This window comes from Struthio camelus, chromosome 3 (genome assembly GCF_040807025.1).
Source record: "Struthio camelus isolate bStrCam1 chromosome 3, bStrCam1.hap1, whole genome shotgun sequence".
NCBI classification, from domain to species: domain Eukaryota; kingdom Metazoa; phylum Chordata; class Aves; order Struthioniformes; family Struthionidae; genus Struthio; species Struthio camelus.
The window spans coordinates 136140012-136268357 of NC_090944.1; positions in this window are offsets into that span (position 1 = coordinate 136140012).

The window sequence follows — 128346 nt, forward strand, 5'->3', positions numbered from 1 at the left end:
GGGCCTCCGAGTGGCTTTCGGGGAGGGCGAGGGGCCTCCGAGTGGCTTTCGGGGAGGGCGAGGGGCCTCGGAGTGGCTTTTGGGGAGGGCCAGGGGCCTCCGAGTGGCTTTCGGGGAGGGCGAGGGGCCTCCGAGTGTCTTTCGGGGTGGGCGAGGGGCCTCCGAGTGGCTTTCGGGGAGGGCGAGGGGCCTCCGAGTGGCTTTCGGGGTGTGCGAGGGGCCTCCGAGTGGCTTTCGGGGTGGGCGAGGGGCCTCCGAGTGTGTTTCGGGGAGGGCCAGGGGCCTCGGAGTGTCTTTTGTGGAGGGCGAGGGGCCTCCGAGTGTCTTTCGGTGTGGGCGAGGGGCCTCCGAGTGTCTTTCGGGCAGGGCGAGGGGCCTCCCAGTGGCTTTTGGGGAGGGCGATGGGCCTCCGAGTGTCTTTCGGGGAGGGCGATGGGCCTCCGAGTGGCTTTCAGGGAGGGCGAGGGGCCTCCGAGTGGCTTTTGTGGAGGGCGAGGGGCCTCGGAGTGGCTTTCAGGGAGGGCGAGGGGCCTCCGAGTGTCTTTTGTGGAGGGCGAGGGGCCTCCGAGTGGCTTTCGGGGAGGGCGAGGGGCCTCCGAGTGTCTTTCGGGGAGGGCGAGGGGCCTCCGAGTGGCTTTTGTGGAGGGCGAGGGGCCTCGGAGTGGCTTTCGGGGAGGGCGAGGGGCCTCCGAGTGTCTTTCGGGGAGGGCGAGGCGCCTCCAAGTGGCTTTCGGGCAGGGCGAGGTGCCTCCGAGTGTCTTTCGGGGAGGGCCAGGGGCCTCCGTGTGGCTTTCGGGGAGGGCGAGGGGCCTCCGAGTGGCTTTTGGTGAGGGCGAGGGGCCTCCGAGTGTCTTTCGGGGAGGGCGAGGGGCCTCCAAGTGGCTTTCGGGGTGGGCGAGGGGCCTCCGAGTGGCTTTTGTGGAGAGCGAGGGGCTTCCGAGTGGCTTTCGGGGTGGGCGAGGGGCCTCCAAGTGGCTTTTGAGGATGGCGAGGGGCCTCCGAGTGGCTTTCGGGGTGGGCGAGGGGCCTCCGAGTGGCTTTCGGTGTGGGCGAGGGGCCTCCGAGTGGCTTTCGGGGTGGGCGAGGGGCCTCCGAGTGGCATTCGGGGTGGGCGAGGGGCCTCCGAGTGGCTTTTGGGGAGGGCGAGGGGCCTCCGAGTGGCTTTCGGGGTGGGCGAGGGGCCTCCGAGTGTCTTTCGGGGTGGGCGAGGGGCCTCCGAGTGTCTTTCGGGGAGGGCGAGGGGCCTCGGAGTGTCTTTCGGGGAGGGCGAGGGGCCTCCGAGTGTCTTTCGGGAAGGGCGAGGGGCCTCCGAGTGTCTTTTGGGGAGGGCGAGGGGCCTCCGAGTGTCTTTCGGGGTGGGCGAGGGGCCTCTGAGTGGCTTTCGGGGTGGGCGAGGGGCCTCCGAGTGGCTTTCGGGGAGGGCGAGGGGCCTCCGAGTGGCTTTCGGGGAGGGCGAGGGGCCTCCGAGTGTCTTTCGGGGAGGGCGAGGGGCCTCCGAGTGGCTTTCGGGGAGGGCGAGGGGCCTCCGAGTGTCTTTTGTGGAGGGCGAGGGGCCTCCGAGTGGCTTTCGGGGTGGGCGAGGGGCCTCCGAGTGTCTTTCGGGGAGGGCGAGGGGCCTCCGAGTGTCTTTCGGGGAGGGCGAGGGGCCTCCGAGTGGCTTTCGGGGAGGGCGAGGGGCCTCCGAGTGTCTTTCGGGGTGGGCGAGGGGCCTCCGAGTGGCTTTCGGGGAGGGCGAGGGGCCTCCGAGTGTCTTTCGGGCAGGGCGAGGGGCCTCCGAGTGTGTTTCGGGGAGGGCGAGGGGCCTCCGAGTGTCTTTCGGGGTGGGCGAGGGGCCTCCGAGTGGCTTTCGGTGTGGGCGAGGTGCCTGCGAGTGTCTTTCGGGGAGGGCGAGGGGCCTCCCAGTGGCTTTTGGGGAGGGCGAGGGGCCTCCGAGTGTCTTTCGGGGAGGGCGATGGGCCTCCGAGTGGCTTTTGTGGAGGGCGAGGTGCCTCGGAGTGGCTTTCAGGGAGGGCGAGGGGCCTCCGAGTGGCTTTTGGGGAGGGCGAGGGGCCTCCGAGTGTCTTTCGGTGAGGGCGAGGGGCCTCCGAGTGTCTTTCGGGGTGGGCGAGGGGCCTCCGAGTGGCTTTCGGGGAGGTCGAGGGGCCTCCGTGTGGCTTTCGGGGTGGACGACGGGCCTCCGTTTGGCTTTCGGGGAGGGCGAGGGGCCTCCGAGTGGCTTTTGGGGAGGGCGAGGGGCCTCCGAGTGGCTTTTGGGGAGGGCGAGGGGCCTCTGAGTGGCTTTCGGGGTGGACGACGGGCCTCCGAGTGTGTTTCGGGGTGGGCGAGGGGCCTCGGAGTGTCTTTCGGGGAGGGCGAGGGGCCTCCGAGTGGCTTTCGGGGAGGGCGAGGGGCCTCCGAGTGTCTTTCGGGGAGGGCGAGGGGCCTCCGAGTGGCTTTCGGGGAGGGCGAGGGGCCTCCGAGTGGCTTCTGGGGTGGGCGAGGGGCCTCCGAGTGTCTTTCGGGGTGGGCCAGGGGCCTCCGAGTGTCTTTCGGGGAGGGCGAGGGGCCTCCGAGTGTCTTTCGTGGTGTGCGAGGGGCCTCCGAGTGTCTTTCAGTGAGGGCGATGGGCCTCCGAGTGGCTTTTGTGGAGAGCGAGGGGCCTCCGAGTGTCTTTCGGGGAGGGCGAGGGGCCTCCGAGTGTCTTTCGGGGAGGGCGACAGGCCTCCGAGTGTCTTTCGGGGAGGGCGAGGGGCCTCCGAGTGGCTTTCGGGCAGAGCCAGGGGCCTCCGAGTGTCTTTCAGTCAAGGCGTGGGGCCTCCGAGTGGCTTTCGGGCAGGGCGAGGGGCCTCCGAGTGTGTTTCGGGGAGGGCGAGGGGCCTCCGAGTGGCATTCGGGGTGGGCGAGGGGCCTCCGAGTGGCTTTTGGGGAGGGCGAGGGGCCTCCGAGTGGCTTTCGGGGTGGGCGAGGGGCCTCCGAGTGTCTTTCGGGGTGGGCGAGGGGCCTCCGAGTGTCTTTCGGGGAGGGCGAGGGGCCTCCGAGTGTCTTTCGGGGAGGGCGAGGGGCCTCCGAGTGGCTTTCGGGAAGGGCGAGGGGCCTCCGAGTGTCTTTTGGGGAGGGCGAGGGGCCTCCCAGTGTCTTTCGGGGTGGGCGAGGGGCCTCCGAGTGGCTTTCGGGGAGGGCGAGGGGCCTCCGAGTGTCTTTCTGGGAGGGCGAGGGGCCTCCGAGTGGCTTTCGGGGTGGGCGAGGGGCCTCCGAGTGTCTTTCGGGGAGGGCGAGGGGCCTCCGAGTGTCTTTCGGGGTGGGCAAGGGGCCTCCGAGTGGCTTTCGGGGTGGGCGAGGGGCCTCCGAGTGTCTTTCGGGGAGGGCGAGGGGCCTCCGAGTGTCTTTCGGGGAGGGCGAGGGGCCTCGGAGTGTCTTTCGGGGAGGGCGAGGGGCCTCCGAGTGTCTTTCGGGGTGGGCGAGGGGCCTCCGAGTGGCTTTCGGGGAGGGCGAGGGGCCTCCGAGTGGCTTTCGGGGTGGGCGAGGGGCCTCCGAGTGTGTTTCGGGGAGGGCGAGGGGCCTCCGAGTGTCTTTTGTGGAGGGCGAGGGGCCTCCGAGTGGCTTTCGGGCAGAGCGAGGGGCCTCCGAGTGTCTTTCAGTCAAGGCGTGGGGCCTCCGAGTGTCTTTTGTGGAGGGCGAGGGGCCTCCGAGTGGCTTTCGGGGAGGGCGAGGGGCCTCCGAGTGTCTTTCGGGGAGGGCGAGGGGCCTCGGAGTGGCTTTTGGGGAGGGCGAGGGGCCTCCGAGTGTCTTTCGGGGAGGGCGAGGGGCCTCCGAGTGACTTTAGGGGAAGGCGAGGGGCCTCGGAGTGTCTTTCGGGGAGGGCGAGGGGCCTCCGAGTGTCTTTCGGGGAGGGCGAGGGGCCTCGGAGTGTCTTTCGGGGAGGGCGAGGGGCCTCCGAGTGTCTTTCGGGGAGGGCGAGGGGCCTCCGAGTGGCTTTCGGGGTGGGCGAGGGGCCTCCGAGTGGCTTTCAGGGAGGGCGAGGGGCCTCCGAGTGTCTTTCTGGGAGGGCGAGGGGCCTCGGAGTGTCTTTCGGGGAGGGCGAGGGGCCTCCGAGTGGCTTTTGTGGAGGGCGAGGGGCCTCGGAGTGGCTTTCGGGGAGGGCGAGGGGCCTCCGAGTGTCTTTTGTGGAGGGCGAGGGGCCTCCGAGTGGCTTTCGGGGAGGGCGAGGGGCCTCCGAGTGGCTTTCGGGGAGGGCGAGGGGCCTCGGAGTGGCTTTCGGGGAGGGTGAGGGGCCTCCGAGTGTCTTTCGGGGAGGGCGAGGGGCCTCCGAGTGGCTTTCGGGGAGGGCGAGGGGCCTCCGAGTGGCTTTCGGGGTGTGCGAGGGGCCTCCGAGTGGCTTTCGGGGTGGGCGAGGGGCCTCCGAGTGTGTTTCGGGGAGGGCCAGGGGCCTCGGAGTGTCTTTTGTGAAGGGCGAGGGGCCTCCGAGTGTCTTTCGGTGTGGGCGAGGGGCCTCCGAGTGTCTTTCGGGCAGGGCGAGGGGCCTCCCAGTGGCTTTTGTGGAGGGCGAGGGGCCTCCGAGTGTCTTTCGGGGAGGGCGATGGGCCTCCGAGTGGCTTTCAGGGAGGGCGAGGGGCCTCCGAGTGGCTTTTGTGGAGGGCGAGGGGCCTCGGAGTGGCTTTCAGGGAGGGCGAGGGGCCTCCGAGTGTCTTTTGTGGAGGGCGAGGGGCCTCCGAGTGGCTTTCGGGGAGGGCGAGGGGCCTCCGAGTGTCTTTCGGGGAGGGCGAGGGGCCTCCGAGTGGCTTTTGTGGAGGGCGAGGGGCCTCGGAGTGGCTTTCGGGGAGGGCGAGGGGCCTCCGAGTGTCTTTCGGGGAGGGCGAGGCGCCTCCAAGTGGCTTTCGGGCAGGGCGAGGTGCCTCCGAGTGTCTTTCAGGGAGGGCCAGGGGCCTCCGTGTGGCTTTCGGGGAGGGCGAGGGGCCTCCGAGTGGCTTTTGGTGAGGGCGAGGGGCCTCCGAGTGTCTTTCGGGGAGGGCGAGGGGCCTCCAAGTGGCTTTCGGGGTGGGCGAGGGGCCTCCGAGTGGCTTTTGTGGAGAGCGAGGGGCTTCCGAGTGGCTTTCGGGGTGGGCGAGGGGCCTCCAAGTGGCTTTTGAGGATGGCGAGGGGCCTCCGAGTGGCGCTCCGGGTGGGCGAGGGGCCTCCGCGTGTCTTTTGGGGATGGCGAGGGGCCTCCGAGTGGCTTTCGGGGTGGGCGAGGGGCCTCGGAGTGGCTTTTGGGGAGGGCGAGGGGCCTCCGAGTGGCTTTCGGGGTGGGCGAGGGGCCTCCGAGTGGCATTCGGGGTGGGCGAGGGGCCTCCGAGTGGCTTTCGGGGAGGGCGAGGGGCCTCCGAGTGGCTTTCGGGGTGGGCGAGGGGCCTCCGAGTGTCTTTCGGGGTGGGCGAGGGGCCTCCGAGTGTCTTTCGGGGAGGGCGAGGGGCCTCGGAGTGTCTTTCGGGGAGGGCGAGGGGCCTCCGAGTGTCTTTCGGGAAGGGCGAGGGGCCTCCGAGTGTCTTTTGGGGAGGGCGAGGGGCCTCCGAGTGTCTTTCGGGGTGGGCGAGGGGCCTCTGAGTGGCTTTCGGGGTGGGCGAGGGGCCTCCAAGTGGCTTTCGGGGAGGGCGAGGGGCCTCCGAGTGTCTTTCGGGGAGGGCGAGGGGCCTCCGAGTGTCTTTCGGGGTGGGCGAGGGGCCTCCGAGTGGCTTTCGGGGAGGGCGAGGGGCCTCCGAGTGTCTTTCGGGATGGGCAAGGGGCCTCCGAGTGGCTTTCGGGGTGGGCGAGGGGCCTCCGAGTGTCTTTCGGGGAGGGCGAGGGGCCTCGGAGTGTCTTTCGGGGAGGGCGAGGGGCCTCGGAGTGTCTTTCGGGGAGGGCGAGGGGCCTCCGAGTGTCTTTCGGGGTGGGCGAGGGGCCTCCGAGTGGCTTTCGGGGAGGGCGAGGGGCCTCCGAGTGTCTTTCGGGCAGGGCGAGGGGCCTCCGAGTGTGTTTCGGGGAGGGCGAGGGGCCTCCGAGTGTCTTTCGGGGTGGGCGAGGGGCCTCCGAGTGGCTTTCGGTGTGGGCGAGGGGCCTGCGAGTGTCTTTCGGGGAGGGCGAGGGGCCTCCCAGTGGCTTTTGGGGAGGGCGAGGGGCCTCCGAGTGTCTTTCGGGGAGGGCGATGGGCCTCCGAGTGGCTTTTGTGGAGGGCGAGGTGCCTCGGAGTGGCTTTTGGGGAGGGCGAGGGGCCTCCGAGTGGCTTTTGGGGAGGGCGAGGGGCCTCCGAGTGTCTTTCGGTGAGGGCGAGGGGCCTCCGAGTGTCTTTCGGGGTGGGCGAGGGGCCTCCGAGTGGCTTTCGGGGTGGGCGAGGGGCCTCCGTGTGGCTTTCGGGGTGGACGACGGGCCTCCGTTTGGCTTTCGGGGAGGGCGAGGGGCCTCCAAGTGGCTTTCGGGGAGGGCGAGGGGCCTCCGAGTGGCTTTTGGGGAGGGCGAGGGGCCTCTGAGTGGCTTTCGGGGTGGACGACGGGCCTCCGAGTGGCTTTCGGGGAGGGCGAGGGGCCTCCGAGTGTCTTTCGGGGAGGGCGAGGGGCCTCGGAGTGTCTTTCGGGGAGGGCGAGGGGCCTCCGAGTGTCTTTCGGGGAGGGCGAGGGGCCTCCGAGTGGCTTTCGGGGAGGGCGAGGGGCCTCCGAGTGGCTTCTGGGGTGGGCGAGGGGCCTCCGAGTGTCTTTCGGGGAGGGCGAGGGGCCTCGGAGTGTCTTTCGGGGAGGGCGAGGGGCCTCCGAGTGTCTTTCGTGGTGTGCGAGGGGCCTCCGAGTGTCTTTCAGTGAGGGTGATGGGCCTCCGAGTGGCTTTTGTGGAGAGCGAGGGGCCTCCGAGTGTCTTTCGGGGAGGGCGAGGGGCCTCCGAGTGTCTTTCGGGGAGGGCGACAGGCCTCCGAGTGTCTTTCGGGGAGGGCGAGGGGCCTCCGAGTGGCTTTCGGGCAGAGCCAGGGGCCTCCGAGTGTCTTTCAGTCAAGGCGTGGGGCCTCCGAGTGGCTTTCGGGGTGGGCGAGGGGCCTCCGAGTGGCTTTCGGGGAGGGCGAGGGGCCTCCGAGTGGCATTCGGGGTGGGCGAGGGGCCTCCGAGTGGCTTTTGGGGAGGGCGAGGGGCCTCCGAGTGGCTTTCGGGGAGGGCGAGGGGCCTCCGAGTGTCTTTCGGGGTGGGCGAGGGGCCTCCGAGTGTCTTTCGGGGAGGGCGAGGGGCCTCCGAGTGTCTTTCGGGGAGGGCGAGGGGCCTCCGAGTGTCTTTCGGGGTGGGCGAGGGGCCTCCGAGTGGCTTTCGGGGAGGGCGAGGGGCCTCCGAGTGTCTTTCGGGGTGGGCGAGGGGCCTCCGAGTGGCTTTCGGGGAGGGCGAGGGGCCTCCGAGTGGCTTTCGGGGAGGGCGAGGGGCCTCCGAGTGGCTTTCGGGGTGGGCGAGGGGCCTCCGAGTGGCTTTCGGGGAGGGCGAGGGGCCTCCGAGTGTCTTTCGGGGTGGGCGAGGGGCCTCCGTGTGGCTTTCGGGGTGGACGACGGGCCTCCGTTTGGCTTTCGGGGAGGGCGAGGGGCCTCCGAGTGGCTTTCGGGGAGGGCGAGGGGCCTCCGAGTGGCTTTTGGGGAGGGCGAGGGGCCTCTGAGTGGCTTTCGGGGTGGACGACGGGCCTCCGAGTGGCTTTCGGGGAGGGCGAGGGGCCTCCGAGTGTCTTTCGGGGAGGGCGAGGGGCCTCGGAGTGTCTTTCGGGGAGGGCGAGGGGCCTCCGAGTGTCTTTCGGGGAGGGCGAGGGGCCTCCGAGTGGCTTTCGGGGAGGGCGAGGGGCCTCCGAGTGGCTTCTGGGGTGGGCGAGGGGCCTCCGAGTGTCTTTCGGGGAGGGCCAGGGGCCTCCGAGTGTCTTTCGGGGAGGGCGAGGGGCCTCCGAGTGTCTTTCGTGGTGTGCGAGGGGCCTCCGAGTGTCTTTCAGTGAGGGCGATGGGCCTCCGAGTGGCTTTTGTGGAGAGCGAGGGGCCTCCGAGTGTCTTTCGGGGAGGGCGAGGGGCCTCCGAGTGTCTTTCGGGGAGGGCGACAGGCCTCCGAGTGTCTTTCGGGGAGGGCGAGGGGCCTCCGAGTGGCTTTCGGGCAGAGCCAGGGGCCTCCGAGTGTCTTTCAGTCAAGGCGTGGGGCCTCCGAGTGTCTTTCGGGGTGGGCGAGGGGCCTCCGAGTGGCTTTCGGGGAGGGCGAGGGGCCTCCGAGTGGCATTCGGGGTGGGCGAGGGGCCTCCGAGTGGCTTTTGGGGAGGGCGAGGGGCCTCCGAGTGGCTTTCGGGGAGGGCGAGGGGCCTCCGAGTGGCTTCCGGGGTGGGCGAGGGGCCTCCGAGTGTCTTTCGGGGAGGGCGAGGGGCCTCCGAGTGTCTTTCGGGGAGGGCGAGGGGCCTCCGAGTGTCTTTCGGGGTGGGCGAGGGGCCTCCGAGTGGCTTTCGGGGAGGGCGAGGGGCCTCCGAGTGTCTTTCGGGGTGGGCGAGGGGCCTCCGAGTGGCTTTCGGGGAGGGCGAGGGGCCTCCGAGTGGCTTTCGGGGAGGGCGAGGGGCCTCCGAGTGGCTTTCGGGGTGGGCGAGGGGCCTCCGAGTGGCTTTCGGGGAGGGCGAGGGGCCTCCGAGTGTCTTTCGGGGTGGGCAAGGGGCCTCCGAGTGGCTTTCGGGGTGGGCGAGGGGCCTCCGAGTGTCTTTCGGGGTGGGCGAGGGGCCTCCGAGTGTCTTTCGGGGAGGGCGAGGGGCCTCGGAGTGTCTTTCGGGGAGGGCGAGGGGCCTCCGAGTGTCTTTCGGGGTGGGCGAGGGGCCTCCGAGTGGCTTTCGGGGAGGGCGAGGGGCCTCCGAGTGGCTTTCGGGGTGGGCGAGGGGCCTCCGAGTGTGTTTCGGGGAGGGCGAGGGGCCTCCGAGTGTCTTTCGGGGTGGGCGAGGGGCCTCCGAGTGGCTTTCGGTGTGGGCGAGGGGCCTGCGAGTGTCTTTCGGGGAGGGCGAGGGGCCTCCCAGTGGCTTTTGGGGAGGGCGAGGGGCCTCCGAGTGTCTTTCAGGGAGGGCGATGGGCCTCCGAGTGGCTTTTGTGGAGGGCGAGGTGCCTCGGAGTGGCTTTTGTGGAGGGCGAGGGGCCTCCGAGTGGCTTTTGTGGAGGGCGAGGGGCCTCCAAGTGTCTTTCGGTGAGGGCGAGGGGCCTCCGAGTGTCTTTCGGGGTGGGCGAGGGGCCTCCGAGTGTCTTTCGGGGAGGGCGAGGGGCCTCCGAGTGGCTTTCGGGGAGGGCGAGGGGCCTCCATGTGTCTTTCGGGGAGGGCGAGGGGCCTCCGAGTGTCTTTCGGGGAGGGCGAGGGGCCTCCGAGTGGCTTTCGGGGTGGGCGAGGCGCCTCCGAGTGGCTTTCGGGGAGGGCGAGGGGTCTCCGAGTGTGTTTCGGGGAGGGCGAGGGCCCTCCGAGTGTCTTTCGGGGTGGGCGAGGGGCCTCTGAGTGGCTTTCGGGGTGGGCGAGGGGCCTCCGAGTGTCTTTCGGGGTGGGCGAGGGGCCTCCGAGTGTCTTTTGGGGAGGGCGAGGGGCCTCCGAGTGTCTTTCGGGGAGGGCGAGGGGCCTCCGAGTGTCTTTCTGGGTGGGCGAGGGGCCTCCGAGTGGCTTTTGGGGAGGGCGAGGGGCCTCGGAGTGGCTTTCGGGGAGGGCGAGGGGCCTCCAAGTGTCTTTCGGGGAGGGCGAGGGGCCTCCGAGTGTCTTTCGGGGAGGGCGAGGCGCCTCCAAGTGGCTTTCGGGGAGGGCGAGGGGCCTCCGAGTGGCTTTTGTGGAGAGCGAGGGGCCTCCGAGTGGCTTTCGGGGTGGGCGAGGGGCCTCCGAGTGTCTTTCGGGCAGAGCGAGGGGCCTCCGAGTGTCTTTCAGTCAAGGCGTGGGGCCTCCGAGTGGCTTTCGGGGAGGGCGAGGGGCCTCCGAGTGTGTTTCGGGGAGGGCGAGGGGCCTCCGAGTGTCTTTCGGGGAGGGCGAGGGGCCTCCGAGTGTCTTTCGGGGTGGGCGAGGGGCCTCCGAGTGACTTTAGGGGAAGGCGAGGGGCCTCCGAGTGGCTTTCGGGGTGGGCGAGGGGCCTCCGAGTGTCTTTCGGGGAGGGCGAGGGGCCTCGGAGTGTCTTTCGGGGAGGGCGAGGGGCCTCCGAGTGTCTTTCGGGGAGGGCGAGTTGCCTCCGAGTGGCTTTCGGGGTGGGCGAGGGGCCTCTGAGTGGCTTTCAGGGAGGGCGAGGGGCCTCCGAGTGTCTTTCTGGGAGGGCGAGGGGCCTCGGAGTGTCTTTCGGGGAGGGCGAGGGGCCTCCGAGTGGCTTTCGGGGAGGGCGAGGGGCCTCCGAGTGTCTTTCGGGGAGGGCGAGGGGCCTCCGAGTGGCTTTCGGGGAGGGCGAGGGGCCTCCGAGTGGCTTTCGGGTGTGGGCGAGGGGCCTCCGAGTGGCTTTCGGGGAGGGCGAGGGGCCTCCGAGTGTTTTTTGGGGAGGGCGAGGGGCCTCGGAGTGTCTTTCGGGGAGGGCGAGGGGCCTCCGAGTGGCTTTTGTGGAGGGTGAGGCGCCTCGGAGTGGCTTTCAGGGAGGCCGAGGGGCGTCCGCGTGTCTTTCGGGGAGGCCGAGGGGCGTCCGCGTGTCTTTCGGGGAGGGCGATGGGCCTCCGAGTGGCTTTCGGGGAGGGCTCGGGGCCTCCGAGTGTCTTTCGGGGAGGGCGAGGGGCCTCCGAGTGTCTTTCGGGGAGGGCGAGGGGCCTCCGAGTGTCTTTCGGGGAGGGCGAGGGGCCTCCGAGTGGCTTTCGGGGTGGGCCCGGGGCCTCCGAGTGTCTTTCGGGGAGGGCGAGGGGCCTCCGAGTGGCTTTTCGAGGAGGGCGAGTGGCCTCCGAGTGGCTTTTGGGGTGGGCGAGGGGCCTCGGAGTGTCTTTCGGGGAGGGCGAGGGGCCTCCGAGTGGCTTTCGGGGAGGGCGAGGGGCCTCCGAGTGGCTTTTGGGGTTGGGGAGGGGCCTCTGAGTGTCTTTTGGGGAGGGCGAGGGGCCTCCGAGTGGCTTTCGGGGAGGGCGAGGGGCCTCCGAGTGGCTTTCGGGGAGGGCGAGGGGCCTCGGAGTGGCTTTCGGGGTGGGCGAGGGGCCTCCGAGTGTCTTTCGGGGAGGGCGAGGGGCCTCGGAGTGTCTTTCGGGGAGGGCGAGGGGCCTCCGAGTGTCTTTCGGGGTGGGCGAGGGGCCTCGGAGTGTCTTTCGGGGAGGGCGAGGGGCCTCCGAGTGGCTTTCGGGGTGGGCGAGGGGCCTCCGAGTGTGTTTCGGGGAGGGCGAGGGGCCTCCGAGTGTCTTTCGGGGTGGGCGAGGGGCCTCCGAGTGTCTTTCGGTGTGGGCGAGGGGCCTGCGAGTGTCTTTCGGGGAGGGCGAGTGGCCTCCCAGTGGCTTTTGGGGAGGGCGAGGGGCCTCCGAGTGTCTTTCGGGGAGGGCGATCGGCCTCCGAGTGGCTTTTGTGGAGGGCGAGGTGCCTCGGAGTGGCTTTCAGGGAGGGCGAGGGGCCTCCGAGTGGCTTTTGGGGAGGGCGAGGGGCCTCCGAGTGTCTTTCGGTGAGGGCGAGGGGCCTCCGAGTGTCTTTCTGGGTGGGCGAGGGGCCTCCGAGTATCTTTCAGGGAGGGCGAGGGGCCTCCGAGTGGCTTTCGGTTTGGGCGAGGGGCCTCCGTGTGGCTTTCGGGGTGGACGACGGGCCTCCGAGTGTCTTTCTGGGTGGGCGAGGGGCCTCCGAGTGGCTTTCGGGCAGGGCGAAAGGCCTCCGTGTGGCTTTCGGGGAGGGCGAGGGGCCTCCGTGTGGCTTTCGGGGAGGGCGAGGGGCCTCCGAGTGGCTTTTGTGGAGGGCGAAGCTCCTCGGAGTGGCTTTTGGGGAGGGCGAGGGGCCTCTGAGTGGCTTTCGGGGTGGACGACGGGCCTCCGAGTGGCTTTCGGGGAGGGCGAGGGGCCTCCGAGTGTCTTTCGGGGAGGGCGAGGGGCCTCCGAGTGGCTTTCGGGGAGGGCGAGGGGCCTCCGAGTGGCTTCTGGGGTGGGCGAGGGGCCTCCGAGTGTCTTTCGGGGAGGGCCAGGGGCCTCCGAGTGTCTTTCGGGGAGGGCGAGGGGCCTCCGAGTGTCTTTCGTGGTGTGTGAGGGGCCTCCGAGTGTCTTTCGGTGAGGGCGATGGGCGTCCGAGTGGCTTTTGTGGAGAGCGAGGGGCCTCCGAGTGTCTTTCGGGGTGGGCGAGGGGCCTCCGAGTGGCTTTCGGGGAGGGCGAGGGGCCTCCGAGTGTCTTTCAGTCAAGGCGTGGGGCCTCCGAGTGGCTTTTGGGGTGGGCGAGGGGCCTCCGAGTGTCTTTCGGGGAGGGCGAGGGGCCTCCGAGTGTCTTCCGGGGAGGGCGAGGGACCTCCGAGTGGCTTTTGGGGAGGGCGAGGGGCCTCCGAGTGTCTTTCGGGGAGGGCGAGGGGCCTCCGAGTGACTTTAGGGGAAGGCGAGGGGCCTCCGAGTGGCTTTCGGGGAGGGCGAGGGGCCTCCGAGTGTCTTTCGGGGAGGGCGAGGGGCCTCCGAGTGTCTTTTGGGGTGGGCGAGGGGCCTCCGAGTGTCTTTCGGGGAGGGCGAGGGGCCTCCGAGTGGCTTTCGGGGTGGGCGAGGGGCCTCCGAGTGGCTTTCGGGGTGGGCGAGGGGCCTCTGAGTGGCTTTCAGGGAGGGCGAGGGGCCTCCGAGTGTCTTTCTGGGAGGGCGAGGGGCCTCCGAGTGGCTTTCGGGGAGGGCGAGGGGCCTCCGAGTGGCTTTTGTGGAGGGCGAGGGGCCTCGGAGTGGCTTTCGGGGAGGGCGAGGGTCCTCCGAGTGTCTTTTGTGGAGGGCGAGGGGCCTCCGAGTGGCTTTTGGGGAGGGCGAGGGGCCTCGGAGTGGCTTTCGGGGAGGGCGAGGGGCCTCGGAGTGGCTTTCGGGGAGGGCGAGGGGCCTCCGAGTGTCTTTCGGGGAGGGCGAGGGGCCTCCGAGTGTCTTTCGGGGAGGGCGAGGGGCCTCCGAGTGGCTTTCGGGGAGGGCGAGGGGCCTCCGAGTGGCTTTCGGGGTGGACGACGGGCCTCCGAGTGTCTTTCGGGGAGGGCGAGGGGCCTCCGAGTGTGTTTCGGGGAGGGCCAGGGGCCTCCGAGTGTCTTTTGGGGAGGGCGAGGGGCCTCCGAGTGTCTTTCGGTGTGGGCGAGGGGCCTCCGAGTGTCTTTCGGGGAGGGCGAGGGGCCTCCCAGTGGCTTTCGGGGAGGGCGAGGGGCCTCCGAGTGTCTTTCGGGGAGGGCGAGGGGCCTCCGAGTGTCTTTCGGGGAGGGCGAGGGGCCTCCGAGTGGCTTTTGTGGAGGGCGAGGGGCCTCGGAGTGGCTTTCAGGGAGGGCGAGGGGCCTCCGAGTGTCTTTTGTGGAGGGCGAGGGGCCTCCGAGTGTCTTTCGGGGAGGGCGAGTGGCCTCCGAGTGTCTTTCGGGGTGGGCGAGGGGCCCCCGTATGGCTTTCGGGGTGGACGACGGGCCTCCGAGTGGCTTTTGTGGAGGGCGAGGGGCCTCCGAGTGGCTTTCGGGCAGGGCGAAAGGCCTCCGTGTGGCTTTCGGGGAGGGCGAGGGGCCTCGGAGTGGCTTTCGGGGTGGGCGAGGGGCCTCCGAGTGGCTTTTGTGGAGGGCGAGGGGCCTCCGAGTGGCTTTTGGGGAGGGCGAGGGGCCTCTGAGTGGCTTTCGGGGTGGACGACGGGCCTCCGAGTGGCTTTCGGGGAGGGCGAGGGGCCTCTGAGTGTCTTTCGGGGAGGGCGAGGGGCCTCGGAGTGTCTTTCGGGGAGGGCGAGGGGCCTCCGAGTGTCTTTCGGGGAGGGCGAGGGGCCTCCGAGTGTCTTTCGGGGTGGGCGAGGGGCCTCCGAGTGTCTTTCGGGGTGGGCGAGGGGCCTCCGAGTGTCTTTCGGGGAGGGCGAGGGGCCTCGGAGTGTCTTTCGTGGTGTGCGAGGGGCCTCCGAGTGTCTTTCGGTGAGGGCGATGGGCCTCCGAGTGGCTTTTGTGGAGAGCGAGGGGCCTCCGAGTGTCTTTCGGGGTGGGCGAGGGGCCTCCGAGTGTCTTTCGGGGAGGGCGACAGGCCTCCGAGTGTCTTTCGGGGAGGGCGAGGGGCCTCCGAGTGTCTTTCGGGCAGAGCGAGGGGCCTCCGAGTGTCTTTCAGTCAAGGCGTGGGGCCTCCGAGTGGCTTTCGGGGTGGGCGAGGGGCCTCCGAGTGTCTTTCGGGGAGGGCGAGGGGCCTCCGAGTGTCTTTCGGGGAGGGCGAGGGGCCTCGGAGTGGCTTTTGGGGAGGGCGAGGGGCCTCCGAGTGGCTTTCGGGGTGGGCGAGGGGCCTCCGAGTGACTTTAGGGGAAGGCGAGGGGCCTCCGAGTGGCTTTCGGGGTGGGCGAGGGGCCTCCGAGTGTCTTTCGGGGAGGGCGAGGGGCCTCGGAGTGTCTTTCGGGGAGGGCGAGGGGCCTCCGAGTGTCTTTCGGGGAGGGCGAGTGGCCTCCGAGTGGCTTTCGGGGTGGGCGAGGGGCCTCTGAGTGGCTTTCAGGGAGGGCGAGGGGCCTCCGAGTGTCTTTCTGGGAGGGCGAGGGGCCTCGGAGTGTCTTTCGGGGAGGGCGAGGGGCCTCCGAGTGGCTTTTGTGGAGGGCGAGGGGCCTCCGAGTGTCTTTCGGGGAGGGTGAGGGGCCTCCGAGTGGCTTTCGGGGAGGGCGAGGGGCCTCCGAGTGGCTTTCGGGGTGGACGACGGGCCTCCGAGTGTCTTTCGGGGAGGGCGAGGGGCCTCCGAGTGTGTTTCGGGGAGGGCCAGGGGCCTCCGAGTGTCTTTCGGGCAGGGCGAGGGGCCTCCGAGTGTCTTTCGGTGTGGGCGAGGGGCCTCCGAGTGGCTTTCGGGGAGGGCGAGGGGCCTCCCAGTGGCTTTCGGGGAGGGCGAGGGGCCTCCGAGTGTCTTTCGGGGAGGGCGAGGGGCCTCCGAGTGTCTTTCGGGGAGGGCGAGGGGCCTCCGAGTGGCTTTTGTGGAGGGCGAGGGGCCTCGGAGTGGCTTTCAGGGAGGGCGAGGGGCCTCCGAGTGTCTTTTGTGGAGGGCGAGGGGCCTCCGAGTGTCTTTCGGGGAGGGCGAGTGGCCTCCGAGTGTCTTTCGGGGTGGGCGAGGGGCCCCCGTATGGCTTTCGGGGTGGACGACGGGCCTCCGAGTGGCTTTTGTGGAGGGCGAGGGGCCTCCGAGTGGCTTTCGGGCAGGGCGAAAGGCCTCCGTGTGGCTTTCGGGGAGGGCGAGGGGCCTCGGAGTGGCTTTCGGGGAGGGCGAGGGGCCTCCGAGTGTCTTTTGTGGAGGGCGAGGGGCCTCCGAGTGGCTTTTGGGGAGGGCGAGGGGCCTCTGAGTGGCTTTCGGGGTGGACGACGGGCCTCCGAGTGGCTTTCGGGGAGGGCGAGGGGCCTCCGAGTGTCTTTCGGGGAGGGCGAGGGGCCTCGGAGTGTCTTTCGGGGAGGGCGAGGGGCCTCCGAGTGTCTTTCGGGGAGGGCGAGGGGCCTCCGAGTGGCTTCTGGGGTGGGCGAGGGGCCTCCGAGTGTCTTTCGGGGTGGGCGAGGGGCCTCCGAGTGTCTTTCGGGGAGGGCGAGGGGCCTCCGAGTGTCTTTCGTGGTGTGCGAGGGGCCTCCGAGTGTCTTTCGGGGAGGGCGAGGGGCCTCCGAGTGGCTTTCGGGGAGGGCGAGGGGCCTCCGAGTGTCTTTCGGGGAGGGCGAGGGGCCTCCGAGTGTCTTTCGGGGAGGGCGACAGGCCTCCGAGTGTCTTTCGGGGAGGGCGAGGGGCCTCCGAGTGTCTTTCGGGCAGAGCGAGGGGCCTCCGAGTGTCTTTCAGTCAAGGCGTGGGGCCTCCGAGTGGCTTTCGGGGTGGGCGAGGGGCCTCCGAGTGTCTTTCGGGGAGGGCGAGGGGCCTCCGAGTGTCTTTCGGGGAGGGCGAGGGGCCTCCGAGTGGCTTTCAGGGAGGGCGAGGGGCCTCCGAGTGTCTTTCTGGGAGGGCGAGGGGCCTCGGAGTGGCTTTCAGGGAGGGCGAGGGGCCTCCGAGTGTCTTTTGGGGAGGGCGAGGGGCCTCCGAGTGGCTTTCGGGGTGGGCGAGGGGCCTCCGAGTGTCTTTCGGGGAGGGCGAGGGGCCTCGGAGTGTCTTTCGGGGAGGGCGAGGGGCCTCCGAGTGTCTTTCGGGGAGGGCGAGTGGCCTCCGAGTGGCTTTCGGGGTGGGCGAGGGGCCTCTGAGTGGCTTTCAGGGAGGGCGAGGGGCCTCCGAGTGTCTTTCTGGGAGGGCGAGGGGCCTCCGAGTGTCTTTCGGGGTGGGCGAGGGGCCTCCGAAAGGCTTTTGTGGAGGGCGAGGGGCCTCGGAGTGGCTTTCGGGGAGGGCGAGGGGCCTCCGAGTGTCTTTTGTGGAGGGCGAGGGGCCTCCGAGTGGCTTTCGGGGAGGGCGAGGGGCCTCGGAGTGGCTTTCGGGGAGGGCGAGGGGCCTCCGAGTGTCTTTCGGGGAGGGCGAGGGGCCTCCGAGTGGCTTTCGGGGAGGGCGAGGGGCCTCCGAGTGGCTTTCGGGGTGTGCGAGGGGCCTCCGAGTGGCTTTCGGGGTGGGCGAGGGGCCTCCGAGTGTGTTTCGGGGAGGGCCAGGGGCCTCCGAGTGTCTTTCGGGCAGAGCGAGGGGCCTCCGAGTGGCTTTCGTGGAGGGCGAGGGGCCTCCGAGTGTCTTTCGGGGTGGGCGAGGGGCCTCCGAGTGGCTTTCGGTGAGGGCGAGGGGCCTCCGAGTGTCTTTCGGGGAGGGCGATGGGCCTCCGAGTGTCTTTCGGGGAGGGCGAGGGACCTCCGAGTGGCTTTTGTGGAGGGCGAGGGGCCTCCGAGTGGCTTTCAGGGAGGGCGAGGGGCCTCCGAGTGTCTTTCGGGGAGGGCGAGGGGCCTCCGAGTGGCTTTCGGGGAGGGCGAGGGGCCTCCGAGTGTCTTTCGGGGAGGGCGAGGGGCCTCCGTGTGGCTTTCGGGGAGGGCGAGGGGCCTCCGAGTGGCTTTCGGGGAGGGCGAGGGGCCTCCAAGTGGCTTTCGGGCAGGGCGAGGTGCCTCCGAGTGTCTTTCGGGGAGGGCGAGGGGCCTCCGAGTGTCTTTTGGGGAGGGCGAGGGGCCTCCGAGTGGCTTTTGGGGTGGGCGAGGGGCCTCCGAGTGGCTTTCGGGGTGTGCGAGGGGCCTCCGAGTGGCTTTCGGGGTGGGCGAGGGGCCTCCGAGTGTGTTTCGGGGAGGGCCAGGGGCCTCCGAGTGTCTTTCGGGCAGAGCGAGGGGCCTCCGAGTGGCTTTCGGGGAGGGCGAGGGGCCTCCGAGTGTCTTTCGGGGTGGGCGAGGGGCCTCCAAGTGGCTTTCGGTGAGGGCGAGGGGCCTCCGAGTGTCTTTCGGGGAGGGCGATGGGCCTCCGAGTGTCTTTCGGGGAGGGCGAGGGGCCTCCGAGTGGCTTTTGTGGAGGGCGAGGGGCCTCCGAGTGGCTTTCAGGGAGGGCGAGGGGCCTCCGAGTGTCTTTCGGGGAGGGCGAGGGGCCTCCGAGTGGCTTTCGGGGAGGGCGAGGGGCCTCCGAGTGTCTTTCGGGGAGGGCGAGGGGCCTCCGTGTGGCTTTCGGGGAGGGCGAGGGGCCTCGGAGTGTCTTTCGGGGAGGGCGAGGCGCCTCCAAGTGGCTTTCGGGCAGGGCGAGGTGCCTCCGAGTGTCTTTCGGGGAGGGCGAGGGGCCTCCGAGTGTCTTTTGGGGAGGGCGAGGGGCCTCCGAGTGGCTTTTGGGGTGGGCGAGGGGCCTCCGAGTGTCTTTCGGTGAGGGCGAGGGGCCTCCGAGTGTCTTTCGGGGTGGGCGAGGGGCCTCGGAGTGGCTTTCGGGGTGGGCGAGGGGCCTCCGAGTGGCTTTTGGGGAGGGCGAGGGGCCTCCGAGTGGCTTTCGGGGTGGGCGAGGGGCCTCCGAGTGTCTTTTGGGGAGGGTGAGGGGCCTCCGAGTGGCTTTCGGGGAGGGCGAGGGGCCTCCGAGTGTCTTTCGGGGAGGGCGAGGGGCCTCCGAGTGTCTTTCGGGGAGGGCGAGGGGCCTCCGAGTGTCTTTCGGGCAGGGCGAGGGGCCTCCGAGTGGCTTTCGGGGTGGGCGAGGGGCCTCGGAATGTCTTTCGGGGAGGGCGAGGGGCCTCCGAGTGGCTTTCGGGGAGGGCGAGGGGCCTCCGAGTGTCTTTCTGGGTGGGCGAGGGGCCTCCGAGTGGCTTTCGGGGAGGGCGAGGGGCCTCCGTGTGTCTTTCGGGGAGGGCGAGGGGCCTCCGAGTGTCTTTCGGGGAGGGCGAGGGGCCTCCGAGTGTCTTTCGGGGAGGGCGAGGGGCCTCCGAGTGGCTTTTTTGGAGAGCGAGGGGCCTCCAAGTGGCTTTTGTGGAGAGCGAGGGGCCTCCAAGTGGCTTTCGGGGTGGGCGAGGGGCCTCCGAGTGGCTTTCGGGGAGGGCGAGGGGCCTCCGAGTGGCTTTCGGGGTGGGCGAGGGGCCTCCGAGTGGCTTTCGGGCAGGGCGAGGGGCCTCCAAGTGTCTTTCGGGGAGTGTGAGGGGCCTCCGAGTGTCTTTTGGGCAGGGCGAGGGGCCTCCGAGTGTCTTTCGGGGAGGGCGAGGGGCCTCCGAGTGGCTTTTGGGGAGGGCGAGGGGCCTCCGAGTGTCTTTCGGGGAGGGCGAGGGGCCTCCGAGTGGCTTTCGGGGTGGGCGAGGGGCCTCCGAGTGGCATTCGTGGTGGGCGAGGGGCCTCGGAGTGGCTTTTGTGGAGGGCGAGGGGCCTCCGAGTGACTTTCGGGGAGGGCGAGGGGCCTCCGAGTGTCTTTCGGGGAGGGCGAGGGGCCTCCGAGTGGCTTTCGGGGAGGGCGAGGGGCCTCCGAGTGGCTTTCGGTGTGGGCGAGGGGCCTGCGAGTGGCTTTTGTGGAGGGCGAGGGGCCTCCGAGTGTTTTTTGGGGAGGGCGAGGGGCCTCGGAGTGTCTTTCGGGGAGGGCGAGGGGCCTCCGAGTGGCTTTTGTGGAGGGCGAGGGGCCTCCGAGTGGCTTTCAGGGAGGCCGAGGGGCCTCCGAGTGTCTTTCGGGGAGGGCGAGGGGCCTCCGAGTGGCTTTTGGGGAGGGCGAGGGGCCTCCGAGTGTCTTTCGGGGAGGGCGAGGGGCCTCGGAGTGGCTTTCGGGGAGGGCGAGGGGCCTCCGAGTGTCTTTCGGGGAGGGCGAGGGGCCTCCGTGTGGCTTTCGGGGAGGGCGAGGGGCCTCCGAGTGGCTTTCGGGGAGGGCGAGGGGCCTCCGAGTGGCTTTCGGGGTGTGCGAGGGGCCTCCGAGTGTCTTTCGGGGTGGGCGAGGGGCCTCCGAGTGTGTTTCGGGGAGGGCCAGGGGCCTCCGAGTGGCTTTCGGGGTGTGCGAGGGGCCTCCGAGTGTCTTTCGGTGTGGGCGAGGGGCCTCCGAGTGTCTTTCGGGGTGGGCGAGGGGCCTCCGAGTGGCTTTCGGGGAGGGCGAGGGGCCTCCGAGTGGCTTTTGGGGAGGGCGAGGGGCCTCCGAGTGTCTTTCGGGGAGGGCGAGGGGCCTCCGAGTGTCTTTCGGGAAGGGCGAGGGGCCTCGGAGTGGCTTTCAGGGAGGGCGAGGGGCCTCCGAGTGGCTTTTGGGGAGGGCGAGGGGCCTCCGAGTGTCTTTCGGGGAGGGCCAGGAGCCTCCGTGTGGCTTTCGGGGAGGGCGAGGGGCCTCCGAGTGTCTTTCGGGGAGGGCGAGGGGCCTCCGAGTGTCTTTCGGGCAGGGCGAGGGGCCTCCGAGTGTGTTTCGGGGAGGGCGAGGGGCCTCCGAGTGTCTTTCGGGGTGGGCGAGGGGCCTCCGAGTGGCTTTCGGTGTGGGCGAGGGGCCTGCGAGTGTCTTTCGGGGAGGGCGATGGGCCTCCGAGTGGCTTTTGTGGAGGGCGAGGGGCCTCGGAGTGGCTTTCGGGGTGGGCGAGGGGCCTCCGAGTGGCTTTCGGGGAGGGCGAGGGGCCTCCGAGTGTCTTTCGGGGTGGGCAAGGGGCCTCCGAGTGGCTTTCGGGGTGGGCGAGGGGCCTCCGAGTGGCTTTTGGGGAGGGCGAGGGGCCTCCGAGTGTCTTTCGGGGAGGGCGAGGGGCCTCCGAGTGGCTTTCGGGCAGAGCGAGGGGCCTCCGAGTGTCTTTCAGTCAAGGCGTGGGGCCTCCGAGTGTCTTTCGGGGAGGGCGAGGGGCCTCCGAGTGGCTTTCAGGGAGGGCGAGGGGCCTCCGAGTGTCTTTCTGGGAGGGCGAGGGGCCTCGGAGTGTCTTTCGGGGAGGGCGAGGGGCCTCCGAGTGGCTTTTGTGGAGGGCGAGGGGCCTCGGAGTGGCTTTCGGGGAGGGCGAGGGGCCTCCGAGTGTCTTTTGTGGAGGGCGAGGGGCCTCCGAGTGGCTTTCGGGGAGGGCGAGGGGCCTCCGAGTGGCTTTCGGGGAGGGCGAGGGGCCTCGGAGTGGCTTTCGGGGAGGGCGAGGGGCCTCCGAGTGTCTTTCGGGGAGGGCGAGGGGCCTCCGAGTGGCTTTCGGGGAGGGCGAGGGGCCTCCGAGTGGCTTTCGGGGTGTGCGAGGGGCCTCCGAGTGGCTTTCGGGGTGGGCGAGGGGCCTCCGAGTGTGTTTCGGGGAGGGCCAGGGGCCTCCGAGTGTCTTTTGTGGAGGGCGAGGGGCCTCCGAGTGTCTTTCGGTGTGGGCGAGGGGCCTCCGAGTGTCTTTCGGGCAGGGCGAGGGGCCTCCCAGTGGCTTTTGTGGAGGGCGAGGGGCCTCCGAGTGTCTTTCGGGGAGGGCGATGGGCCTCCGAGTGGCTTTCAGGGAGGGCGAGGGGCCTCCGAGTGGCTTTTGTGGAGGGCGAGGGGCCTCGGAGTGGCTTTCAGGGAGGGCCAGGGGCCTCCGAGTGTCTTTTGTGGAGGGCGAGGGGCCTCCGAGTGGCTTTCGGGGAGGGCGAGGGGCCTCCGAGTGTCTTTCGGGGAGGGCGAGGGGCCTCCGAGTGGCTTTTGTGGAGGGCGAGGGGCCTCGGAGTGGCTTTCGGGGAGGGCGAGGGGCCTCCGAGTGTCTTTCGGGGAGGGCGAGGCGCCTCCAAGTGGCTTTCGGGCAGGGCGAGGTGCCTCCGAGTGTCTTTCGGGGAGGGCCAGGGGCCTCCGTGTGGCTTTCGGGGAGGGCGAGGGGCCTCCGAGTGGCTTTTGGTGAGGGCGAGGGGCCTCCGAGTGTCTTTCGGGGAGGGCGAGGGGCCTCCAAGTGGCTTTCGGGGTGGGCGAGGGGCCTCCGAGTGGCTTTTGTGGAGAGCGAGGGGCTTCCGAGTGGCTTTCGGGGTGGGCGAGGGGCCTCCAAGTGGCTTTTGAGGATGGCGAGTGGCCTCCGAGTGGCTTTCGGGGTGGACGAGGGGCCTCCGAGTGTCTTTCGGGGAGGGCGAGGGGCCTCCGAGTGGCATTCGGGGTGGGCGAGGGGCCTCCGAGTGGCTTTTGGGGAGGGCGAGGGGCCTCCGAGTGGCTTTCGGGGTGGGCGAGGGGCCTCCGAGTGTCTTTCGGGGTGGGCGAGGGGCCTCCGAGTGTGTTTCGGGGAGGGCGAGGGGCCTCGGAGTGTCTTTCGGGGAGGGCGAGGGGCCTCCGAGTGTCTTTCGGGAAGGGCGAGGGGCCTCCGAGTGTCTTTTGGGGAGGGCGAGGGGCCTCCGAGTGTCTTTCGGGGTGGGCGAGGGGCCTCTGAGTGGCTTTCGGGGTGGGCGAGGGGCCTCCGAGTGTCTTTCGGGGAGGGCGAGGGGCCTCCGAGTGTCTTTCGGGGTGGGCGAGGGGCCTCCGAGTGGCTTTCGGGGAGGGCGAGGGGCCTCCGAGTGGCTTTCGGGGTGGGCAAGGGGCCTCCGAGTGGCTTTCGGGGTGGGCGAGGGGCCTCCGAGTGTCTTTCGGGGAGGGCGAGGGGCCTCCGAGTGTCTTTCGGGGAGGGCGAGGGGCCTCGGAGTGTCTTTCGGGGAGGGCGAGGGGCCTCCGAGTGTCTTTCTGGGTGGGCGAGGGGCCTCCGAGTATCTTTCGGGGAGGGCGAGGGGCCTCCGAGTGTCTTTCGGGCAGGGCGAGGGGCCTCCGAGTGTGTTTCGGGGAGGGCGAGGGGCCTCCGAGTGTCTTTCGGGGTGGGCGAGGGGCCTCCGAGTGGCTTTCGGTGTGGGCGAGGGGCCTGCGAGTGTCTTTCGGGGAGGGCGAGGGGCCTCCCAGTGGCTTTTGGGGAGGGCGAGGGGCCTCCGAGTGTCTTTCGGGGAGGGCGATGGGCCTCCGAGTGGCTTTTGTGGAGGGCGAGGTGCCTCGGAGTGGCTTTCAGGGAGGGCGAGGGGCCTCCGAGTGGCTTTTGGGGAGGGCGAGGGGCCTCCGAGTGTCTTTCGGTGAGGGCGAGGGGCCTCCGAGTGTCTTTCGGGGTGGGCGAGGGGCCTCCGAGTGGCTTTCGGGGTGGGCGAGGGGCCTCCGTGTGGCTTTCGGGGTGGACGACGGGCCTCCGTTTGGCTTTCGGGGAGGGCGAGGGGCCTCCGAGTGGCTTTTGTGGAGGGCGAGGGGCCTCCGAGTGGCTTTTGGGGAGGGCGAGGGGCCTCTGAGTGGCTTTCGGGGTGGACGACGGGCCTCCGAGTGTGTTTCGGGGAGGGCGAGGGGCCTCCGAGTGTCTTTCGGGGAGGGCGAGGGGCCTCGGAGTGTCTTTCGGGGAGGGCGAGGGGCCTCCGAGTGTCTTTCGGGGAGGGCGAGGGGCCTCCGAGTGGCTTTCGGGGAGGGCGAGGGGCCTCCGAGTGGCTTCTGGGGTGGGCGAGGGGCCTCGGAGTGGCTTTCAGGGAGGGCCAGGGGCCTCCGAGTGTCTTTCGGGGAGGGCGAGGGGCCTCCGAGTGTCTTTCGTGGTGTGCGAGGGGCCTCCGAGTGTCTTTCGGGGAGGGCGAGGGGCCTCCGAGTGGCTTTCGGGGAGGGCGAGGGGCCTCCGAGTGGCTTCTGGGGTGGGCGAGGGGCCTCGGAGTGGCTTTCAGGGAGGGCCAGGGGCCTCCGAGTGTCTTTCGGGGAGGGCGAGGGGCCTCCGAGTGTCTTTCGTGGTGTGCGAGGGGCCTCCGAGTGTCTTTCAGTGAGGGCGATGGGCCTCCGAGTGGCTTTTGTGGAGAGCGAGGGGCCTCCGAGTGTCTTTCGGGGAGGGCGAGGGGCCTCCGAGTGTCTTTCGGGGAGGGCGACAGGCCTCCGAGTGTCTTTCGGGGAGGGCGAGGGGCCTCCGAGTGGCTTTCGGGCAGAGCCAGGGGCCTCCGAGTGTCTTTCAGTCAAGGCGTGGGGCCTCCGAGTGGCTTTCGGGGTGGGCGAGGGGCCTCCGAGTGTCTTTCGGGGAGGGCGAGGGGCCTCCGAGTGGCATTCGGGGTGGGCGAGGGGCCTCCGAGTGGCTTTTGGGGAGGGCGAGGGGCCTCCGAGTGGCTTTCGGGGTGGGCGAGGGGCCTCCGAGTGTCTTTCGGGGTGGGCGAGGGGCCTCCGAGTGTGTTTCGGGGAGGGCGAGGGGCCTCCGAGTGTCTTTCGGGGTGGGCGAGGGGCCTCCGAGTGGCTTTCGATGTGGGCGAGGGGCCTGCGAGTGTCTTTCGGGGAGGGCGAGGGGCCTCCCAGTGGCTTTTGGGGAGGGCGAGGGGCCTCCGAGTGTCTTTCAGGGAGGGCGATGGGCCTCCGAGTGGCTTTTGTGGAGGGCGAGGTGCCTCGGAGTGGCTTTCAGTGAGGGCGAGGGGCCTCCGAGTGGCTTTTGTGGAGGGCGAGGGGCCTCCAAGTGTCTTTCGGTGAGGGCGAGGGGCCTCCGAGTGTCTTTCGGGGAGGGCGAGGGGCCTCCGAGTGGCTTTCGGGGAGGGCGAGGGGCCTCCGAGTGGCTTTCGGGGAGGGCGAGGGGCCTCCATGTGTCTTTCGGGGAGGGCGAGGGGCCTCCGAGTGGCTTTCGGGGTGGGCGAGGGGCCTCCGAGTGTCTTTCGGGGTGGGCGAGGGGCCTCCGAGTGGCTTTCGGGGAGGGCGAGGGGTCTCCGAGTGTGTTTCGGGGAGGGCGAGGGCCCTCCGAGTGTCTTTCGGGGTGGGCGAGGGGCCTCTGAGTGGCTTTCGGGGTGGGCGAGGGGCCTCCGAGTGTGTTTCGGGGAGGGCGAGGGGCCTCCGAGTGGCTTTTGGGGAGGGCGAGGGGCCTCCGAGTGTCTTTCGGGGAGGGCGAGGGGCCTCCGAGTGTCTTTCGGGGTGGGCGAGGGGCCTCCGAGTGGCTTTTGGGGAGGGCGAGGGGCCTCGGAGTGGCTTTCGGGGAGGGCGAGGGGCCTCCAAGTGTCTTTCGGGGAGGGCGAGGGGCCTCCGAGTGTCTTTCGGGGAGGGCGAGGCGCCTCCAAGTGGCTTTCGGGGAGGGCGAGGGGCCTCCGAGTGGCTTTTGTGGAGAGCGAGGGGCCTCCGAGTGGCTTTCGGGGTGGGCGAGGGGCCTCCGAGTGGCTTTCGGGCAGGGCGAAAGGCCTCCGAGTGTCTTTCGGGGTGGGCGAGGGGCCTCCGAGTGGCTTTCGGGGAGGGCGAGGGGCCTCCAAGTGTCTTTCGGGGAGTGTGAGGGGCCTCCAAGTGTCTTTTGGGCAGGGCGAGGGGCCTCCGAGTGGCTTTCGGGGAGGGCGAGTGGCCTCCGAGTGTCTTTCGGGGTGGGCGAGGGGCCTCCGAGTGGCTTTCGGGGAGGGCGAGGGGCCTCCGAGTGTCTTTCGGGGTGGGCGAGGGGCCTCCGAGTGTCTTTCGGGGAGGGCGAGGGGCCTCCGAGTGGCTTTTGGGGAGGGCGAGGGGCCTCGGAGTGTCTTTCGGGGAGGGCGAGGGGCCTCCGAGTGTCTTTCGGGGTGGGCAAGGGGCCTTCGAGTGGCTTTCGGGGAGGGCCAGGGGCCTCGGAGTGTCTTTCGGGGAGGGCGAGGGGCCTCCGAGTGGCTTTCGGGGAGGGCGAGGGGCCTCCGAGTGTCTTTCGGGGAGGGCGAGGGGCCTCCGAGTGGCTTTCGGGCAGGGCGAGGGGCCTCCGAGTGGCTTTCGGGTGTGGGCGAGGGGCCTCCGAGTGGCTTTCGGGGAGGGCGAGGGGCCTCCGAGTGTTTTTTGGGGAGGGCGAGGGGCCTCGGAGTGTCTTTCGGGGAGGGCGAGGGGCCTCCGAGTGGCTTTTGTGGAGGGCGAGGCGCCTCGGAGTGGCTTTCAGGGAGGCCGAGGGGCGTCCGCGTGTCTTTTGTGGAGGGCGAGGGGCCTCCGAGTGGCTTTCGGGGAGGGCTCGGGGCCTCCGAGTGTCTTTCGGGGAGGGCGAGGGGCCTCCGAGTGTCTTTCGGGGAGGGCGAGGGGCCTGCGAGTGTCTTTCGGGGAGGGCGAGGGGCCTCCGAGTGTTTTTTGGGGAGGGCGAGGGGCCTCGGAGTGTCTTTCGGGGAGGGCGAGGGGCCTCCGAGTGGCTTTCGGGGTGGGCCCGGGGCCTCCGAGTGTCTTTCGGGGAGGGCGAGGGGCCTCCGAGTGGCTTTTCGAGGAGGGCGAGTGGCCTCCGAGTGGCTTTTGGGGTGGGCGAGGGGCCTCGGAGTGTCTTTCGGGGAGGGCGAGGGGCCTCCGAGTGGCTTTCGGGGAGGGCGAGGGGCCTCCGAGTGGCTTTTGGGGTTGGGGAGGGGCCTCTGAGTGTCTTTTGGGGAGGGCGAGGGGCCTCCGAGTGGCTTTCGGGGAGGGCGAGGGGCCTCCGAGTGGCTTTCGGGGAGGGCGAGGGGCCTCGGAGTGGCTTTCGGGGTGGGCGAGGGGCCTCCGAGTGTCTTTCGGGGAGGGCGAGGGGCCTCGGAGTGTCTTTCGGGGAGGGCGAGGGGCCTCCGAGTGTCTTTCGGGGTGGGCGAGGGGCCTCGGAGTGTCTTTCGGGGAGGGCGAGGGGCCTCCGAGTGGCTTTCGGGGTGGGCGAGGGGCCTCCGAGTGGCTTTCGGGGAGGGCGAGGGGCCTCCGAGTGTCTTTCGGGGTGGGCGAGGGGCCTCCGAGTGTCTTTCGGTGTGGGCGAGGGGCCTGCGAGTGTCTTTCGGGGAGGGCGAGTGGCCTCCCAGTGGCTTTTGGGGAGGGCGAGGGGCCTCCGAGTGTCTTTCGGGGAGGGCGATCGGCCTCCGAGTGGCTTTTGTGGAGGGCGAGGTGCCTCGGAGTGGCTTTCAGGGAGGGCGAGGGGCCTCCGAGTGTCTTTCGGGGAGGGCGAGGGGCCTCCGTGTGGCTTTCGGGGAGGGCGAGGGGCCTCCGAGTGTCTTTCTGGGTGGGCGAGGGGCCTCCGAGTATCTTTCAGGGAGGGCGAGGGGCCTCCGAGTGGCTTTCGGTTTGGGCGAGGGGCCTCCGTGTGGCTTTCGGGGTGGACGACGGGCCTCCGAGTGTCTTTCTGGGTGGGCGAGGGGCCTCCGAGTGGCTTTCGGGCAGGGCGAAAGGCCTCCGTGTGGCTTTCGGGGAGGGCGAGGGGCCTCCGTGTGGCTTTCGGGGAGGGCGAGGGGCCTCCGAGTGGCTTTTGTGGAGGGCGAGGGGCCTCCGAGTGGCTTTTGGGGAGGGCGAGGGGCCTCTGAGTGGCTTTCGGGGTGGACGACGGGCCTCCGAGTGGCTTTCGGGGAGGGCGAGGGGCCTCCGAGTGTCTTTCGGGGAGGGCGAGGGGCCTCCGAGTGGCTTTCGGGGAGGGCGAGGGGCCTCCGAGTGGCTTCTGGGGTGGGCGAGGGGCCTCCGAGTGTCTTTCGGGGTGGGCGAGGGGCCTCCGAGTGGCTTTCGATGTGGGCGAGGGGCCTGCGAGTGTCTTTCGGGGAGGGCGAGGGGCCTCCCAGTGGCTTTTGGGGAGGGCGAGGGGCCTCCGAGTGTCTTTCAGGGAGGGCGATGGGCCTCCGAGTGGCTTTCGGGGAGGGCGAGGTGCCTCGGAGTGGCTTTCAGTGAGGGCGAGGGGCCTCCGAGTGGCTTTTGTGGAGGGCGAGGGGCCTCCAAGTGTCTTTCGGTGAGGGCGAGGGGCCTCCGAGTGTCTTTCGGGGTGGGCGAGGGGCCTCCGAGTGTCTTTCGGGGAGGGCGAGGGGCCTCCGAGTGGCTTTCGGGGAGGGCGAGGGGCCTCCATGTGTCTTTCGGGGAGGGCGAGGGGCCTCCGAGTGGCTTTCGGGGTGGGCGAGGGGCCTCCGAGTGTCTTTCGGGGAGGGCGAGGGGTCTCCGAGTGTGTTTCGGGGAGGGCGAGGGCCCTCCGAGTGTCTTTCGGGGTGGGCGAGGGGCCTCTGAGTGGCTTTCGGGGTGGGCGAGGGGCCTCCGAGTGTGTTTCGGGGAGGGCGAGGGGCCTCCGAGTGGCTTTTGGGGAGGGCGAGGGGCCTCCGAGTGTCTTTCGGGGAGGGCGAGGGGCCTCCGAGTGTCTTTCGGGGTGGGCGAGGGGCCTCCGAGTGGCTTTTGGGGAGGGCGAGGGGCCTCGGAGTGGCTTTCGGGGAGGGCGAGGGGCCTCCAAGTGTCTTTCGGGGAGGGCGAGGGGCCTCCGAGTGTCTTTCGGGGAGGGCGAGGCGCCTCCAAGTGGCTTTCGGGGAGGGCGAGGGGCCTCCGAGTGGCTTTTGTGGAGAGCGAGGGGCCTCCGAGTGGCTTTCGGGGTGGGCGAGGGGCCTCCGAGTGGCTTTCGGGCAGGGCGAAAGGCCTCCGAGTGTCTTTCGGGGTGGGCGAGGGGCCTCCGAGTGGCTTTCGGGGAGGGCGAGGGGCCTCCAAGTGTCTTTCGGGGAGTGTGAGGGGCCTCCAAGTGTCTTTTGGGCAGGGCGAGGGGCCTCCGAGTGGCTTTCGGGGAGGGCGAGTGGCCTCCGAGTGTCTTTCGGGGTGGGCGAGGGGCCTCCGAGTGGCTTTCGGGGAGGGCGAGGGGCCTCCGAGTGTCTTTCGGGGTGGGCGAGGGGCCTCCGAGTGTCTTTCGGGGAGGGCGAGGGGCCTCCGAGTGGCTTTTGGGGAGGGCGAGGGGCCTCGGAGTGTCTTTCGGGGAGGGCGAGGGGCCTCCGAGTGTCTTTCGGGGTGGGCAAGGGGCCTTCGAGTGGCTTTCGGGGAGGGCCAGGGGCCTCGGAGTGTCTTTCGGGGAGGGCGAGGGGCCTCCGAGTGGCTTTCGGGGAGGGCGAGGGGCCTCCGAGTGTCTTTCGGGGAGGGCGAGGGGCCTCCGAGTGGCTTTCGGGCAGGGCGAGGGGCCTCCGAGTGGCTTTCGGGTGTGGGCGAGGGGCCTCCGAGTGGCTTTCGGGGAGGGCGAGGGGCCTCCGAGTGTTTTTTGGGGAGGGCGAGGGGCCTCGGAGTGTCTTTCGGGGAGGGCGAGGGGCCTCCGAGTGGCTTTTGTGGAGGGCGAGGCGCCTCGGAGTGGCTTTCAGGGAGGCCGAGGGGCGTCCGCGTGTCTTTTGTGGAGGGCGAGGGGCCTCCGAGTGGCTTTCGGGGAGGGCTCGGGGCCTCCGAGTGTCTTTCGGGGAGGGCGAGGGGCCTCCGAGTGGCTTTCGGGGAGGGCGAGGGGCCTGCGAGTGTCTTTCGGGGAGGGCGAGGGGCCTCCGAGTGTTTTTTGGGGAGGGCGAGGGGCCTCGGAGTGTCTTTCGGGGAGGGCGAGGGGCCTCCGAGTGGCTTTCGGGGTGGGCCCGGGGCCTCCGAGTGTCTTTCGGGGAGGGCGAGGGGCCTCCGAGTGGCTTTTCGAGGAGGGCGAGTGGCCTCCGAGTGGCTTTTGGGGTGGGCGAGGGGCCTCGGAGTGTCTTTCGGGGAGGGCGAGGGGCCTCCGAGTGGCTTTCGGGGAGGGCGAGGGGCCTCCGAGTGGCTTTTGGGGTTGGGGAGGGGCCTCTGAGTGTCTTTTGGGGAGGGCGAGGGGCCTCCGAGTGGCTTTCGGGGAGGGCGAGGGGCCTCCGAGTGGCTTTCGGGGAGGGCGAGGGGCCTCGGAGTGGCTTTCGGGGTGGGCGAGGGGCCTCCGAGTGTCTTTCGGGGAGGGCGAGGGGCCTCGGAGTGTCTTTCGGGGAGGGCGAGGGGCCTCCGAGTGTCTTTCGGGGTGGGCGAGGGGCCTCGGAGTGTCTTTCGGGGAGGGCGAGGGGCCTCCGAGTGGCTTTCGGGGTGGGCGAGGGGCCTCCGAGTGTGTTTCGGGGAGGGCGAGGGGCCTCCGAGTGTCTTTCGGGGTGGGCGAGGGGCCTCCGAGTGTCTTTCGGTGTGGGCGAGGGGCCTGCGAGTGTCTTTCGGGGAGGGCGAGTGGCCTCCCAGTGGCTTTTGGGGAGGGCGAGGGGCCTCCGAGTGTCTTTCGGGGAGGGCGATCGGCCTCCGAGTGGCTTTTGTGGAGGGCGAGGTGCCTCGGAGTGGCTTTCAGGGAGGGCGAGGGGCCTCCGAGTGTCTTTCGGGGAGGGCGAGGGGCCTCCGTGTGGCTTTCGGGGAGGGCGAGGGGCCTCCGAGTGTCTTTCTGGGTGGGCGAGGGGCCTCCGAGTATCTTTCAGGGAGGGCGAGGGGCCTCCGAGTGGCTTTCGGTTTGGGCGAGGGGCCTCCGTGTGGCTTTCGGGGAGGGCGAGGGGCCTCCGAGTGTCTTTCTGGGTGGGCGAGGGGCCTCCGAGTGGCTTTCGGGCAGGGCGAAAGGCCTCCGTGTGGCTTTCGGGGAGGGCGAGGGGCCTCCGTGTGGCTTTCGGGGAGGGCGAGGGGCCTCCGAGTGGCTTTTGTGGAGGGCGAGGGGCCTCCGAGTGGCTTTTGGGGAGGGCGAGGGGCCTCTGAGTGGCTTTCGGGGTGGACGACGGGCCTCCGAGTGGCTTTCGGGGAGGGCGAGGGGCCTCCGAGTGTCTTTCGGGGAGGGCGAGGGGCCTCCGAGTGGCTTTCGGGGAGGGCGAGGGGCCTCCGAGTGGCTTCTGGGGTGGGCGAGGGGCCTCCGAGTGTCTTTCGGGGTGGGCGAGGGGCCTCCGAGTGGCTTTCGATGTGGGCGAGGGGCCTGCGAGTGTCTTTCGGGGAGGGCGAGGGGCCTCCCAGTGGCTTTTGGGGAGGGCGAGGGGCCTCCGAGTGTCTTTCAGGGAGGGCGATGGGCCTCCGAGTGGCTTTCGGGGAGGGCGAGGTGCCTCGGAGTGGCTTTCAGTGAGGGCGAGGGGCCTCCGAGTGGCTTTTGTGGAGGGCGAGGGGCCTCCAAGTGTCTTTCGGTGAGGGCGAGGGGCCTCCGAGTGTCTTTCGGGGTGGGCGAGGGGCCTCCGAGTGTCTTTCGGGGAGGGCGAGGGGCCTCCGAGTGGCTTTCGGGGAGGGCGAGGGGCCTCCATGTGTCTTTCGGGGAGGGCGAGGGGCCTCCGAGTGGCTTTCGGGGTGGGCGAGGGGCCTCCGAGTGTCTTTCGGGGTGGGCGAGGGGCCTCCGAGTGGCTTTCGGGGAGGGCGAGGGGTCTCCGAGTGTGTTTCGGGGAGGGCGAGGGCCCTCCGAGTGTCTTTCGGGGTGGGCGAGGGGCCTCTGAGTGGCTTTCGGGGTGGGCGAGGGGCCTCCGAGTGTGTTTCGGGGAGGGCGAGGGGCCTCCGAGTGGCTTTTGGGGAGGGCGAGGGGCCTCCGAGTGTCTTTCGGGGAGGGCGAGGGGCCTCCGAGTGTCTTTCTGGGTGGGCGAGGGGCCTCCGAGTGGCTTTTGGGGAGGGCGAGGGGCCTCGGAGTGGCTTTCGGGGAGGGCGAGGGGCCTCCAAGTGTCTTTCGGGGAGGGCGAGGGGCCTCCGAGTGTCTTTCGGGGAGGGCGAGGCGCCTCCAAGTGGCTTTCGGGGAGGGCGAGGGGCCTCCGAGTGGCTTTTGTGGAGAGCGAGGGGCCTCCGAGTGGCTTTCGGGGTGGGCGAGGGGCCTCCGAGTGGCTTTCGGGCAGGGCGAAAGGCCTCCGAGTGTCTTTCGGGGTGGGCGAGGGGCCTCCGAGTGGCTTTCGGGGAGGGCGAGGGGCCTCCAAGTGTCTTTCGGGGAGTGTGAGGGGCCTCCAAGTGTCTTTTGGGCAGGGCGAGGGGCCTCCGAGTGGCTTTCGGGGAGGGCGAGTGGCCTCCGAGTGTCTTTCGGGGTGGGCGAGGGGCCTCCGAGTGGCTTTCGGGGAGGGCGAGGGGCCTCCGAGTGTCTTTCGGGGTGGGCGAGGGGCCTCCGAGTGTCTTTCGGGGAGGGCGAGGGGCCTCCGAGTGGCTTTTGGGGAGGGCGAGGGGCCTCGGAGTGTCTTTCGGGGAGGGCGAGGGGCCTCCGAGTGTCTTTCGGGGTGGGCAAGGGGCCTTCGAGTGGCTTTCGGGGAGGGCCAGGGGCCTCGGAGTGTCTTTCGGGGAGGGCGAGGGGCCTCCGAGTGGCTTTCGGGGAGGGCGAGGGGCCTCCGAGTGTCTTTCGGGGAGGGCGAGGGGCCTCCGAGTGGCTTTCGGGCAGGGCGAGGGGCCTCCGAGTGGCTTTCGGGTGTGGGCGAGGGGCCTCCGAGTGGCTTTCGGGGAGGGCGAGGGGCCTCCGAGTGTTTTTTGGGGAGGGCGAGGGGCCTCGGAGTGTCTTTCGGGGAGGGCGAGGGGCCTCCGAGTGGCTTTTGTGGAGGGCGAGGCGCCTCGGAGTGGCTTTCAGGGAGGCCGAGGGGCGTCCGCGTGTCTTTTGTGGAGGGCGAGGGGCCTCCGAGTGGCTTTCGGGGAGGGCTCGGGGCCTCCGAGTGTCTTTCGGGGAGGGCGAGGGGCCTCCGAGTGGCTTTCGGGGAGGGCGAGGGGCCTGCGAGTGTCTTTCGGGGAGGGCGAGGGGCCTCCGAGTGTTTTTTGGGGAGGGCGAGGGGCCTCGGAGTGTCTTTCGGGGAGGGCGAGGGGCCTCCGAGTGGCTTTCGGGGTGGGCCCGGGGCCTCCGAGTGTCTTTCGGGGAGGGCGAGGGGCCTCCGAGTGGCTTTTCGAGGAGGGCGAGTGGCCTCCGAGTGGCTTTTGGGGTGGGCGAGGGGCCTCGGAGTGTCTTTCGGGGAGGGCGAGGGGCCTCCGAGTGGCTTTCGGGGAGGGCGAGGGGCCTCCGAGTGGCTTTTGGGGTTGGGGAGGGGCCTCTGAGTGTCTTTTGGGGAGGGCGAGGGGCCTCCGAGTGGCTTTCGGGGAGGGCGAGGGGCCTCCGAGTGGCTTTCGGGGAGGGCGAGGGGCCTCGGAGTGGCTTTCGGGGTGGGCGAGGGGCCTCCGAGTGTCTTTCGGGGAGGGCGAGGGGCCTCGGAGTGTCTTTCGGGGAGGGCGAGGGGCCTCCGAGTGTCTTTCGGGGTGGGCGAGGGGCCTCGGAGTGTCTTTCGGGGAGGGCGAGGGGCCTCCGAGTGGCTTTCGGGGTGGGCGAGGGGCCTCCGAGTGTGTTTCGGGGAGGGCGAGGGGCCTCCGAGTGTCTTTCGGGGAGGGCGAGGGGCCTCCGAGTGTCTTTCGGTGTGGGCGAGGGGCCTGCGAGTGTCTTTCGGGGAGGGCGAGTGGCCTCCCAGTGGCTTTTGGGGAGGGCGAGGGGCCTCCGAGTGTCTTTCGGGGAGGGCGATCGGCCTCCGAGTGGCTTTTGTGGAGGGCGAGGTGCCTCGGAGTGGCTTTCAGGGAGGGCGAGGGGCCTCCGAGTGTCTTTCGGGGAGGGCGAGGGGCCTCCGTGTGGCTTTCGGGGAGGGCGAGGGGCCTCCGAGTGTCTTTCTGGGTGGGCGAGGGGCCTCCGAGTATCTTTCAGGGAGGGCGAGGGGCCTCCGAGTGGCTTTCGGTTTGGGCGAGGGGCCTCCGTGTGGCTTTCGGGGTGGACGACGGGCCTCCGAGTGTCTTTCTGGGTGGGCGAGGGGCCTCCGAGTGGCTTTCGGGGAGGGCGAAAGGCCTCCGTGTGGCTTTCGGGGAGGGCGAGGGGCCTCCGTGTGGCTTTCGGGGAGGGCGAGGGGCCTCCGAGTGGCTTTTGTGGAGGGCGAGGGGCCTCCGAGTGGCTTTTGGGGAGGGCGAGGGGCCTCTGAGTGGCTTTCGGGGTGGACGACGGGCCTCCGAGTGGCTTTCGGGGAGGGCGAGGGGCCTCCGAGTGTCTTTCGGGGAGGGCGAGGGGCCTCCGAGTGGCTTTCGGGGAGGGCGAGGGGCCTCCGAGTGGCTTCTGGGGTGGGCGAGGGGCCTCCGAGTGTCTTTCGGGGAGGGCCAGGGGCCTCCGAGTGTCTTTCGGGGAGGGCGAGGGGCCTCCGAGTGTCTTTCGTGGTGTGCGAGGGGCCTCCGAGTGTCTTTCGGTGAGGGCGATGGGCCTCCGAGTGGCTTTTGTGGAGAGCGAGGGGCCTCCGAGTGTCTTTCGGGGAGGGCGAGGGGCCTCCGAGTGTCTTTCGGGGAGGGCGACAGGCCTCCGAGTGTCTTTCGGGGAGGGCGAGGGGCCTCCGAGTGGCTTTCGGGCAGAGCGAGGGGCCTCCCAGTGTCTTTCAGTCAAGGCGTGGGGCCTCCGAGTGGCTTTTGGGGTGGGCGAGGGGCCTCCGAGTGTCTTTCGGGGAGGGCGAGGGGCCTCCGAGTGTCTTCCGGGGAGGGCGAGGGACCTCCGAGTGGCTTTTGGGGAGGGCGAGGGGCCTCCGAGTGTCTTTCGGGGAGGGCGAGGGGCCTCCGAGTGACTTTAGGGGAAGGCGAGGGGCCTCCGAGTGGCTTTCGGGGAGGGCGAGGGGCCTCCGAGTGTCTTTCGGGGAGGGCGAGGGGCCTCCGAGTGTCTTTTGGGGTGGGCGAGGGGCCTCCGAGTGTCTTTCGGGGAGGGCGAGGGGCCTCCGAGTGGCTTTCGGGGTGGGCGAGGGGCCTCCCAGTGGCTTTCGGGGTGGGCGAGGGGCCTCTGAGTGGCTTTTGTGGAGACCGAGGGGCCTCCGAGTGTCTTTCTGGGAGGGCGAGGGGCCTCCGAGTGTCTTTCGGGGAGGGCGAGTGGCCTCCGAGTGTCTTTCGGGGTGGGCGAGGGGCCCCCGTATGGCTTTCGGGGTGGACGACGGGCCTCCGAGTGGCTTTTGTGGAGGGCGAGGGGCCTCCGAGTGGCTTTCGGGCAGGGCGAAAGGCCTCCGTGTGGCTTTCGGGGAGGGCGAGGGGCCTCGGAGTGGCTTTCGGGGAGGGCGAGGGGCCTCCGAGTGGCTTTCGGGGAGGGCGAGGGGCCTCCGAGTGGCTTTCGGGGAGGGCGAGGGGCCTCCGAGTGGCTTTCGGGGTGGACGACGGGCCTCCGAGTGGCTTTCGGGGAGGGCGAGGGGCCTCCGAGTGTCTTTCGGGGAGGGCGAGGGGCCTCCGAGTGTCTTTCGGGGAGGGCGACAGGCCTCCGAGTGTCTTTCGGGGAGGGCGAGGGGCCTCCGAGTGTCTTTCGGGCAGAGCGAGGGGCCTCCGAGTGTCTTTCAGTCAAGGCGTGGGGCCTCCGAGTGTCTTTCGGGGTGGGCGAGGGGCCTCCGAGTGTCTTTCGGGGAGGGCGAGGGGCCTCCGAGTGTCTTTCGGGGAGGGCGAGGGGCCTCCGAGTGGCTTTCAGGGAGGGCGAGGGGCCTCCGAGTGTCTTTCTGGGAGGGCGAGGGGCCTCGGAGTGTCTTTCGGGGAGGGCGAGGGGCCTCCGAGTGTCTTTTGGGGAGGGCGAGGGGCCTCCGAGTGGCTTTCGGGGTGGGCGAGGGGCCTCCGAGTGTCTTTCGGGGAGGGCGAGGGGCCTCGGAGTGTCTTTCGGGGAGGGCGAGGGGCCTCGGAGTGTCTTTCGGGGAGGGCGAGTGGCCTCCGAGTGGCTTTCGGGGTGGGCGAGGGGCCTCTGAGTGGCTTTCAGGGAGGGCGAGGGGCCTCCGAGTGTCTTTCGGGGAGGGCGAGGGGCCTCGGAGTGTCTTTCGGGGAGGGCGAGGGGCCTCCGAGTGTCTTTTGTGGAGGGCGAGGGGCCTCGGAGTGGCTTTCGGGGAGGGCGAGGGGCCTCCGAGTGTCTTTTGTGGAGGGCGAGGGGCCTCCGAGTGGCTTTCGGGGAGGGCGAGGGGCCTCGGAGTGGCTTTCGGGGAGGGCGAGGGGCCTCCGAGTGTCTTTCGGGGAGGGCGAGGGGCCTCCGAGTGGCTTTCGGGGAGGGCGAGGGGCCTCCGAGTGGCTTTCGGGGTGTGCGAGGGGCCTCCGAGTGGCTTTCGGGGTGGGCGAGGGGCCTCCGAGTGTGTTTCGGGGAGGGCCAGGGGCCTCCGAGTGTCTTTCGGGCAGAGCGAGGGGCCTCCGAGTGGCTTTCGTGGAGGGCGAGGGGCCTCCGAGTGTCTTTCGGGGTGGGCGAGGGGCCTCCGAGTGGCTTTCGGTGAGGGCGAGGGGCCTCCGAGTGTCTTTCGGGGAGGGCGATGGGCCTCCGAGTGTCTTTCGGGGAGGGCGAGGGGCCTCCGAGTGGCTTTTGTGGAGGGCGAGGGGCCTCCGAGTGGCTTTCAGGGAGGGCGAGGGGCCTCCGAGTGTCTTTCGGGGAGGGCGAGGGGCCTCCGAGTGGCTTTCGGGGAGGGCGAGGGGCCTCCGAGTGTCTTTCGGGGAGGGCGAGGGGCCTCCGTGTGGCTTTCGGGGAGGGCGAGGGGCCTCCGAGTGTGTTTCGGGGAGGGCGAGGGGCCTCCGAGTGGCTTTCGGGGAGGGCGAGGGGCCTCGGAGTGGCTTTCGGGGAGGGCGAGGTGCCTCCGAGTGTCTTTCGGGGAGGGCGAGGGGCCTCCGAGTGTCTTTTGGGGAGGGCGAGGGGCCTCCGAGTGGCTTTTGGGGTGGGCGAGGGGCCTCCGAGTGTCTTTCGGTGAGGGCGAGGGGCCTCCGAGTGTCTTTCGGGGTGGGCGAGGGGCCTCGGAGTGGCTTTCGGGGAGGGCGAGGGGCCTCCGAGTGGCTTTTGGGGAGGGCGAGGGGCCTCCGAGTGGCTTTCGGGGTGGGCGAGGGGCCTCCGAGTGTCTTTTGGGGAGGGTGAGGGGCCTCCGAGTGTCTTTCGGGGAGGGCGAGGGGCCTCCGAGTGTCTTTCGGGGAGGGCGAGGGGCCTCCGAGTGGCTTTCGGGGAGGGCGAGGGGCCTCCGAGTGTCTTTCGGGCAGGGCGAGGGGCCTCCGAGTGGCTTTCGGGGAGGGCGAGGGGCCTCGGAGTGTCTTTCGGGGAGGGCGAGGGGCCTCGGAGTGGCTTTCGGGGAGGGCGAGGGGCCTCCGAGTGTCTTTCTGGGTGGGCGAGGGGCCTCGGAGTGGCTTTCGGGGAGGGCGAGGGGCCTCCGTGTGGCTTTCGGGGAGGGCGAGGGGCCTCCGAGTGTCTTTCGGGGAGGGCGAGGGGCCTCCGAGTGGCTTTTGTGGAGAGCGAGGGGCCTCCAAGTGGCTTTTGTGGAGAGCGAGGGGCCTCCAAGTGGCTTTCGGGGTGGGCGAGGGGCCTCCGAGTGGCTTTCGGGGAGGGCGAGGGGCCTCCGAGTGGCTTTCGGGGTGGGCGAGGGGCCTCCGAGTGTCTTTCGGGGAGGGCGAGGGGCCTCCGAGTGGCTTTTGGGGAGGGCGAGGGGCCTCCGAGTGTCTTTCGGGCAGGGCGAGGGGCCTCCAAGTGTCTTTCGGGGAGTGTGAGGGGCCTCCGAGTGTCTTTTGGGCAGGGCGAGGGGCCTCCGAGTGGCTTTCGGGGAGGGCGAGTGGCCTCCGAGTGTCTTTCGGGGTGGGCGAGGGGCCTCCGAGTGTCTTTCGGGGAGGGCGAGGGGCCTCCGAGTGTCTTTCGGGGTGGGCGAGGGGCCTCCGAGTGTCTTTCGGGGAGGGCGAGGGGCCTCCGAGTGGCTTTTGGGGAGGGCGAGGGGCCTCCGAGTGTCTTTCGGGGAGGGCGAGGGGCCTCCGAGTGTCTTTCGGGGTGGGCAAGGGGCCTCCAAGTGTGTTTCGTGGTGGGCGAGGGGCCTCGGAGTGTCTTTTGTGGAGGGCGAGGGGCCTCCGAGTGACTTTCGGGGAGGGCGAGGGGCCTCCGAGTGTCTTTCGGGGAGGGCGAGGGGCCTCCGAGTGGCTTTCGGGGAGGGCGAGGGGCCTCCGAGTGGCTTTCGGTGTGGGCGAGGGGCCTGTGAGTGGCTTTTGTGGAGGGCGAGGGGCCTCCGAGTGTTTTTTGGGGAGGGCGAGGGGCCTCGGAGTGTCTTTCGGGGAGGGCGAGGGGCCTCCGAGTGGCTTTTGTGGAGGGCGAGGGGCCTCCGAGTGGCTTTCAGGGAGGCCGAGGGGCCTCCGAGTGTCTTTTGTGGAGGGCGAGGGGCCTCCGAGTGGCTTTTGGGGAGGGCGAGGGGCCTCGGAGTGTCTTTCGGGGAGGGCGAGGGGCCTCGGAGTGGCTTTCGGGGAGGGCGAGGGGCCTCCGAGTGTCTTTCGGGGAGGGCGAGGGGCCTCCGAGTGTCTTTCGGGGAGGGCGAGGGGCCTCCGAGTGTCTTTCGGGGAGGGCGAGGGGCCTCCGAGTGTCTTTCCGGGAGGGCCAGGAGCCTCCGTGTGTCTTTCGGGGAGGGCGAGGGGCCTCCGAGTGTCTTTCGGGGAGGGCGAGGGGCCTCCGAGTGTCTTTCGGGGAGGGCGAGGCGCCTCCAAGTGGCTTTCGGGGAGGGTGAGGGGCCTCCGAGTGGCTTTTGTGGAGAGCGAGGGGCTTCCGAGTGGCTTTCGGTGTGGGCGAGGGGCCTCCGAGTGACTTTTGGGGATGGCGAGGGGCCTCCGAGTGTCTTTCGGGGAGGGCGAGGGGCCTCCGAGTGGCTTTTGGGGATGGCGAGGGGCCTCCGAGTGGCTTTCGGGGAGGGCGAGGGGCCTCCGAGTGGCTTTTGGGGAGGGCGAGGGGCCTCCGAGTGGCTTTCGGGGTGTGCGAGGGGCCTCCGAGTGTCTTTCGGGGTGGGCGAGGGGCCTCCGAGTGGCTTTTTGGGAGGTCGAGGGGCCTCCGAGTGTCTTTCGGGGTGGGCGAGGGGCCTCCGAGTGTCTTTCGGGGAGGGCGAGGGGCCTCCGAGTGTCTTTCGGGAAGGGCGAGGGGCCTCCGAGTGTCTTTTGGGGAGGGCGAGGGGCCTCCGAGTGTCTTTCGGGGTGGGCGAGGGGCCTCTGAGTGGCTTTCGGGGTGGGCGAGGGGCCTCGGAGTGGCTTTCGGGGAGGGCGAGGGGCCTCCGAGTGGCTTTCGGGGAGGGCGAGGGGCCTTCGTGTGGCTTTTGTGGAGGGCGAGGGGCCTCCGAGTGGCTTTCGGGGAGGGCGAGGGGCCTCCGAGTGTCTTTCGGGGTGGGCAAGGGGCCTCCGAGTGTCTTTCGGGGAGGGCGAGGGGCCTCCGAGTGGCTTTCGGGGAGGGCGAGGGGCCTCCGAGTGGCTTTCGGGCAGGGCGAGGGGCCTCCGTGTGGCTTTCGGGGAGGGCGAGGGGCCTCGGAGTGTCTTTCGGGGAGGGCGAGGGGCCTCCGAGTGGCTTTCGGGGTGGGCGAGGGGCCTCCGTGTGGCTTTCGGGGTGGACGACGGGCCTCGGAGTGGCTTTCGGGGTGGGCGAGGGGCCTCCGAGTGGCTTTCGGGCAGGGCGAAAGGCCTCCGTGTGGCTTTCGGGGAGGGCGAGGGGCCTCCGAGTGGCTTTCGGAGAGGGCGAGGGGCCTCCGTGTGGCTTTCGGGGAGTGTGAGGGGCCTCCGAGTGTCTTTTGGGCAGGGCGAGGGGCCTCCGAGTGGCTTTCGGGGTGGGCGAGGGGCCTCCGAGTGGCATTCGGGGTGGGCGAGGGGCCTCCGAGTGGCTTTTGGGGAGGGCGAGGGGCCTCCGAGTGGCTTTCGGGGTGGGCTAGGGGCCTCGGAGTGGCTTTCGGGGAGGGCGAGGGGCCTCCGAGTGTCTTTCGGGGAGGGCGAGGGGCCTCGGAGTGTCTTTCGGGGAGGGCGAGGGGCCTCGGAGTGTCTTTTGGGGTGGGCGAGGGGCGTCCGAGTGGCTTTCGGGCAGGGCGAAAGGCCTCGGAGTGTCTTTCGGGGAGGGCGAGGGGCCTCCGAGTGGCTTTCGGGGAGGGCGAGGGGCCTCCGAGTGGCTTTTGTGGAGGGCGAGGGGCCTCCGAGTGGCTTTTGGGGAGGGCGAGGGGCCTCCGAGTGGCTTTCGGGGTGGACGACGGGGCTCCGAGTGTCTTTCGGGGAGGGCGAGGGGCCTCCGAGTGGCTTTCGGGGAGGGCGAGGGGCCTCCGAGTGGCTTTCGGGGAGGGCGAGGGGCCTCCGAGTGGCTTTCGGGGTGGGCGAGGGGCCTCCGAGTGGCTTCTGGGGTGGGCGAGGGGCCTCCGAGTGTCTTTCGGGGAGGGCGAGGGGCCTCCGAGTGTCTTTCGGGGAGGGCGAGGGGCCTCCGAGTGTCTTTCGTGGTGTGCGAGGGGCCTCTGAGTGTCTTTCGGTGAGGGCGATGGGCCTCCGAGTGGCTTTTGTGGAGAGCGAGGGGCCTCCGAGTGTCTTTCTGGGTGGGCGAGGGGCCTCCGAGTGTCTTTCGGGGAGGGCGACAGGCCTCCGAGTGTCTTTCGGGGAGGGCGAGGGGCCTCCGAGTGGCTTTCGGGCAGAGCGAGGGGCCTCCGAGTGTCTTTCAGTCAAGGCGTGGGGCCTCCGAGTGGCTTTCGGGGAGGGCGAGGGGCCTCTGAGTGGCTTTCAGGGAGGACGAGGGGCCTCCGAGTGTCTTCTGGGCAGGGCGAGGGACCTCCGAGTGGCTTTTGGGGAGGGCGAGGGGCCTCCGAGTGTCTTTCGGGGAGGGCGAGGGGCCTCCGAGTGACTTTAGGGGAAGGCGAGGGGCCTCCGAGTGGCTTTTGTGGAGGGCGAGGGGCCTCCGAGTGTCTTTCGGGGAGGGCGAGGGGCCTCGGAGTGTCTTTCGGGGAGGGCGAGGGGCCTCCGAGTGTCTTTCGGGCAGGGCGAGGGGCCTCCGAGTGGCTTTCGGGGTGGGCGAGGGGCCTCTGAGTGGCTTCTGGGGTGGGCGAGGGGCCTCCGAGTGTCTTTCGGGGAGGGCGAGGGGCCTCGGAGTGTCTTTCGGGGAGGGCGAGGGGCCTCCGAGTGGCTTTTGTGGAGGGCGAGGGGCCTCGGAGTGGCTTTCAGGGAGGGCGAGGGGCCTCCGAGTGTCTTTTGTGGAGGGCGAGGGGCCTCCGAGTGGCTTTCGGGGAGGGCGAGGGGCCTCGGAGTGGCTTTCGGGGAGGGCGAGGGGCCTCGGAGTGGCTTTCGGGGTGGGCGAGGGGCCTCCGAGTGGCATTCGGGGTGGGCGAGGGGCCTCCGAGTGGCTTTTGGGGAGGGCGAGGGGCCTCCGAGTGTCTTTTTGGGAGGGCGAGGGGCCTCGGAGTGGCTTTTGGGGAGGTCGATGGCCCTCCGAGTGTCTTTCGGGGTGGGCGAGGGGCCTCTGAGTGGCTTTCGGGGTGGGCGAGGGGCCTCCGAGTGGCTTTCGGGGAGTGTGAGGGGCCTCCGAGTGTCTTTTGGGGAGGGCGAGGGGCCTCCGAGTGGCTTTCGGGGAGGGCGAGTGGCCTCCGAGTGTCTTTCGGGGAGGGCGAGGGGCCTCCGAGTGGCTTTCGGGGAGGGCGAGGGGCCTCCGAGTGTCTTTCGTGGTGGGCGAGGGGCCTCCGAGTGTCTTTCGGGGAGGGCGAGGGGCCTCCGAGTGGCTTTTGGGGAGGGCGAGGGGCCTCCGAGTGTCTTTCGGGGAGGGCAAGGGGCCTTCGAGTGGCTTTCGGGGTGGGCGAGGGGCCTCGGAGTGGCTTTCGGGGAGGGCGAGGGGCCTCCGAGTGGCTTTCGGGGAGGGCGAGGGGCCTCGGAGTGTGTTTCGGGGAGGGCGAGGGGCCTCCGAGTGGCTTTCGGGGTGTGCGAGGGGCCTCCGAGTGTCTTTCGGGGAGGGCGAGGGGCCTCCGAGTGTCTTTCGGGGTGGGCAAGGGGCCTTCCAGTGGCTTTCGGTGTGGGCGAGGGGCCTCGGAGTGGCTTTCGGGGAGGGCGAGGGGCCTCCGAGTGGCTTTCGGGGAGGGCGAGGGGCCTCGGAGTGTCTTTCGGGGAGGGCGAGGGGCCTCCGAGTGGCTTTCGGGCAGGGCGAGGGGCCTCCGAGTGTGTTTCGGGGAGGGCGAGGGGCCGCCGAGTGGCTTTTGTGGAGGGCGAGGGGCCTCCGAGTGTTTTTTGGGGAGGGCGAGGGGCCTCGGAGTGTCTTTTGGGGAGGGCGAGGGGCCTCCAAGTGGCTTTTGTGGAGGGCGAGGCGCCTCGGAGTGTCTTTCAGGGAGGCCGAGGGGCCTCCGAGTGTCTTTTGTGGAGGGCGAGGGGCCTCCGAGTGGCTTTCGGGGAGGGCGAGGGGCCTCCGAGTGTCTTTCGGGGAGGGCGAGGGGCCTCGGAGTGGCTTTCGGGGAGGGCGAGGTGCCTCCGAGTGTCTTTCGGGGAGGGCGAGGGGCCACGGAGTGTCTTTCGGGGAGGGCGAGGGGCCTCCGAGTGTCTTTCGGGGAGGGCGAGGGGCCTCCGAGTGTCTTTCGGGGTGGGCCCGGGGCCTCCGAGTGTCTTTCGGGGAGGGCGAGGGGCCTCCGAGTGGTTTTTGAGGAGGGCGAGTGGCCTCCGAGTGGCTTTTGGGGTGGGCGAGGGGCCTCGGAGTGTCTTTCGGGGAGGGCGAGGGGCCTCCGAGTGTCTTTCGGGGAGGGCGAGGGGCCTCCGAGTGTCTTTTGGGGAGGGCGAGGGGCCTCCGAGTGTCTTTTGGGGAGGTCGAGGGCCCTCCGAGTGTCTTTCGGGGAGGGCGAGGGGCCTCCGAGTGGCTTTCGGGGTGGGCGAGGGGCCTCCGAGTGGCTTTCGGGGAGGGCGAGGGGCCTCCGAGTGGCTTTCGGGGAGGGCGAGGGGCCTCCGAGTGTCTTTCGGTGTGGGCGAGGGGCCTCCGAGTGGCTTTCGGGGAGGGCGAGGGGCCTCCCAGTGGCTTTCGGGGAGGGCGAGGGGCCTCCGAGTGTCTTTCGGGGAGGGCGAGGGGCCTCCGAGTGGCTTTCGGGGAGGGCGAGGGGCCTCCGAGTGGCTTTTGTGGAGGGCGAGGGGCCTCGGAGTGGCTTTCAGGGAGGGCGAGGGGCCTCCGAGTGTCTTTTGTGGAGGGCGAGGGGCCTCCGAGTGGCTTTCGGGGAGGGCGAGTGGCCTCCGAGTGTCTTTCGGGGTGGGCGAGGGGCCCCCGTATGGCTTTCGGGGTGGACGACGGGCCTCCGAGTGGCTTTTGTGGAGGGCGAGGGGCCTCCGAGTGGCTTTCGGGCAGGGCGAAAGGCCTCCGTGTGGCTTTTGTGGAGGGCGAGGGGCCTCGGAGTGGCTTTCGGGGAGGGCGAGGGGCCTCCGAGTGGCTTTTGTGGAGGGCGAGGGGCCTCCGAGTGGCTTTTGGGGAGGGCGAGGGGCCTCTGAGTGGCTTTCGGGGTGGACGACGGGCCTCCGAGTGGCTTTCGGGGAGGGCGAGGGGCCTCCGAGTGTCTTTCGGGGAGGGCGAGGGGCCTCGGAGTGTCTTTCGGGGTGGGCGAGGGGCCTCCGAGTGTCTTTCGGGGAGGGCGAGGGGCCTCCGAGTGGCTTCTGGGGTGGGCGAGGGGCCTCCGAGTGTCTTTCGGGGTGGGCGAGGGGCCTCCGAGTGTGTTTCGGGGAGGGCGAGGGGCCTCCGAGTGTCTTTCGTGGTGTGCGAGGGGCCTCCGAGTGTCTTTCGGGGAGGGCGAGGGGCCTCCGAGTGGCTTTCGGGGAGGGCGAGGGGCCTCCGAGTGTCTTTCGGGGAGGGCGAGGGGCCTCCGAGTGTCTTTCGGGGAGGGCGACAGGCCTCCGAGTGTCTTTCGGGGAGGGCGAGGGGCCTCCGAGTGTCTTTCGGGCAGAGCGAGGGGCCTCCGAGTGTCTTTCAGTCAAGGCGTGGGGCCTCCGAGTGGCTTTCGGGGTGGGCGAGGGGCCTCCGAGTGTCTTTCGGGGAGGGCGAGGGGCCTCCGAGTGTGTTTCGGGGAGGGCGAGGGGCCTCGGAGTGGCTTTCAGGGAGGGCGAGGGGCCTCCGAGTGTCTTTCTGGGAGGGCGAGGGGCCTCGGAGTGGCTTTCAGGGAGGGCGAGGGGCCTCCGAGTGTCTTTTGGGGAGGGCGAGGGGCCTCCGAGTGGCTTTCGGGGTGGGCGAGGGGCCTCCGAGTGTCTTTCGGGGAGGGCGAGGGGCCTCCGAGTGTCTTTCGGGGAGGGCGAGGGGCCTCCGAGTGTCTTTCGGGGAGGGCGAGTGGCCTCCGAGTGTCTTTCGGGGTGGGCGAGGGGCCTCTGAGTGGCTTTCAGGGAGGGCGAGGGGCCTCCGAGTGTCTTTCTGGGAGGGCGAGGGGCCTCGGAGTGTCTTTCGGGGAGGGCGAGGGGCCTCCGAGTGGCTTTTGTGGAGGGCGAGGGGCCTCGGAGTGGCTTTCGGGGAGGGCGAGGGGCCTCCGAGTGTCTTTTGTGGAGGGCGAGGGGCCTCCGAGTGGCTTTCGGGGAGGGCGAGGGGCCTCGGAGTGGCTTTCGGGGAGGGCGAGGGGCCTCCGAGTGTCTTTCGGGGAGGGCGAGGGGCCTCCGAGTGGCTTTCGGGGAGGGCGAGGGGCCTCCGAGTGGCTTTCGGGGTGTGCGAGGGGCCTCCGAGTGGCTTTTGGGGTGGGCGAGGGGCCTCCGAGTGTCTTTCGGGGAGGGCCAGGGGCCTCCGAGTGTCTTTCGGGGAGGGCGAGGGGCCTCCGAGTGGCTTTCGTGGAGGGCGAGGGGCCTCCGAGTGTCTTTCGGGGTGGGCGAGGGGCCTCCGAGTGGCTTTCGGTGAGGGCGAGGGGCCTCCGAGTGTCTTTCGGGGAGGGCGATGGGCCTCCGAGTGTCTTTCGGGGAGGGCGAGGGGCCTCCGAGTGGCTTTTGTGGAGGGCGAGGGGCCTCCGAGTGGCTTTCAGGGAGGGCGAGGGGCCTCCGAGTGTCTTTCGGGGAGGGCGAGGGGCCTCCGAGTGTCTTTCGGGGAGGGCGAGGGGCCTCCGAGTGTCTTTCGGGGAGGGCGAGGGGCCTCCGTGTGGCTTTCGGGGAGGGCGAGGGGCCTCGGAGTGTCTTTCGGGGAGGGCGAGGGGCCTCCGAGTGTCTTTCGGGGAGGGCGAGGCGCCTCCAAGTGGCTTTCGGGCAGGGCGAGGTGCCTCCGAGTGTCTTTCGGGGAGGGCGAGGGGCCTCCGAGTGTCTTTTGGGGAGGGCGAGGGGCCTCCGAGTGGCTTTTGGGGTGGGCGAGGGGCCTCCGAGTGTCTTTCGGTGAGGGCGAGGGGCCTCCGAGTGTCTTTCGGGGTGGGCGAGGGGCCTCGGAGTGGCTTTCGGGGTGGGCGAGGGGCCTCCGAGTGGCTTTTGGGGAGGGCGAGGGGCCTCCGAGTGGCTTTCGGGGTGGGCGAGGGGCCTCCGAGTGTCTTTTGGGGAGGGTGAGGGGCCTCCGAGTGTGTTTCGGGGAGGGCGAGGGGCCTCCGAGTGTCTTTCGGGGAGGGCGAGGGGCCTCCGAGTGGCTTTCGGGGAGGGCGAGGGGCCTCCGAGTGTCTTTCGGTGTGGGCGAGGGGCCTCCGAGTGGCTTTCGGGGTGGGCGAGGGGCCTCGGAGTGTCTTTCGGGGAGGGCGAGGGGCCTCCGAGTGTCTTTCGGGGAGGGCGAGGGGCCTCCGAGTGTCTTTCTGGGTGGGCGAGGGGCCTCGGAGTGGCTTTCGGGGAGGGCGAGGGGCCTCCGAGTGTCTTTCGGGGAGGGCGAGGGGCCTCCGAGTGTCTTTCGGGGAGGGCGAGGGGCCTCCGAGTGTCTTTCGGGGAGGGCGAGGGGCCTCCGAGTGGCTTTTGTGGAGAGCGAGGGGCCTCCAAGTGGCTTTTGTGGAGAGCGAGGGGCCTCCAAGTGGCTTTCGGGGTGGGCGAGGGGCCTCCGAGTGGCTTTCGGGGAGGGCGAGGGGCCTCCGAGTGGCTTTCGGGGTGGGCGAGGGGCCTCCGAGTGGCTTTCGGGCAGGGCGAGGGGCCTCCAAGTGTCTTTCGGGGAGTGTGAGGGGCCTCCGAGTGTCTTTTGGGCAGGGCGAGGGGCCTCCGAGTGGCTTTCGGGGAGGGCGAGTGGCCTCCGAGTGTCTTTCGGGGTGGGCGAGGGGCCTCCGAGTGTCTTTCGGGGAGGGCGAGGGGCCTCCGAGTGTCTTTCGGGGTGGGCGAGGGGCCTCCGAGTGTCTTTCGGGGAGGGCGAGGGGCCTCCGAGTGGCTTTTGGGGAGGGCGAGGGGCCTCCGAGTGTCTTTCGGGGAGGGCGAGGGGCCTCCGAGTGTCTTTCGGGGTGGGCAAGGGGCCTCCAAGTGTGTTTCGTGGTGGGCGAGGGGCCTCGGAGTGGCTTTTGTGGAGGGCGAGGGGCCTCCGAGTGACTTTCGGGGAGGGCGAGGGGCCTCCGAGTGTCTTTCGGGGAGGGCGAGGGGCCTCCGAGTGGCTTTCGGGGAGGGCGAGGGGCCTCCGAGTGGCTTTCGGTGTGGGCGAGGGGCCTGCGAGTGGCTTTTGTGGAGGGCGAGGGGCCTCCGAGTGTTTTTTGGGGAGGGCGAGGGGCCTCGGAGTGTCTTTCGGGGAGGGCGAGGGGCCTCCGAGTGGCTTTTGTGGAGGGCGAGGGGCCTCCGAGTGGCTTTCAGGGAGGCCGAGGGGCCTCCGAGTGTCTTTTGTGGAGGGCGAGGGGCCTCCGAGTGGCTTTTGGGGAGGGCGAGGGGCCTCCGAGTGTCTTTCGGGGAGGGCGAGGGGCCTCGGAGTGGCTTTCGGGGAGGGCGAGGGGCCTCCGAGTGTCTTTCGGGGAGGGCGAGGGGCCTCCGTGTGGCTTTCGGGGAGGGCGAGGGGCCTCCGAGTGGCTTTCGGGGAGGGCGAGGGGCCTCCGAGTGGCTTTCGGGGTGTGCGAGGGGCCTCCGAGTGTCTTTCGGGGTGGGCGAGGGGCCTCCGAGTGTGTTTCGGGGAGGGCCAGGGGCCTCCGAGTGTCTTTTGGGCAGGGCGAGGGGCCTCCGAGTGGCTTTCGGGGTGGGCGAGGGGCCTCCGAGTGGCATTCGGGGTGGGCGAGGGGCCTCCGAGTGGCTTTTGGGGAGGGCGAGGGGCCTCCGAGTGGCTTTCGGGGAGGGCGAGGGGCCTCCGAGTGTCTTTCGGGGAGGGCGAGGGGCCTCCGAGTGTCTTTCGGGGAGGGCGAGGGGCCTCCGAGTGTCTTTCGGGAAGGGCGAGGGGCCTCGGAGTGGCTTTCAGGGAGGGCGAGGGGCCTCCGAGTGGCTTTCGAGGAGGGCGAGGGGCCTCCGAGTGTCTTTCGGGGAGGGCGAGGGGCCTCCGAGTGTCTTTCGGGGAGGGCCAGGAGCCTCCGTGTGGCTTTCGGGGAGGGCGAGGGGCCTCCGAGTGTCTTTCGGGGAGGGCGAGGGGCCTCCGAGTGTCTTTCGGGGAGGGCGAGGCGCCTCCAATTGGCTTTCGGGGAGGGTGAGGGGCCTCCGAGTGGCTTTTGTGGAGAGCGAGGGGCTTCCGAGTGGCTTTCGGTGTGGGCGAGGGGCCTCCGAGTGACTTTTGGGGATGGCGAGGGGCCTCCGAGTGTCTTTCGGGGAGGGCGAGGGGCCTCCGAGTGTCTTCCGGGGAGGGCGAGGGGCCTCCGAGTGGCTTTCGGGGAGGGCGAGGGGCCTCCGAGTGGCTTTTGGGGAGGGCGAGGGGCCTCCGAGTGGCTTTCGGGGTGTGCGAGGGGCCTCCGAGTGTCTTTCGGGGTGGGCGAGGGGCCTCCGAGTGGCTTTTTGGGAGGTCGAGGGGCCTCCGAGTGTCTTTCGGGGTGGGCGAGGGGCCTCCGAGTGTCTTTCGGGGAGGGCGAGGGGCCTCCGAGTGTCTTTCGGGGAGGGCGAGGGGCCTCCGAGTGTCTTTCGGGAAGGGCGAGGGGCCTCCGAGTGTCTTTTGGGGAGGGCGAGGGGCCTCCGAGTGTCTTTCGGGGTGGGCGAGGGGCCTCTGAGTGGCTTTCGGGGTGGGCGAGGGGCCTCGGAGTGGCTTTCGGGGAGGGCGAGGGGCCTCCGAGTGGCTTTCGGGGAGGGCGAGGGGCCTTCGTGTGGCTTTCGGGGAGGGCGAGGGGCCTCCGAGTGGCTTTCGGGGAGGGCGAGGGGCCTCCGAGTGTCTTTCGGGGTGGGCAAGGGGCCTCCGAGTGTCTTTCGGGGAGGGCGAGGGGCCTCCGAGTGGCTTTCGGGCAGGGCGAGGGGCCTCCGAGTGGCTTTCGGTGTGGGCGAGGGGCCTCCGAGTGGCTTTCGGGGAGGGCGAGGGGCCTCGGAGTGTCTTTCGGGGAGGGCGAGGGGCCTCCGAGTGGCTTTCGGGGTGGGCGAGGGGCCTCCGTGTGGCTTTCGGGGTGGACGACGGGCCTCGGAGTGGCTTTCGGGGTGGGCGAGGGGCCTCCGAGTGGCTTTCGGGCAGGGCGAAAGGCCTCCGTGTGGCTTTCGGGGAGGGCGAGGGGCCTCCGAGTGGCTTTCGGAGAGGGCGAGGGGCCTCCAAGTGTCTTTCGGGGAGTGTGAGGGGCCTCCGAGTGTCTTTTGGGCAGGGCGAGGGGCCTCCGAGTGGCTTTCGGGGTGGGCGAGGGGCCTCCGAGTGGCATTCGGGGTGGGCGAGGGGCCTCCGAGTGGCTTTTGGGGAGGGCGAGGGGCCTCCGAGTGGCTTTCGGGGTGGGCTAGGGGCCTCGGAGTGGCTTTCGGGGAGGGCGAGGGGCCTCCGAGTGTCTTTCGGGGAGGGCGAGGGGCCTCGGAGTGTCTTTCGGGGAGGGCGAGGGGCCTCGGAGTGTCTTTCGGGGTGGGCGAGGGGCGTCCGAGTGGCTTTCGGGCAGGGCGAAAGGCCTCCGTGTGGCTTTCGGGGAGGGCGAGGGGCCTCCGAGTGGCTTTCGGGGAGGGCGAGGGGCCTCCGAGTGGCTTTTGTGGAGGGCGAGGGGCCTCCGAGTGGCTTTTGGGGAGGGCGAGGGGCCTCCGAGTGGCTTTCGGGGTGGACGACGGGGCTCCGAGTGTCTTTCGGGGAGGGCGAGGGGCCTCCGAGTGGCTTTCGGGGAGGGCGAGGGGCCTCGGAGTGTGTTTCGGGGAGGGCGAGGGGCCTCCGAGTGTCTTTCGGGGTGGGCGAGGGGCCTCCGAGTGGCTTCTGGGGTGGGCGAGGGGCCTCCGAGTGTCTTTCGGGGAGGGCGAGGGGCCTCCGAGTGTCTTTCGGGGAGGGCGAGGGGCCTCCGAGTGTCTTTCGTGGTGTGCGAGGGGCCTCCGAGTGTCTTTCGGTGAGGGCGATGGGCCTCCGAGTGGCTTTTGTGGAGAGCGAGGGGCCTCCGAGTGTCTTTCTGGGTGGGCGAGGGGCCTCCGAGTGTCTTTCGGGGAGGGCGACAGGCCTCCGAGTGTCTTTCGGGGAGGGCGAGGGGCCTCCGAGTGTCTTTCGGGGAGGGCGAGGGGCCTCCGAGTGTCTTTCGGGAAGGGCGAGGGGCCTCCGAGTGTCTTTTGGGGAGGGCGAGGGGCCTCCGAGTGTCTTTCGGGGTGGGCGAGGGGCCTCTGAGTGGCTTTCGGGGTGGGCGAGGGGCCTCGGAGTGGCTTTCGGGGAGGGCGAGGGGCCTCCGAGTGGCTTTCGGGGAGGGCGAGGGGCCTTCGTGTGGCTTTCGGGGAGGGCGAGGGGCCTCCGAGTGGCTTTCGGGGAGGGCGAGGGGCCTCCGAGTGTCTTTCGGGGTGGGCAAGGGGCCTCCGAGTGTCTTTCGGGGAGGGCGAGGGGCCTCCGAGTGGCTTTCGGGCAGGGCGAGGGGCCTCCGAGTGGCTTTCGGTGTGGGCGAGGGGCCTCCGAGTGGCTTTCGGGGAGGGCGAGGGGCCTCGGAGTGTCTTTCGGGGAGGGCGAGGGGCCTCCGAGTGGCTTTCGGGGTGGGCGAGGGGCCTCCGTGTGGCTTTCGGGGTGGACGACGGGCCTCGGAGTGGCTTTCGGGGTGGGCGAGGGGCCTCCGAGTGGCTTTCGGGCAGGGCGAAAGGCCTCCGTGTGGCTTTCGGGGAGGGCGAGGGGCCTCCGAGTGGCTTTCGGAGAGGGCGAGGGGCCTCCAAGTGTCTTTCGGGGAGTGTGAGGGGCCTCCGAGTGTCTTTTGGGCAGGGCGAGGGGCCTCCGAGTGGCTTTCGGGGTGGGCGAGGGGCCTCCGAGTGGCATTCGGGGTGGGCGAGGGGCCTCCGAGTGGCTTTTGGGGAGGGCGAGGGGCCTCCGAGTGGCTTTCGGGGTGGGCTAGGGGCCTCGGAGTGGCTTTCGGGGAGGGCGAGGGGCCTCCGAGTGTCTTTCGGGGAGGGCGAGGGGCCTCGGAGTGTCTTTCGGGGAGGGCGAGCGGCCTCGGAGTGTCTTTCGGGGTGGGCGAGGGGCGTCCGAGTGGCTTTCGGGCAGGGCGAAAGGCCTCCGTGTGGCTTTCGGGGAGGGCGAGGGGCCTCCGAGTGGCTTTCGGGGAGGGCGAGGGGCCTCCGAGTGGCTTTTGTGGAGGGCGAGGGGCCTCCGAGTGGCTTTTGGGGAGGGCGAGGGGCCTCCGAGTGGCTTTCGGGGTGGACGACGGGGCTCCGAGTGTCTTTCGGGGAGGGCGAGGGGCCTCCGAGTGGCTTTCGGGGAGGGCGAGGGGCCTCGGAGTGTGTTTCGGGGAGGGCGAGGGGCCTCCGAGTGTCTTTCGGGGTGGGCGAGGGGCCTCCGAGTGGCTTCTGGGGTGGGCGAGGGGCCTCCGAGTGTCTTTCGGGGAGGGCGAGGGGCCTCCGAGTGTCTTTCGGGGAGGGCGAGGGGCCTCCGAGTGTCTTTCGTGGTGTGCGAGGGGCCTCCGAGTGTCTTTCGGTGAGGGCGATGGGCCTCCGAGTGGCTTTTGTGGAGAGCGAGGGGCCTCCGAGTGTCTTTCTGGGTGGGCGAGGGGCCTCCGAGTGTCTTTCGGGGAGGGCGACAGGCCTCCGAGTGTCTTTCGGGGAGGGCGAGGGGCCTCCGAGTGGCTTTCGGGGAGGGCGAGGGGCCTCCGAGTGTCTTTCAGTCAAGGCGTGGGGCCTCGGAGTGTCTTTTGGGGAGGGCGAGGGGCCTCTGAGTGGCTTTCAGGGAGGACGAGGGGCCTCCGAGTGTCTTTCTGGGTGGGCGAGGGGCCTCGGAGTGGCTTTCGGGGAGGGCGAGGGGCCTCCGTGTGGCTTTCGGGGAGGGCGAGGGGCCTCCGAGTGTCTTTCGGGGAGGGCGAGGGGCCTCCGAGTGTCTTTCGGGGAGGGCGAGGGGCCTCCGAGTGGCTTTTGTGGAGAGCGAGGGGCCTCCAAGTGGATTTTGTGGAGAGCGAGGGGCCTCCAAGTGGCTTTCGGGGTGGGCGAGGGGCCTCCGAGTGGCTTTCGGGGAGGGCGAGGGGCCTCCGAGTGGCTTTCGGGGTGGGCGAGGGGCCTCCGAGTGGCTTTTGGGCAGGGCGAGGGGCCTCCAAGTGTCTTTCGGGGAGTGTGAGGGGCCTCCGAGTGTCTTTTGGGCAGGGCGAGGGGCCTCCGAGTGTCTTTCGGGGAGGGCGAGTGGCCTCCGAGTGTCTTTCGGGGTGGGCGAGGGGCCTCCGAGTGTCTTTCGGGGAGGGCGAGGGGCCTCCGAGTGTCTTTCGGGGTGGGCGAGGGGCCTCCGAGTGTCTTTCGGGGAGGGCGAGGGGCCTCCGAGTGGCTTTTGGGGAGGGCGAGGGGCCTCCGAGTGTCTTTCGGGGAGGGCGAGGGGCCTCCGAGTGTCTTTCGGGGTGGGCAAGGGGCCTCCAAGTGTGTTTCGTGGTGGGCGAGGGGCCTCGGAGTGGCTTTTGTGGAGGGCGAGGGGCCTCCGAGTGACTTTCGGGGAGGGCGAGGGGCCTCCGAGTGTCTTTCGGGGAGGGCGAGGGGCCTCCGAGTGGCTTTCGGGGAGGGCGAGGGGCCTCCGAGTGGCTTTCGGTGTGGGCGAGGGGCCTGCGAGTGGCTTTTGTGGAGGGCGAGGGGCCTCCGAGTGTTTTTTGGGGAGGGCGAGGGGCCTCGGAGTGTCTTTCGGGGAGGGCGAGGGGCCTCCGAGTGGCTTTTGTGGAGGGCGAGGGGCCTCCGAGTGGCTTTCAGGGAGGCCGAGGGGCCTCCGAGTGTCTTTTGTGGAGGGCGAGGGGCCTCCGAGTGGCTTTTGGGGAGGGCGAGGGGCCTCCGAGTGTCTTTCGGGGAGGGCGAGGGGCCTCGGAGTGGCTTTCGGGGAGGGCGAGGGGCCTCCGAGTGTCTTTCGGGGAGGGCGAGGGGCCTCCGTGTGGCTTTCGGGGAGGGCGAGGGGCCTCCGAGTGGCTTTCGGGGAGGGCGAGGGGCCTCCGAGTGGCTTTCGGGGTGTGCGAGGGGCCTCCGAGTGTCTTTCGGGGTGGGCGAGGGGCCTCCGAGTGTGTTTCGGGGAGGGCCAGGGGCCTCCGAGTGGCTTTCGGGGTGTGCGAGGGGCCTCCGAGTGTCTTTCGGTGTGGGCGAGGGGCCTCCGAGTGGCTTTCGGGGTGGGCGAGGGGCCTCCGAGTGGCTTTCGGGGAGGGCGAGGGGCCTCCGAGTGGCTTTTGGGGAGGGCGAGGGGCCTCCGAGTGTCTTTCGGGGAGGGCGAGGGGCCTCCGAGTGTCTTTCGGGAAGGGCGAGGGGCCTCGGAGTGGCTTTCAGGGAGGGCGAGGGGCCTCCGAGTGGCTTTCGAGGAGGGCGAGGGGCCTCCGAGTGTCTTTCGGGGAGGGCCAGGAGCCTCCGTGTGGCTTTCGGGGAGGGCGAGGGGCCTCCGAGTGTCTTTCGGGGAGGGCGAGGGGCCTCCGAGTGTCTTTCGGGGAGGGCGAGGCGCCTCCAAGTGGCTTTCGGGGAGGGTGAGGGGCCTCCGAGTGGCTTTTGTGGAGAGCGAGGGGCTTCCGAGTGGCTTTCGGTGTGGGCGAGGGGCCTCCGAGTGACTTTTGGGGATGGCGAGGGGCCTCCGAGTGTCTTTCGGGGAGGGCGAGGGGCCTCCGAGTGGCTTTTGGGGATGGCGAGGGGCCTCCGAGTGGCTTTCGGGGAGGGCGAGGGGCCTCCGAGTGGCTTTTGGGGAGGGCGAGGGGCCTCCGAGTGGCTTTCGGGGTGTGCGAGGGGCCTCCGAGTGTCTTTCGGGGTGGGCGAGGGGCCTCCGAGTGGCTTTTTGGGAGGTCGAGGGGCCTCCGAGTGTCTTTCGGGGTGGGCGAGGGGCCTCCGAGTGTCTTTCGGGGAGGGCGAGGGGCCTCCGAGTGTCTTTCGGGGAGGGCGAGGGGCCTCCGAGTGTCTTTCGGGAAGGGCGAGGGGCCTCCGAGTGTCTTTTGGGGAGGGCGAGGGGCCTCCGAGTGTCTTTCGGGGTGGGCGAGGGGCCTCTGAGTGGCTTTCGGGGTGGGCGAGGGGCCTCGGAGTGGCTTTCGGGGAGGGCGAGGGGCCTCCGAGTGGCTTTCGGGGAGGGCGAGGGGCCTTCGTGTGGCTTTCGGGGAGGGCGAGGGGCCTCCGAGTGGCTTTCGGGGAGGGCGAGGGGCCTCCGAGTGTCTTTCGGGGTGGGCAAGGGGCCTCCGAGTGTCTTTCGGGGAGGGCGAGGGGCCTCCGAGTGGCTTTCGGGCAGGGCGAGGGGCCTCCGAGTGGCTTTCGGTGTGGGCGAGGGGCCTCCGAGTGGCTTTCGGGCAGGGCGAGGGGCCTCGGAGTGTCTTTCGGGGAGGGCGAGGGGCCTCCGAGTGGCTTTCGGGGTGGGCGAGGGGCCTCCGTGTGGCTTTCGGGGTGGACGACGGGCCTCGGAGTGGCTTTCGGGGTGGGCGAGGGGCCTCCGAGTGGCTTTCGGGCAGGGCGAAAGGCCTCCGTGTGGCTTTCGGGGAGGGCGAGGGGCCTCCGAGTGGCTTTCGGAGAGGGCGAGGGGCCTCCAAGTGTCTTTCGGGGAGTGTGAGGGGCCTCCGAGTGTCTTTCGGGGAGGGCGAGGGGCCTCCGAGTGGCTTTCGGGGTGGGCGAGGGGCCTCCGAGTGGCATTCGGGGTGGGCGAGGGGCCTCCGAGTGGCTTTTGGGGAGGGCGAGGGGCCTCCGAGTGGCTTTCGGGGTGGGCTAGGGGCCTCCGAGTGGCTTTCGGGGAGGGCGAGGGGCCTCCGAGTGTCTTTCGGGGAGGGCGAGGGGCCTCGGAGTGTCTTTCGGGGAGGGCGAGGGGCCTCGGAGTGTCTTTCGGGGTGGGCGAGGGGCCTCCGAGTGGCTTTCGGGCAGGGCGAAAGGCCTCCGTGTGGCTTTCGGGGAGGGCGAGGGGCCTCCGAGTGGCTTTCGGGGAGGGCGAGGGGCCTCCGAGTGGCTTTTGTGGAGGGCGAGGGGCCTCCGAGTGGCTTTTGGGGAGGGCGAGGGGCCTCCGAGTGGCTTTCGGGGTGGACGACGGGGCTCCGAGTGTCTTTCGGGGAGGGCGAGGGGCCTCCGAGTGGCTTTCGGGGAGGGCGAGGGGCCTCCATGTGTCTTTCGGGGAGGGCGAGGGGCCTCCGAGTGTCTTTCGGGGTGGGCGAGGGGCCTCCGAGTGGCTTCTGGGGTGGGCGAGGGGCCTCCGAGTGTCTTTCGGGGAGGGCGAGGGGCCTCCGAGTGTCTTTCGGGGAGGGCGAGGGGCCTCCGAGTGTCTTTCGTGGTGTGCGAGGGGCCTCTGAGTGTCTTTCGGTGAGGGCGATGGGCCTCCGAGTGGCTTTTGTGGAGAGCGAGGGGCCTCCGAGTGTCTTTCTGGGTGGGCGAGGGGCCTCCGAGTGTCTTTCGGGGAGGGCGACAGGCCTCCGAGTGTCTTTCGGGGAGGGCGAGGGGCCTCCGAGTGGCTTTCGGGCAGAGCCAGGGGCCTCCGAGTGTCTTTCAGTCAAGGCGTGGGGCCTCCGAGTGGCTTTCGGGGAGGGCGAGGGGCCTCTGAGTGGCTTTCAGGGAGGACGAGGGGCCTCCGAGTGTCTTCTGGGCAGGGCGAGGGACCTCCGAGTGGCTTTTGGGGAGGGCGAGGGGCCTCCGAGTGTCTTTCGGGGAGGGCGAGGGGCCTCCGAGTGACTTTAGGGGAAGGCGAGGGGCCTCCGAGTGGCTTTTGTGGAGGGCGAGGGGCCTCCGAGTGTCTTTCGGGGAGGGCGAGGGGCCTCCGAGTGTCTTTCGGGGAGGGCGAGGGGCCTCCGAGTGTCTTTCGGGCAGGGCGAGGGGCCTCCGAGTGGCTTTCGGGGTGGGCGAGGGGCCTCTGAGTGGCTTCTGGGGTGGGCGAGGGGCCTCCGAGTGTCTTTCGGGGAGGGCGAGGGGCCTCCGAGTGTCTTTCGGGGAGGGCGAGGGGCCTCCGAGTGGCTTTTGTGGAGGGCGAGGGGCCTCCGAGTGGCTTTCAGGGAGGGCGAGGGGCCTCCGAGTGTCTTTTGTGGAGGGCGAGGGGCCTCCGAGTGGCTTTCAGGGAGGGCGAGGGGCCTCGGAGTGGCTTTCGGGGAGGGCGAGGGGCCTCGGAGTGGCTTTCGGGGTGGGCGAGGGGCCTCCGAGTGGCATTCGGGGTGGGCGAGGGGCCTCCGAGTGGCTTTTGTGGAGGGCGAGGGGCCTCCGAGTGTCTTTCGGGGAGGGCGAGGGGCCTCCGAGTGGCTTTTGGGGAGGTCGATGGCCCTCCGAGTGTCTTTCGGGGTGGGCGAGGGGCCTCTGAGTGTCTTTCGGTGAGGGCGATGGGCCTCCGAGTGGCTTTTGTGGAGAGCGAGGGGCCTCCGAGTGTCTTTCTGGGTGGGCGAGGGGCCTCCGAGTGTCTTTCGGGGAGGGCGACAGGCCTCCGAGTGTCTTTCGGGGAGGGCGAGGGGCCTCCGAGTGGCTTTCGGGCAGAGCCAGGGGCCTCCGAGTGTCTTTCAGTCAAGGCGTGGGGCCTCCGAGTGGCTTTCGGGGAGGGCGAGGGGCCTCTGAGTGGCTTTCAGGGAGGACGAGGGGCCTCCGAGTGTCTTCTGGGCAGGGCGAGGGACCTCCGAGTGGCTTTTGGGGAGGGCGAGGGGCCTCCGAGTGTCTTTCGGGGAGGGCGAGGGGCCTCCGAGTGACTTTAGGGGAAGGCGAGGGGCCTCCGAGTGGCTTTTGTGGAGGGCGAGGGGCCTCCGAGTGTCTTTCGGGGAGGGCGAGGGGCCTCCGAGTGTCTTTCGGGGAGGGCGAGGGGCCTCCGAGTGTCTTTCGGGCAGGGCGAGGGGCCTCCGAGTGGCTTTCGGGGTGGGCGAGGGGCCTCTGAGTGGCTTCTGGGGTGGGCGAGGGGCCTCCGAGTGTCTTTCGGGGAGGGCGAGGGGCCTCCGAGTGTCTTTCGGGGAGGGCGAGGGGCCTCCGAGTGGCTTTTGTGGAGGGCGAGGGGCCTCCGAGTGGCTTTCAGGGAGGGCGAGGGGCCTCCGAGTGTCTTTTGTGGAGGGCGAGGGGCCTCCGAGTGGCTTTCAGGGAGGGCGAGGGGCCTCGGAGTGGCTTTCGGGGAGGGCGAGGGGCCTCGGAGTGGCTTTCGGGGTGGGCGAGGGGCCTCCGAGTGGCATTCGGGGTGGGCGAGGGGCCTCCGAGTGGCTTTTGTGGAGGGCGAGGGGCCTCCGAGTGTCTTTCGGGGAGGGCGAGGGGCCTCCGAGTGGCTTTTGGGGAGGTCGATGGCCCTCCGAGTGTCTTTCGGGGTGGGCGAGGGGCCTCTGAGTGGCTTTCGGGGTGGGCGAGGGGCCTCCAAGTGTCTTTCGGGGAGTGTGAGGGGCCTCCGAGTGTCTTTTGGGGAGGGCGAGGGGCCTCCGAGTGGCTTTCGGGGAGGGCGAGTGGCCTCCGAGTGTCTTTCGGGGAGGGCGAGGGGCCTCCGAGTGGCTTTCGGGGAGGGCGAGCGGCCTCCGAGTGTCTTTCGTGGTGGGCGAGGGGCCTCCGAGTGTCTTTCGGGGAGGGCGAGGGGCCTCCGAGTGGCTTTTGGGGAGGGCGAGGGGCCTCCGAGTGTCTTTCGGGGAGGGCAAGGGGCCTTCGAGTGGCTTTCGGGGTGGGCGAGGGGCCTCGGAGTGGCTTTCGGGGAGGGCGAGGGGCCTCCGAGTGGCTTTCGGGGAGGGCGAGGGGCCTCGGAGTGTGTTTCGGGGAGGGCGAGGGGCCTCCGAGTGGCTTTCAGGGTGTGCGAGGGGCCTCCGAGTGTCTTTCGGGGAGGGCGAGGGGCCTCCGAGTGTCTTTCGGGGTGGGCAAGGGGCCTCCGAGTGGCTTTCGGTGTGGGCGAGGGGCCTCGGAGTGGCTTTCGGGGAGGGCGAGGGGCCTCCGAGTGGCTTTCGGGGAGGGCGAGGGGCCTCGGAGTGTCTTTCAGGGAGGGCGAGGGGCCTCCGAGTGGCTTTCGGGCAGGGCGAGGGGCCTCCGAGTGTGTTTCGGGGAGGGCGAGGGGCCGCCGAGTGGCTTTTGTGGAGGGCGAGGGGCCTCCGAGTGTTTTTTGGGGAGGGCGAGGGGCCTCGGAGTGTCTTTTGGGGAGGGCGAGGGGCCTCCGAGTGGCTTTTGTGGAGGGCGAGGCGCCTCGGAGTGTCTTTCAGGGAGGCCGAGGGGCCTCCGAGTGTCTTTTGGGGAGGGCGAGGGGCCTCCGAGTGGCTTTCGGGGAGGGCGAGGGGCCTCCGAGTGTCTTTCGGGGAGGGCGAGGGGCCTCCGAGTGGCTTTCGGGGAGGGCGAGGGGCCTCCGAGTGTCTTTCGGGGAGGGCGAGGGGCCTCGGAGTGGCTTTCGGGGAGGGCGAGGGGCCTCCGAGTGTCTTTCGGGGAGGGCGAGGGGCCTCCGAGTGTCTTTCGGGGTGGGCCCGGGGCCTCCGAGTGTCTTTCGGGGAGGGCGAGGGGCCTCCGAGTGGTTTTTGAGGAGGGCGAGTGGCCTCCGAGTGGCTTTTGGGGTGGGCGAGGGGCCTCTGAGTGTCTTTCGGGGAGGGCGAGGGGCCTCCGAGTGTCTTTCGGGGAGGGCGAGGGGCCTCCGAGTGTCTTTTGGGGAGGGCGAGGGGCCTCCGAGTGTCTTTTGGGGAGGTCGAGGGCCCTCCGAGTGTCTTTCGGGGAGGGCGAGGGGCCTCCGAGTGGCTTTCGGGGTGGGCGAGGGGCCTCCGAGTGGCTTTCGGGGAGGGCGAGGGGCCTCCGAGTGGCTTTCGGGGAGGGCGAGGGGCCTCCGAGTGTCTTTCGGGGAGGGCGAGGGGCCTCCGAGTGTCTTTCGGGGTGGGCGAGGGGCCTCCGAGTGGCTTTTGTGGAGGGCGAGGGGTCTCCGAGTGGCTTTCGGGCAGGGCGAGGGGCCTCCGAGTGTCTTTCGGGGAGGGCGAGGCGCCTCCAAGTGGCTTTCGGGGAGGGCGAGGGGCCTCCGAGTGGCTTTTGTGGAGAGCGAAGGGCCTCCAAGTGGCTTTCGGGGTGGGCGAGGGGCCTCCGAGTGGCTTTCGGGCAGGGCGAAAGGCCTCCGAGTGGCTTTCGGGGTGGGCGAGGGGCCTCCGAGTGGCTTTCGGGGAGGGCGAGGGGCCTCCAAGTGTCTTTCGGGGAGTGTGAGGGGCCTCCAAGTGGCTTTCAGAGAGGGCGAGGGGCCTCCGAGTGTCTTTTGTGGAGGGCGAGGGGCCTCGGAGTGGCTTTCGGGGAGGGCGAGGGGCCTCCGAGTGGCTTTCGGGGTGGGCGAGGGGCCTCCCAGTGGCTTTCGGGGAGGGCGAGGGGCCTCGGAGTGTCTTTCGGGGAGGGCGATGGGCCTCCGAGTGTCTTTCGGGGAGGGCGAGGGGCCTCGGAGTGTCTTTCGGGCAGGGCGAGGGGCCTCCGAGTGGCTTTTTTGGAGAGCGAGGGGCCTCCAAGTGGCTTTCGGGGTGGGCGAGGGGCCTCCGAGTGGCTTTTGGGGATGGCGAGGGGCCTCCGAGTGGCGCTCCGGGTGGGCGAGGGGCCTCCGAGTGTCTTTCGGGGAGGGCGAGGGGCCTCGGAGTGGCTTTCGGGGTGGGCGAGGGGCCTCCGAGTGGCTTTTGGGGAGGGCGAGGGGCCTCCGAGTGGCTTTCGGGGTGGGCGAGGGGCCTCCGAGTGTGTTTCGGGGTGGGCGAGGGGCCTCCGAGTGGCTTTTGGGGAGGGCGAGGGGCCTCCGAGTGGCTTTCGGGGTGGGCGAGGGGCCTCGGAGTCGCTTTCGGGGAGGGCGAGGGGCCTCCGAGTGTCTTTCTGGGAGGGCGAGGGGCCTCCGAGTGTCTTTCGGGGAGGGCGAGGGGCCTCGGAGTGTCTTTCGGGGAGGGCGAGGGGCCTCCGAGTGTCTTTCGGGAAGGGCGAGGGGCCTCCGAGTGTCTTTTGGGGAGGGCGAGGGGCCTCCGAGTGTCTTTCGGGGTGGGCGAGGGGCCTCTGAGTGGCTTTCGGGGTGGGCGAGGGGCCTCCGAGTGTCTTTCGGGGTGGGCGAGGGGCCTCCGAGTGGCTTTCGGGGAGGGCGAGGGGCCTCCGAGTGGCTTTCGGGGAGGGCGAGGGGCCTCCGAGTGTCATTCTGGTTGGGCGAGGGGCCTCCGAGTGTCTTTCGGGGTGGGCGAGGGGCCTCCGAGTGGCTTTTGGGGAGGGCGAGGGGCCTCCGAGTGGCTTTTGGGGAGGCCGAGGGGCCTCCGAGTGTCTTTCGGGGAGGGCGAGGGGCCTCCGAGTGTCTTTCGGGGAGGGCGAGGCGCCTCCAAGTGGCTTTCGGGGAGGGCGAGGGGCCTCCGAGTGGCTTTTGTGGAGAGCGAAGGGCCTCCAAGTGGCTTTCGGGGTGGGCGAGGGGCCTCCGAGTGGCTTTCGGGCAGGGCGAAAGGCCTCCGAGTGGCTTTCGGGGTGGGCGAGGGGCCTCCGAGTGTCTTTCGGGGAGGGCGAGGGGCCTCCGAGTGGCTTTCGGGGTGGGCGAGGGGCCTCTGAGTGGCTTTCGGGGTGGGCGAGGGGCCTCCGAGTGGCTTTCGGGGAGGGCGAGTGGCCTCCGAGTGTCTTTCGGGGTGGGCGAGGGGCCTCCGAGTGTGTTTCGGGGAGGGCGAGGGGCCTCCGAGTGTCTTTCGGGGTGGGCGAGGGGCCTCCGAGTGTCTTTCGGGGTGGGCGAGGGGCCTCCGAGTGGCTTTCGGGGAGGGCGAGGGGCCTCCGAGTGTCTTTCGGGGAGGGCGAGGGGCCTCCGAGTGGCTTTCGGGGTGGGCAAGGGGCCTTCGAGTGGCTTTCGGGGTGGGCGAGGGGCCTCGGAGTGGCTTTCGGGGAGGGCGAGGGGCCTCCGAGTGGCTTTCGGGGAGGGCGAGGGGCCTCCGAGTGTCTTTCGGGGAGGGCGAGGGGCCTCCGAGTGGCTTTCGGGCAGGGCGAGGGGCCTCCGAGTGGCTTTCGGTGTGGGCGAGGGGCCTCCGAGTGGCTTTTGTGGAGGGCGAGGGGCCTCCGAGTGTTTTTTGGGGAGGGCGAGGGGCCTCGGAGTGTCTTTCGGGGAGGGCGAGGGGCCTCCGAGTGGCTTTTGTGGAGGGCGAGGCGCCTCGGAATGGCTTTCAGGGAGGCCGAGGGGCCTCCGAGTGTCTTTTGTGGAGGGCGAGGGGCCTCCGAGTGGCTTTCGGGGAGGGCGAGGTGCCTCGGAGTGTCTTTCGGGGAGGGCGAGGGGCCTCCGAGTGGCTTTCGGTGAGGGCGAGGGGCCTCCGAGTGTCTTTCGGGGTGGGCGAGGGGCCTCCGAGTGTCTTTCGGTGAGGGCGAGGGGCCTCCGAGTGTCTTTCGGGGTGGGCGAGGGGCCTCTGAGTGGCTTTCGGGGTGGGCGAGGGGCCTCCGAGTGGCTTTCGGGGAGGGCGAGGGGCCTCCGAGTGGCTTTCGGGGAGGGCGAGGGGCCTCCGTGTGGCTTTCGGGGAGGGCGAGGGGCCTCCGAGTGTCTTTCGGGGTGGGCGAGGGGCCTCCGAGTGGCTTTTGGGGAGGGCGAGGGGCCTCGGAGTGGCTTTCAGGGAGGCCGAGGGGCCTCCGAGTGTCTTTCGGGGAGGGCGAGGGGCCTCCGAGTGTCTTTCGGGGAGGGCGAGGCGCCTCCAAGTGGCTTTCGGGGAGGGCGAGGGGCCTCCGAGTGGCTTTTGTGGAGAGCGAGGGGCCTCCAAGTGGCTTTCGGGGTGGGCGAGGGGCCTCCGTGTGGCTTTCGGGGAGGGCGAGGGGCCTCGGAGTGTCTTTCGGGGAGGGCGAGGGGCCTCCGAGTGTCTTTCGGGGAGGGCGAGGCACCTCCAAGTGGCTTTCGGGCAGGGCGAGGGGCCTCCGAGTGGCTTTTTTGGAGAGCGAGGGGCCTCCAAGTGGCTTTCGGGGTGGGCGAGGGGCCTCCGAGTGTGTTTCGGGGATGGCGAGGGGCCTCCGAGTGGCGCTCCGGGTGGGCGAGGGGCCTCCGAGTGTCTTTCGGGGAGGGCGAGGGGCCTCGGAGTGGCTTTCGGGGTGGGCGAGGGGCCTCCGAGTGGCTTTTGGGGAGGGCGAGGGGCCTCCGAGTGGCTTTCGGGGTGGCGAGGGGCCTCCGAGTGGCTTTTGGGGATGGCGAGGGGCCTCCGAGTGGCGCTCCGGGTGGGCGAGGGGCCTCCGAGTGTCTTTCGGGGAGGGCGAGGGGCCTCGGAGTGGCTTTCGGGGTGGGCGAGGGGCCTCCGAGTGGCTTTTGGGGAGGGCGAGGGGCCTCCGAGTGGCTTTCGGGGTGGGCGAGGGGCCTCCGAGTGGCATTCGGGGTGGGCGAGGGGCCTCCGAGTGGCTTTTGGGGAGGGCGAGGGGCCTCCGAGTGGCTTTCGGGGTGGGCGAGGGGCCTCGGAGTCGCTTTCGGGGAGGGCGAGGGGCCTCCGAGTGTCTTTCTGGGAGGGCGAGGGGCCTCCGAGTGTCTTTCGGGGAGGGCGAGGGGCCTCGGAGTGTCTTTCGGGGAGGGCGAGGGGCCTCTGAGTGTCTTTCGGGAAGGGCGAGGGGCCTCCGAGTGTCTTTTGGGGAGGGCGAGGGGCCTCCGAGTGTCTTTCGGGGTGGGCGAGGGGCCTCGGAGTGTCTTTCGGGGTGGGCGAGGGGCCTCCGAGTGTCTTTCGGTGTGGGCGAGGGGCCTCCGAGTGGCTTTCGGGGAGGGCGAGGGGCCTCCGAGTGGCTTTCGGGGAGGGCGAGGGGTCTCCGAGTGTCTTTCTGGGTGGGCGAGGGGCCTCCGAGTGTCTTTCTGGGTGGGCGAGGGGCCTCCGAGTGGCTTTTGGGGAGGGCGAGGGGCCTCCGAGTGTCTTTCGGGGAGGGCGAGGGGCCTCCGAGTGTCTTTCGGGGAGGGCGACAGGCCTCCGAGTGTCTTTCGGGGAGGGCGAGGCGCCTCCAAGTGGCTTTCGGGGAGGGCGAGGGGCCTCCGAGTGGCTTTTGTGGAGAGCGAAGGGGCCTCCAAGTGGCTTTCGGGGTGGGCGAGGGGCCTCCGAGTGGCTTTCGGGCAGGGCGAAAGGCCTCCGAGTGGCTTTCGGGGTGGGCGAGGGGCCTCCGAGTGGCTTTCGGGGAGGGCGAGGGGCCTCCAAGTGTCTTTCGGGGAGTGTGAGGGGCCTCCGAGTGTCTTTTGGGCAGGGCGAGGGGCCTCCGAGTGGCTTTCGGGGAGGGCGAGTGGCCTCCGAGTGTCTTTCGGGGTGGGCGAGGGGCCTCCGAGTGGCTTTCGGGGAGGGCGAGGGGCCTCCGAGTGTCTTTCGGGGTGGGCGAGGGGCCTCCGAGTGTCTTTCGGGGTGGGCGAGGGGCCTCCGAGTGGCTTTTGGGGAGGGCGAGGGGCCTCCGAGTGTCTTTCGGGGAGGGCGAGGGGCCTCCGAGTGGCTTTCGGGGTGGGCAAGGGGCCTTCGAGTGTCTTTCGGGGAGGGCGAGGGGCCTCCGAGTGTCTTTCGGGGAGGGCGACAGGCCTCCGAGTGTCTTTCGGGGAGGGCGAGGGGCCTCCGAGTGGCTTTCGGGCAGAGCAAGGGGCCTCCGAGTGTCTTTCAGTGAAGGCGTGGGGCCTCCGAGTGGCTTTCGGGGTGGGCGAGGGGCCTCTGAGTGGCTTTCGGGGAGGGCGAGGGGCCTCCGAGTGTCTTCCGGGGAGGGCGAGGGGCCTCCGAGTGGCTTTTGGGGAGGGCGAGGGGCCTCCGAGTGGCTTTTGTGGAGGGCGAGGCGCCTCGGAATGGCTTTCAGGGAGGCCGAGGGGCCTCCGAGTGTCTTTTGTGGAGGGCGAGGGGCCTCCGAGTGGCTTTCGGGGAGGGCTCGGGGCCTCCGAGTGTCTTTCGGGGAGGGCGAGGGGCCTCCGAGTGGCTTTCGGGGTGGGCGAGGGGCCTCCGAGTGTCTTTCGGGGAGGGCGAGGGGCCTTCGTGTGGCTTTCGGGGAGGGCGAGGGGCCTCCGAGTGTCTTTCGGGGAGGGCGAGGGGCCTCCGAGTGGCTTTCGGGGTGGGCCCGGGGCCTCCGAGTGTCTTTCGGGGAGGGCCAGGGGCCTCCGAGTGGTTTTTGAGGAGGGCGAGGGGCCTCCGAGTGGCTTTTGGGGTGGGCGAGGGGCCTCCGAGTGGCTTTCGGGGAGGGCGAGGGGCCTCCGAGTGGCTTTCGGGGTGGGCGAGGGGCCTCCGTGTGGCTTTCGGGGAGGGCGAGGGGCCTCTGAGTGTCTTTTGTGGAGGGCGAGGGGCCTCGGAGTGTCTTTCGGGGAGGGCGAGGGGCCTCCGAGTGTCTTTCGGGGTGGGCGAGGGGCCTCCGAGTGGCTTTCGGGGAGGGCGAGGGGCCTCCGAGTGGCTTTCGGGGAGGGCGAGGGGCCTCCGAGTGTCTTTCGGGGAGGGCGAGGGGCCTCCGAGTGTCTTTCGGGGTGGGCGAGGGGCCTCCGAGTGTCTTTCGGTGTGGGCGAGGGGTCTGCGAGTGTCTTTCGGGGAGGGCGAGGGGCCTCCCAGTGGCTTTTGGGGAGGGCGAGGGGCCTCCGAGTGTCTTTCGGGGAGGGCGAGGGGCCTCCGAGTGGCTTTTGTGGAGGGCGAGGTGCCTCGGAGTGGCTTTCAGGGAGGGCGAGGGGCCTCCGAGTGTCTTTAGGGGGAGGGGGAGGGGCCTCCGAGTGTCTTTCGGGGAGGGCGAGGGGCCTCCGAGTGTCTTTCTGGGTGGGCGAGGGGCCTCCGAGTGTCTTTCGGGGAGGGCGAGGGGCCTCCGAGTGGCTTTCGGGGTGGGCGAGGGGCCTCCGAGTGTCTTTCGGGGAGGGCGAGGGGCCTCCGAGTGTCTTTCGGGGAGGGCGAGGGGCCTCCGAGTGTCTTTCGGGAAGGGCGAGGCGCCTCCGAGTGGCTTTCGGGGAGGGCGAGGGGCCTCCGAGTGGCTTTTGTGGAGAGCGAGGGGCCTCCGAGTGTCTTTCGGGGTGGGCGAGGGGCCTCCGAGTGGCTTTTGGGGATGGCGAGGGGCCTCCGAGTGGCGCTCCGGATGGGCGAGGGGCCTCCGAGTGGCTTTTGGGGAGGGTGAGGGGCCTCCGTGTGGCTTTTGTGGAGGGCGAGGGACCTCCGAGTGGCTTTCGGGGAGGGTGAGGGGCCTCCGAGTGTCTTTTGGGGAGGGCGAGGGGCCTCCGAGTGTCTTTCGGGGAGGGCGAGGGGCCTCCGAGTGTCTTTCGGTGAGGGCGAGGTGCCTCCGAGTGTCTTTCGGGGAGGGCGAGGGGCCTCCGAGTGTCTTTCGGGGTGGGCGAGGGGCCTCCGAGTGGCTTTCGGGGAGGGCGAGGGGCCTCCGTGTGGCTTTCGGGGTGGACGAGGGGCCTCCGAGTGTGTTTCGGGCAGGGCGAGGGGCCTCCGAGTGTCTTTTGGGGAGGGCGAGGGGCCTCCGAGTGTCTTTCGGTGTGGGCGAGCGGCCTGCGAGTGTCTTTCAGGGAGGGCGAGGGGCCTCCCAGTGGCTTTTGGGGAGGGCGAGGGGCCTCCGAGTGTCTTTCGGGGAGGGCGATCGGCCTCCGAGTGTCTTTTGTGGAGGGCGAGGTGCCTCGGAGTGTCTTTCTGGGTGGGCGAGGGGCCTCGGAGTGTCTTTCGGGGAGGGCGAGGGGCCTCCGAGTGTCTTTCGGGGAGGGCGAGGGGCCTCCGAGTGTCTTTCTGGGTGGGCGAGGGGCCTCCGAGTGTCTTTCAGGGAGGGCGAGGGGCCTCCGAGTGGCTTTCGGGGTGGGCGAGGGGCCTCCATGTGTCTTTCGGGGAGGGCGAGGGGCCTCCGAGTGTGTTTCGGGGAGGGCGAGGGGCCTCCGAGTGTCTTTCGGGGAGGGCGAGGCGCCTCCGAGTGGCTTTCGGGGAGGGCGAGGGGCCTCCGAGTGGCTTTTGTGGAGAGCGAGGGGCCTCCGAGTGGCTTTCGGGGTGGGCGAGGGGCCTCCGAGTGGCTTTTGGGGATGGCGAGGGGCCTCCGAGTGGCGCTCCGGGTGGGCTAGGGGCCTCCGAGTGGCTTTCGGGGAGGGTGAGGGGCCTCCGTGTGGCTTTCGGGGAGGGCGAGGGACCTCCGAGTGGCTTTTGGGGAGGGTGAGGGGCCTCCGAGTGGCTTTTGGGGAGGGCGAGGGGCCTCCGAGTGGCTTTCGGGGAGGGCGAGGGGCCTCCGAGTGGCTTTCGGGGAGGGCGAGGGGCCTCCGAGTGTCTTTCGGGGAGGGCGAGGGGCCTCCGAGTGTCTTTCGGGGAGGGCGAGGGGCCTCCGAGTGGCTTTCGGGGTGGGCGAGGGGCCTCCGAGTGGCTTTCGGGGTGGACGACGGGCCTCCGAGTGGCTTTCAGGGTGGGCGAGGGGCCTCCGAGTGGCTTTCGGGGAGGGCGAAAGGCCTCCGTGTGGCTTTCGGGGAGGGCGAGGGGCCTCCGTGTGGCTTTCGGGGAGGGCGAGGGGCCTCCGAGTGGCTTTTGTGGAGGGCGAGGGGCCTCCGAGTGGCTTTTGGGGAGGGCGAGGGGCCTCTGAGTGGCTTTCGGGGTGGACGATGGGCCTCCGAGTGTCTTTCGGGGAGGGCGAGGGGCCTCCGAGTGTCTTTCGGGGAGGGCGAGGGGCCTCGGAGTGTCTTTCGGGGAGGGCGAGGGGCCTCCGAGTGTCTTTCGGGGTGGGCGAGGGGCCTCCGAGTGGCTTTCGGGGAGGGCGAGGGGCCTCCGAGTGGCTTCTGGGGTGGGCGAGGGGCCTCCGAGTGTCTTTCTGGGAGGGCGAGGGGCCTCCGAGTGTCTTTCGGGGTGGGCGAGGGGCCTCCGAGTGTCTTTCGTGGTGTGCGAGGGGCCTCCGAGTGTCTTTCGGGGAGGGCGATGGGCCTCCGAGTGGCTTTTGTGGAGAGCGAGGGGCCTCCGAGTGTCTTTCGGGGAGGGCGAGGGGCCTCCGAGTGTCTTTCGGGGAGGGCGACAGGCCTCCGAGTGTCTTTCGGGGAGGGCGAGGGGCCTCCGAGTGGCTTTCGGGCAGAGCGAGGGGCCTCCGAGTGTCTTTCAGTCAAGGCGTGGGGCCTCCGAGTGGCTTTCGGGGTGGGCGAGGGGCCTCCGAGTGTCTTTCGGGGAGGGCGAGGGGCCTCCGAGTGTCTTCCGGGGAGGGCGAGGGACCTCCGAGTGGCTTTTGTGGAGGGCGAGGGGCCTCCGAGTGTCTTTCGGGGAGGGCGAGGGGCCTCCGAGTGGCTTTCGGGGAGGGCGAGGGGCCTCCGAGTGTCTTTCGGGGTGGGCGAGGGGCCTCCGAGTGGCATTCGGGGTGGGCGAGGGGCCTCCGAGTGTCTTTCAGGGAGGGCGAGGGGCCTCCGAGTGTCTTTTGGGGAGGGCGAGGGGCCTCCGAGTGGCTTTCGGGGAGGGCGAGGGGCCTCCGAGTGGCTTCTGGGGTGGGCGAGGGGCCTCCGAGTGTCTTTCAGGGAGGGCGAGGGGCCTCCGAGTGTCTTTCGGGGAGGGCGAGGGGCCTCCGAGTGTCTTTCGTGGTGTGCGAGGGGCCTCCGAGTGTCTTTCGGGGAGGGCGAGGGGCCTCGGAGTGGCTTTCGGGGAGGGCGAGGGGCCTCCGAGTGTCTTTCGGGGAGGGCGAGGGGCCTCCAAGTGGCTTTCGGGGAGGGCGAGGGGCCTCCGAGTGGCTTTCGGGGAGGGCGAGGGGCCTCCGAGTGGCTTTCGGGGTGGGCGAGGGGCCTCCGAGTGTGTTTCGGGGAGGGCCAGGGGCCTCCGAGTGTCTTTCGGGGAGGGCGAGGGGCCTCCGAGTGTCTTTCGGTGTGGGCGAGGGGCCTCCGAGTGGCTTTCGGGGAGGGCGAGGGGCCTCCCAGTGTCTTTCGGGGAGGGCCAGGGGCCTCCGAGTGTCTTTCGGGGAGGGCGATGGGCCTCCGAGTGTCTTTCGGGGAGGGCGAGGGGCCTCCGAGTGGCTTTTGTGGAGGGCGAGGGGCCTCGGAGTGGCTTTCAGAGAGGGCGAGGGGCCTCCGAGTGTCTTTTGTGGAGGGCGAGGGGCCTCGGAGTGGCTTTCGGGGAGGGCGAGGGGCCTCCGAGTGTCTTTCGGGGAGGGCGAGGGGCCTCCGTGTGGCTTTCGGGGAGGGCGAGGGGCCTCGGAGTGTCTTTCGGGGAGGGCGAGGGGCCTCCGAGTGTCTTTCGGGGAGGGCGAGGCGCCTCCAAGTGGCTTTCAGGCAGGGCGAGGGGCCTCCGAGTGGCTTTTTTGGAGAGCGAGGGGCCTCCAAGTGGCTTTCGGGGTGGGCGAGGGGCCTCCGAGTGTCTTTCGGGGAGGGCGAGGGGCCTCCGAGTGTCTTTCGGGGAGGGCGAGGCGCCTCCAAGTGGCTTTCGGGCAGGGCGAGGGGCCTCCGAGTGGCTTTTTTGGAGAGCGAGGGGCCTCCAAGTGGCTTTCGGGGTGGGCGAGGGGCCTCCGAGTGTCTTTCGGGGAGGGCGAGGGGCCTCGGAGTGGCTTTCGGGGTGGGCGAGGGGCCTCCCAGTGGCTTTTGGGGAGGGCGAGGGGCCTCCGAGTGGCTTTCGGGGTGGGCGAGGGGCCTCCGAGTGGCATTCGGGGTGGGCGAGGGGCCTCCGAGTGGCTTTTGGGGAGGGCGAGGGGCCTCCGAGTGGCTTTCGGGGTGGGCGAGGGGCCTCGGAGTCGCTTTCGGGGAGGGCGAGGGGCCTCCGAGTGTCTTTCTGGGAGGGCGAGGGGCCTCCGAGTGTGTTTCGGGGAGGGCGAGGGGCCTCGGAGTGTCTTTCGGGGAGGGCGAGGGGCCTCCGAGTGTCTTTCGGGAAGGGCGAGGGGCCTCCGAGTGTCTTTTGGGGAGGGCGAGGGGCCTCCGAGTGTCTTTCGGGGTGGGCGAGGGGCCTCCGAGTGGCTTTCGGGGTGGGCGAGGGGCCTCCGAGTGGCTTTCGGGGAGGGCGAGGGGCCTCCGAGTGTCTTTCGGGGTGGGCAAGGGGCCTCCGAGTGTCTTTCTGGGTGGGCGAGGGGCCTCCGAGTGTCTTTCGGGGTGGGCGAGGGGCCTCCGAGTGGCTTTTGGGGAGGGCGAGGGGCCTCCGAGTGGCTTTCAGGGAGGCCGAGGGGCCTCCGAGTGTCTTTCGGGGAGGGCGAGGGGCCTCCGAGTGTCTTTCGGGGAGGGCGAGGCGCCTCCAAGTGGCTTTCGGGGAGGGCGAGGGGCCTCCGAGTGGCTTTTGTGGAGAGCGAAGGGCCTCCAAGTGGCTTTCGGGGTGGGCGAGGGGCCTCCGAGTGGCTTTCGGGCAGGGCGAAAGGCCTCCGAGTGGCTTTCGGGGTGGGCGAGGGGCCTCCGAGTGGCTTTCGGGGAGGGCGAGGGGCCTCCAAGTGTCTTTCGGGGAGTGTGAGGGGCCTCCGAGTGTCTTTTGGGCAGGGCGAGGGGCCTCCGAGTGGCTTTCGGGGAGGGCGAGTGGCCTCCGAGTGTCTTTCGGGGTGGGCGAGGGGCCTCCGAGTGGCTTTCGGGGAGGGCGAGGGGCCTCCGAGTGTCTTTCGGGGTGGGCGAGGGGCCTCCGAGTGTCTTTCGGGGTGGGCGAGGGGCCTCCGAGTGGCTTTTGGGGAGGGCGAGGGGCCTCCGAGTGTCTTTCGGGGAGGGCGAGGGGCCTCCGAGTGGCTTTCGGGGTGGGCAAGGGGCCTTCGAGTGGCTTTCGGGGTGGGCGAGGGGCCTCGGAGTGGCTTTCGGGGAGGGCGAGGGGCCTCCGAGTGTCTTTCGGGGAGGGCGAGGGGCCTCCGAGTGGCTTTCGGGCAGGGCGAGGGGCCTCCGAGTGGCTTTCGGTGTGGGCGAGGGGCCTCCGAGTGGCTTTTGTGGAGGGCGAGGGGCCTCCGAGTGTTTTTTGGGGAGGGCGAGGGGCCTCGGAGTGTCTTTCGGGGAGGGCGAGGGGCCTCCGAGTGGCTTTTGTGGAGGGCGAGGCGCCTCGGAATGGCTTTCAGGGAGGCCGAGGGGCCTCCGAGTGTCTTTTGTGGAGGGCGAGGGGCCTCCGAGTGGCTTTCGGGGAGGGCTCGGGGCCTCCGAGTGTCTTTCGGGGAGGGCGAGGGGCCTCCGAGTGGCTTTCGGGGAGGGCGAGGGGCCTCCGAGTGTCTTTCGGGGAGGGCGAGGGGCCTCGGAGTGGCTTTCGGGGAGGGCGAGGGGCCTCCGAGTGTCTTTCGGGGAGGGCGAGGGGCCTCCGAGTGGCTTTCGGGGTGGGCCCGGGGCCTCCGAGTGTCTTTCGGGGAGGGCCAGGGGCCTCCGAGTGGTTTTTGAGGAGGGCGAGTGGCCTCCGAGTGGCTTTTGGGGTGGGCGAGGGGCCTCGGAGTGTCTTTCGGGGAGGGCGAGGGGCCTCCGAGTGGCTTTCGGGGTGGGCGAGGGGCCTCCGAGTGGCTTTCGGGGAGGGCGAGGGGCCTCTGAGTGTCTTTTGTGGAGGGCGAGGGGCCTCCGAGTGGCTTTCGGGGAGGGCGAGGGGCCTCCGAGTGGCTTTCGGGGAGGGCGAGGGGCCTCCGAGTGGCTTTCGGGGTGGGCGAGGGGCCTCCGAGTGGCTTTCGGGGAGGGCGAGGGGCCTCGGAGTGTCTTTCGGGGAGGGCGAGGGGCCTCGGAGTGTCTTTCGGGGTGGGCGAGGGGCCTGCGAGTGTCTTTCGGGGAGGGCGAGGGGCCTCCCAGTGGCTTTTGGGGAGGGCGAGGGGCCTCCGAGTGTCTTTCGGGGAGGGCGATCGGCCTCCGAGTGGCTTTTGTGGAGGGCGAGGTGCCTCGGAGTGGCTTTCAGGGAGGGCGAGGGGCCTCCGAGTGGCTTTTGGGGAGGGGGAGGGGCCTCCGAGTGTCTTTCGGTGAGGGCGAGGGGCCTCCGAGTGTCTTTCTGGGTGGGCGAGGGGCCTCCGAGTGTCTTTCAGGGAGGGCGAGGGGCCTCCGAGTGGCTTTCGGGGTGGGCGAGGGGCCTCCGAGTGTCTTTCGGGGAGGGCGAGGGGCCTCCGAGTGTCTTTCGGGGAGGGCGAGGGGCCTCCGAGTGTCTTTCGGGAAGGGCGAGGCTCCTCCGAGTGTCTTTCGGGGAGGGCGAGGGGCCTCCGAGTGGCTTTTGTGGAGAGCGAGGGGCCTCCGAGTGTCTTTCGGGGTGGGCGAGGGGCCTCCGAGTGGCTTTTGGGGATGGCGAGGGGCCTCCGAGTGGCGCTCCGGATGGGCGAGGGGCCTCCGAGTGGCTTTTGGGGAGGGTGAGGGGCCTCCGTGTGGCTTTCGGGGAGGGCGAGGGACCTCCGAGTGGCTTTCGGGGAGGGTGAGGGGCCTCCGAGTGGCTTTCGGGGTGGGCGAGGGGCCTCCGAGTGTCTTTCGGGGAGGGCGAGGGGCCTCCGAGTGTCTTTCGGGGAGGGCGAGGTGCCTCCGAGTGTCTTTCGGGGAGGGCGAAGGGCCTCCGAGTGTCTTTCGGGGTGGGCGAGGGGCCTCCGAGTGTCTTTCGGGGAGGGCGAGGGGCCTCCGAGTGTCTTTCGGGGAGGGCGAGGGGCCTCCGAGTGTCTTTCTGGGTGGGCGAGGGGCCTCCGAGTGTCTTTTGGGGAGGGCGAGGGGCCTCCGAGTGGCTTTCGGGGAGGGCGAGGGGCCTCCGAGTGGCTTTCGGGGAGGGCGAGGGGCCTCCGAGTGTGTTTCGGGGAGGGCGAGGGGCCTCCGAGTGTCTTTCGGGAAGGGCGAGGCGCCTCCGAGTGGCTTTCGGGGAGGGCGAGGGGCCTCCGAGTGGCTTTCGGGGAGGGCGAGGGGCCTCCGAGTGGCTTTCGGGGAGGGCGAGGGGCCTCCGAGTGGCTTCTGGGGTGGGCGAGGGGCCTCCGAGTGTCTTTCTGGGAGGGCGAGGGGCCTCCGAGTGTCTTTCGGGGAGGGCGAGGGGCCTCAGAGTGTCTTTCGTGGTGTGCGAGGGGCCTCCGAGTGTCTTTCGGTGAGGGCGATGGGCCTCCGAGTGGCTTTTGTGGAGAGCGAGGGGCCTCCGAGTGTCTTTCGGGGAGGGCGAGGGGCCTCCGAGTGTCTTTCGGGGAGGGCGACAGGCCTCCGAGTGTCTTTCGGGGAGGGCGAGGGGCCTCCGAGTGGCTTTCGGGCAGAGCGAGGGGCCTCCGAGTGTCTTTCAGTCAAGGCGTGGGGCCTCCGAGTGGCTTTCGGGGTGGGCGAGGGGCCTCCGAGTGGCTTTCGGGGAGGGCGAGGGGCCTCCGAGTGTCTTCCGGGGAGGGCGAGGGACCTCCGAGTGGCTTTTGGGGAGGGCGAGGGGCCTCCGAGTGGCTTTCGGGGAGGGCGAGGGGCCTCCGAGTGACTTTAGGGGAAGGCGAGGGGCCTCCGAGTGGCTTTTGTGGAGGGCGAGGGGCCTCCGAGTGTCTTTCGGGGAGGGCGAGGGGCCTCCGAGTGTCTTTCGGGGAGGGCGAGGGGCCTCCGAGTGTCTTTCGGGGAGGGCGAGGGGCCTCCGAGTGGCTTTCGGGGAGGGCGAGGGGCCTCCGAGTGGCTTTCGGGGTGGGCGAGGGGCCTCCGAGTGTGTTTCGGGGAGGGCCAGGGGCCTCCGAGTGTCTTTCGGGGTGGGCGAGGGGCCTCCGAGTGTCTTTCGGTGTGGGCGAGGGGCTTCCGAGTGGCTTTCGGGGTGGGCGAGGGGCCTCCCAGTGTCTTTCGGGGAGGGCCAGGGGCCTCCGAGTGTCTTTCGGGGAGGGCGAGGGGCCTCCGAGTGTCTTTCGGGGAGGGCGAGGGGCCTCCGTGTGGCTTTTGTGGAGGGCGAGGGGCCTCGGAGTGGCTTTCAGAGAGGGCGAGGGGCCTCCGAGTGTCTTTTGTGGAGGGCGAGGGGCCTCGGAGTGGCTTTCGGGGAGGGCGAGGGGCCTCCGAGTGTCTTTCGGGGAGGGCGAGGGGCCTCCGTGTGGCTTTCGGGGAGGGCGAGGGGCCTCGGAGTGTCTTTCGGGGAGGGCGAGGGGCCTCCGAGTGTCTTTCGGGGAGGGCGAGGCGCCTCCAAGTGGCTTTCGGGGAGGGCGAGGGGCCTCCAAGTGGCTTTTTTGGAGAGCGAGGGGCCTCCAAGTGGCTTTCGGGGTGGGCGAGGGGCCTCCGAGTGGCTTTTGGGGATGGCGAGGGGCCTCCGAGTGGCGCTCCGGGTGGGCGAGGGGCCTCCGAGTGTCTTTCGGGGAGGGCGAGGGGCCTCGGAGTGGCTTTCGGGGTGGGCGAGGGGCCTCCGAGTGGCTTTTGGGGAGGGCGAGGGGCCTCCGAGTGGCTTTCGGGGTGGGCGAGGGGCCTCCGAGTGGCATTCGGGGTGGGCGAGGGGCCTCCGAGTGGCTTTTGGGGAGGGCGAGGGGCCTCCGAGTGGCTTTCGGGGTGGGCGAGGGGCCTCGGAGTCGCTTTCGGGGAGGGCGAGGGGCCTCCGAGTGTCTTTCTGGGAGGGCGAGGGGCCTCCGAGTGTCTTTCGGGGAGGGCGAGGGGCCTCGGAGTGTCTTTCGGGGAGGGCGAGGGGCCTCCGAGTGTCTTTCGGGAAGGGCGAGGGGCCTCCGAGTGTCTTTTGGGGAGGGCGAGGGGCCTCCGAGTGTCTTTCGGGGTGGGCGAGGGGCCTCTGAGTGGCTTTCGGGGTGGGCGAGGGGCCTCCGAGTGGCTTTCGGGGTGGGCGAGGGGCCTCCGAGTGTCTTTCGGGGAGGGCGAGGGGCCTCCAAGTGGCTTTTGTGGAGGGCGAGGGGCCTCGGAGTGGCTTTCGGGGAGGGCGAGGGGCCTCCGAGTGTCTTTTGTGGAGGGCGAGGGGCCTCCGAGTGGCTTTTGGGGAGGGCGAGGGGCCTCCGAGTGGCTTTCGGGGAGGGCGAGGGGCCTCGGAGTGGCTTTCGGGGAGGGCGAGGGGCCTCCGAGTGTCTTTCGGGGAGGGCGAGGGGCCTCCGAGTGGCTTTCGGGGAGGGCGAGGGACCTCTGAGTGTCTTTCGGGGAGGGCGATGGGCCTCCGAGTGGCTTTCGGGGTGGGCGAGGGGCCTCCGAGTGTGTTTCGGGGAGGGCCAGGGGCCTCCGAGTGTCTTTCGGGCAGGGCGAGGGGCCTCCGAGTGTCTTTCGGTGTGGGCGAGGGGCCTCCGAGTGGCTTTCGGGGTGGGCGAGGGGCCTCCCAGTGTCTTTCGGGGAGGGCGAGGGGCCTCGGAGTGTCTTTCGGGGAGGGCGAGGGGCCTCCGAGTGTCTTTCGGGGAGGGCGAGGGGCCTCCGAGTGGCTTTTGTGGAGGGCGAGGGGCCTCGGAGTGGCTTTCAGAGAGGGCGAGGGGCCTCCGAGTGTCTTTTGTGGAGGGCGAGGGGCCTCGGAGTGGCTTTCGGGGAGGGCGAGGGGCCTCCGAGTGTCTTTCGGGGAGGGCGAGGGGCCTCCGTGTGGCTTTCGGGGAGGGCGAGCGGCCTCGGAGTGTCTTTTGGGGAGGGTGAGGGGCCTCCGAGTGTCTTTCGGGGAGGGCGAGGCGCCTCCAAGTGGCTTTCGGGGAGGGCGAGGGGCCTCCGAGTGGCTTTTGTGGAGAGCGAGGGGCCTCCGAGTGGCTTTCGGGGTGGGCGAGGGGCCTCCGAGTGGCTTTTGGGGATGGCGAGGGGCCTCCGAGTGGCGCTCCGGGTGGGCGAGGGGCCTCCGAGTGGCTTTCGGGGAGGGCGAGGGGCCTCGGAGTGGCTTTCGGGGTGGGCGAGGGGCCTCCGAGTGGCTTTTGGGGAGGGCGAGGGGCCTCCGAGTGGCTTTCGTGGTGGGCGAGGGGCCTCCGAGTGGCATTCGGGGTGGGCGAGGGGCCTCCGAGTGTCTTTTGGGGAGGGCGAGGGGCCTCCGAGTGGCTTTCGGGGTGGGCGAGGGGCCTCGGAGTCGCTTTCGGGGAGGGCGAGGGGCCTCCGAGTGTCTTTCTGGGAGGGCGAGGGGCCTCCGAGTGTCTTTCGGGGAGGGCGAGGGGCCTCGGAGTGTCTTTCGGGGAGGGCGAGGGGCCTCCGAGTGTCTTTCGGGAAGGGCGAGGGGCCTCCGAGTGTCTTTTGGGGAGGGCGAGGGGCCTCCGAGTGTCTTTCGGGGTGGGCGAGGGGCCTCTGAGTGGCTTTCGGGGTGGGCGAGGGGCCTCCGAGTGGCTTTCGGGGTGGGCGAGGGGCCTCCGAGTGGCTTTCGGGGAGGGCGAGGGGCCTCCAAGTGTCTTTCGGGGAGGGCGAGGGGCCTCCGAGTGTCTTTCGGGGTGGGCGAGGGGCCTCCGAGTGGCTTTTGGGGAGGGCGAGGGGCCTCCGTGTGGCTTTTGGGGAGGGCGAGGGGCCTCCGAGTGTCTTTCGGGGAGGGCGAGGGGCCTCGGAGTGGCTTTTGTTGAGAGCGAGGGGCCTCCAAGTGTCTTTCGGGGAGGGCGAGGGGCCTCCGAGTGGCTTTTGTGGAGAGCGAGGGGCCTCCGAGTGGCTTTCGGGGAGGGCGAGGGGCCTCGGAGTGGCTTTCGGGGAGGGCGAGGGGCCTCCGAGTGGCTTTCGGGGTGGGCGAGGGGCCTCCGAGTGGCTTTCGGGCAGGGCGAGGGGCCTCCAAGTATCTTTCGGGGAGTGTGAGGGGCCTCCGAGTGTCTTTTGGGCAGGGCGAGGGGCCTCCGAGTGGCTTTCGGGGAGGGCGAGTGGCCTCCGAGTGTCTTTCGGGGAGGGCGAGGGGCCTCCGAGTGGCTTTCGGGGAGGGCGAGGGGCCTCCGAGTGTCTTTCGGGGTGGGCGAGGGGCCTCCGAGTGTCTTTCGGGGAGGGCGAGGGGCCTCCGAGTGGCTTTTGGGGAGGGCGAGGGGCCTCCGAGTGTCTTTCGGGGAGGGCGAGGGGCCTCCGAGTGTCTTTCGGGGTGGGTGAGGGGCCTCCAAGTGTGTTTCGGGGTGGGCGAGGGGCCTCGGAGTGGCTTTTGTGGAGGGCGAGGGGCCTCCGAGTGACTTTCGGGGAGGGCGAGGGGCCTCCGAGTGTCTTTCTGGGTGGGCGAGGAGCCTCCGAGTGGCTTTCGGGCAGGGCGAGGGGCCTCCGAGTGGCTTTCGGTGTGGGCGAGGGGCCTGCGAGTGGCTTTTGTGGAGGGCGAGGGGCCTCCGAGTGTTTTTTGGGGAGGGCGAGGGGCCTCGGAGTGGCTTTCAGGGAGGCCGAGGGGCCTCCGAGTGGCTTTTGGGGAGGGCGAGGGGCCTCCGAGTGGCTTTCGGGGAGGGCTCGGGGCCTCGGAGTGTCTTTCGGGGAGGGCGAGGGGCCTCAGAGTGGCTTTCGGGGAGGGCGAGGGGCCTCCGAGTGTCTTTCGGGGAGGGCGAGGGGCCTCCGAGTGTCTTTCGGGGAGGGCGAGGGGCCTCCGAGTGGCTTTCGGGGAGGGCGAGGGGCCTCCGAGTGTCTTTCGGGGAGGGCGAGGGGCCTCCGAGTGTCTTTCGGGGTGGGCGAGGGGCCTCCGAGTGTGTTTCGGGGAGGGCCAGGGGCCTCCGAGTGGCTTTTGTGGAGAGCGAGGGGCCTCCAAGTGTCTTTCGGGGTGGGCGAGGGGCCTCCGAGTGGCTTTCGGGGAGGGCGAGGGGCCTCCGAGTGGCTTTCGGGGAGGGCGAGGGGCCTCCGAGTGGCTTTCGGGGTGGGCGAGGGGCCTCCGAGTGTCTTTCGGGGAGGGCGAGGGGCCTCGGAGTGTCTTTCGGGGAGGGCGAGGGGCCTCCGAGTGTCTTTTGTGGAGGGCGAGGGGCCTCGGAGTGGCTTTCGGGGAGGGCGAGGGGCCTCCGAGTGGCTTTCGGGGTGGGCGAGGGGCCTCCGAGTGTGTTTCGGGGAGGGCGAGGGGCCTCCGAGTGTCTTTCGGGGTGGGCGAGGGGCCTCCGAGTGTCTTTCGGTGTGGGCGAGGGGCCTGCGAGTGTCTTTCGGGGAGGGCGAGGGGCCTCCCAGTGGCTTTTGGGGAGGGCGAGGGGCCTCCGAGTGTCTTTCGGGGAGGGCGATCGGCCTCCGAGTGGCTTTTGTGGAGGGCGAGGTGCCTCGAAGTGGCCTTCAGGGAGGGCGAGGGGCCTCCGAGTGGCTTTTGGGGAGGGGGAGGGGCCTCCGAGTGTCTTTCGGTGAGGGCGAGGGGCCTCCGAGTGTCTTTCTGGGTGGGCGAGGGGCCTCCGAGTGTCTTTCGGGGAGGGCGAGGGGCCTCCGAGTGGCTTTTGTGGAGGGCGATGGGCCTCCATGTGTCTTTCGGGGAGGGCGAGGGGCCTCCGAGTGTCTTTCGGGGAGGGCGAGGGGCCTCCGAGTGTCTTTTGGGGAGGGCGAGGGGCCTCCGAGTGGCGCTCCGGATGGGCGAGGGGCCTCCGAGTGGCTTTTGGGGAGGGTGAGGGGCCTCCGTGTGGCTTTCGGGGAGGGCGAGGGACCTCCGAGTGGCTTTCGGGGAGGGTGAGTGGCCTCCGAGTGTCTTTTGGGGAGGGCGAGGGGCCTCCGAGTGTCTTTCGGGGAGGGCGAGGGGCCTCCGAGTGGCTTTCGGTGAGGGCGAGGTGCCTCCGAGTGTCTTTCGGGGAGGGCGAGGGGCCTCCGAGTGTCTTTCGGGGAGGGCGAGGGGCCTCCGAGTGGCTTTCGGGGTGGGCGAGGGGCCTCCGAGTGTCTTTCGGTGTGGGCAAGCGGCCTGCGAGTGTCTTTCGGGGAGGGCGAGGGGCCTCCCAGTGGCTTTTGGGGAGGGCGAGGGGCCTCCGAGTGTCTTTCGGGGAGGGCGATCGGCCTCCGAGTGTCTTTCGGGGTGGGCGAGGTGCCTCGGAGTGTCTTTCGGGGAGGGCGAGGGGCCTCCGAGTGTCTTTCGGTGAGGGCGAGGTGCCTCGGAGTGTCTTTCGGGGAGGGCGAGGGGCCTCCGAGTGTCTTTCTGGGTGGGCGAGGGGCCTCCGAGTGTCTTTCAGGGAGGGCGAGGGGCCTCCGAGTGGCTTTCGGGGTGGGCGAGGGGCCTCCATGTGTCTTTCGGGGAGGGCGAGGGGCCTCCGAGTGTGTTTCGGGGAGGGCGAGGGGCCTCCGAGTGTCTTTCGGGAAGGGCGAGGGGCCTCCGAGTGGCTTTCGGGGAGGGCGAGGGGCCTCCGAGTGTCCTTTGTGGAGAGCGAGGGGCCTCCGAGTGGCTTTCGGGGTGGGCGAGGGGCCTCCGAGTGGCTTTTGGGGATGGCGAGGGGCCTCCGAGTGGCGCTCCGGGTGGGCGAGGGGCCTCCGAGTGGCTTTTGGGGAGGGCGAGGGACCTCCGAGTGTCTTTCGGGGAGGGCGAGGGGCCTCCGAGTGGCTTTCGGGGAGGGCGAGGGTCCTCCGAGTGTCTTTCGGGGAGGGCGAGGGGCCTCCGAGTGGCTTTCGGGGAGGGCGAGGGGCCTCCGAGTGTCTTTCGGGGAGGGCGAGGGGCCTCCGAGTGGCTTTCGGGGTGGGCGAGGGGCCTCCGTGTGGCTTTCGGGGTGGACGACGGGCCTCCGAGTGGCTTTCAGGGTAAACGAGGGGCCTCCGAGTGGCTTTCGGGCAGGGCGAAAGGCCTCCGTGTGGCTTTCGGGGAGGGCGAGGGGCCTCCGTGTGGCTTTCGGGGAGGGCGAGGGGCCTCCGAGTGGCTTTTGTGGAGGGCGAGGGGCCTCCGAGTGGCTTTTGGGGAGGGCGAGGGGCCTCTGAGTGTCTTTCGGGGTGGACGACGGGCCTCCTAGTGGCTTTCGGGGAGGGCGAGGGGCCTCCGAGTGTCTTTCGGGGAGGGCGACAGGCCTCCGAGTGTCTTTCGGGGAGGGCGAGGGGCCTCCGAGTGTCTTTCGGGGTGGGCGAGGGGCCTCCGAGTGGCTTTCGGGGAGGGCGAGGGGCCTCCGAGTGGCTTCTGGGGTGGGCGAGGGGCCTCCGAGTGTCTTTCGGGCAGGGCGAGGGACCTCCGAGTGTGTGTCGGGGAGGGCGAGGGGCCTCCGAGTGTCTTTCGTGGTGTGCGAGGGGCCTCCGAGTGTCTTTCGGGGAGGGCGAGGGGCCTCCGAGTGGCTTTTGTGGAGACCGACGGGCCTCCGAGTGTCTTTCGGGGAGGGCGAGGGGCCTCCGAGTGTCTTTCGGGGAGGGCGACAGGCCTCGGAGTGTCTTTCGGGGAGGGCGAGGGGCCTCCGAGTGGCTTTCGGGCAGAGCGAGGGGCCTCCGAGTGTCTTTCAGTCAAGGCGTGGGGCCTCCGAGTGGCTTTCGGGGTGGGCGAGGGGCCTCCGAGTGGCTTTCGGGGAGGGCGAGGGGCCTCCGAGTGTCTTCCGGGGAGGGCGAGGGACCTCCGAGTGGCTTTTGGGGAGGGCGAGGGGCCTCCGAGTGTCTTTCGGGGAGGGCGAGGGGCCTCCGAGTGACTTTAGGGGAAGGCGAGGGGCCTCCGAGTGGCTTTTGTGGAGGGCGAGGGGCCTCCGAGTGTCTTTCGGGGAGGGCGAGGGGCCTCGGAGTGTCTTTCGGGGAGGGCGAGGGGCCTCCGAGTGTCTTTCGGGGAGGGCGAGGGGCCTCCGAGTGGCTTTCGGGGTGGGCGAGGGGCCTCCGAGTGTCTTTCAGGGAGGGCGAGGGGCCTCCGAGTGTCTTTTGTGGAGGGCGAGGGGCCTCGGAGTGTCTTTCGGGGAGGGCGAGGGGCCTCCGAGTGGCTTTTGTGGAGGGCGAGGGGCCTCGGAGTGGCTTTCGGGGAGGGCGAGGGGCCTCCGAGTGTCTTTTGTGGAGGGCGAGGGGCCTCCGAGTGGCTTTTGGGGAGGGCGAGGGGCCTCCGTGTGGCTTTCGGGGAGGGCGAGGGACCTCCGAGTGGCTTTCGGGGAGGGTGAGGGGCCTCCGAGTGTCTTTTGGGGAGGGCGAGGGGCCTCCGAGTGTCTTTCGGGGAGGGCGAGGGGCCTCCGAGTGTCTTTCGGTGAGGGCGAGGTGCCTCCGAGTGTCTTTCGGGGAGGGCGAAGGGCCTCCGAGTGTCTTTCGGGGAGGGCGAGGGGCCTCGGAGTGGGTTTCGGGGAGGGCGAGGGGCCTCCGTGTGGCTTTCGGGGTGGACGAGGGGCCTCCGAGTGTGTTTCGGGCAGGGCGAGGGGCCTCCGAGTGTCTTTCGGGGAGGGCGAGGGGCCTCCGAGTGTCTTTCGGGGAGGGCGAGGGGCCTCCGAGTGGCTTTTGTGGAGGGCGAGGGGCCTCGGAGTGGCTTTCAGAGAGGGCGAGGGGCCTCCGAGTGTCTTTTGTGGAGGGCGAGGGGCCTCGGAGTGGCTTTCGGGGAGGGCGAGGGGCCTCCGAGTGTCTTTCGGGGAGGGCGAGGGGCCTCCGTGTGGCTTTCGGGGAGGGCGAGGGGCCTCGGAGTGTCTTTCGGGGAGGGCGAGGGGCCTCCGAGTGTCTTTCGGGGAGGGCGAGGCGCCTCCAAGTGGCTTTCGGGGAGGGCGAGGGGCCTCCGAGTGGCTTTTTTGGAGAGCGAGGGGCCTCCAAGTGGCTTTTGGGGTGGGCGAGGGGCCTCCGAGTGGCTTTTGGGGATGGCGAGGGGCCTCCGAGTGGCGCTCCGGGTGGGCGAGGGGCCTCCGAGTGTCTTTCGGGGAGGGCGAGGGGCCTCGGAGTGGCTTTCGGGGTGGGCGAGGGGCCTCCGAGTGGCTTTTGGGGAGGGCGAGGGGCCTCCGAGTGGCTTTCGGGGTGGGCGAGGGGCCTCCGAGTGGCATTCGGGGTGGGCGAGGGGCCTCCGAGTGGCTTTTGGGGAGGGCGAGGGGCCTCCGAGTGGCTTTCGGGGTGGGCGAGGGGCCTCGGAGTCGCTTTCGGGGAGGGCGAGGGGCCTCCGAGTGTCTTTCTGGGAGGGCGAGGGGCCTCCGAGTGTCTTTCGGGGAGGGCGAGGGGCCTCGGAGTGTCTTTCGGGGAGGGCGAGGGGCCTCCGAGTGTCTTTCGGGGAGGGCGAGGGGCCTCGGAGTGTGTTTCGGGGAGGACGAGGGGCCTCCGAGTGTCTTTCGGGGTGGGCGAGGGGCCTCTGAGTGGCTTTCGGGGTGGGCGAGGGGCCTCCGAGTGGCTTTCGGGGTGGGCGAGGGGCCTCCGAGTGTCTTTCAGGGAGGGCGAGGGGCCTCCAAGTGGCTTTTGTGGAGGGCGAGGGGCCTCGGAGTGGCTTTCGGGGAGGGCGAGGGGCCTCCGAGTGTCTTTTGTGGAGGGCGAGGGGCCTCCGAGTGGCTTTTGGGGAGGGCGAGGGGCCTCCGAGTGGCTTTCGGGGAGGGCGAGGGGCCTCGGAGTGGCTTTCGGGGAGGGCGAGGGGCCTCCGAGTGTCTTTCGGGGAGGGCGAGGGGCCTCCGAGTGGCTTTCGGGGAGGGCGAGGGGTCTCCGAGTGGCTTTCGGGGAGGGCGAGGGGCCTCCGAGTGGCTTTCGGGGTGGGCGAGGGGCCTCCGAGTGTGTTTCGGGGAGGGCCAGGGGCCTCCGAGTGTCTTTCGGGCAGGGCGAGGGGCCTCCGAGTGTCTTTCGGTGTGGGCGAGGGGCCTCCGAGTGGCTTTCGGGGTGGGCGAGGGGCCTCCGAGTGTCTTTCGGGGAGGGCGAGGGGCCTCGGAGTGTCTTTCGGGGAGGGCGAGGGGCCTCCGAGTGTCTTTTGGGGAGGGCGAGGGGCCTCCGAGTGGCTTTTGTGGAGGGCGAGGGGCCTCGGAGTGGCTTTCAGAGAGGGCGAGGGGCCTCCGAGTGTCTTTTGTGGAGGGCGAGGGGCCTCGGAGTGGCTTTCGGGGAGGGTGAGGGGCCTCCGAGTGTCTTTCGGGGAGGGCGAGGGGCCTCCGTGTGGCTTTCGGGGAGGGCGAGGGGCCTCGGAGTGTCTTTCGGGGAGGGCGAGGGGCCTCCGAGTGTCTTTCGGGGAGGGCGAGGCGCCTCCAAGTGGCTTTCGGGGAGGGCGAGGGGCCTCCGAGTGGCTTTTTTGGAGAGCGAGGGGCCTCCAAGTGGCTTTCGGGGTGGGCGAGGGGCCTCCGAGTGGCTTTTGGGGATGGCGAGGGGCCTCCGAGTGGCGCTCCGGGTGGGCGAGGGGCCTCCGAGTGTCTTTCGGGGAGGGCGAGGGGCCTCGGAGTGGCTTTCGGGGTGGGCGAGGGGCCTCCGAGTGGCTTTTGGGGAGGGCGAGGGGCCTCCGAGTGGCTTTCGGGGTGGGCGAGGGGCCTCCGAGTGGCATTCGGGGTGGGCGAGGGGCCTCCGAGTGGCTTTTGGGGAGGGCGAGGGGCCTCCGAGTGGCTTTCGGGGTGGGCGAGGGGCCTCGGAGTCGCTTTCGGGGAGGGCGAGGGGCCTCCGAGTGTCTTTCTGGGAGGGAGAGGGGCCTCCGAGTGCCTTTCGGGGAGGGCGAGGGGCCTCGGAGTGTCTTTCGGGGAGGGCGAGGGGCCTCCGAGTGTCTTTCGGGAAGGGCGAGGGGCCTCGGAGTGTGTTTCGGGGAGGGCGAGGGGCCTCCGAGTGTCTTTCGGGGTGGGCGAGGGGCCTCTGAGTGGCTTTCGGGGTGGGCGAGGGGCCTCCGAGTGGCTTTCGGGGTGGGCGAGGGGCCTCCGAGTGTCTTTCAGGGAGGGCGAGGGGCCTCCAAGTGGCTTTTGTGGAGGGCGAGGGGCCTCGGAGTGGCTTTCGGGGAGGGCGAGGGGCCTCCGAGTGTCTTTTGTGGAGGGCGAGGGGCCTCCGAGTGGCTTTTGGGGAGGGCGAGGGGCCTCCGAGTGGCTTTCGGGGAGGGCGAGGGGCCTCCGAGTGGCTTTCGGGGAGGGCGAGGGGCCTCCGAGTGTCTTTCGGGGAGGGCGAGGGGCCTCCGAGTGGCTTTCGTGGTGGGCGAGGGGTCTCCGAGTGGCTTTCGGGGAGGGCGAGGGGCCTCCGAGTGGCTTTCGGGGTGGGCGAGGGGCCTCCGAGTGTGTTTCGGGGAGGGCGAGGGGCCTCCGAGTGTCTTTCGGGCAGGGCGAGGGGCCTCCGAGTGTCTTTCGGTGTGGGCAAGGGGCCTCCGAGTGGCTTTCGGGGTGGGCGAGGGGCCTCCCAGTGTCTTTCGGGGAGGGCGAGGGGCCTCCGAGTGTCTTTCGGGGAGGGCGAGGGGCCTCCGAGTGGCTTTCGGGGAGGGCGAGGGGCCTCCGAGTGGCTTTTGTGGAGGGCGAGGGGCCTCGGAGTGGCTTTCAGAGAGGGCGAGGGGCCTCCGAGTGTCTTTTGTGGAGGGCGAGGGGCCTCGGAGTGGCTTTCGGGGAGGGCGAGGGGCCTCCGAGTGTCTTTCGGGGAGGGCGAGGGGCCTCCGTGTGGCTTTCGGGGAGGGCGAGGGGCCTCGGAGTGTCTTTTGGGGAGGGTGAGGGGCCTCCGAGTGTCTTTCGGGGAGGGCGAGGCGCCTCCAAGTGGCTTTCGGGGAGGGCGAGGGGCCTCCGAGTGGCTTTTGTGGAGAGCGAGGGGCCTCCGAGTGGCTTTCTGGGTGGGCGAGGGGCCTCCGAGTGGCTTTTGGGGATGGCGAGGGGCCTCCGAGTGGCGCTCCGGGTGGGCGAGGGGCCTCCGAGTGTCTTTCGGGGAGGGCGAGGGGCCTCGGAGTGGCTTTCGGGGTGGGCGAGGGGCCTCCGAGTGGCTTTTGGGGAGGGCGAGGGGCCTCCGAGTGGCTTTCGTGGTGGGCGAGGGGCCTCCGAGTGGCATTCGGGGTGGGCGAGGGGCCTCCGAGTGTCTTTTGGGGAGGGCGAGGGGCCTCCGAGTGGCTTTCGGGGTGGGCGAGGGGCCTCGGAGTCGCTTTCGGGGAGGGCGAGGGGCCTCCGAGTGTCTTTCTGGGAGGGCGAGGGGCCTCCGAGTGTCTTTCGGGGAGGGCGAGGGGCCTCGGAGTGTCTTTCGGGGAGGGCGAGGGGCCTCCGAGTGTCTTTCGGGAAGGGCGAGGGGCCTCCGAGTGTCTTTTGGGGAGGGCGAGGGGCCTCCGAGTGTCTTTCGGGGTGGGCGAGGGGCCTCTGAGTGGCTTTCGGGGTGGGCGAGGGGCCTCCGAGTGGCTTTCGGGGTGGGCGAGGGGCCTCCGAGTGGCTTTCGGGGAGGGCGAGGGGCCTCCAAGTGGCTTTCGGGGAGGGCGAGGGGCCTCCGAGTGTCTTTCTGGGTGGGCGAGGGGCCTCCGAGTGGCTTTTGGGGAGGGCGAGGGGCCTCCGTGTGGCTTTCGGGGAGGGCGAGGGGCCTCCGAGTGTCTTTCGGGGAGGGCGAGGGGCCTCCGAGTGTCTTTCGGGGAGGGTGAGGGGCCTCCAAGTGGCTTTCGGGGAGGGCGAGGGGCCTCCGAGTGGCTTTTGTGGAGAGCGAGGGGCCTCCGAGTGGCTTTTGGGGAGGGCGAGGGGCCTCGGAGTGGCTTTCGGGGAGGGCGAGGGGCCTCCGAGTGGCTTTCGGGGTGGGCGAGGGGCCTCCGAGTGGCTTTCGGGCAGGGCGAGGGGCCTCCAAGTATCTTTCGGGGAGTGTGAGGGGCCTCCGAGTGTCTTTTGGGCAGGGCGAGGGGCCTCCGAGTGGCTTTCGGGGAGGGCGAGTGGCCTCCGAGTGTCTTTCGGGGAGGGCGAGGGGCCTCCGAGTGGCTTTCGGGGAGGGCGAGGGGCCTCCGAGTGTCTTTCGGGGTGGGCGAGGGGCCTCCGAGTGTCTTTCGGGGAGGGCGAGGGGCCTCCGAGTGGCTTTCGGGGAGGGCGAGGGGCCTCCGAGTGTGTTTCGGGGAGGGCGAGGGGCCTCCGAGTGTCTTTCGGGGTGGGCAAGGGGCCTCCAAGTGTGTTTCGGGGTGGGCGAGGGGCCTCGGAGTGGCTTTTGTGGAGGGCGAGGGGCCTCCGAGTGACTTTCGGGGAGGGCGAGGGGCCTCCGAGTGGCTTTCGGGGAGGGCGAGGGGCCTCCGAGTGGCTTTCGGGTAGGGCGAGGGGCCTCCGAGTGGCTTTCGGTGTGGGCGAGGGGCCTGCGAGTGGCTTTTGTGGAGGGCGAGGGGCCTCCGAGTGTTTTTTGGGGAGGGCGAGGGGCCTCCTAGTGGCTTTCAGGGAGGCCGAGGGGCCTCCGAGTGTCTTTTGTGGAGGGCGAGGGGCCTCCGAGTGGCTTTCGGGGAGGGCTCGGGGCCTCGGAGTGGCTTTCGGGGAGGGCGAGGGGCCTCCGAGTGTCTTTCGGGGAGGGCGAGGGGCCTTCGTGTGGCTTTCAGGGAGGGCGAGGGGCCTCCGAGTGTCTTTCGGGGAGGGCGAGGGGCCTCCGAGTGGCTTTCGGGGTGGGCCCGGGGCCTCCGAGTGTCTTTCGGGGAGGGCCAGGGGCCTCCGAGTGGTTTTTGAGGAGGGCGAGTGGCCTCCGAGTGGCTTTTGGGGTGGGCGAGGGGCCTCGGAGTGTCTTTCGGGGAGGGCGAGGGGCCTCCGAGTGGCTTTCGGGGTGGGCGAGGGGCCTCCGTGTGGCTTTCGGGGAGGGCGAGGGGCCTCTGAGTGTCTTTTGTGGAGGGTGAGGGGCCTCCGAGTGTCTTTTGGGGTGGGCGAGGTGCCTCCGAGTGGCTTTCGGGGAGGGCGAGGGGCCTCCGAGTGGCTTTCGGGGTGGGCGAGGGGCCTCCGAGTGTCTTTCGGGGAGGGCGAGGGGCCTCGGAGTGTCTTTCGGGGTGGGCGAGGGGCCTCCGAGTGTCTTTCGGGGTGGGCGAGGGGCCTGCGAGTGTCTTTCGGGGAGGGCGAGGGGCCTCCCAGTGGCTTTTGGGGAGGGCGAGGGGCCTCCGAGTGTCTTTCGGGGAGGGCGATCGGCCTCCGAGTGGCTTTTGTGGAGGGCGAGGTGCCTCGGAGTGGCTTTCAGGGAGGGCGAGGGGCCTCCGAGTGGCTTTTGGGGAGGGGGAGGGGCCTCCGAGTGTCTTTCGGTGAGGGCGAGGGGCCTCCGAGTGTCTTTCTGGGTGGGCGAGGGGCCTCCGAGTGTCTTTCAGGGAGGGCGAGGGGCCTCCGAGTGGCTTTCGGGGTGGGCGAGGGGCCTCCGAGTGTCTTTCGGTGAGGGCGAGGGGCCTCCGAGTGTCTTTCGGGGAGGGCGAGGGGCCTCCGAGTGTCTTTCGGGAAGGGCGAGGCTCCTCCGAGTGGCTTTCGGGGAGGGCGAGGGGCCTCCGAGTGGCTTTTGTGGAGAGCGAGGGGCCTCCGAGTGTCTTTCGGGGTGGGCGAGGGGCCTCCGAGTGGCTTTTGGGGATGGCGAGGGGCCTCCGAGTGGCGCTCCGGATGGGCGAGGGGCCTCCGAGTGGCTTTTGGGGAGGGTGAGGGGCCTCCGTGTGGCTTTCGGGGAGGGCGAGGGACCTCCGAGTGGCTTTCGGGGAGGGTGAGGGGCCTCCGAGTGGCTTTCGGGGTGGGCGAGGGGCCTCCGAGTGTCTTTCGGGGAGGGCGAGGGGCCTCCGAGTGTCTTTCGGTGAGGGCGAGGTGCCTCCGAGTGTCTTTCGGGGAGGGCGAAGGGCCTCCGAGTGTCTTTCGGGGAGGGCGAGGGGCCTCGGAGTGGCTTTCGGGGAGGGCGAGGGGCCTCCGTGTGGCTTTCGGGGTGGACGAGGGGCCTCCGAGTGGCTTTTGGGGAGGGCGAGGGGCCTCCGAGTGTCTTTCGGGGAGGGCGAGGGGCCTCCGAGTGTCTTTCGGTGTGGGCGAGCGGCCTGCGAGTGTCTTTCGGGGAGGGCGAGGGGCCTCCGAGTGTCTTTTGGGGAGGGCGAGGGGCCTCCGAGTGTCTTCCGGGGAGGGCGAGGGGCCTCCGAGTGTCTTTTGTGGAGGGCGAGGTGCCTCGGAGTGGCTTTCAGGGAGGGCGAGGGGCCTCCGAGTGTCTTTCGGGGAGGGCGAGGGGCCTCCGAGTGTCTTTCGGGGAGGGCGAGGGGCCTCCGAGTGTCTTTCGGGGAGGGCGAGGGGCCTCCGAGTGTCTTTCAGGGAGGGCGAGGGGCCTCCGAGTGGCTTTCGGGGAGGGCGAGGGGCCTCCATGTGTCTTTCGGGGAGGGCGAGGGGCCTCCGAGTGTGTTTCGGGGAGGGCGAGGGGCCTCCGAGTGTCTTTCGGGAAGGGCGAGGCGCCTCCGAGTGGCTTTCGGGGAGGGCGAGGGGCCTCCGAGTGGCTTTTGTGGAGAGCGAGGGGCCTCCGAGTGGCTTTCGGGGTGGGCGAGGGGCCTCCGAGTGGCTTTTGGGGATGGCGAGGGGCCTCCGAGTGGCGCTCCGGGTGGGCGAGGGGCCTCCGAGTGGCTTTTGGGGAGGGTGAGGGGCCTCCGTGTGGCTTTCGGGGAGGGCGAGGGACCTCCGAGTGGCTTTTGGGGAGGGTGAGGGGCCTCCGAGTGTCTTTTGGGGAGGGCGAGGGGCCTCCGAGTGTCTTTCGGGGTGGGCGAGGGGCCTCCGTGTGGCTTTCGGGGTGGACGACGGGCCTCCGAGTGGCTTTCGGGGTGGGCGAGGGGCCTCCGAGTGGCTTTCGGGCAGGGCGAAAGGCCTCCGTGTGGCTTTCGGGGAGGGCGAGGGGCCTCCGTGTGGCTTTCGGGGTGGGCGAGGGGCCTCCGAGTGGCTTTTGTGGAGGGCGAGGGGCCTCCGAGTGGCTTTCGGGCAGGGTGAGGGGCCTCCAAGTGTCTTTCGGGGTGGACGACGGGCCTCCGAGTGTCTTTCGGGGAGGGCGAGGGGCCTCCGAGTGTCTTTCGGGGAGGGCGAGGGGCCTCGGAGTGTCTTTCGGGGAGGGCGAGGGGCCTCCGAGTGTCTTTCGGGGTGGGCGAGGGGCCTCCGAGTGGCTTTCGGGGAGGGCGAGGGGCCTCCGAGTGGCTTCTGGGGTGGGCGAGGGGCCTCCGAGTGTCTTTCTGGGAGGGCGAGGGGCCTCCGAGTGTCTTTCGGGGAGGGCGAGGGGCCTCCGAGTGTCTTTCGGGGAGGGCAAGGGGCCTCCGAGTGTCTTTCGGTGAGGGCGATGGGCCTCCGAGTGGCTTTTGTGGAGAGCGAGGGGCCTCCGAGTGTCTTTCGGGGAGGGCGAGGGGCCTCCGAGTGTCTTTCGGGGAGGGCGACAGGCCTCCGAGTGTCTTTCGGGGAGGGCGAGGGGCCTCCGAGTGGCTTTCGGGCAGAGCGAGGGGCCTCCGAGTGTCTTTCAGTCAAGGCGTGGGGCCTCCGAGTGGCTTTCGGGGTGGGCGAGGGGCCTCCGAGTGGCTTTCGGGGAGGGCGAGGGGCCTCCGAGTGTCTTCCGGGGAGGGCGAGGGACCTCCGAGTGGCTTTTGGGGAGGGCGAGGGGCCTCCGAGTGTCTTTCGGGGAGGGCGAGGGGCCTCCGAGTGACTTTAGGGGAAGGCGAGGGGCCTCCGAGTGGCTTTTGTGGAGGGCGAGGGGCCTCCGAGTGTCTTTCGGGGAGGGCGAGGGGCCTCCGAGTGGCTTTCGGGGAGGGCGAGGGGCCTCCGAGTGTCTTTCGGGGAGGGCGAGGGGCCTCCGAGTGGCTTTCGGGGTGGGCGAGGGGCCTCCGAGTGTCTTTCAGGGAGGGCGAGGGGCCTCCGAGTGTCTTTCGGGGAGGGCGAGGCGCCTCGGAGTGTCTTTCGGGGAGGGCGAGGGGCCTCCGAGTGGCTTTTGGGGAGGGCGAGGGGCCTCCGAGTGGCTTTCGGGGAGGGCGAGGGGCCTCCGAGTGTCTTTTGTGGAGGGCGAGGGGCCTCCGAGTGGCTTTTGGGGAGGGCGAGGGGCCTCCGAGTGGCTTTTGTGGAGGGCGAGGGGCCTCGGAGTGGCTTTCGGGGAGGGCGAGGGGCCTCCGAGTGTCTTTCGGGGAGGGCGAGGGGCCTCCGAGTGTCTTTCGGGGAGGGCGAGGGGCCTCCGAGTGGCTTTCGGGGAGGGCGAGGGGCCTCCGAGTGGCTTTCGGGGTGGGCGAGGGGCCTCCGAGTGTGTTTCGGGGAGGGCGAGGGGCCTCCGAGTGTCTTTCGGGCAGGGCGAGGGGCCTCCGAGTGTCTTTCGGTGTGGGCGAGGGGCTTCCGAGTGGCTTTCGGGGTGGGCGAGGGGCCTCCCAGTGTCTTTCGGGGAGGGCCAGGGGCCTCGGAGTGTCTTTCGGGGAGGGCGAGGGGCCTCCGAGTGTCTTTCGGGGAGGGCGAGGGGCCTCCGAGTGGCTTTTGTGGAGGGCGAGGGGCCTCGGAGTGGCTTTCAGAGAGGGCGAGGGGCCTCCGAGTGTCTTTTGTGGAGGGCGAGGGGCCTCCGAGTGGCTTTCGGGGAGGGCGAGGGGCCTCCGAGTGTCTTTCGGGGAGGGCGAGGGGCCTCCGTGTGGCTTTCGGGGAGGGCGAGGGGCCTCGGAGTGTCTTTCGGGGAGGGCGAGGGGCCTCCGAGTGTCTTTCGGGGAGGGCGAGGCGCCTCCAAGTGGCTTTCGGGGTGGGCGAGGGGCCTCCGAGTGGCTTTTTTGGAGAGCGAGGGGCCTCCAAGTGGCTTTCGGGGTGGGCGAGGGGCCTCCGAGTGGCTTTTGGGGATGGCGAGGGGCCTCCGAGTGGCGCTCCGGGTGGGCGAGGGGCCTCCGAGTGTCTTTCGGGGAGGGCGAGGGGCCTCGGAGTGGCTTTCGGGGTGGGCGAGGGGCCTCCGAGTGGCTTTTGGGGAGGGCGAGGGGCCTCCGAGTGGCTTTCGGGGTGGGCGAGGGGCCTCCGAGTGGCATTCGGGGTGGGCGAGGGGCCTCCGAGTGGCTTTTGGGGAGGGCGAGGGGCCTCCAAGTGGCTTTCGGGGTGGGCGAGGGGCCTCGGAGTCGCTTTCGGGGAGGGCGAGGGGCCTCCGAGTGTCTTTCTGGGAGGGCGAGGGGCCTCCGAGTGTCTTTCGGGGAGGGCGAGGGGCCTCGGAGTGTCTTTCGGGGAGGGCGAGGGGCCTCCGAGTGTCTTTCGGGAAGGGCGAGGGGCCTCCGAGTGTCTTTTGGGGAGGGCGAGGGGCCTCCGAGTGTCTTTCGGGGTGGGCGAGGGGCCTCTGAGTGGCTTTCGGGGTGGGCGAGGGGCCTCCGAGTGTCTTTCAGGGTGGGCGAGGGGCCTCCGAGTGTCTTTCGGGGAGGGCGAGGGGCCTCCAAGTGGCTTTTGTGGAGGGCGAGGGGCCTCGGAGTGGCTTTCGGGGAGGGCGAGGGGCCTCCGAGTGTCTTTTGTGGAGGGCGAGGGGCCTCCGAGTGGCTTTTGGGGAGGGCGAGGGGCCTCCGAGTGGCTTTCGGGGAGGGCGAGGGGCCTCGGAGTGGCTTTCGGGGAGGGCGAGGGGCCTCCGAGTGTCTTTCGGGGAGGGCGAGGGGCCTCCGAGTGGCTTTCGGGGAGGGCGAGGGGTCTCCGAGTGGCTTTCGGGGAGGGCGATGGGCCTCCGAGTGGCTTTCGGGGTGGGCGAGGGGCCTCCGAGTGTGTTTCGGGGAGGGCCAGGGGCCTCCGAGTGTCTTTCGGGCAGGGCGAGGGGCCTCCGAGTGTCTTTCGGTGTGGGCGAGGGGCCTCCGAGTGGCTTTCGGGGTGGGCGAGGGGCCTCCCAGTGTCTTTCGGGGAGGGCGAGGGGCCTCGGAGTGTCTTTCGGGGAGGGCGAGGGGCCTCCGAGTGTCTTTCGGGGAGGGCGAGGGGCCTCCGAGTGGCTTTTGTGGAGGGCGAGGGGCCTCGGAGTGGCTTTCAGAGAGGGCGAGGGGCCTCCGAGTGTCTTTTGTGGAGGGCGAGGGGCCTCGGAGTGGCTTTCGGGGAGGGCGAGGGGCCTCCGAGTGTCTTTCGGGGAGGGCGAGGGGCCTCCGTGTGGCTTTCGGGGAGGGCGAGGGGCCTCGGAGTGTCTTTTGGGGAGGGTGAGGGGCCTCCGAGTGTCTTTCGGGGAGGGCGAGGCGCCTCCAAGTGGCTTTCGGGGAGGGCGAGGGGCCTCCGAGTGGCTTTTGTGGAGAGCGAGGGGCCTCCAAGTGGCTTTCGGGGTGGGCGAGGGGCCTCCGAGTGTCTTTTGGGGATGGCGAGGGGCCTCCGAGTGGCGCTCCGGGTGGGCGAGGGGCCTCCGAGTGTCTTTCGGGGAGGGCGAGGGGCCTCGGAGTGGCTTTCGGGGTGGGCGAGGGGCCTCCGAGTGGCTTTTGGGGAGGGCGAGGGGCCTCCGAGTGGCTTTCGTGGTGGGCGAGGGGCCTCCGAGTGGCATTCGGGGTGGGCGAGGGGCCTCCGAGTGTCTTTCGGGGAGGGCGAGGGGCCTCCGAGTGGCTTTCGGGGTGGGCGAGGGGCCTCGGAGTCGCTTTCGGGGAGGGCGAGGGGCCTCCGAGTGTCTTTCTGGGAGGGCGAGGGGCCTCCGAGTGTCTTTCGGGGAGGGCGAGGGGCCTCGGAGTGTCTTTCGGGGAGGGCGAGGGGCCTCCGAGTGTCTTTCGGGAAGGGCGAGGGGCCTCCGAGTGTCTTTTGGGGAGGGCGAGGGGCCTCCGAGTGTCTTTCGGGGTGGGCGAGGGGCCTCTGAGTGGCTTTCGGGGTGGGCGAGGGGCCTCCGAGTGGCTTTCGGGGTGGGCGAGGGGCCTCCGAGTGGCTTTCGGGGAGGGCGAGGGGCCTCCAAGTGGCTTTCGGGGAGGGCGAGGGGCCTCCGAGTGTCTTTCTGGGTGGGCGAGGGGCCTCCGAGTGGCTTTTGGGGAGGGCGAGGGGCCTCCGTGTGGCTTTCGGGGAGGGCGAGGGGCCTCCGAGTGTCTTTCGGGGAGGGCGAGGGGCCTCCGAGTGTCTTTCGGGGAGGGTGAGGGGCCTCCAAGTGGCTTTCGGGGAGGGCGAGGGGCCTCCGAGTGGCTTTTGTGGAGAGCGAGGGGCCTCCGAGTGGCTTTTGGGGAGGGCGAGGGGCCTCGGAGTGGCTTTTGGGGAGGTCGAGGGCCCTCCGAGTGTCTTTCGGGGTGGGCGAGGGGCCTCCGAGTGGCTTTCGGGCAGGGCGAGGGGCCTCCAAGTATCTTTCGGGGAGTGTGAGGGGCCTCCGAGTGTCTTTTGGGCAGGGCGAGGGGCCTCCGAGTGGCTTTCGGGGAGGGCGAGTGGCCTCCGAGTGTCTTTCGGGGAGGGCGAGGGGCCTCCGTGTGGCTTTCGGGGTGGGCGAGGGGCCTCTGAGTGGCTTTCGGGGTGGGCGAGGGGCCTCCGAGTGGCTTTCGGGGAGGGCGAGGGGCCTCCGAGTGTCTTTCAGGGAGGGCGAGGGGCCTCCAAGTGGCTTTTGTGGAGGGCGAGGGGCCTCGGAGTGGCTTTCGGGGAGGGCGAGGGGCCTCCGAGTGTCTTTTGTGGAGGGCGAGGGGCCTCCGAGTGGCTTTTGGGGAGGGCGAGGGGCCTCCGAGTGGCTTTCGGGGAGGGCGAGGGGCCTCGGAGTGGCTTTCGGGGAGGGCGAGGGGCCTCCGAGTGTCTTTCGGGGAGGGCGAGGGGCCTCCGAGTGGCTTTCGGGGAGGGCGAGGGGTCTCCGAGTGGCTTTCGGGGAGGGCGAGGGGCCTCCGAGTGGCTTTCGGGGTGGGCGAGGGGCCTCCGAGTGTGTTTCGGGGAGGGCCAGGGGCCTCCGAGTGTCTTTCGGGCAGGGCGAGGGGCCTCCGAGTGTCTTTCGGGGAGGGCGAGGGGCCTCCGAGTGGCTTTCGGGGTGGGCGAGGGGCCTCCCAGTGTCTTTCGGGGAGGGCGAGGGGCCTCGGAGTGTCTTTCGGGGAGGGCGAGGGGCCTCCAAGTGTCTTTCGGGGAGGGCGAGGCGCCTCCAAGTGGCTTTCGGGGAGGGCGAGGGGCCTCCGAGTGGCTTTTGTGGAGAGCGAGGGGCCTCCAAGTGGCTTTCGGGGTGGGCGAGGGGCCTCCGAGTGGCTTTTGGGGATGGCGAGGGGCCTCCGAGTGGCGCTCCGGGTGGGCGAGGGGCCTCCGAGTGTCTTTCGGGGAGGGCGAGGGGCCTCGGAGTGGCTTTCGGGGTGGGCGAGGGGCCTCCGAGTGGCTTTTGGGGAGGGCGAGGGGCCTCCGAGTGGCTTTCGTGGTGGGCGAGGGGCCTCCGAGTGGCATTCGGGGTGGGCGAGGGGCCTCCGAGTGTCTTTCTGGGTGGGCGAGGGGCCTCCGAGTGGCTTTTGGGGAGGGCGAGGGGCCTCCGTGTGGCTTTCGGGGAGGGCGAGGGGCCTCCGAGTGTCTTTCGGGGAGGGCGAGGGGCCTCCGAGTGTCTTTCGGGGAGGGTGAGGGGCCTCCAAGTGGCTTTCGGGGAGGGCGAGGGGCCTCCGAGTGGCTTTTGTGGAGAGCGAGGGGCCTCCGAGTGGCTTTTGGGGAGGGCGAGGGGCCTCGGAGTGGCTTTCGGGGAGGGCGAGGGGCCTCCGAGTGGCTTTCGGGGTGGGCGAGGGGCCTCCGAGTGGCTTTCGGGCAGGGCGAAAGGCCTCCGTGTGGCTTTCGGGGAGGGCGAGGGGCCTCCGTGTGGCTTTCGGGGTGGGCGAGGGGCCTCCGAGTGGCTTTTGTGGAGGGCGAGGGTCCTCCGAGTGTCTTTCGGGGTGGGCGAGGGGCCTCCGAGTGTCTTTCGGGGTGGGCGAGGGGCCTCCGAGTGTCTTTCGGGGAGGGCGAGGGGCCTCCGAGTGTCTTTCGGGGTGGGCGAGGGGCCTCCGAGTGTCTTTCGGGGTGGGCGAGGGGCCTCCGAGTGGCTTCTGGGGTGGGCGAGGGGCCTCCGAGTGTCTTTCTGGGAGGGCGAGGGGCCTCCGAGTGTCTTTCGGGGAGGGCGAGGGGCCTCCGAGTGTCTTTCGGGGAGGGCAAGGGGCCTCCGAGTGTCTTTCGGTGAGGGCGATGGGCCTCCGAGTGGCTTTTGTGGAGAGCGAGGGGCCTCCGAGTGTCTTTCGGGGAGGGCGAGGGGCCTCCGAGTGTCTTTCGGGGAGGGCGACAGGCCTCCGAGTGTCTTTCGGGGAGGGCGAGGGGCCTCCGAGTGGCTTTCGGGCAGAGCGAGGGGCCTCCGAGTGTCTTTCAGTCAAGGCGTGGGGCCTCCGAGTGGCTTTCGGGGTGGGCGAGGGGCCTCCGAGTGGCTTTTGTGGAGGGCGAGGGGCCTCCGAGTGTCTTCCGGGGAGGGCGAGGGACCTCCGAGTGGCTTTTGGGGAGGGCGAGGGGCCTCCGAGTGTCTTTCGGGGAGGGCGAGGGGCCTCCGAGTGACTTTAGGGGAAGGCGAGGGGCCTCCGAGTGGCTTTTGTGGAGGGCGAGGGGCCTCCGAGTGTCTTTCGGGGAGGGCGAGGGGCCTCCGAGTGGCTTTCGGGGAGGGCGAGGGGCCTCCGAGTGTCTTTCGGGGAGGGCGAGGGGCCTCCGAGTGGCTTTCGGGGTGGGCGAGGGGCCTCCGAGTGTCTTTCAGGGAGGGCGAGGGGCCTCCGAGTGTCTTTCGGGGAGGGCGAGGCGCCTCGGAGTGTCTTTCGGGGAGGGCGAGGGGCCTCCGAGTGGCTTTTGGGGAGGGCGAGGGGCCTCCGAGTGGCTTTCGGGGAGGGCGAGGGGCCTCCGAGTGTCTTTTGTGGAGGGCGAGGGGCCTCCGAGTGGCTTTTGGGGAGGGCGAGGGGCCTCCGAGTGGCTTTTGTGGAGGGCGAGGGGCCTCGGAGTGGCTTTCGGGGAGGCCGAGGGGCCTCCGAGTGTCTTTCGGGGAGGGCGAGGGGCCTCCGAGTGTCTTTCGGTGAGGGCGATGGGCCTCCGAGTGGCTTTTGTGGAGAGCGAGGGGCCTCCGAGTGTCTTTTGGGGAGGGCGAGGGGCCTCCGAGTGTCTTTCGGGGAGGGCGACAGGCCTCCGAGTGTCTTTCGGGGAGGGCGAGGGGCCTCCGAGTGGCTTTCGGGCAGAGCGAGGGGCCTCCGAGTGTCTTTCAGTCAAGGCGTGGGGCCTCCGAGTGGCTTTCGGGGTGGGCGAGGGGCCTCCGAGTGGCTTTCGGGGAGGGCGAGGGGCCTCCGAGTGTCTTCCGGGGAGGGCGAGGGACCTCCGAGTGGCTTTTGGGGAGGGCGAGGGGCCTCCGAGTGTCTTTCGGGGAGGGCGAGGGGCCTCCGAGTGACTTTAGGGGAAGGCGAGGGGCCTCCGAGTGGCTTTTGTGGAGGGCGAGGGGCCTCCGAGTGTCTTTCGGGGAGGGCGAGGGGCCTCCGAGTGGCTTTCGGGGAGGGCGAGGGGCCTCCGAGTGTCTTTCGGGGAGGGCGAGGGGCCTCCGAGTGGCTTTCGGGGTGGGCGAGGGGCCTCCGAGTGTCTTTCAGGGAGGGCGAGGGGCCTCCGAGTGTCTTTCGGGGAGGGCGAGGCGCCTCGGAGTGTCTTTCGGGGAGGGCGAGGGGCCTCCGAGTGGCTTTTGGGGAGGGCGAGGGGCCTCCGAGTGGCTTTCGGGGAGGGCGAGGGGCCTCCGAGTGTCTTTTGTGGAGGGCGAGGGGCCTCCGAGTGGCTTTTGGGGAGGGCGAGGGGCCTCCGAGTGGCTTTTGTGGAGGGCGAGGGGCCTCGGAGTGGCTTTCGGGGAGGGCGAGGGGCCTCCGAGTGTCTTTCGGGGAGGGCGAGGGGCCTCCGAGTGGCTTTCGGGGAGGGCGAGGGGCCTCCGAGTGGCTTTCGGGGAGGGCGAGGGGCCTCCGAGTGGCTTTCGGGGTGGGCGAGGGGCCTCCGAGTGTGTTTCGGGGAGGGCCAGGGGCCTCCGAGTGTCTTTCGGGCAGGGCGAGGGGCCTCCGAGTGTCTTTCGGTGTGGGCGAGGGGCTTCCGAGTGGCTTTCGGTGTGGGCGAGGGGCTTCCGAGTGGCTTTCGGGGTGGGCGAGGGGCCTCCCAGTGTCTTTCGGGGAGGGCCAGGGGCCTCCGAGTGTCTTTCGGGGAGGGCGAGGGGCCTCCGAGTGTCTTTCGGGGAGGGCGAGGGGCCTCCGAGTGGCTTTTGTGGAGGGCGAGGGGCCTCGGAGTGGCTTTCAGAGAGGGCGAGGGGCCTCCGAGTGTCTTTTGTGGAGGGCGAGGGGCCTCGGAGTGGCTTTCGGGGAGGGCGAGGGGCCTCCGAGTGTCTTTCGGGGAGGGCGAGGGGCCTCCGTGTGGCTTTCGGGGAGGGCGAGGGGCCTCGGAGTGTCTTTCGGGGAGGGCGAGGGGCCTCCGAGTGTCTTTCGGGGAGGGCGAGGCGCCTCCAAGTGGCTTTCGGGGTGGGCGAGGGGCCTCCGAGTGGCTTTTTTGGAGAGCGAGGGGCCTCCAAGTGGCTTTCGGGGTGGGCGAGGGGCCTCCGAGTGGCTTTTGGGGATGGCGAGGGGCCTCCGAGTGGCGCTCCGGGTGGGCGAGGGGCCTCCGAGTGTCTTTCGGGGAGGGCGAGGGGCCTCGGAGTGGCTTTCGGGGTGGGCGAGGGGCCTCCGAGTGGCTTTTGGGGAGGGCGAGGGGCCTCCGAGTGGCTTTCGGGGTGGGCGAGGGGCCGCCGAGTGGCATTCGGGGTGGGCGAGGGGCCTCCGAGTGGCTTTTGGGGAGGGCGAGGGGCCTCCGAGTGGCTTTCGGGGTGGGCGAGGGGCCTCGGAGTCGCTTTCGGGGAGGGCGAGGGGCCTCCGAGTGTCTTTCTGGGAGGGCGAGGGGCCTCCGAGTGTCTTTCGGGGAGGGCGAGGGGCCTCGGAGTGTCTTTCGGGGAGGGCGAGGGGCCTCCGAGTGTCTTTCGGGAAGGGCGAGGGGCCTCCGAGTGTCTTTTGGGGAGGGCGAGGGGCCTCCGAGTGTCTTTCGGGGTGGGCGAGGGGCCTCTGAGTGGCTTTCGGGGTGGGCGAGGGGCCTCCGAGTGTCTTTCAGGGTGGGCGAGGGGCCTCCGAGTGTCTTTCGGGGAGGGCGAGGGGCCTCCAAGTGGCTTTTGTGGAGGGCGAGGGGCCTCGGAGTGGCTTTCGGGGAGGGCGAGGGGCCTCCGAGTGTCTTTTGTGGAGGGCGAGGGGCCTCCGAGTGGCTTTTGGGGAGGGCGAGGGGCCTCCGAGTGGCTTTTGGGGAGGGCGAGGGGCCTCGGAGTGGCTTTCGGGGAGGGCGAGGGGCCTCCGAGTGTCTTTCGGGGAGGGCGAGGGGCCTCCGAGTGGCTTTCGGGGAGGGCGAGGGGTCTCCGAGTGGCTTTCGGGGAGGGCGATGGGCCTCCGAGTGGCTTTCGGGGTGGGCGAGGGGCCTCCGAGTGTGTTTCGGGGAGGGCCAGGGGCCTCCGAGTGTCTTTCGGGCAGGGCGAGGGGCCTCCGAGTGTCTTTCGGTGTGGGCGAGGGGCCTCCGAGTGGCTTTCGGGGTGGGCGAGGGGCCTCCCAGTGTCTTTCGGGGAGGGCGAGGGGCCTCGGAGTGTCTTTCGGGGAGGGCGAGGGGCCTCCGAGTGTCTTTTGGGGAGGGCGAGGGGCCTCCGAGTGGCTTTTGTGGAGGGCGAGGGGCCTCGGAGTGGCTTTCAGAGAGGGCGAGGGGCCTCCGAGTGTCTTTTGTGGAGGGCGAGGGGCCTCGGAGTGGCTTTCGGGGAGGGCGAGGGGCCTCCGAGTGTCTTTCGGGGAGGGCGAGGGGCCTCCGTGTGGCTTTCGGGGAGGGCGAGGGGCCTCGGAGTGTCTTTTGGGGAGGGTGAGGGGCCTCCGAGTGGCTTTCGGGGAGGGCGAGGCGCCTCCAAGTGGCTTTCGGGGAGGGCGAGGGGCCTCCGAGTGGCTTTTGTGGAGAGCGAGGGGCCTCCAAGTGGCTTTCGGGGTGGGCGAGGGGCCTCCGAGTGTCTTTCAGGGAGGGCGAGGGGCCTCCGAGTGGCGCTCCGGGTGGGCGAGGGGCCTCCGAGTGTCTTTCGGGGAGGGCGAGGGGCCTCGGAGTGGCTTTCGGGGTGGGCGAGGGGCCTCCGAGTGGCTTTTGGGGAGGGCGAGGGGCCTCCGAGTGGCTTTCGTGGTGGGCGAGGGGCCTCCGAGTGGCATTCGGGGTGGGCGAGGGGCCTCCGAGTGTCTTTTGGGGAGGGCGAGGGGCCTCCGAGTGGCTTTCGGGGTGGGCGAGGGGCCTCGGAGTCGCTTTCGGGGAGGGCGAGGGGCCTCCGAGTGTCTTTCTGGGAGGGCGAGGGGCCTCCGAGTGTCTTTCGGGGAGGGCGAGGGGCCTCGGAGTGTCTTTCGGGGAGGGCGAGGGGCCTCCGAGTGTCTTTCGGGAAGGGCGAGGGGCCTCCGAGTGTCTTTTGGGGAGGGCGAGGGGCCTCCGAGTGTCTTTCGGGGTGGGCGAGGGGCCTCTGAGTGGCTTTCGGGGTGGGCGAGGGGCCTCCGAGTGGCTTTCGGGGTGGGCGAGGGGCCTCCGAGTGGCTTTCGGGGAGGGCGAGGGGCCTCCAAGTGGCTTTCGGGGAGGGCGAGGGGCCTCCGAGTGTCTTTCTGGGTGGGCGAGGGGCCTCCGAGTGGCTTTTGGGGAGGGCGAGGGGCCTCCGTGTGGCTTTCGGGGAGGGCGAGGGGCCTCGGAGTGGCTTTCGGGGAGGGCGAGGGGCCTCCGAGTGTCTTTCGGGGAGGGTGAGGGGCCTCCAAGTGGCTTTCGGGGAGGGCGAGGGGCCTCCGAGTGGCTTTTGTGGAGAGCGAGGGGCCTCCGAGTGGCTTTTGGGGAGGGCGAGGGGCCTCGGAGTGGCTTTCGGGGAGGGCGAGGGGCCTCCGAGTGGCTTTCGGGGTGGGCGAGGGGCCTCCGAGTGGCTTTCGGGCAGGGCGAGGGGCCTCCAAGTATCTTTCGGGGAGTGTGAGGGGCCTCCGAGTGTCTTTTGGGCAGGGCGAGGGGCCTCCGAGTGGCTTTCGGGGAGGGCGAGTGGCCTCCGAGTGTCTTTCGGGGAGGGCGAGGGGCCTCCGTGTGGCTTTCGGGGTGGGCGAGGGGCCTCTGAGTGGCTTTCGGGGTGGGCGAGGGGCCTCCGAGTGGCTTTCGGGGTGGGCGAGGGGCCTCCGAGTGTCTTTCAGGGAGGGCGAGGGGCCTCCAAGTGGCTTTTGTGGAGGGCGAGGGGCCTCGGAGTGGCTTTCGGGGAGGGCGAGGGGCCTCCGAGTGTCTTTTGTGGAGGGCGAGGGGCCTCCGAGTGGCTTTTGGGGAGGGCGAGGGGCCTCCGAGTGGCTTTCGGGGAGGGCGAGGGGCCTCGGAGTGGCTTTCGGGGAGGGCGAGGGGCCTCCGAGTGTCTTTCGGGGAGGGCGAGGGGTCTCCGAGTGGCTTTCGGGGAGGGCGAGGGGCCTCCGAGTGGCTTTCGGGGTGGGCGAGGGGCCTCCGAGTGTGTTTCGGGGAGGGCCAGGGGCCTCCGAGTGTCTTTCGGGCAGGGCGAGGGGCCTCCGAGTGTCTTTCGGTGTGGGCGAGGGGCCTCCGAGTGGCTTTCGGGGAGGGCGAGGGGCCTCCCAGTGTCTTTCGGGGAGGGCGAGGGGCCTCGGAGTGTCTTTCGGGGAGGGCGAGGGGCCTCCGAGTGTCTTTCGGGGAGGGCGAGGGGCCTCCGAGTGGCTTTTGTGGAGGGCGAGGGGCCTCGGAGTGGCTTTCAGAGAGGGCGAGGGGCCTCCGAGTGTCTTTTGTGGAGGGCGAGGGGCCTCGGAGTGGCTTTCGGGGAGGGCGAGGGGCCTCCGAGTGTCTTTCGGGGAGGGCGAGGGGCCTCCGTGTGGCTTTCGGGGAGGGCGAGGGGCCTCGGAGTGTCTTTTGGGGAGGGTGAGGGGCCTCCGAGTGTCTTTCGGGGAGGGCGAGGGGCCTCCGTGTGGCTTTCGGGGAGGGCGAGGGGCCTCCGAGTGGCTTTTGTGGAGAGCGAGGGGCCTCCAAGTGGCTTTCGGGGTGGGCGAGGGGCCTCCGAGTGGCTTTTGGGGATGGCGAGGGGCCTCCGAGTGGCGCTCCGGGTGGGCGAGGGGCCTCCGAGTGTCTTTCGGGGAGGGCGAGGGGCCTCGGAGTGGCTTTCGGGGTGGGCGAGGGGCCTCCGAGTGGCTTTTGGGGAGGGCGAGGGGCCTCCGAGTGGCTTTCGTGGTGGGCGAGGGGCCTCCGAGTGGCATTCGGGGTGGGCGAGGGGCCTCCGAGTGTCTTTTGGGGAGGGCGAGGGGCCTCCGAGTGGCTTTCGGGGTGGGCGAGGGGCCTCGGAGTCGCTTTCGGGGAGGGCGAGGGGCCTCCGAGTGTCTTTCTGGGAGGGCGAGGGGCCTCCGAGTGTCTTTCGGGGAGGGCGAGGGGCCTCGGAGTGTCTTTCGGGGAGGGCGAGGGGCCTCCGAGTGTCTTTCGGGAAGGGCGAGGGGCCTCCGAGTGTCTTTCGGGGAGGGCGAGGGGCCTCCGAGTGTCTTTCGGGGTGGGCGAGGGGCCTCTGAGTGGCTTTCGGGGTGGGCGAGGGGCCTCCGAGTGGCTTTCGGGGTGGGCGAGGGGCCTCCGAGTGGCTTTCGGGGAGGGCGAGGGGCCTCCGAGTGTCTTTCTGGGTGGGCGAGGGGCCTCCGAGTGGCTTTTGGGGAGGGCGAGGGGCCTCGGAGTGGCTTTCGGGGAGGGCGAGGGGCCTCCGAGTGTCTTTCGGGGAGGGCGAGGGGCCTCCGAGTGTCTTTCGGGGAGGGTGAGGGGCCTCCAAGTGGCTTTCGGGGAGGGCGAGGGGCCTCCGAGTGGCTTTTGTGGAGAGCGAGGGGCCTCCGAGTGGCTTTTGGGGAGGGCGAGGGGCCTCGGAGTGGCTTTCGGGGAGGGCGAGGGGCCTCCGAGTGGCTTTCGGGGTGGGCGAGGGGCCTCCGAGTGGCTTTCGGGCAGGGCGAGGGGCCTCCAAGTATCTTTCGGGGAGTGTGAGGGGCCTCCGAGTGTCTTTTGGGCAGGGCGAGGGGCCTCCGAGTGGCTTTCGGGGAGGGCGAGTGGCCTCCGAGTGTCTTTCGGGGAGGGCGAGGGGCCTCCGAGTGGCTTTCGGGGAGGGCGAGGGGCCTCCGAGTGTCTTTCGGGGTGGGCGAGGGGCCTCCGAGTGTCTTTCGGGGAGGGCGAGGGGCCTCCGAGTGGCTTTTGGGGAGGGCGAGGGGCCTCCGAGTGTCTTTCGGGGAGGGCGAGGGGCCTCCGAGTGTCTTTCGGGGTGGGCAAGGGGCCTCCAAGTGTGTTTCGGGGTGCCGAGGGGCCTCGGAGTGGCTTTTGTGGAGGGCGAGGGGCCTCCGAGTGACTTTCGGGGAGGGCGAGGGGCCTCCGAGTGGCTTTCGGGGAGGGCGAGGGGCCTCCGAGTGGCTTTCGGGCAGGGCGAGGGGCCTCCGAGTGGCTTTCGGTGTGGGCGAGGGGCCTGCGAGTGGCTTTTGTGGAGGGCGAGGGGCCTCCGAGTGTTTTTTGGGGAGGGCGAGGGGCCTCCTAGTGGCTTTCAGGGAGGCCGAGGGGCCTCCGAGTGTCTTTTGTGGAGGGCGAGGGGCCTCCGAGTGGCTTTCGGGGAGGGCTCGGGGCCTCGGAGTGGCTTTCGGGGAGGGCGAGGGGCCTCGGAGTGGCTTTCGGGGAGGGCGAGGGGCCTCCGAGTGTCTTTCGGGGAGGGCGAGGGGCCTCTGAGTGTCTTTCGGGGAGGGCGAGGGGCCTCCGAGTGTCTTTCGGGGAGGGCGAGGGGCCTTCGTGTGGCTTTCAGGGAGGGCGAGGGGCCTCCGAGTGTCTTTCGGGGAGGGCGAGGGGCCTCCGAGTGGCTTTCGGGGTGGGCCCGGGGCCTCCGAGTGTCTTTCGGGGAGGGCCAGGGGCCTCCGAGTGGTTTTTGAGGAGGGCGAGTGGCCTCCGAGTGGCTTTTGGGGTGGGCGAGGGGCCTCGGAGTGTCTTTCGGGGAGGGCGAGGGGCCTCCGAGTGGCTTTCGGGGTGGGCGAGGGGCCTCCGTGTGGCTTTCGGGGAGGGCGAGGGGCCTCTGAGTGTCTTTTGTGGAGGGCGAGGGGCCTCCGAGTGGCTTTCGGGGAGGGCGAGGGGCCTCCGAGTGGCTTTCGGGGAGGGCGAGGGGCCTCCGAGTGGCTTTCGGGGTGGGCGAGGGGCCTCCGAGTGTCTTTCGGGGAGGGCGAGGGGCCTCGGAGTGTCTTTCGGGGAGGGCGAGGGGCCTCCGAGTGTCTTTCGGGGTGGGCGAGGGGCCTGCGAGTGTCTTTCGGGGAGGGCGAGGGGCCTCCCAGTGGCTTTTGGGGAGGGCGAGGGGCCTCCGAGTGTCTTTCGGGGAGGGCGATCGGCCTCCGAGTGGCTTTTGTGGAGGGCGAGGTGCCTCGGAGTGGCTTTCAGGGAGGGCGAGGGGCCTCCGAGTGGCTTTTGGGGAGGGGGAGGGGCCTCCGAGTGTCTTTCGGTGAGGGCGAGGGGCCTCCGAGTGTCTTTCTGGGTGGGCGAGGGGCCTCTGAGTGGCTTTCGGGGTGGGCGAGGGGCCTCCGAGTGTCTTTCGGGGTGGGCGAGGGGCCTCCGAGTGGCTTTCGGGGAGGGCGAGGGGCCTCCGAGTGTCTTTCTGGGTGGGCGAGGGGCCTCCGAGTGGCTTTTGGGGAGGGCGAGGGGCCTCGGAGTGGCTTTCGGGGAGGGCGAGGGGCCTCCGAGTGTCTTTCGGGGAGGGCGAGGGGCCTCCGAGTGTCTTTCGGGGAGGGTGAGGGGCCTCCAAGTGGCTTTCGGGGAGGGCGAGGGGCCTCCGAGTGGCTTTTGTGGAGAGCGAGGGGCCTCCGAGTGGCTTTTGGGGAGGGCGAGGGGCCTCGGAGTGGCTTTCGGGGAGGGCGAGGGGCCTCCGAGTGGCTTTCGGGGTGGGCGAGGGGCCTCCGAGTGGCTTTCGGGCAGGGCGAGGGGCCTCCAAGTATCTTTCGGGGAGTGTGAGGGGCCTCCGAGTGTCTTTTGGGCAGGGCGAGGGGCCTCCGAGTGGCTTTCGGGGAGGGCGAGTGGCCTCCGAGTGTCTTTCGGGGAGGGCGAGGGGCCTCCGAGTGGCTTTCGGGGAGGGCGAGGGGCCTCCGAGTGTCTTTCGGGGTGGGCGAGGGGCCTCCGAGTGTCTTTCGGGGAGGGCGAGGGGCCTCCGAGTGGCTTTTGGGGAGGGCGAGGGGCCTCCGAGTGTCTTTCGGGGAGGGCGAGGGGCCTCCGAGTGTCTTTCGGGGTGGGCAAGGGGCCTCCAAGTGTGTTTCGGGGTGGGCGAGGGGCCTCGGAGTGGCTTTTGTGGAGGGCGAGGGGCCTCCGAGTGACTTTCGGGGAGGGCGAGGGGCCTCCGAGTGGCTTTCGGGGAGGGCGAGGGGCCTCCGAGTGGCTTTCGGGCAGGGCGAGGGGCCTCCGAGTGGCTTTCGGTGTGGGCGAGGGGCCTGCGAGTGGCTTTTGTGGAGGGCGAGGGGCCTCCGAGTGTTTTTTGGGGAGGGCGAGGGGCCTCCTAGTGGCTTTCAGGGAGGCCGAGGGGCCTCCGAGTGTCTTTTGTGGAGGGCGAGGGGCCTCCGAGTGGCTTTCGGGGAGGGCTCGGGGCCTCGGAGTGGCTTTCGGGGAGGGCGAGGGGCCTCGGAGTGGCTTTCGGGGAGGGCGAGGGGCCTCCGAGTGTCTTTCGGGGAGGGCGAGGGGCCTCTGAGTGTCTTTCGGGGAGGGCGAGGGGCCTCCGAGTGTCTTTCGGGGAGGGCGAGGGGCCTTCGTGTGGCTTTCAGGGAGGGCGAGGGGCCTCCGAGTGTCTTTCGGGGAGGGCGAGGGGCCTCCGAGTGGCTTTCGGGGTGGGCCCGGGGCCTCCGAGTGTCTTTCGGGGAGGGCCAGGGGCCTCCGAGTGGTTTTTGAGGAGGGCGAGTGGCCTCCGAGTGGCTTTTGGGGTGGGCGAGGGGCCTCGGAGTGTCTTTCGGGGAGGGCGAGGGGCCTCCGAGTGGCTTTCGGGGTGGGCGAGGGGCCTCCGTGTGGCTTTCGGGGAGGGCGAGGGGCCTCTGAGTGTCTTTTGTGGAGGGCGAGGGGCCTCCGAGTGGCTTTCGGGGAGGGCGAGGGGCCTCCGAGTGGCTTTCGGGGAGGGCGAGGGGCCTCCGAGTGGCTTTCGGGGTGGGCGAGGGGCCTCCGAGTGTCTTTCGGGGAGGGCGAGGGGCCTCGGAGTGTCTTTCGGGGAGGGCGAGGGGCCTCCGAGTGTCTTTCGGGGTGGGCGAGGGGCCTGCGAGTGTCTTTCGGGGAGGGCGAGGGGCCTCCCAGTGGCTTTTGGGGAGGGCGAGGGGCCTCCGAGTGTCTTTCGGGGAGGGCGATCGGCCTCCGAGTGGCTTTTGTGGAGGGCGAGGTGCCTCGGAGTGGCTTTCAGGGAGGGCGAGGGGCCTCCGAGTGGCTTTTGGGGAGGGGGAGGGGCCTCCGAGTGTCTTTCGGTGAGGGCGAGGGGCCTCCGAGTGTCTTTCTGGGTGGGCGAGGGGCCTCCGAGTGTCTTTCAGGGAGGGCGAGGGGCCTCCGAGTGGCTTTCGGGGTGGGCGAGGGGCCTCCGAGTGTGTTTCGGGCAGGGCGAGGGGCCTCCGAGTGTCTTTCGGGGAGGGCGAGGGGCCTCCGAGTGTCTTTCGGGAAGGGCGAGGCTCCTCCGAGTGGCTTTCGGGGAGGGCGAGGGGCCTCCGAGTGGCTTTTGTGGAGAGCGAGGGGCCTCCGAGTGTCTTTCGGGGTGGGCGAGGGGCCTCCGAGTGGCTTTTGGGGATGGCGAGGGGCCTCCGAGTGGCGCTCCGGATGGGCGAGGGGCCTCCGAGTGGCTTTTGGGGAGGGTGAGGGGCCTCCGTGTGGCTTTCGGGGAGGGCGAGGGACCTCCGAGTGGCTTTTGTGGAGGGCGAGGGGCCTCCGAGTGGCTTTCGGGGTGGGCGAGGGGCCTCCGAGTGTCTTTCGGGGAGGGCGAGGGGCCTCCGAGTGTCTTTCGGTGAGGGCGAGGTGCCTCCGAGTGTCTTTCGGGGAGGGCGAAGGGCCTCCGAGTGTCTTTCGGGGAGGGCGAGGGGCCTCGGAGTGGCTTTCGGGGAGGGCGAGGGGCCTCCGTGTGGCTTTCGGGGTGGACGAGGGGCCTCCGAGTGTGTTTCGGGCAGGGCGAGGGGCCTCCGAGTGTCTTTCGGGGTGGGCGAGGGGCCTCCGAGTGTCTTTCGGTGTGGGCGAGCGGCCTGCGAGTGTCTTTCGGGGAGGGCGAGGGGCCTCCCAGTGGCTTTTGGGGAGGGCGAGGGGCCTCCGAGTGTCTTTCGGGGAGGGCGATCGGCCTCCGAGTGTCTTTTGTGGAGGGCGAGGTGCCTCGGAGTGGCTTTCAGGGAGGGCGAGGGGCCTCCGAGTGTCTTTCGGGGAGGGCGAGGGGCCTCCGAGTGTCTTTCGGGGAGGGCGAGGGGCCTCCGAGTGTCTTTCTGGGTGGGCGAGGGGCCTCCGAGTGTCTTTCAGGGAGGGCGAGGGGCCTCCGAGTGGCTTTCGGGGAGGGCGAGGGGCCTCCATGTGTCTTTCGGGGAGGGCGAGGGGCCTCCGAGTGTGTTTCGGGGAGGGCGAGGGGCCTCCGAGTGTCTTTCGGGAAGGGCGAGGCGCCTCCGAGTGGCTTTCGGGGAGGGCGAGGGGCCTCCGAGTGGCTTTTGTGGAGAGCGAGGGGCCTCCGAGTGGCTTTCGGGGTGGGCGAGGGGCCTCCGAGTGGCTTTTGGGGATGGCGAGGGGCCTCCGAGTGGCGCTCCGGGTGGGCGAGGGGCCTCCGAGTGGCTTTTGGGGAGGGTGAGGGGCCTCCGTGTGGCTTTCGGGGAGGGCGAGGGGCCTCCGAGTGGCTTTTGGGGAGGGTGAGGGGCCTCCGAGTGTCTTTTGGGGAGGGCGAGGGGCCTCCGAGTGTCTTTCGGGGTGGGCGAGGGGCCTCCGTGTGGCTTTCGGGGTGGACGACGGGCCTCCGAGTGGCTTTCGGGGTGGGCGAGGGGCCTCCGAGTGGCTTTCGGGCAGGGCGAAAGGCCTCCGTGTGGCTTTCGGGGAGGGCGAGGGGCCTCCGTGTGGCTTTCGGGGTGGGCGAGGGGCCTCCGAGTGGCTTTCGGGGAGGGCGAGGGGCCTCCGAGTGGCTTTCGGGGAGGGCGAGGGGCCTCCAAGTGTCTTTCGGGGTGGACGACGGGCCTCCGAGTGTCTTTCGGGGAGGGCGAGGGGCCTCGGAGTGTCTTTCGGGGAGGGCGAGGGGCCTCGGAGTGTCTTTCGGGGAGGGCGAGGGGCCTCCGAGTGTCTTTCGGGGTGGGCGAGGGGCCTCCGAGTGGCTTTCGGGGAGGGCGAGGGGCCTCCGAGTGGCTTCTGGGGTGGGCGAGGGGCCTCCGAGTGTCTTTCTGGGAGGGCGAGGGGCCTCCGAGTGTCTTTCGGGGAGGGCGAGGGGCCTCCGAGTGTCTTTCGTGGTGTGCGAGGGGCCTCCGAGTGTCTTTCGGTGAGGGCGATGGGCCTCCGAGTGGCTTTTGTGGAGAGCGAGGGGCCTCCGAGTGTCTTTCGGGGAGGGCGAGGGGCCTCCGAGTGTCTTTCGGGGAGGGCGACAGGCCTCCGAGTGTCTTTCGGGGAGGGCGAGGGGCCTCCGAGTGGCTTTCGGGCAGAGCGAGGGGCCTCCGAGTGTCTTTCAGTCAAGGCGTGGGGCCTCCGAGTGGCTTTCGGGGTGGGCGAGGGGCCTCCGAGTGGCTTTCGGGGAGGGCGAGGGGCCTCCGAGTGTCTTCCGGGGAGGGCGAGGGACCTCCGAGTGGCTTTTGGGGAGGGCGAGGGGCCTCCGAGTGTCTTTCGGGGAGGGCGAGGGGCCTCCGAGTGACTTTAGGGGAAGGCGAGGGGCCTCCGAGTGGCTTTTGTGGAGGGCGAGGGGCCTCCGAGTGTCTTTCGGGGAGGGCGAGGGGCCTCCGAGTGGCTTTCGGGGAGGGCGAGGGGCCTCCGAGTGTCTTTCGGGGAGGGCGAGGGGCCTCCGAGTGGCTTTCGGGGTGGGCGAGGGGCCTCCGAGTGTCTTTCAGGGAGGGCGAGGGGCCTCCGAGTGTCTTTCGGGGAGGGCGAGGCGCCTCGGAGTGTGTTTCGGGGAGGGCGAGGGGCCTCCGAGTGGCTTTTGTGGAGGGCGAGGGGCCTCCGAGTGTCTTTTGTGGAGGGCGAGGGGCCTCCGAGTGGCTTTTGGGGAGGGCGAGGGGCCTCCGAGTGGCTTTTGTGGAGGGCGAGGGGCCTCGGAGTGGCTTTCGGGGAGGGCGAGGGGCCTCCGAGTGTCTTTCGGGGAGGGCGAGGGGCCTCCGAGTGTCTTTCGGGGAGGGCGAGGGGCCTCCGAGTGGCTTTCGGGGAGGGCGAGGGGCCTCCGAGTGGCTTTCGGGGTGGGCGAGGGGCCTCCGAGTGTGTTTCGGGGAGTGCCAAGGGCCTCCGAGTGTCTTTCGGGCAGGGCGAGGGGCCTCCGAGTGTCTTTCGGTGTGGGCGAGGGGCTTCCGAGTGGCTTTCGGGGTGGGCGAGGGGCCTCCCAGTGTCTTTCGGGGAGGGCCAGGGGCCTCCGAGTGTCTTTCGGGGAGGGCGAGGGGCCTCCGAGTGTCTTTCGGGGAGGGCGAGGGGCCTCCGAGTGGCTTTTGTGGAGGGCGAGGGGCCTCGGAGTGGCTTTCAGAGAGGGCGAGGGGCCTCCGAGTGTCTTTTGTGGAGGGCGAGGGGCCTCGGAGTGGCTTTCGGGGAGGGCGAGGGGCCTCCGAGTGTCTTTCGGGGAGGGCGAGGGGCCTCCGTGTGGCTTTCGGGGAGGGCGAGGGGCCTCGGAGTGTCTTTCGGGGAGGGCGAGGGGCCTCCGAGTGTCTTTCGGGGAGGGCGAGGGGCCTCCAAGTGGCTTTCGGGGTGGGCGAGGGGCCTCCGAGTGGCTTTTTTGGAGAGCGAGGGGCCTCCAAGTGGCTTTCGGGGTGGGCGAGGGGCCTCCGAGTGGCTTTTGGGGATGGCGAGGGGCCTCCGAGTGGCGCTCCGGGTGGGCGAGGGGCCTCCGAGTGTCTTTCGGGGAGGGCGAGGGGCCTCCGAGTGGCTTTCGGGGTGGGCGAGGGGCCTCCGAGTGGCTTTTGGGGAGGGCGAGGGGCCTCCGAGTGGCTTTCGGGGTGGGCGAGGGGCCTCCGAGTGGCATTCGGGGTGGGCGAGGGGCCTCCGAGTGGCTTTTGGGGAGGGCGAGGGGCCTCCGAGTGGCTTTCGGGGTGGGCGAGGGGCCTCGGAGTCGCTTTCGGGGAGGGCGAGGGGCCTCCGAGTGTCTTTCTGGGAGGGCGAGGGGCCTCCGAGTGTCTTTCGGGGAGGGCGAGGGGCCTCCGAGTGTCTTTCGGGGAGGGCGAGGGGCCTCCGAGTGTCTTTCGGGAAGGGCGAGGGGCCTCCGAGTGTCTTTTGGGGAGGGCGAGGGGCCTCCGAGTGTCTTTCGGGGTGGGCGAGGGGCCTCTGAGTGGCTTTCGGGGTGGGCGAGGGGCCTCCGAGTGTCTTTCAGGGTGGGCGAGGGGCCTCCGAGTGTCTTTCGGGGAGGGCGAGGGGCCTCCAAGTGGCTTTTGTGGAGGGCGAGGGGCCTCGGAGTGGCTTTCGGGGAGGGCGAGGGGCCTCCGAGTGTCTTTTGTGGAGGGCGAGGGGCCTCCGAGTGGCTTTTGGGGAGGGCGAGGGGCCTCCGAGTGGCTTTTGGGGAGGGCGAGGGGCCTCGGAGTGGCTTTCGGGGAGGGCGAGGGGCCTCCGAGTGTCTTTCGGGGAGGGCGAGGGGCCTCCGAGTGGCTTTCGGGGAGGGCGAGGGGTCTCCGAGTGGCTTTCGGGGAGGGCGATGGGCCTCCGAGTGGCTTTCGGGGTGGGCGAGGGGCCTCCGAGTGTGTTTCGGGGAGGGCCAGGGGCCTCCGAGTGTCTTTCGGGCAGGGCGAGGGGCCTCCGAGTGTCTTTCGGTGTGGGCGAGGGGCCTCCGAGTGGCTTTCGGGGTGGGCGAGGGGCCTCCCAGTGTCTTTCTGGGAGGGCGAGGGGCCTCGGAGTGTCTTTCGGGGAGGGCGAGGGGCCTCCGAGTGTCTTTCGGGGAGGGCGAGGGGCCTCCGAGTGGCTTTTGTGGAGGGCGAGGGGCCTCGGAGTGGCTTTCAGAGAGGGCGAGGGGCCTCCGAGTGTCTTTTGTGGAGGGCGAGGGGCCTCGGAGTGGCTTTCGGGGAGGGCGAGGGGCCTCCGAGTGTCTTTCGGGGAGGGCGAGGGGCCTCCGTGTGGCTTTCGGGGAGGGCGAGGGGCCTCGGAGTGTCTTTTGGGGAGGGCGAGGGGCCTCCGAGTGTCTTTCGGGGAGGGCGAGGCGCCTCCAAGTGGCTTTCGGGGAGGGCGAGGGGCCTCCGAGTGCCTTTTGTGGAGAGCGAGGGGCCTCCAAGTGGCTTTCGGGGTGGGCGAGGGGCCTCCGAGTGGCTTTTGGGGATGGCGAGGGGCCTCCGAGTGGCGCTCCGGGTGGGCGAGGGGCCTCCGAGTGTCTTTCGGGGAGGGCGAGGGGCCTCGGAGTGGCTTTCGGGGTGGGCGAGGGGCCTCCGAGTGGCTTTTGGGGAGGGCGAGGGGCCTCCGAGTGGCTTTCGTGGTGGGCGAGGGGCCTCCGAGTGGCATTCGGGGTGGGCGAGGGGCCTCCGAGTGTCTTTTGGGGAGGGCGAGGGGCCTCCGAGTGGCTTTCGGGGTGGGCGAGGGGCCTCGGAGTCGCTTTCGGGGAGGGCGAGGGGCCTCCGAGTGTCTTTCTGGGAGGGCGAGGGGCCTCCGAGTGTCTTTCGGGGAGGGCGAGGGGCCTCCGAGTGTCTTTCGGGGAGGGCGAGGGGCCTCCGAGTGTCTTTCGGGAAGGGCGAGGGGCCTCCGAGTGTCTTTTGGGGAGGGCGAGGGGCCTCCGAGTGTCTTTCGGGGTGGGCGAGGGGCCTCTGAGTGGCTTTCGGGGTGGGCGAGGGGCCTCCGAGTGGCTTTCGGGGTGGGCGAGGGGCCTCCGAGTGGCTTTCGGGGAGGGCGAGGGGCCTCCAAGTGGCTTTCGGGGAGGGCGAGGGGCCTCCGAGTGTCTTTCTGGGTGGGCGAGGGGCCTCCGAGTGGCTTTTGGGGAGGGCGAGGGGCCTCCGTGTGGCTTTCGGGGAGGGCGAGGGGCCTCCGAGTGTCTTTCGGGGAGGGCGAGGGGCCTCCGAGTGTCTTTCGGGGAGGGTGAGGGGCCTCCAAGTGGCTTTCGGGGAGGGCGAGGGGCCTCCGAGTGGCTTTTGTGGAGAGCGAGGGGCCTCCGAGTGGCTTTTGGGGAGGGCGAGGGGCCTCGGAGTGGCTTTCGGGGAGGGCGAGGGGCCTCCGAGTGGCTTTCGGGGTGGGCGAGGGGCCTCCGAGTGGCTTTCGGGCAGGGCGAGGGGCCTCCAAGTATCTTTCGGGGAGTGTGAGGGGCCTCCGAGTGTCTTTTGGGCAGGGCGAGGGGCCTCCGAGTGGCTTTCGGGGAGGGCGAGTGGCCTCCGAGTGTCTTTCGGGGAGGGCGAGGGGCCTCCGAGTGGCTTTCGGGGAGGGCGAGGGGCCTCGGAGTGTCTTTCGGGGTGGGCGAGGGGCCTCCGAGTGTCTTTCGGGGAGGGCGAGGGGCCTCCGAGTGGCTTTTGGGGAGGGCGAGGGGCCTCCGAGTGTCTTTCGGGGAGGGCGAGGGGCCTCCGAGTGTCTTTCGGGGTGGGTGAGGGGCCTCCAAGTGTGTTTCGGGGTGGGCGACGGGCCTCCAAGTGGCTTTTGTGGAGGGCGAGGGGCCTCCGAGTGACTTTCGGGGAGGGCGAGGGGCCTCCGAGTGGCTTTCGGGGAGGGCGAGGGGCCTCCGAGTGGCTTTCGGGGTGGGCGAGGGGCCTCCGAGTGGCTTTCGGGGTGGGCGAGGGGCCTGCGAGTGGCTTTTGTGGAGGGCGAGGGGCCTCCGAGTGTTTTTTGGGGAGGGCGAGGGGCCTCGGAGTGGCTTTCAGGGAGGCCGAGGGGCCTCCGAGTGTCTTTTGTGGAGGGCGAGGGGCCTCCGAGTGGCTTTCGGGGAGGGCTCGGGGCCTCGGAGTGGCTTTCGGGGAGGGCGAGGGGCCTCGGAGTGGCTTTCGGGGAGGGCGAGGGGCCTCCGAGTGTCTTTCGGGGAGGGCGAGGGGCCTCCGAGTGTCTTTCGGGGAGGGCGAGGGGCCTCCGAGTGGCTTTCGGGGAGGGCGAGGGGCCTCCGAGTGTCTTTCGGGGAGGGCGAGGGGCCTCCGAGTGTCTTTCGGGGTGGGCGAGGGGCCTCCGAGTGTGTTTCGGGGAGGGCCAGGGGCCTCCGAGTGGCTTTTGTGGAGAGCGAGGGGCCTCCAAGTGTCTTTCGGGGTGGGCGAGGGGCCTCCGAGTGGCTTTCGGGGTGGGCGAGAGGCCTCCGAGTGGCTTTCGGGGAGGGCGAGGGGCCTCCGAGTGGCTTTCGGGGTGGGCGAGGGGCCTCCGAGTGTCTTTCGGGGAGGGCGAGGGGCCTCGGAGTGTCTTTCGGGGAGGGCGAGGGGCCTCCGAGTGTCTTTTGTGGAGGGCGAGGGGCCTCGGAGTGGCTTTCGGGGAGGGCGAGGGGCCTCCGAGTGGCTTTCGGGGAGGGCGAGGGGCCTCCGAGTGTGTTTCGGGGAGGGCGAGGGGCCTCCGAGTGTCTTTCGGGGTGGGCGAGGGGCCTCCGAGTGTCTTTCGGTGTGGGCGAGGGGCCTGCGAGTGTCTTTCGGGGAGGGCGAGGGGCCTCCCAGTGGCTTTTGGGGAGGGCGAGGGGCCTCCGAGTGTCTTTCGGGGAGGGCGATCGGCCTCCGAGTGGCTTTTGTGGAGGGCGAGGTGCCTCGGAGTGGCTTTCAGGGAGGGCGAGGGGCCTCCGAGTGGCTTTTGGGGAGGGGGAGGGGCCTCCGAGTGTGTTTCGGGGAGGGCGAGGGGCCTCCGAGTGTCTTTCTGGGTGGGCGAGGGGCCTCCGAGTGTCTTTCAGGGAGGGCGAGGGGCCTCCGAGTGGCTTTTGTGGAGGGCGATGGGCCTCCATGTGTCTTTCGGGGAGGGCGAGGGGCCTCCGAGTGTCTTTCGGGGAGGGCGAGGGGCCTCCGAGTGTCTTTTGGGGAGGGCGAGGGGCCTCCGAGTGGCGCTCCGGATGGGCGAGGGGCCTCCGAGTGGCTTTTGGGGAGGGTGAGGGACCTCCGTGTGGCTTTCGGGGAGGGCGAGGGACCTCCGAGTGTCTTTCGGGGTGGGCGAGGGGCCTCCGAGTGTCTTTTGGGGAGGGCGAGGGGCCTCCGAGTGTCTTTCGGGGAGGGCGAGGGGCCTCCGAGTGGCTTTCGGTGAGGGCGAGGTGCCTCCGAGTGTCTTTCGGGGAGGGCGAGGGGCCTCCGAGTGGCTTTCGGGGTGGGCGAGGGGCCTCCGAGTGTCTTTCGGTGTGGGCGAGCGGCCTGCGAGTGTCTTTCGGGGAGGGCGAGGGGCCTCCCAGTGGCTTTTGGGGAGGGCGAGGGGCCTCCGAGTGTCTTTCGGGGAGGGCGATCGGCCTCCGAGTGTCTTTCGGGGTGGGCGAGGTGCCTCGGAGTGTCTTTCGGGGAGGGCGAGGGGCCTCCGAGTGTCTTTCGGGGAGGGCGAGGGGCCTCCGAGTGTCTTTCTGGGTGGGCGAGGGGCCTCCGAGTGTCTTTCAGGGAGGGCGAGGGGCCTCCGAGTGGCTTTCGGGGTGGGCGAGGGGCCTCCATGTGTCTTTCGGGGAGGGCGAGGGGCCTCCGAGTGTGTTTCGGGGAGGGCGAGGGGCCTCCGAGTGTCTTTCGGGAAGGGCGAGGGGCCTCCGAGTGGCTTTCGGGGAGGGCGAGGGGCCTCCGAGTGTCCTTTGTGGAGAGCGAGGGGCCTCCGAGTGGCTTTCGGGGTGGGCGAGGGGCCTCCGAGTGGCTTTTGGGGATGGCGAGGGGCCTCCGAGTGGCTTTCGGGGAGGGCGAGGGTCCTCCGAGTGTCTTTCGGGGAGGGCGAGGGGCCTCCGAGTGGCTTTCGGGGAGGGCGAGGGGCCTCCGAGTGGCTTTCGGGGAGGGCGAGGGGCCTCCGAGTGTCTTTCGGGGAGGGCGAGGGGCCTCCGAGTGGCTTTCGGGGTGGGCGAGGGGCCTCCGTGTGGCTTTCGGGGTGGACGACGGGCCTCCGAGTGGCTTTCAGGGTGGGCGAGGGGCCTCCGAGTGGCTTTCGGGCAGGGCGAAAGGCCTCCGTGTGGCTTTCGGGGAGGGCGAGGGGCCTCCGTGTGGCTTTCGGGGAGGGCGAGGGGCCTCCGAGTGGCTTTCGGGGTGGGCGAGGGGCCTCCGAGTGGCTTTCGGGGTGGGCGAGAGGCCTCCGAGTGGCTTTCGGGGAGGGCGAGGGGCCTCCGAGTGGCTTTCGGGGTGGGCGAGGGGCCTCCGAGTGTCTTTCGGGGAGGGCGAGGGGCCTCGGAGTGTCTTTCGGGGAGGGCGAGGGGCCTCCGAGTGTCTTTTGTGGAGGGCGAGGGGCCTCGGAGTGGCTTTCGGGGAGGGCGAGGGGCCTCCGAGTGGCTTTCGGGGAGGGCGAGGGGCCTCCGAGTGTGTTTCGGGGAGGGCGAGGGGCCTCCGAGTGTCTTTCGGGGTGGGCGAGGGGCCTCCGAGTGTCTTTCGGTGTGGGCGAGGGGCCTGCGAGTGTCTTTCGGGGAGGGCGAGGGGCCTCCCAGTGGCTTTTGGGGAGGGCGAGGGGCCTCCGAGTGTCTTTCGGGGAGGGCGATCGGCCTCCGAGTGGCTTTTGTGGAGGGCGAGGTGCCTCGGAGTGGCTTTCAGGGAGGGCGAGGGGCCTCCGAGTGGCTTTTGGGGAGGGGGAGGGGCCTCCGAGTGTCTTTCGGTGAGGGCGAGGGGCCTCCGAGTGTCTTTCTGGGTGGGCGAGGGGCCTCCGAGTGTCTTTCGGGGAGGGCGAGGGGCCTCCGAGTGGCTTTTGTGGAGGGCGATGGGCCTCCATGTGTCTTTCGGGGAGGGCGAGGGGCCTCCGAGTGTCTTTCGGGGAGGGCGAGGGGCCTCCGAGTGTCTTTTGGGGAGGGCGAGGGGCCTCCGAGTGGCGCTCCGGATGGGCGAGGGGCCTCCGAGTGGCTTTTGGGGAGGGTGAGGGGCCTCCGTGTGGCTTTCGGGGAGGGCGAGGGACCTCCGAGTGTCTTTCGGGGTGGGCGAGGGGCCTCCGAGTGTCTTTTGGGGAGGGCGAGGGGCCTCCGAGTGTCTTTCGGGGAGGGCGAGGGGCCTCCGAGTGGCTTTCGGTGAGGGCGAGGTGCCTCCGAGTGTCTTTCGGGGAGGGCGAGGGGCCTCCGAGTGGCTTTCGGGGTGGGCGAGGGGCCTCCGAGTGTCTTTCGGTGTGGGCGAGCGGCCTGCGAGTGTCTTTCGGGGAGGGCGAGGGGCCTCCCAGTGGCTTTTGGGGAGGGCGAGGGGCCTCCGAGTGTCTTTCGGGGAGGGCGATCGGCCTCCGAGTGTCTTTCGGGGTGGGCGAGGTGCCTCGGAGTGTCTTTCGGGGAGGGCGAGGGGCCTCCGAGTGTCTTTCGGGGAGGGCGAGGGGCCTCCGAGTGTCTTTCTGGGTGGGCGAGGGGCCTCCGAGTGTCTTTCAGGGAGGGCGAGGGGCCTCCGAGTGGCTTTCGGGGTGGGCGAGGGGCCTCCATGTGTCTTTCGGGGAGGGCGAGGGGCCTCCGAGTGTGTTTCGGGGAGGGCGAGGGGCCTCCGAGTGTCTTTCGGGAAGGGCGAGGGGCCTCCGAGTGGCTTTCGGGGAGGGCGAGGGGCCTCCGAGTGTCCTTTGTGGAGAGCGAGGGGCCTCCGAGTGGCTTTCGGGGTGGGCGAGGGGCCTCCGAGTGGCTTTTGGGGATGGCGAGGGGCCTCCGAGTGGCGCTCCGGGTGGGCGAGGGGCCTCCGAGTGGCTTTTGGGGAGGGTGAGGGGCCTCCGTGTGGCTTTCGGGGAGGGCGAGGGACCTCCGAGTGTCTTTCGGGGAGGGCGAGGGGCCTCCGAGTGGCTTTCGGGGAGGGCGAGGGTCCTCCGAGTGTCTTTCGGGGAGGGCGAGGGGCCTCCGAGTGGCTTTCGGGGAGGGCGAGGGGCCTCCGAGTGGCTTTCGGGGAGGGCGAGGGGCCTCCGAGTGTCTTTCGGGGAGGGCGAGGGGCCTCCGAGTGGCTTTCGGGGTGGGCGAGGGGCCTCCGTGTGGCTTTCGGGGTGGACGACGGGCCTCCGAGTGGCTTTCAGGGTGGGCGAGGGGCCTCCGAGTGGCTTTCGGGCAGGGCGAAAGGCCTCCGTGTGGCTTTCGGGGAGGGCGAGGGGCCTCCGTGTGGCTTTCGGGGAGGGCGAGGGGCCTCCGAGTGGCTTTTGTGGAGGGCGAGGGGCCTCCGAGTGGCTTTTGGGGAGGGCGAGGGGCCTCCGAGTGGCTTTTGGGGAGGGCGAGGGGCCTCTGAGTGTCTTTCGGGGTGGACGACGGGCCTCCGAGTGGCTTTCGGGGAGGGCGAGGGGCCTCCGAGTGTCTTTCGGGGAGGGCGACAGGCCTCCGAGTGTCTTTCGGGGAGGGCGAGGGGCCTCCGAGTGTCTTTCGGGGTGGGCGAGGGGCCTCCGAGTGGCTTTCGGGGAGGGCGAGGGGCCTCCGAGTGGCTTCTGGGGTGGGCGAGGGGCCTCCGAGTGTCTTTCGGGGAGGGCGAGGGACCTCCTAGTGTGTGTCGGGGAGGGCGAGGGGCCTCCGAGTGTCTTTCGTGGTGTGCGAGGGGCCTCCGAGTGTCTTTCGGAGAGGGCGATGGGCCTCCGAGTGGCTTTTGTGGAGACCGAGGGGCCTCCGAGTGTCTTTCGGGGAGGGCGAGGGGCCTCCGAGTGTCTTTCGGGGAGGGCGACAGGCCTCGGAGTGTCTTTCGGGGAGGGCGAGGGGCCTCCGAGTGGCTTTCGGGCAGAGCGAGGGGCCTCCGAGTGTCTTTCAGTCAAGGCGTGGGGCCTCCGAGTGGCTTTCGGGGTGGGCGAGGGGCCTCCGAGTGGCTTTCGGGGAGGGCGAGGGGCCTCCGAGTGTCTTCCGGGGAGGGCGAGGGACCTCCGAGTGGCTTTTGGGGAGGGCGAGGGGCCTCCGAGTGTCTTTCGGGGAGGGCGAGGGGCCTCCGAGTGACTTTAGGGGAAGGCGAGGGGCCTCCGAGTGGCTTTTGTGGAGGGCGAGGGGCCTCCGAGTGTCTTTCGGGGAGGGCGAGGGGCCTCGGAGTGTCTTTCGGGGAGGGCGAGGGGCCTCCGAGTGTCTTTCGGGGAGGGCGAGGGGCCTCCGAGTGGCTTTCGGGGAGGGCGAGGGGCCTCCGAGTGTCTTTCAGGGAGGGCGAGGGGCCTCCGAGTGTCTTTTGTGGAGGGCGAGGGGCCTCGGAGTGTCTTTCGGGGAGGGCGAGGGGCCTCCGAGTGGCTTTTGTGGAGGGCGAGGGGCCTCGGAGTGGCTTTCGGGGAGGGCGAGGGGCCTCCGAGTGTCTTTTGTGGAGGGCGAGGGGCCTCCGAGTGGCTTTTGGGGAGGGCGAGGGGCCTCCGTGTGGCTTTCGGGGAGGGCGAGGGACCTCCGAGTGGCTTTCGGGGAGGGTGAGGGGCCTCCGAGTGTCTTTTGGGGAGGGCGAGGGGCCTCCGAGTGTCTTTCGGGGAGGGCGAGGGGCCTCCGAGTGTCTTTCGGTGAGGGCGAGGTGCCTCCGAGTGTCTTTCGGGGAGGGCGAAGGGCCTCCGAGTGTCTTTCGGGGAGGGCGAGGGGCCTCGGAGTGGCTTTCGGGGAGGGCGAGGGGCCTCCGTGTGGCTTTCGGGGTGGACGAGGGGCCTCCGAGTGTGTTTCGGGGAGGTCGAGGGGCCTCCGAGTGTCTTTCGGGGTGGGCGAGGGGCCTCCGAGTGTCTTTCGGTGTGGGCGAGCGGCCTGCGAGTGTCTTTCGGGGAGGGCGAGGGGCCTCCCAGTGGCTTTTGGGGAGGGCGAGGGGCCTCCGAGTGTCTTTCGGGGAGGGCGATCGGCCTCCGAGTGTCTTTTGTGGAGGGCGAGGTGCCTCGGAGTGGCTTTCAGGGAGGGCGAGGGGCCTCCGAGTGTCTTTCGGGGAGGGCGAGGGGCCTCCGAGTGTGTTTCGGGGTGGGCTCGGGGCCTCCGAGTGTCTTTCAGGGAGGGCGAGGGGCCTCCGAGTGGCTTTCGGGGAGGGCGAGGGGCCTCCATGTGTCTTTCGGGGAGGGCGAGGGGCCTCCGAGTGTGTTTCGGGGAGGGCGAGGGGCCTCCGAGTGTCCTTCGGGAAGGGCGAGGCGCCTCCGAGTGGCTTTCGGGGAGGGCGAGGGGCCTCCGAGTGGCTTTTGTGGAGAGCGAGGGGCCTCCGAGTGGCTTTCGGGGTGGGCGAGGGGCCTCCGAGTGGCTTTTGGGGAGGGCGAGGGGCCTCCGAGTGGCGCTCCGGGTGGGCGAGGGGCCTCCGAGTGGCTTTTGGGGAGGGTGAGGGGCCTCCGTGTGGCTTTCGGGGAGGGCGAGGGACCTCCGAGTGGCTTTTGGGGAGGGTGAGGGGCCTCCGAGTGTCTTTTGGGGAGGGCGAGGGGCCTCGGAGTGTCTTTCGGGGAGGGCGAGGGGCCTCCGAGTGTCTTTCGGTGAGGGCGAGGTGCCTCGGAGTGTCTTTCGGGGAGGGCGAGGGGCCTCCGAGTGTCTTTCGGGGAGGGCGAGGGGCCTCCGTGTGGCTTTCGGGGTGGGCGAGGGGCCTCCGTGTGGCTTTCGGGGTGGACGACGGGCCTCCGAGTGGCTTTCGGGGTGGGCGAGGGGCCTCCGAGTGGCTTTCGGGCAGGGCGAAAGGCCTCCGTGTGGCTTTCGGGGAGGGCGAGGGGCCTCCGTGTGGCTTTCGGGGTGGGCGAGGGGCCTCCGAGTGGCTTTTGTGGAGGGCGAGGGGCCTCCGAGTGGCTTTCGGGCAGGGTGAGGGGCCTCCAAGTGTCTTTCGGGGTGGACGACGGGCCTCCGAGTGGCTTTCGGGGAGGGCGAGGGGCCTCCGAGTGTCTTTCGGGGAGGGCGAGGGGCCTCGGAGTGTCTTTCGGGGAGGGCGAGGGGCCTCCGAGTGTCTTTCGGGGTGGGCGAGGGGCCTCCGAGTGGCTTTCGGGGAGGGCGAGGGGCCTCCGAGTGGCTTCTGGGGTGGGCGAGGGGCCTCCGAGTGTCTTTCTGGGAAGGCGAGGGGCCTCCGAGTGTCTTTTGGGGAGGGCGAGGGGCCTCCGAGTGTCTTTCGTGGTGTGCGAGGGGCCTCCGAGTGTCTTTCGGTGAGGGCGATGGGCCTCCGAGTGGCTTTTGTGGAGAGCGAGGGGCCTCCGAGTGGCTTTCAGGGAGGGCGAGGGGCCTCGGAGTGTCTTTCGGGGAGGGCGAGGGGCCTCCGAGTGTCTTTCGGGGAGGGCGAGGGGCCTCCGAGTGGCTTTCGGGGTGGGTGAGGGGCCTCCAAGTGTGTTTCGGGGTGGGCGAGGGGCCTCCAAGTGGCTTTTGTGGAGGGCGAGGGGCCTCCGAGTGACTTTCGGGGAGGGCGAGGGGCCTCCGAGTGGCTTTCGGGGAGGGCGAGGGGCCTCCGAGTGGCTTTCGGGCAGGGCGAGGGGCCTCCGAGTGGCTTTCGGTGTGGGCGAGGGGCCTGCGAGTGGCTTTTGTGGAGGGCGAGGGGCCTCCGAGTGTTTTTTGGGGAGGGCGAGGGGCCTCGGAGTGGCTTTCAGGGAGGCCGAGGGGCCTCCGAGTGTCTTTTGTGGAGGGCGAGGGGCCTCCGAGTGTCTTTTGTGGAGGGCGAGGGGCCTCCGAGTGGCTTTCGGGGAGGGCGAGGGGCCTCGGAGTGGCTTTCGGGGAGGGCGAGGGGCCTCCGAGTGTCTTTCGGGGAGGGCGAGGGGCCTCCGAGTGTCTTTCGGGGAGGGCGAGGGGCCTCCGAGTGGCTTTCGGGGAGGGCGAGGGGCCTCCGAGTGTCTTTCGGGGAGGGCGAGGGGCCTCCGAGTGTCTTTCGGGGTGGGCGAGGGGCCTCCGAGTGTGTTTCGGGGAGGGCCAGGGGCCTCCGAGTGGCTTTTGTGGTGAGCGAGGGGCCTCCAAGTGTCTTTCGGGGTGGGCGAGGGGCCTCCGAGTGGCTTTCGGGGTGGGCGAGGTGCCTCCGAGTGGCTTTCGGGGAGGGCGAGGGGCCTCCGAGTGGCTTTCGGGGTGGGCGAGGGGCCTCCGAGTGTCTTTCGGGGAGGGCGAGGGGCCTCGGAGTGTCTTTCGGGGAGGGCGAGGGGCCTCCGAGTGTCTTTTGTGGAGGGCGAGGGGCCTCGGAGTGGCTTTCGGGGAGGGCGAGGGGCCTCCGAGTGGCTTTCGGGGAGGGCGAGGGGCCTCCGAGTGTGTTTCGGGGAGGGCGAGGGGCCTCCGAGTGTCTTTCGGGGTGGGCGAGGGGCCTCCGAGTGTCTTTCGGTGTGGGCGAGGGGCCTGCGAGTGTCTTTCGGGGAGGGCGAGGGGCCTCCCAGTGGCTTTTGGGGAGGGCGAGGGGCCTCCGAGTGTCTTTCGGGGAGGGCGATCGGCCTCCGAGTGGCTTTTGTGGAGGGCGAGGTGCCTCGGAGTGGCTTTCAGGGAGGGCGAGGGGCCTCCGTGTGGCTTTCGGGGAGGGGGAGGGGCCTCCGAGTGTCTTTCGGTGAGGGCGAGGGGCCTCCGAGTGTCTTTCTGGGTGGGCGAGGGGCCTCCGAGTGTCTTTCAGGGAGGGCGAGGGGCCTCCGAGTGGCTTTTGTGGAGGGCGATGGGCCTCCATGTGTCTTTCGGGGAGGGCGAGGGGCCTCCGAGTGTCTTTCGGGGAGGGCGAGGGGCCTCCGAGTGTCTTTTGGGGAGGGCGAGGGGCCTCCGAGTGGCGCTCCGGATGGGCGAGGGGCCTCCGAGTGGCTTTTGGGGAGGGTGAGGGGCCTCCGTGTGGCTTTCGGGGAGGGCGAGGGGCCTCCGAGTGGCTTTCGGGGAGGGTGAGTGGCCTCCGAGTGTCTTTTGGGGAGGGCGAGGGGCCTCCGAGTGTCTTTCGGGGAGGGCGAGGGGCCTCCGAGTGGCTTTCGGTGAGGGCGAGGTGCCTCCGAGTGTCTTTCGGGGAGGGCGAGGGGCCTCCGAGTGGCTTTCGGGGTGGGCGAGGGGCCTCCGAGTGTCTTTCGGTGTGGGCGAGCGGCCTGCGAGTGTCTTTCGGGGAGGGCGAGGGGCCTCCCAGTGGCTTTTGGGGAGGGCGAGGGGCCTCCGAGTGTCTTTCGGGGAGGGCGATCGGCCTCCGAGTGTCTTTCGGGGTGGGCGAGGTGCCTCGGAGTGTCTTTCGGGGAGGGCGAGGGGCCTCCGAGTGTCTTTCGGGGAGGGCGAGGGGCCTCCGAGTGTCTTTCTGGGTGGGCGAGGGGCCTCCGAGTGTCTTTCAGGGAGGGCGAGGGGCCTCCGAGTGGCTTTCGGGGTGGGCGAGGGGCCTCCATGTGTCTTTCGGGGAGGGCGAGGGGCCTCCGAGTGTGTTTCGGGGAGGGCGAGGGGCCTCCGAGTGTCTTTCGGGAAGGGCGAGGGGCCTCCGAGTGGCTTTCGGGGAGGGCGAGGGGCCTCCGAGTGTCCTTTGTGGAGAGCGAGGGGCCTCCGAGTGGCTTTCGGGGTGGGCGAGGGGCCTCCGAGTGGCTTTTGGGGATGGCGAGGGGCCTCCGAGTGGCGCTCCGGGTGGGCGAGGGGCCTCCGAGTGGCTTTTGGGGAGGGTGAGGGGCCTCCGTGTGGCTTTCGGGGAGGGCGAGGGACCTCCGAGTGTCTTTCGGGGAGGGCGAGGGGCCTCGGAGTGGCTTTCGGGGAGGGCGAGGGTCCTCCGAGTGTCTTTCGGGGAGGGCGAGGGGCCTCCGAGTGTCTTTTGTGGAGGGCGAGGGGCCTCCGAGTGGCTTTCGGGGAGGGCGAGGGGCCTCCGAGTGTCTTTCGGGGAGGGCGAGGGGCCTCCGAGTGGCTTTCGGGGAGGGCGAGGGGCCTCCGAGTGTCTTTCGGGGTGGACGACGGGCCTCCGAGTGGCTTTCAGGGTGGGCGAGGGGCCTCCGAGTGGCTTTCGGGCAGGGCGAAAGGCCTCCGTGTGGCTTTCGGGGAGGGCGAGGGGCCTCCGTGTGGCTTTCGGGGAGGGCGAGGGGCCTCCGAGTGGCTTTTGTGGAGGGCGAGGGGCCTCCGAGTGGCTTTTGGGGAGGGCGAGGGGCCTCTGAGTGTCTTTCGGGGTGGACGACGGGCCTCCGAGTGGCTTTCGGGGAGGGCGAGGGGCCTCCGAGTGTCTTTCGGGGAGGGCGACAGGCCTCCGAGTGTCTTTCGGGGAGGGCGAGGGGCCTCCGAGTGTCTTTCGGGGTGGGCGAGGGGCCTCCGAGTGGCTTTCGGGGAGGGCGAGGGGCCTCCGAGTGGCTTCTGGGGTGGGCGAGGGGCCTCCGAGTGTCTTTCGGGGAGGGCGAGGGACCTCCGAGTGTGTGTCGGGGAGGGCGAGGGGCCTCCGAGTGGCTTTCGTGGTGTGCGAGGGGCCTCCGAGTGTCTTTCGGAGAGGGCGATGGGCCTCCGAGTGGCTTTTGTGGAGACCGAGGGGCCTCCGAGTGTCTTTCGGGGAGGGCGAGGGGCCTCCGAGTGTCTTTCGGGGAGGGCGACAGGCCTCGGAGTGTCTTTCGGGGAGGGCGAGGGGCCTCCGAGTGGCTTTCGGGCAGAGCGAGGGGCCTCCGAGTGTCTTTCAGTCAAGGCGTGGGGCCTCCGAGTGGCTTTCGGGGTGGGCGAGGGGCCTCCGAGTGGCTTTCGGGGAGGGCGAGGGGCCTCCGAGTGTCTTCCGGGGAGGGCGAGGGACCTCCGAGTGGCTTTTGGGGAGGGCGAGGGGCCTCCGAGTGTCTTTCGGGGAGGGCGAGGGGCCTCCGAGTGACTTTAGGGGAAGGCGAGGGGCCTCCGAGTGGCTTTTGTGGAGGGCGAGGGGCCTCCGAGTGTCTTTCGGGGAGGGCGAGGGGCCTCGGAGTGTCTTTCGGGGAGGGCGAGGGGCCTCCGAGTGTCTTTCGGGGAGGGCGAGGGGCCTCCGAGTGGCTTTCGGGGTGGGCGAGGGGCCTCCGAGTGTCTTTCAGGGAGGGCGAGGGGCCTCCGAGTGTCTTTTGTGGAGGGCGAGGGGCCTCGGAGTGTCTTTCGGGGAGGGCGAGGGGCCTCCGAGTGGCTTTTGTGGAGGGCGAGGGGCCTCGGAGTGGCTTTCGGGGAGGGCGAGGGGCCTCCGAGTGTCTTTTGTGGAGGGCGAGGGGCCTCCGAGTGGCTTTTGGGGAGGGCGAGGGGCCTCCGTGTGGCTTTCGGGGAGGGCGAGGGACCTCCGAGTGGCTTTCGGGGAGGGTGAGGGGCCTCCGAGTGTCTTTTGGGGAGGGCGAGGGGCCTCCGAGTGTCTTTCGGGGAGGGCGAGGGGCCTCCGAGTGTCTTTCGGTGAGGGCGAGGTGCCTCCGAGTGTCTTTCGGGGAGGGCGAAGGGCCTCCGAGTGTCTTTCGGGGAGGGCGAGGGGCCTCGGAGTGGCTTTCGGGGAGGGCGAGGGGCCTCCGTGTGGCTTTCGGGGTGGACGAGGGGCCTCCGAGTGTGTTTCGGGGAGGGCGAGGGGCCTCCGAGTGTCTTTCGGGGTGGGCGAGGGGCCTCCGAGTGTCTTTCGGTGTGGGCGAGCGGCCTGCGAGTGTCTTTCGGGGAGGGCGAGGGGCCTCCCAGTGGCTTTTGGGGAGGGCGAGGGGCCTCCGAGTGTCTTTCGGGGAGGGCGATCGGCCTCCGAGTGGCTTTTGTGGAGGGCGAGGTGCCTCGGAGTGGCTTTCAGGGAGGGCGAGGGGCCTCCGAGTGTCTTTCGGGGAGGGCGAGGGGCCTCCGAGTGTCTTTCGGGGAGGGCGAGGGGCCTCCGAGTGGCTTTCGGGGTGGGCGAGGGGCCTCCGAGTGTCTTTCAGGGAGGGCGAGGGGCCTCCGAGTGGCTTTCGGGGAGGGCGAGGGGCCTCCATGTGTCTTTCGGGGAGGGCGAGGGGCCTCCGAGTGTGTTTCGGGGAGGGCGAGGGGCCTCCGAGTGTCCTTCGGGAAGGGCGAGGCGCCTCCGAGTGGCTTTCGGGGAGGGCGAGGGGCCTCCGAGTGGCTTTTGTGGAGAGCGAGGGGCCTCCGAGTGTCTTTCGGGGTGGGCGAGGGGCCTCCGAGTGGCTTTTGGGGATGGCGAGGGGCCTCCGAGTGGCGCTCCGGGTGGGCGAGGGGCCTCCGAGTGGCTTTTGGGGAGGGTGAGGGGCCTCCGTGTGGCTTTCGGGGAGGGCGAGGGACCTCCGAGTGGCTTTTGGGGAGGGTGAGGGGCCTCCGAGTGTCTTTTGGGGAGGGCGAGGGGCCTCGGAGTGTCTTTCGGGGAGGGCGAGGGGCCTCCGAGTGTCTTTCGGTGAGGGCGAGGTGCCTCGGAGTGTCTTTCGGGGAGGGCGAGGGGCCTCCGAGTGTCTTTCGGGGAGGGCGAGGGGCCTCCGTGTGGCTTTCGGGGTGGGCGAGGGGCCTCCGTGTGGCTTTCGGGGTGGACGACGGGCCTCCGAGTGGCTTTCGGGGTGGGCGAGGGGCCTCCGAGTGGCTTTCGGGCAGGGCGAAAGGCCTCCGTGTGGCTTTCGGGGAGGGCGAGGGGCCTCCGTGTGGCTTTCGGGGTGGGCGAGGGGCCTCCGAGTGGCTTTTGTGGAGGGCGAGGGGCCTCCGAGTGGCTTTCGGGCAGGGTGAGGGGCCTCCAAGTGTCTTTCGGGGTGGACGACGGGCCTCCGAGTGTCTTTTGTGGAGGGCGAGGGGCCTCCGAGTGTCTTTCGGGGAGGGCGAGGGGCCTCGGAGTGTCTTTCGGGGAGGGCGAGGGGCCTCCGAGTGTCTTTCGGGGAGGGCGAGGGGCCTCGGAGTGGCTTTCGGGGAGGGCGAGGGGCCTCCGAGTGGCTTCTGGGGTGGGCGAGGGGCCTCCGAGTGTCTTTCTGGGAAGGCGAGGGGCCTCCGAGTGTCTTTTGGGGAGGGCGAGGGGCCTCCGAGTGTCTTTCGTGGTGTGCGAGGGGCCTCCGAGTGTCTTTCGGTGAGGGCGATGGGCCTCCGAGTGGCTTTTGTGGAGAGCGAGGGGCCTCCGAGTGTCTTTCGGGGAGGGCGAGGGGCCTCCGAGTGTCTTTCGGGGAGGGCGACAGGCCTCCGAGTGTCTTTCGGGGAGGGCGAGGGGCCTCCGAGTGGCTTTCGGGCAGAGCGAGGGGCCTCCGAGTGTCTTTCAGTCAAGGCGTGGGGCCTCCGAGTGGCTTTCGGGGTGGGCGAGGGGCCTCCGAGTGGCTTTCGGGGAGGGCGAGGGGCCTCCGAGTGTCTTCCGGGGAGGGCGAGGGACCTCCGAGTGGCTTTCGGGGAGGGCGAGGGGCCTCCGAGTGTCTTTCGGGGAGGGCGAGGGGCCTCCGAGTGACTTTAGGGGAAGGCGAGGGGCCTCCGAGTGGCTTTTGTGGAGGGCGAGGGGCCTCCGAGTGTCTTTCGGGGAGGGCGAGGGGCCTCCGAGTGGCTTTCGGGGAGGGCGAGGGGCCTCCGAGTGTCTTTCGGGGAGGGCGAGGGGCCTCCGAGTGGCTTTCGGGGTGGGCGAGGGGCCTGCGAGTGTCTTTCAGGGAGGGCGAGGGGCCTCGGAGTGTCTTTCGGGGAGGGCGAGGCGCCTCGGAGTGTCTTTCGGGGAGGGCGAGGGGCCTCCGAGTGGCTTTTGTGGAGGGCGAGGGGCCTCGGAGTGGCTTTCGGGGAGGGCGAGGGGCCTCCGAGTGTCTTTTGTGGAGGGCGAGGGGCCTCCGAGTGGCTTTTGGGGAGGGCGAGGGGCCTCCGAGTGGCTTTTGTGGAGGGCGAGGGGCCTCGGAGTGGCTTTCAGGGAGGCCGAGGGGCCTCCGAGTGTCTTTCGGGGAGGGCGAGGGGCCTCCGAGTGTCTTTCGGGGAGGGCGAGGGGCCTCCGAGTGGCTTTCGGGGAGGGCGAGGGGCCTCCGAGTGGCTTTCGGGGTGGGCGAGGGGCCTCCGAGTGGCTTTTGGGGAGGGCGAGGGGCCTCCGAGTGTCTTTCGGGCAGGGCGAGGGGCCTCCGAGTGTCTTTCGGTGTGGGCGAGGGGCTTCCGAGTGGCTTTCGGGGTGGGCGAGGGGCCTCCGAGTGTCTTTCGGGGAGGGCCAGGGGCCTCCGAGTGGCTTTTTTGGAGAGCGAGGGGCCTCCAAGTGGCTTTCGGGGTGGGCGAGGGGCCTCCGAGTGGCTTTTGGGGATGGCGAGGGGCCTCCGAGTGGCGCTCCGGGTGGGCGAGGGGCCTCCGAGTGTCTTTCGGGGAGGGCGAGGGGCCTCGGAGTGGCTTTCGGGGTGGGCGAGGGGCCTCCGAGTGGCTTTTGGGGAGGGCGAGGGGCCTCCGAGTGGCTTTCGGGGTGGGCAAGGGGCCTCCGAGTGGCATTCGGGGTGGGCGAGGGGCCTCCGAGTGTCTTTCGGGGAGGGCGAGGGGCCTCCGAGTGGCTTTCGGGGTGGGCGAGGGGCCTCGGAGTCGCTTTCGGGGAGGGCGAGGGGCCTCCGAGTGTCTTTCGGGGAGGGCGAGGGGCCTCCGAGTGTCTTTCGGGGAGGGCGAGGGGCCTCCGAGTGTCTTTCGGGGAGGGCGAGGGGCCTCCGAGTGTCTTTCGGGAAGGGCGAGGGGCCTCCGAGTGTCTTTTGGGGAGGGCGAGGGGCCTCCGAGTGTCTTTCGGGGTGGGCGAGGGGCCTCTGAGTGGCTTTCGGGGTGGGCGAGGGGCCTCCGAGTGGCTTTCGAGGTGGGCGAGGGGCCTCCGAGTGTCTTTCGGGGAGGGCGAGGGGCCTCCAAGTGGCTTTTGTGGAGGGCGAGGGGCCTCGGAGTGGCTTTCGGGGAGGGCGAGGGGCCTCCGAGTGTCTTTTGTGGAGGGCGAGGGGCCTCCGAGTGGCTTTTGGGGAGGGCGAGGGGCCTCCGAGTGTCTTTCGGGGAGGGCGAGGGGCCTCGGAGTGGCTTTCGGGGAGGGCGAGGGGCCTCCGAGTGTCTTTCGGGGAGGGCGAGGGGCCTCCGAGTGGCTTTCGGGGAGGGCGAGGGGTCTCCGAGTGGCTTTCGGGGAGGGCGAGGGGCCTCCGAGTGTCTTTCGGGGAGGGCGAGGGGCCTCCGAGTGTCTTTCGGGGAGGGCGAGGGGCCTCCGAGTGGCTTTTGTGGAGGGCGAGGGGCCTCGGAGTGGCTTTCAGAGAGGGCGAGGGGCCTCCGAGTGTCTTTCTGGGAGGGCGAGGGGCCTCGGAGTGGCTTTCGGGGAGGGCGAGGGGCCTCCGAGTGTCTTTCGGGGAGGGCGAGGGGCCTCCGTGTGGCTTTCGGGGAGGGCGAGGGGCCTCGGAGTGTCTTTTGGGGAGGGTGAGGGGCCTCCGAGTGTCTTTCGGGGAGGGCGAGGCGCCTCCAAGTGGCTTTCGGGGAGGGCGAGGGGCCTCCGAGTGGCTTTTGTGGAGAGCGAGGGGCCTCCAAGTGGCTTTCGGGGTGGGCGAGGGGCCTCCGAGTGGCTTTTGGGGATGGCGAGGGGCCTCCGAGTGGCGCTCCGGGTGGGCGAGGGGCCTCCGAGTGTCTTTCGGGGAGGGCGAGGGGCCTCGGAGTGGCTTTCGGGGTGGGCGAGGGGCCTCCGAGTGGCTTTTGGGGAGGGCGAGGGGCCTCCGAGTGGCTTTCGTGGTGGGCGAGGGGCCTCCGAGTGGCATTCGGGGTGGGCGAGGGGCCTCCGAGTGTCTTTTGGGGAGGGCGAGGGGCCTCCGAGTGGCTTTCGGGGTGGGCGAGGGGCCTCGGAGTCGCTTTCGGGGAGGGCGAGGGGCCTCCGAGTGTCTTTCTGGGAGGGCGAGGGGCCTCCGAGTGTCTTTCGGGGAGGGCGAGGGGCCTCCGAGTGGCTTTCGGGGAGGGCGAGGGGCCTCCGAGTGTCTTTCGGGAAGGGCGAGGGGCCTCCGAGTGTCTTTCGGGGAGGGCGAGGGGCCTCCGAGTGTCTTTCGGGGTGGGCGAGGGGCCTCTGAGTGGCTTTCGGGGTGGGCGAGGGGCCTCCGAGTGGCTTTCGGGGTGGGCGAGGGGCCTCCGAGTGGCTTTCGGGGAGGGCGAGGGGCCTCCAAGTGGCTTTCGGGGAGGGCGAGGGGCCTCCGAGTGTCTTTCTGGGTGGGCGAGGGGCCTCCGAGTGGCTTTTGGGGAGGGCGAGGGGCCTCCGTGTGGCTTTCGGGGAGGGCGAGGGGCCTCCGAGTGTCTTTCGGGGAGGGCGAGGGGCCTCCGAGTGTCTTTCGGGGAGGGTGAGGGGCCTCCGAGTGGCTTTCGGGGTGGGCGAGGGGCCTCCGAGTGGCTTTTGTGGAGAGCGAGGGGCCTCCGAGTGGCTTTTGGGGAGGGCGAGGGGCCTCGGAGTGGCTTTCGGGGAGGGCGAGGGGCCTCCGAGTGGCTTTCGGGGTGGGCGAGGGGCCTCCGAGTGGCTTTCGGGCAGGGCGAGGGGCCTCCAAGTATCTTTCGGGGAGTGTGAGGGGCCTCCGAGTGTCTTTTGGGCAGGGCGAGGGGCCTCCGAGTGGCTTTCGGGGAGGGCGAGTGGCCTCCGAGTGTCTTTCGGGGAGGGCGAGGGGCCTCCGAGTGGCTTTCGGGGAGGGCGAGGGGCCTCCGAGTGTCTTTCGGGGTGGGCGAGGGGCCTCCGAGTGTCTTTCGGGGAGGGCGAGGGGCCTCCGAGTGGCTTTTGGGGAGGGCGAGGGGCCTCCGAGTGTCTTTCGGGGAGGGCGAGGGGCCTCCGAGTGTCTTTCGGGGTGGGCAAGGGGCCTCCAAGTGTGTTTCGGGGTGGGCGAGGGGCCTCGGAGTGGCTTTTGTGGAGGGCGAGGGGCCTCCGAGTGACTTTCGGGGAGGGCGAGGGGCCTCCGAGTGGCTTTCGGGGAGGGCGAGGGGCCTCCGAGTGTCTTTCGGGCAGGGCGAGGGGCCTCCGAGTGGCTTTCGGTGTAGGCGAGGGGCCTGCGAGTGGCTTTTGTGGAGGGCGAGGGGCCTCCGAGTGTTTTTTGGGGAGGGCGAGGGGCCTCCTAGTGGCTTTCAGGGAGGCCGAGGGGCCTCCGAGTGTCTTTTGTGGAGGGCGAGGGGCCTCCGAGTGGCTTTCGGGGAGGGCTCGGGGCCTCGGAGTGGCTTTCGGGGAGGGCGAGGGGCCTCGGAGTGGCTTTCGGGGAGGGCGAGGGGCCTCCGAGTGTCTTTCGGGGAGGGCGAGGGGCCTCCGAGTGGCTTTCGGGGAGGGCGAGGGGCCTCCGAGTGTCTTTCGGGGAGGGCGAGGGGCCTCCGAGTGTCTTTCGGGGAGGGCGAGGGGCCTCGGAGTGGCTTTCGGGGAGGGCGAGGGGCCTCCGAGTGGCTTTTGTGGAGAGCGAGGGGCCTCCAAGTGTCTTTCGGGGTGGGCGAGGGGCCTCCGAGTGGCTTTCGGGGAGGGCGAGGGGCCTCCGAGTGGCTTTCGGGGAGGGCGAGGGGCCTCCGAGTGGCTTTTGGGGTGGGCGAGGGGCCTCCGAGTGTCTTTCGGGGAGGGCGAGGGGCCTCGGAGTGTCTTTCGGGGAGGGCGAGGGGCCTCCGAGTGTCTTTCGGGGTGGGCGAGGGGCCTCGGAGTGGCTTTCGGTGAGGGCGAGGGGCCTCCGAGTGGCTTTCGGGGTGGGCGAGGGGCCTCCGAGTGTGTTTCGGGGAGGGCGAGGGGCCTCCGAGTGTCTTTTGGGGAGGGCGAGGGGCCTCCGAGTGTCTTTCGGTGTGGGCGAGGGGCCTGCGAGTGTCTTTCGGGGAGGGCGAGGGGCCTCCGAGTGTCTTTCTGGGAGGGCGAGGGGCCTCCGAGTGTCTTTCGGGGAGGGCGATCGGCCTCCGAGTGGCTTTTGTGGAGGGCGAGGTGCCTCGGAGTGGCTTTCAGGGAGGGCGAGGGGCCTCCGAGTGGCTTTTGGGGAGGGGGAGGGGCCTCCGAGTGTCTTTCGGTGAGGGCGAGGGGCCTCCGAGTGTCTTTCTGGGTGGGCGAGGGGCCTCCGAGTGTCTTTCAGGGAGGGCGAGGGGCCTCCGAGTGGCTTTCGGGGAGGGCGATGGGCCTCCATGTGTCTTTCGGGGAGGGCGAGGGGCCTCCGAGTGTCTTTCGGGGAGGGCGAGGGGCCTCCGAGTGTCTTTTGGGGAGGGCGAGGGGCCTCCGAGTGGCGCTCCGGATGGGCGAGGGGCCTCCGAGTGGCTTTTGGGGAGGGTGAGGGGCCTCCGTGTGGCTTTCGGGGAGGGCGAGGGACCTCCGAGTGGCTTTCGGGGAGGGTGAGGGGCCTCCGAGTGTCTTTTGGGGAGGGCGAGGGGCCTCCGAGTGTCTTTCGGGGAGGGCGAGGGGCCTCCGAGTGGCTTTCGGGCAGGGCGAGGGGCCTCCAAGTATCTTTCGGGGAGTGTGAGGGGCCTCCGAGTGTCTTTTGGGCAGGGCGAGGGGCCTCCGAGTGGCTTTCGGGGAGGGCGAGTGGCCTCCGAGTGTCTTTCGGGGAGGGCGAGGGGCCTCCGAGTGGCTTTCGGGGAGGGCGAGGGGCCTCCGAGTGTCTTTCGGGGTGGGCGAGGGGCCTCCGAGTGTCTTTCGGGGAGGGCGAGGGGCCTCCGAGTGGCTTTTGGGGAGGGCGAGGGGCCTCCGAGTGTCTTTCGGGGAGGGCGAGGGGCCTCCGAGTGTCTTTCGGGGTGGGCAAGGGGCCTCCAAGTGTGTTTCGGGGTGGGCGAGGGGCCTCGGAGTGGCTTTTGTGGAGGGCGAGGGGCCTCCGATTGGCTTTCGGGGAGGGCGAGGGGCCTCCGAGTGGCTTTCGGGGAGGGCGAGGGGCCTCCGAGTGGCTTTCGGGCAGGGCGAGGGGCCTCCGAGTGGCTTTCGGTGTGGGCGAGGGGCCTGCGAGTGGCTTTTGTGGAGGGCGAGGGGCCTCCGAGTGTTTTTTGGGGAGGGCGAGGGGCCTCCTAGTGGCTTTCAGGGAGGCCGAGGGGCCTCCGAGTGTCTTTTGTGGAGGGCGAGGGGCCTCCGAGTGGCTTTCGGGGAGGGCTCGGGGCCTCGGAGTGGCTTTCGGGGAGGGCGAGGGGCCTCGGAGTGGCTTTCGGGGAGGGCGAGGGGCCTCCGAGTGTCTTTCGGGGAGGGCGAGGGGCCTCCGAGTGTCTTTCGGGGAGGGCGAGGGGCCTCCGAGTGGCTTTCGGGGAGGGCGAGGGGCCTCCGAGTGTCTTTCGGGGAGGGCGAGGGGCCTCCGAGTGTCTTTCGGGGTGGGCGAGGGGCCTCCGAGTGTGTTTCGGGGAGGGCCAGGGGCCTCCGAGTGGCTTTTGTGGAGAGCGAGGGGCCTCCAAGTGTCTTTCGGGGTGGGCGAGGGGCCTCCGAGTGGCTTTCGGGGAGGGCGAGGGGCCTCCGAGTGGCTTTCGGGGAGGGCGAGGGGCCTCCGAGTGTCTTTCGGGGTGGGCGAGGGGCCTCCGAGTGTCTTTCGGGGAGGGCGAGGGGCCTCGGAGTGTCTTTCGGGGAGGGCGAGGGGCCTCCGAGTGTCTTTCGGGGAGGGCGAGGGGCCTCGGAGTGGCTTTCGGGGAGGGCGAGGGGCCTCCGAGTGGCTTTCGGGGTGGGCGAGGGGCCTCCGAGTGTGTTTCGGGGAGGGCGAGGGGCCTCCGAGTGTCTTTCGGGGTGGGCGAGGGGCCTCCGAGTGTCTTTCGATGTGGGCGAGGGGCCTGCGAGTGTCTTTCGGGGAGGGCGAGGGGCCTCCCAGTGGCTTTTGGGGAGGGCGAGGGGCCTCCGAGTGTCTTTCGGGGAGGGCGATCGGCCTCCGAGTGGCTTTTGTGGAGGGCGAGGTGCCTCGGAGTGGCTTTCAGGGAGGGCGAGGGGCCTCCGAGTGGCTTTTGGGGAGGGGGAGGGGCCTCCGAGTGTCTTTCGGTGAGGGCGAGGGGCCTCCGAGTGTCTTTCTGGGTGGGCGAGGGGCCTCCGAGTGTCTTTCAGGGAGGGCGAGGGGCCTCCGAGTGGCTTTCGGGGAGGGCGATGGGCCTCCATGTGTCTTTCGGGGAGGGCGAGGGGCCTCCGAGTGTCTTTCGGGGAGGGCGAGGGGCCTCGGAGTGTCTTTTGGGGAGGGCGAGGGGCCTCCGAGTGGCGCTCCGGATGGGCGAGGGGCCTCCGAGTGGCTTTTGGGGAGGGTGAGGGGCCTCCGTGTGGCTTTCGGGGAGGGCGAGGGACCTCCGAGTGGCTTTCGGGGAGGGTGAGGGGCCTCCGAGTGTCTTTTGGGGAGGGCGAGGGGCCTCCGAGTGTCTTTCGGGGAGGGCGAGGGGCCTCCGAGTGGCTTTCGGTGAGGGCGAGGTGCCTCCGAGTGTCTTTCGGGGAGGGCGAGGGGCCTCCGAGTGTCTTTCGGGGAGGGCGAGGGGCCTCCGAGTGGCTTTCGGGGTGGGCGAGGGGCCTCCGAGTGTCTTTCGGTGTGGGCGAGCGGCCTGCGAGTGTCTTTCGGGGAGGGCGAGGGGCCTCCCAGTGGCTTTTGGGGAGGGCGAGGGGCCTCCGAGTGTCTTTCGGGGAGGGCGATCGGCCTCCGAGTGTCTTTCGGGGTGGGCGAGGTGCCTCGGAGTGTCTTTCGGGGAGGGCGAGGGGCCTCCGAGTGTCTTTCGGGGAGGGCGAGGGGCCTCCGAGTGTCTTTCGGGGAGGGCGAGGGGCCTCCGAGTGTCTTTCTGGGTGGGCGAGGGGCCTCCGAGTGTCTTTCAGGGAGGGCGAGGGGCCTCCGAGTGGCTTTCGGGGTGGGCG